Below are 121,122 nucleotides of genomic sequence, written 5' to 3' on the forward strand. Positions count from 1 at the left end.
TATTGGCAATTTGACATTTTCTCAGGGCTGTCCAGCCTGACGTGTATTTAATGAATAGCTGTATTTGTGGTGTGTGTGATCACACCACTAGATGTCAGCATTTCACCTCATTGAACACTTTTTTGATTGTAAGATTTTACTGATGCTCCTCAATTGAAAAGGTTTGGGGTTAGTAAGATTTTCTTTTTTATCTTCAGCAAAGATGCATTTGATCAAAAATAACAGAAGACAATGTTACAAAATATTTCTTTTTCAAATAAATTCTATTCTTTTCAACTTTCTATTCATAAAATAATCCTGAAAAATAAATGTATCACGTTTTCCACAAAATATTAAGCAGCACAACTGTTGTCAACATTGATAATAATAATAATAATAATAAATGTTTATTTGGCAGAAAATCAGCATATTATAATTATTTCTGAAGGATCATGTGATATTGAAGATGAGTAAAGATGCCATCACAAGAACAAATTACATTTTAAAATACATTGAAATATAAAACATTCATCTCACAATATGACTGTTTTTACTATATTTTAGATCTTTTACATTTACATTTATTCATTTAGCAGACGCTTTTATCCAAAGCAACTTAAAAATGAGAACAATAGAAGCAATTCAACTAACAGTAAGACAACAGTATGTAAGTGCTATGACCCTTCACAGTTCAATCTAACATAGTACTTTCTTCTTTTTTTCAAATAAATCAAATAAATTCAGCCTTAGTGAGCATAAAAGACTTAAAAAATAAAATCCACCATGTTGCAATACAACAGCTTTTTGTTAACATTAGCAGATAATCTAAATTTGTTAATTATTATTATGTATCCTTACTATATAACATATTTTTCTAGTGTTTCTAACATTGCTGTCATTGTCTCTTGTCCCCGACACACCTGGAAAAGGGATTGAAGCTCCGGCTGGAGAGTTCTGCAGTCCAGTGACTGAACGCCCACCATAGAGGTTATATATCAATTCAAGTGGACTGCTTGTCCGGCATCTCATCTCACTGTTTCTCTTTCTGATCTGTTGAACTGAATCACCTGGTCAGGCTGATGTAAATGTCCTTGAATAACAGTGTGGGAGTCAACAAATCACATTCTCCCAACAGGTTGCTGTGTGCTAACAAAAATGAGAAAGAGTTCATAATGCATGCAATAGGTCAGAGAAGCATTCATATCTGAAGCTCTGTAAATTGTAACCACTATAACCAGGATGCCCTGTTGAGATCACATGATCAATCGAATACTGCTTTTACTCAATAATTTTGCATGGATAATCATTCCTAAGTGTGATCAGCGCATTTCTGCAATGGCATCTGTAAGTGTTATTTTATTACTCTTTATATACTATTATAGTTTGTATAAAGATTTTTAATTAGCTTCTATTTATATAAATCATTTTTTGTATATTTTAGTTAGTTGCCAAAGCAAAATTAGACTTTTTTTATTTTATAGTTTTCATCTAATATTTATGTTGTGCTTTATTTCAGTTGACAAAAATGTTTTTAATAGTTTAGCTTTAGTTAATGATAACCTAAACTGACCAGTAACTGAAAACAACTGTGTTGTTAAGATTCAAGTTCTGTAAATAAATAAGGTTTTTGAGGCTGATCTTGTGACTGCTGTTTTAGTTTTTCTGGCTGAATATTTGCCTCTATTGTAGTCACTTTGGATAAAAGAGTCTGTTAAATGCAAAAAGTTCAATTTCATAGTTTAGAAATGGAGTAACATTGAGTAACTGTTTTATAATTTCACAGCGTGCTACAGCCATATCACCCTGTAGCCCAAGACATGGTTGTCCACTGAAGCTAAGTTGAGCCTGGCCAGTACCTGGATGGGAGAACTCCTGAGAAAACTAGGTTGCTGCTGGAAGAGGTGTTAGTGAGGCCAGCAGGGGGTGCTCATCCTGTGGTCTTTGAGGGTCTGGCTCCTATTTCCCAGTATAGTGATGGGGACAATATACTGTCAAAAAGCCGTCCTTCGGATGAGACGTTAAACCGAGGTCCTGATTGTCCGTGGTCATTAAAAATCCCATGGCACTTCTCGTAAAGACTAGGGGTGTGGTGTCTAAGCCAAAATTCCCTCCGTTTGCCCTTATCAATTATGGCCTCCTAATAAACTCAAAGCTGTGTGTTGAGCGCACTGAGTTGTACTGTGGCTACCGTCACAATATCCAAGTGGATCCTGCACACTGGTGGTGGTTGAGGAGAGACCCCGATATGATTGTAAACTGCTTTAGGTGTAATACATAGTAAAGTGCGATAGGCTATAAATGCCTCATTCATTCATTCATTCATTAGCAACATGTTTCGCACACATTCTTAAGTGTTTTGGGTATGTCCAATATCCATGCAAAAGCAACTCCTTTGAGTTAGTCAAACTGCCCTGCGAGACCGAGTGGTTGATAATAACCTGATCAGAGAGAGACATTATCCCTGGAGGAGATAATTAACATCTATTGAGCTCCTCTTGGGGAAAACGTGTCTCTAGAATCATTTGGCAGCTCCCCAAAAAACAGATGTCACAATGCCAATGCATATGCCTCATGCACATCTGACATTTGCCTCTCCATCATCTCCAGAACTCACAAGAGGTTTCTCACAATGCATCTGAGCATTTTAACCAGTAAAAAAAATTATTACATTTTAAAATTTGTTTTCAGTGATTAAAATAAAGCTGAAATAAAATATAATTTTCATTAGATGAAAAAAAAAAAACATACCTGAAAATGAAACCGTGTCTTTGGCAGAACAGAAAACTGTGTGAAAAGCCAAATGTTACTTCAACCACAACATGTATCTATTGCAATTCAACTGGCCAAACCACAACTTGAGATCTGGAAATGTGCATAAAGACCTATTGGTAGTAATGTGCATAAATTCATACAATGACAGAATGCAACAAACACATGCCGTGATCACAAGAATACATTATTTAAATTTTTATTTGGACAGATGCTTTTGTCTTGTATTAAATGTGGATCAAGTATTTGACTTGTTTCTATATACTGATAATCATTCAACTACATAGCTGATTTTTGTCTTTTGACAGGTATTCTACTTGACCACCAACAAAATCAGTCCACAACTGAATATGTATATACAGAAGTATCCAGTTTTTTTTATGACGGGAAAATTTATATCCAGTCAGACGTGTTTGAGTGATAATTGTGATTTATTTTATTTTTTAAACAGCCTCCTCTCCACATGCAGGCAAAAAGGAAAATTGTAACTCTTGACTCTTAAAGAGTTTCAGTACAAATGAAAAAATAAAAGACGCTATACTATATAGAAGCGTGACTTACTTTTTTCTCTTGACACTTTCAGACTGAAAGGTCAATATCACGTGCCCAAGAAGAAGTTGCCTAAAAAAACATTCCACAATGAATGTACATTCACACATGAGCTGACTTGAAACTGGGTCTATAATCCCTGTGACCCACATGGGGCGACGTCACAATTTTACAAGGGCCCCTGGGCTCACTCTTCCCCCTCAGTGAATACACGTATAGCTCATAATGTTTAATTCAGGAGGTCTTTTGGTCATTTACTGAAGTGCTACCCGAAAAATCTACTGACTGAAACTTCCACTTCTTTTTCTAGGGAATCTTCTTAGTGTTCATACAGGCAGGCTCCCAAAAATAAAGAGGGAGCTCAACTCAGACTGTCAGCAGTATCCTAAACTCCTACACGTACAACACTTAGAGACACTTGGCCACACTCCTGTCACCATTAGTTGGCAATGTGGAACGTCACATCCAGAACTCCCAGGACTTAGAAGAGAAGGACCTGCAGTACCTAAAGTACAGGACCCTGAGGGGAAAGAAGAGTGTTATGGTACAGTAATGAGGAACGCCATAGCTGTCACAGCACAGAGGCGATGGGACACCTCTGGACAACACTAAAATATGAGGTTCACACATGCAGGCCAGGGATATTCAAGTCAAAGTTTTGGAGAAACAGGATGGTTTGTGAGAGGAAAGAGACCATTTGTGAAAAGCAGAATAGCATCTTTGAAGCCTGCGACGCCATTTGCCGGCTACTTACCTTTCATCCTTATCGCAGCAATTTCACACCAATTCACACTCGTGATCTCAATCCCTTCAATGACTCCGACAATTAACGAGTCTTGTTTTGACATCATTGTTTTGAGGTGAAATGCAAGGGAATCACCACTATCAACAACCTTGGAAACGAAATCAGAAAATAACATTCAGGAGACTAAAACACTTAAGGGATACTCAGAGACATGCACATTTTAGATGAAAAAACACATTAATAGAAGTTAACAAGTAGGACATTTGCAAAGTGTAGACATCTTAAATGAAGTCCTCAGGTATTTTCCTCAAATAGAGTAACAGTTGAAGAAGATCATCAATGATCAGTAATTAGTGGGACCAAGGCAAACAGTTCATTTCTATAACTATTTAAAACCAGTGGAACAGGGAATCAGATTGTTCATTTGTGAAATGCATTGCAGGAAATGTTTTTCCCCCATGGCATTATTTCTTCTATGAAAGCTAACTTTCTTCTTCCAATCACTTCAGAAGTTTTTTTACCCCCTCTCATCTCATATAAGTTTAATTTACCGGTACTGATGTTGGCCTGGTCATACCAGTCATTTTAAGATGAGAAACTAACCATAAAGACCACCAGGTTATTTGGTGTCACCACATACTGGTGTCAAAACCATATGCACTTTCAAAAGTTTGGGGTCGGAAGATGTTTTTAAAATATTTTTGAAAGAATCCTCTTATGCTCATCAAGGCTGTTTATTTAATCAAATACAGTAAAAAAAAAAAAAAAAAAATCAAATATCTTTTTTCAGTGTCACATAATCCTTCAAAAATGATTATGCTGATTTGGTGCTCAAGAAACATTTCTGATTATTATCACTTACATTTTTGTAAAAATGTAAGACATTTTGTAAAACATTTAGTTGTGGAAACCGTGATAGCCAATAATTTTTACTGACCCAAAACTTTTGAACAGTATAGTGTACAACACAATGGCCTATTAATTCATGGATCCTAGTGTGTGCAAGCGATTCAGGCAATGTTCTGTAGAGAAACACTGAGTGCAGCCCCTGCAGTGCTCAGACACTCTCCACTTATGCATTGCACATCCACCACTGCTTTAGGATTTCCTCAGTGCTCGAAGTTCTGCTCGTTCCTCTCATTAAAAATGATGTGTCTTAGCAGGTAACTTTTTTTTTTTTCAAGTGGGCCACCTAGCTCACTCCTGCTGCTAGCAGACACCCCAGGAAACTCAATTGCAGTAGGCCTATCTAATGGTGAAGGAAGGATGCTATTTATTTAATAATAACAATTTAAAAAAATCATGTCAACAGAATAGGCCTACTTATATGTTAGTGTGAAAACGCTCATAATTCAGAGAAAAACATGGAGTAACCTATACTGTGTTATTAACCATACAGGTTTTAATTATATGACCCAGGCAAATAAAAAGCAGCAACAAACAATGTAATTGAATTTGTGTTATTCATGGGTTGGTGTACAACTTTATAGCCTAGATTTTATTGGTTGGATGCCGTGAACTGAGTCATTTTTTCATGCTCATCATCAAATTTTTGGTGTCAAGGTGCTACCAACAAACTCTTATGGAAATTCATAACCATTTTATGTTTTGGAAATTTGGTGGCTAATTCGTATGAATTTGTTCAATTCATAGGCTTTGTAGCCTATATTATCTGCTTACGCTCCACTGATGGTTATAGGTTTAGGGATGGACCTTCATGTTGAAGGTTTTCTAAAAAATAATTTGTACAAATTCATATGAAAGAACTATTGTGAAATAATTATGTTTTCTCATGAGATCAAGTTGAAAGGTAAGCTATTAAGGGGATAGTCACCCAAATGTAGGCCTATATTAACAGTTTTTCAACAGGGGCAAGATTAAGATTGGGACAATTTTAAGGGCCCTGAAACAGTTAGATGCTCCGAATCCACCCCATCCCCCAGCCAGGAGGATAGGTGACCCTGTCCAAAAAAAAATCTATAGCCCAGAACCTATTTGTTTACATTCTTGATGTTAGGCCATCTTTGTCTTCGTTGCACGTTTGAAGACGGTATTATCATCAATATACATTTGCAATGGACGGCCGTATAATGTATGTGACAGCTCTCCGATGCATGTATGTGTTCCCTCGTGCCCGTGTGTCGTAATATCGTGTGCACGCATGTTGGATGAGGTGCGCGCGCAGCGGCACACGCGCGCTCACGCTCTTTGGCAGTGTCGCGCGGGCTGTCGGGATCATGTCCGCCATGTTTTCACACCAGCCTAGAAAAAAAAGCCCGTGAAAAAACACCATAACTCGCTCAGAGATGCCTTTAGCCGCCGGATTTCGATCGGAGGGACGTCAGTGAGTGCGGCCGCGGAGAGAACCGTCGGCTCGTGTGTGTACTTGTACCGAATGATCCGTGTTTAGTGTGTTTGTGATAGCTGAAAACAATGAGTAAACTCTCGTTCCGCGCGCGAGCGCTAGACGCCGCCAAACCGCTGCCGATCTACCGCAATAAAGACCTCCCGGACCTCACCGACTGCGTCTCCATCAACCGAGCGGTCCCACAAATGCCAACCGGGATGGAAAAGGAAGAGGAGTCGGTATGTAAATGATTTTAAATTCATAATTTTTCATGAGGTTCAGGTGCATAGCAGGGTGTTGGTATTCACGTATCGTTTACGCACGTTTTACTGCGCAAGTCCATTCTCTGCGTATAGGGATCTGTAAGTAGCGTTCTGATGCTCTAGGTTACGTATACAGTGCACGACAGTTGCGTAGTCGTGGGAAATGTTTTACACTAGTGGCGTGAACAAGGTTATTTACGTGAGAGATTTGCTAGTGGTCAATGCGCATTGACGTCAGCCTTTTTGCGCAAATGCGTTCGAGATTGACGTATGTTACGGCAGGAATACATGAGCTGCACGGCGTGCCTCTGAAGCCTGAAGCTGTGTTTGGTTCTTCAATGGTCCTGATGTTTAGTTTCTGCATCTGCGGGCCCAAGTCATCAATTCAAGTATACGCAGAACTGCGGACACACAGTGCATTATGCATGTTTTATTCTTCACAATCACATTTGAATATCATATAACTTAGTTATTAGTACAGTGGTATATATGGGAATCATTCAGATGGTATACATCAGGGTACCATGTCCATGATGTTGCCATCATGACACCACCATATTTATTTTCAAACCACTACTCAATTAAAAACTACTACTATAATTATTAATAATAATAATAATTATTTGCTTATATTTCATTATTGTTGTTATTGTAATAAAAAAAACATTATTTAAATATACAGTACATTAGATATTCTAAATGCATTAGATATGTAGGCCTACTTTGTACTGACATTAGATATGTACTACATATTTATTTTATATTATTATTAGTTTAAAATTTACTTGAGGAAATAAGCAGTTTTGCTTTATATTTTTTTTATTATATTTCTGTTAACAAAATAATTCATATTTATTGTTTTAGTAGGCTATTTGGCTACACCACCACTGTTATAGTCGTATGGGTCACACAAGTTTGACCCATGCTTTTTTTGCTTAAAGGCGAAGAAGACCCAACTTTATGCATGTTTTGGAAGATTCCCTTATCTGTAAAACATATTTTATTAGATTGTCCTGGACTTAATACAAGCAGAATGCTCTTTTTATGAAGTTACTTAATGACATATTTAATGGGATTTTTTTATCATATGTTAATTTAAAAAATCTTGTATAATATGACTTGTTGTTTTTATTGTATTTATATGATATTTGTATTTTTACTATTTAATTTTTGCCATGAAAATAGCTTTGAATGCTTACATGGCAAAAAATAATCTGAATCTGAACCACTTTTATGAGTTCTTTTGAAATATATGTGACAGATCATCAAGCATTCATTGATTCATTCAGTTTGATTCATTTTATTTGTTAGTGAAGTTAGTTGTATTAAAATAGAAGTATGAACTGTCATGCTGCCATTGTGATCAGCAAGCTCAATGTTATGTTGGACAGATGTACAGTACGGAGAGCAAATCCTTGTTAAAAATGGGTTGATATTGTTTGAATTGAACTATTCTGATTCTTTTCGTTTCCCAGTTTCAATTCCAGAGTGTTAAATACATTTAGTCAAACTATTATATCAAACATTTATTTATGCATTTATTTAACAAAATGCTCTTCTCTATTATTTTTTTCTAGCTAACTAATGAGTTTATGGACATTAAATAGCTTTCTTGTGGTAAATGTAACGTTGAGTGATTTTATAGCCTACAAGCTTTTTTATTGATGTCTTTCCCTGGTTGAAACACTGATTGAGCGATTACATGAGACAGGATTCATAAGAAGTTGTAATGTATCTTTCGACATACCTTCTTCTGATGATAACCCTTTTTTATTTCATGATGCTGTAAAGAGGAGATGATATGATCGGGCGCTTGATCCGTGTTGCCGCCTGAACTGCACTACAGTGATCCATCACATCGCGTTAAAAGAGCGGCAAAACAACATTTATTGTTTGAATTTCGTAATAAAATAAACAGAATTTAGAGTTGAGGCATCGCTTTATATTAAAAGTAACAAAGCTTTTTGTGATTATTGGATGGCAGATGCTCTGTCCACAAATGTTTAGTTCACGCTGCACATCAACAGAAATTACAAGTATTAAAATTTATTACAAGTCTCCGATTACAGAATTAGAATCGATTTTCAATTTCCAACCCTGGTTAAAAACAAGTTATGTGCTGCTTTTGTGTGCCACAGATTGCATTTGCACTCCTGACCTACCTGATAATGAACTGCTCACCTATTGAACAGTCTTGAATCCAAAAGTAATCAGAACAACTTGGAGTTCATTTGTATGCTTGCAAACTGTGTAAACCATTGCAGCGGGTTTCATCACGTTGCTGTTCTCAGCTGCATTAGAATTTGTACTTGCCCAATTCATATTTCCTCCTCTGTGTGAGTTGTTAAACTTTTTCTTTTTGCTTAGTCCAGCTACATCAGTTTCAGCTTAACTAACTTGCTAATGGAAATATTTTGTGCTATGAGGTGGCAAAACCTTTACTGTTCTGGCTTATATGGTGTAACCCGTTCACATATTTGAGTTGACCCACTCTGTCAATGCAGAATTAGCATTACTCACACTCTCTCTCATGGTGTTTCAGGAGCACCATCTCCAGAGGGCCATCTCTGCCCAGCAGGTGTTCAGGGAGAAGAAGGAGAGCATGGTCATCCCTGTGCCAGAGGCAGAGAGTAACATCACCTATTACGACCGCCTTTACAAAGGAGAGTTCCGCATCCCCAAACAGCTCATCCACATCCAGCGTGAGTGACGTCTACCTCAAGCCCCACTGGATACTTCAATTTCTTGGTTTAAACATACACATAAAATGTGATTTAAATTTGAATATGACCTCAATCTGACCTTTACCCCTTTATACTCCGCACCAGCTCTGGGTCTGGATAACGAGCTGCCTGACTATGATATGGACTCAGAGGACGAGACTTTACTGAACAGACTCAACCGCAAGATGGAGCTCAGACCTGTGCAGTTTGAGACCATGATGGACCGGTTAGAGAAAGCCAGCACCAACCAGGTAATAACAAGTGCATTATACCCAAGTCAGTGCTTCTCAGCTGGTTTCAGTTTTTACATGAAATATCAAGTGGCGACCCACCATGGTACCAGAATTGTATGAAAGTAACAAAAATGAAAAAAAAAAAAAAAAAGAGCGAAAACGCTAATATTGCAAAATATATCATTATTTTAAAATAACTGTTTTCTATCTTACTATATTTTAAAAAGTAATTAATTTTGTGAAATCAAAGCTCAATTTTCAGTAGCTATTACTCTAGTCTTCAGTGTCACATGATCCTTCAGAAATCATTCGAATATCCTTATTTGCTGCTCAAGAAACATTTCTTATTACAGGGTTCCCGTGGGGTCTTAAAAAGTCTAAAATTCTGAACTTTAAATTTAAGGCCTTAAAACGTCTTAATAATGGCCAGATTTTCAGCCGAGGTCTTACATTTAATTTAGTCAGGTCTTAAAAAGGTTTTACCCTCGTTCATTTCCTGAAATGCTGGCCACAGAAAGTTATTACAAAGTAGCAAAAAAGTATCGAGTCGTAGCCTTCAAAGCGGAGCTGTAGCAGGGGTCTCCGACACGTCGCTTGCGAGCTACCAGCAGCTCGTGGCCTGATTGGCGGTAGCTTGCGTCTTCTGCGCGCTCAAGTTCGTTATTTCAAATTTAGGCGCGCGCCAAGCGCACTCATATTAAAAAGAAATGCGGCCGTTTTTCCCAGGCGGAGCAAGATAAAAAAAAAAACCTCAACTTTTCAGAATTCTGCAAGCGCACCGCAGGTCATGTGACAAGAACCAACCAATCCGCTTCACCCTTTCTGTAACAACATTGAAAGCTCAGTCAACATGAAGGATGGGGGTGCACCGTGCACCTAAAAACTACAGGTGTTTTTCTCTTCTCCGTAAATGTATAATGGCTACAGAAAGCGTTTATCAGTGGTGGAAATCCATTAGCTAGCTACTAAAACTTCTTTGTCGTTGTGGAGAGCGCAGTGCATGGTTGCATAGCAACGACAGACGCAACGGGAAAATCGGACCAAATCTTACTATTAATAATAAAAGATAAGCTTAATGTGCATTGTAAATGTCAGTCATTTATCTTTTTTTGACACATTAATTCTATAAAAGATTATTTAAAGGCTGAAATACATGAGGTTTATCTTTTTATAAAACCTTTTTTGTCAAAACTTTATATGAACTTGTACATCATGTTAGTAGATAACATGTAGATAACAAGATTTTTTACGTTATTATTTTAATGTTTATGTAAACAAAAAGTGCATATTGATGCTAATTGTATTTGTTATTTGCTGGTTAATGCGTCATGTAGGTCTTAAATTTAAATCTTTATGGTCTTAAAATGTCTTAAAAAGGTCTTAAATTTGACTTGCTGAAACCTGCAAGAACCCTGTATTAACAATAAGCTGTTCTATTTAATATTTTATTGGAAACTGTTATGCACTTTTTCAGGATAAATTGAAAATTGTTCTGCTCCATTTTTACTATTCTAAATTTGCACAATTACATAGTTATATTTTGATTGGATTTAGCATTGTTCTCCCCCACCCCCCACTATCAGAGACCTATTTTTGAGTTGTGATCCACAAGTTGAAAACTGATCTAAAATACGCCTTGTCATATTTGATTTTTATTCACATGCATTCCTGTCTCTCTCTCTCTCTCTCAATTTTGTAGTTGGTCACTCTTCAGGAGGCCAAGCTGCTGCTAAATGAAGATGACTACCTTTTAAAGTCAGTGTATGACTACTGGGTGAGGAAGAGGAAGAACTGCCGGGGCCCGTCGCTCATCCCACAAATCAAGCAGGAAAAGAGGGATGGCTCCACCAACAATGATGCTTACGTGGCCTTCAGGCGTCGCACAGAGAAGATGCAGACTAGGAAGGTATGCATGTAGTCTTTGTTTTGTCATGGATGCCTCAGCAATAACAGCATTATTAGAGGGCATTCAGACAGGACTGGTTTTTACCTTATACATTTGTGCATCAAACTTACGCAGACGAACATGGTCCACACACAGTACAAAGTACCCTACATGTGAACGGCAACCCCAGTACTGACAATAAATCCAAAATAAAAGCAAAGAAACAGTTTGTTATATTAGCTTATCCTATTTATCCATGAATTCATATTCCAAGGCTTAATGTACAGATCATTTGACATACAACTTCAGATTGTTTTGTTATCACTTTCAGATTCAATCTCGCATTTAAATATGGTTGTTAATCCAGAAACTTTGCAACATGTAGTTAGCAGCATGGAAAATGTATTTTATATACAGAAAATGAGCAAAGATCGCTGCCATTATGATCACTGAAGCTGTCAGTTAGCCTACAACACTATAGGGCTGGAAATCGATAAAAAAATTAACTAACTAATTAAACGCACAATTTGCTGTGATTAATTGCAATTAATCACATTTCCCCCAAGCTTGTAAGCATATATATTTAAACGTAGAATCACCTAATTAAATTAAACAACACAGAAAAAAAGAAACAGAAAATAGCCCTATATTCAAATAATATTAAACATCAATATATTATCCTTCCTTCATGCAACATTCTCAGATTTAACAGATTTTTATTTTTATTTTATTTTTATTTTTTTTACTTATTATCAAAATAAAGTATAGTCCTACAAAGCTATTATTACCAGAGCATGTGATCAGAGCAGGTCATTTTACCCATTGTTGCCCAACATGGCTATACCAGCTCAGTAGGGCTATTGCAAACAGAAGTCTACCACTGAGAAATTTCACGTTATCTTAGCGGACTTTGCTTTTCCAGTTTGTGATCGGTACATGATTGGAGCGTTTGGGCCGTAAACGACAGAGCAGAACTCGCAGCGCAAACACAGAGCGGAACATTGAGCAGAGAGTGCCATACACGGAATGGAGAGCGCGGCACACACACGGAGTGGAAAAGACCCGCTCACAGAGGGGCGGGATATTTTCGGCTTATAATTTAGGCCAAAAACCGAAAATGCCATTTTTGGCTGATAATTTTCGGCGGCCGAAAATGTGGTGCATCCAGCTTTTATGGTATTTGAATTCAGCTTTGTTAATTGTTCACAGCATCTTTTTTTTGTCAAACGTGCCATCGGGCAACTTTTTAAATGCAAAAATTCGTCCTAAAACATCCTTGTCCTTCTCCATCATGACAGGGTGACTTGGTTCGGCACACTCACAATAGCAGCCGCAACAGGAAGTCATTAAAATGAGGCAAAAAAAGTGCTGCGTCAATTGCGTTATTTGTTTAAAATGCACTAAACATCTCAAATTAATCGCAAAGATTAATGTGTTAATTCCCCCAGCCCTAATATACATATATACATACATGCGCATGCATACATATAAATGGACACACACACACACACACACGTCCCTAATAAAGATCACATTTTCCCCTCAATAGAAGTGTGAACACCTACCGGAACCATTCTCTCTGTTATGCTGTCTCTGTAGAATCGCAAGAATGACGAGGCGTCTTATGAAAAGATGCTGAAGCTGAGGAGAGAGTTCAGCCGAACCATGAGCATCCTGGAGATGATCAAGAAGAGAGAAAAGAGCAAACGAGAGCTGCTGCATCTGACACTGGAGGTGTTTGAAAAAAGGTTTGTCAACATTGCTCTTTTAATACAGCTGTTTTGAGATGATGTCTGTTGTTGCATACTCTATATAAATAAACTGTTGTGTAACTTAACAGTAGTGTTGTCAAAGTACCGACTTCGGTACCATGATGGTACTGATATTGCTGAAAATGTTATGATGACAGCATATCCCTCTAGCTTTTTGAGCGCTGTTAAACGATTCTTAAACACTTCTGATTGGCCATTGTGTTCACACGCGCAACATGTATGTCTTCGAACGCTACAGTGATCAACGCTTCAAAAACATGTTGTCTTCACTGAGCGCTTCCACAGATACACACAGGCAGGGCTCCAGACTAACTTTTTTCACTAGGAGCACAGTGGCCCCCAACTGAAAATTTTAGGGGCACAACAAGAAAATGTAGGAGCACACACCGTAAATTACCATACTGACCAAATATTCACATTTCTACTAATTTCCAGTGTATTACTAATAAATACTTTGATAATAGATGCAGAAATTACAATGCCTTTGCGCTCTGATTTACCGTTACAGCCTCTTGTCTTCTAAAAGCAACCGGCAGTTGATTTATTAACATGTCATGGCATACTCTATGCTTGAGGCTAAGATTGTGTTTAAATATAGTATTGTGTTTAAACTGTGAAGTGCCTGCACTGTCGGCAAACTTCGTGTTCCCCGCAGTTATGGGGTAGCGACTGCAACATTCGCAGTTTATGGAATTCGTCTCCTTACAGTAGCCTACTACCTCAACCAGTCCTCCCGAAAATGGTGGGTTCGGCCTTTTTCGCCACTAAAACCTCTCACTCTGAATCATCATCCGACTGTGACACTGTACTAGGGCTGCAACGTTTCAAATAGCTCACGGTTCAGTTTGTATCACGGTTTTAGGTGAAAAATGTTCAGGAAAAAAAAAGAATACTGTCAAAAAAAATTAAGAAAATAAGAAGAAATAATCTAACCAAGCAAAAGCACACATAAATACAATAGAGCAAAGATAGCCTACTAATAATATAAACTATGCTTTTCAGGTCTAACATTAGTTTTCAGGTTTCAGAAATTGAATAAAATAATCAAATGTAAAATAACATTGCATATTTGACTGTATAAATTAAAGATTAATCCTTATTAAAGTTACAAAAGCTATTCAATTCAGAGCTTAAGGCATAACAGATACTATATCTGCTAGGATACTCATCAAGACGGCCATGTTTTGTGTGAATTTGTCCATTCAAGTATGAAAGTTTGCACTTTCGACTTGAAAGATAACTCAATATTTGCGCGCTGTCTGAGATGAGTAGCCTACGAATACACGCGCACACACACGCGCGCACAAATCTAGACGCGAGTTCTCTTTCACGTCTTGCTCTTGAATGTTTACATTGGCAAAACCTAAATGAGTTTAGTTTAAACACCGATGATAACGTCTGCAGTTCAGGTCTCGCCGGCGCTCGTGCGCTATCAACTCCCGGGTGATGACGGCGTAAATGACAGGTCATGTTCGAGCATTTGGCACTTGCATTGAACAATGTTTACAAAGAATAATCGTTTTGATTATCGCTGTTGTAATGTATTATTTGGTAAGCCAGCAAGTGAATTTAACTGGCACAGTAGCCGCAGGTCGGAAGAACGAGTCAATAGTTCGCTTGCTCGTTGCTCAGGCGCACATAGCTTTGTCTCTGTCTCCTTCCCACAGACGCGCGCTCGATTATCTCTAGGGCCCTCCCCCTCCACACATTAGCCACTTAAAGTGGCCATTCCCTATTATTCTCGCACTCATTGGTCTGCCACACATTTCGGATTCATTGATAAGCCCCTTCCACGTTTAACGTGTAAAAAATTACTGGTCGCACATGTGCGACTGGATGTAAAATTCAGTCGCACACTCTCAAATTTTGGTCGCAAAATGCGACCATTTGGTCGCAGTCTGGAGCCCTGCAGACAGGAGCATTTGAAAGCAGGCGTCTATCAGTGGTTCCCTTAAATATCTGCTGATAGACGTATCCGCTGATGTAAGCCTGCTTTCAAACACTATTTAACAGCTAGAATGGTTGTTGTATGTAAAGTGACTCATCTCTCTCACCACTTTTTCCAGAACGAGTCCGATACCGATACTTTCATTTTTGGTACTTGCCGATACCTGTATTTTTTTTAATATTGGGTAGAGAAACTAAAAGAATGTGAATCATATTAGTTGGTTTAATTTGTTTAGTAAATATTTCCTTCAGTTGTTTTCATGCTTAAGCATGTTAAAATATGTTGTATGAGCTTCTGTTACTTTCACTGTTCATTCTATTGCTCTATCATATTTTATCTATCATTTAATTTGCACAGTACATATTTTGAGCTGCTTCAGTGCTAAGTATTGGGTCAGAGGTTTCAAATGTGTAGATGCCAGTGAAATATCACAATTCTCTATTATAATTTTGATACAGCAAAAACTACTAGCTTAATGTAAATTTAAAACATTATTAAAGACAAGCAAGCAGTCAGTAATAAAATAAGAACAAAAAAATCGAATTACAAATGGCACAAATAAATACAATAGAACAAAGAAAGGCTACAAATGAAATAAACATCTGTTTTCTTCCCTGGTAGGTCTAACAGTAGTTTTCAGGTACATCATTTGAATAAAGTAATCAAATGTGAAATAATACTGCATATTCATCACTGTATAAATTAAATATAGATTAATCTTTATAAGGTTACAAAAGGTCAATTGAAGTGAGGGATTTCTTTGTCTTTTGTAGTTTGATTAACAGTAAAAAAAACACAGCCGCAGATTTATTAGACTGCTGTCCCTTTAGAACGAATGCACTGATCCAATATCGCCTGCCCTACTGTACATTTGTTTTCTTTGTTTTACGTTCATTAAGATATAACTGACTGTATACCAGGATACTCATCAAGACGGACGTTTTACATAAGCGTGTGAATTTGTCCGTTCAAACGCAAGACGTTTTAGGGCTGGGACGATACACCTATCTCCCGACTCGATACTATCACAATACTTGGGTGCCGATGCGATATGTATTGCGAAAAAAAAAATTGCGATTCTACACGTATTGCGATTTGAATGTTGCAATATGATTTTGTCAAAGGTTTAATAGGACAGACGAAATGGAAGATCTCGTAGGTGTTTGAATCGAGATCAGTCTTTTCAAGATTAATTGTGCAGCTCTTATCTCTCTCTCAGCATACAAATAGCGCGAGGGCTTTTCAGTGCATGCAGTCTCACGTCGCTTCCACTTGGAAGGGATATTACGTCACTTTAACACTCATAGATAACGACACATTTCATCCTCTGTTGGAACGAAAGTGTCTAACTTCTGTCAACCTCATCTATAAGCAAGGACAACAATAAAGCAATTTAATCTGAATTAATATCGATTCTGTAATTTTAAAAAAAACTTGATTTTAAAATCGTAAAAAAAAAAGAAAAAAGAAATGCAATAACTAGGTGAATGTTTATTTCTCCCAGCCCTACTATATTTTGTTTAATATTTCACTAATTAGATACATTTACTTCATAGACACCCTTCTCTTTTATCCCCATTATATGTCTTTCTTTGTCTGGACACAATGTACACGCTATGTGGTATCGGTTGTTGGTATCGGAGCATGTTTATGTGTACAAGTGCACGAGCGCAGTACCGGCGCATCCCTAGTTTTTACATATTGTTTCTCCTTGTTTTGTGTATATTAGATATCAAATTGGAGACTTCTCAGGAGAGGTTCTGAATGAAGTCACTGTACCTCTGGCAGAGAAAACCAGTTACCCTGCACCCACATCCTTACCCATGAGCAGTCGGCACAAGGCAGAGAGCAAAATTAAGGTAAAGGCCAACAGTAGAGGGGAAAAGATATGTGTGCGAGAAATGTCTTGAATGTGCTCAGTGATAATTACAAGACCATTTCTTCTGTCTCTTTCCTTCAGTCACACAAATCTGGGCCCAAACACCTCCACCCCTTCACAGTCAAGCCTGAGCCTCACTTTGACTTTGTGCGTTCTCATAAGAAGTACAACAAGAGGCCCAAACTTGATACATTTCGGCAGCCTGGTCGGCCAGAGCGACAGCAAACCATCATCAAGGCAGACATTAAACAGTACGACTTCCACAGCTCTGGAGAGGAGGATTACCCACTGGTCAGTATACAATCAGTGTTTCATTACACATGCTCATATTTAGAGGTTTTACTTCAGACGTTTAAAAGACGTTAAAATAATTTTTGTCAGATGATATAATAGTATATATATTTCTCCTTATTTTCTCTTCTGAAGTCTCCTGCATCAGAGCCGGATGAAGAGAACGATCCTGATGGAAACTTCGCCTTTAGAAGGAAAGCTGGCTGCAGTTACCTCTCGGTGAGTTTCCCACTGAACATCATTGCTGGCTGAAGAGCTGGGCAATATAGCTGAATAATTATATATTGCTATTTAAGCTGCACTAAAATGGCTTAAAGCAGTGATTCTCAACCATTTTGAGTTCAAGGGCCCCATTGGCCACAAAAATACTTGAAGGCCCCCTAGTTGTTGTTTTGCTTACAAAAATTATTTTAAGCCATGGACACTTTATAAATTAAAAAATAACTGAAATAATAAAATTTGTCAACATGTTTTTTTTGTTTTGTTTTTTTTAACCGTATTTTAAGGTTTGTTTTGTCTTTGCCGAGGCCCTGTAGTGGGCCCTGGACCCCTGATTGAGAACCACTGGCTTTTTTCTACCATCATTTCAACCAGCCGTTGTTGTCAAGTAGATAATTTCTTGCATTAAACATTTAAAATGTATTTACAATTATTGAAATAAACACAATATTTTTTTTAATTGTATTTATATAAGTGCATGTTGTTGTTCTAAATACTTGTAAGCATAAGAAAATGCTGCTTGAGGACTTTTGAGAACAGTTATGAATGTTAATTGCATCAGATCATTTACATTTCAGATTTGCAGAAATTAACTTTACAACTGAACTCTCTTTTACAATGAGGGTCATGACACAGTCATTGTGCTGGCTCCGGTTTTTTTTTTTTTTTGTCTTAGCATGTATATTAAAGAGCATGGCCAATATTGTGACTAAACCCTCCTGCCCATAGAGTATGATATACTTGCTTTATTAGTGACAGAGCACCATGTTATTTGGCTATGTGGTGTATTGGTCATTTCCTTTGCCATTGTTAAAAGTGTTATGTGTCCTCAGCCACTGGTGGATCAGAGCTGCTCTCCTCACTGGCAGCAGGCGGATCAGGACCGGCTGTGGCAGAGGAACTGTCTCACCGCCCTCTCTGTGCCGAAACGCTGTATTGCAGTGACACACAGGAGGGTGGGAAGAGGTGGCAGGTGTGTCACTTTTTACAATTTACCCATTTCCCCTTTTATCTTATCGTTTCTTGTACTCAAGTATAGATGATGCGTGGTTTGAATTTATGACCCTGCTCTTTGTTACTTCAGATTAAAGTAGAAATGTTGATGAGGCTACTCCCTAAATGATCAGCGCTGAAGGTCACAGATTGTACCAAATATCCTAAAGCACTGTTGTTTTCCTTCAGGGTGGTTTTGGATCGCACTTCGTCGGAACTGGACCGTGCCCTCAGGCACTTGGACCCTGACATGTTTTATCCCTCCGCTGGCTCTAGTGTGCCTGACCTCCCCGTCCACACAAACACAAACTCTCACATCTCCAAATCAACTTCTGATTGCTCACTGACTCAGCTCCTGAATGACATCCAGGCCTGCAGGTGGAAGTTTTTCCGCCCTCGGCCGCTACAGGACAACTCAAGGAGTGAGGACAAGAAAGGGACTCCGCAGGTGGAAAAAGGTGGAGGGACGCCTCTCTCTAACAGTGTGTCAGGTGAGGCGTCTGAGCTGAACAGGATTCAGACGGTCAATCAACTGAATTTCGTTCACCCGCATAAGCGTTCTCTATTGTGCCTTTCTATCTATCAGTTTACTCTTGGGTTTTTCAACAAATTCAGCCTGTCAATCATTTTTAATGTGGCCTGTTGATTGATTTTGATGAAATTGCTGCACTGTCTGATACAAAATAGCATTCTATGCATAAAACTCAGCAGAGATTCAACGGCTCTCAGTGGTTGTCTATTAGCAGACTGCAGTCCATATGCGGAGCACATTTAAGATTTTTTTGCTGCTCATAATTCAGCTACATTTCTTTTATAAACTTGAACTGGCATCATTTAGGCACACGCATTCAATTGTGTCTAATTCTGTCAAATGCATTTATGAAAATAGCTTACCTAGGAATGAATATTCAGACAAAGACATAAACCATAGCGATATTGCCAGCTCATGTGCATAGTACCACTGAGGCTTATTCAGTACTGCAGAATTTGATGATGAATACTAACCCTTTGAAGTATGCTAGTTGGTTTTGAGTTATGTTTACCTGTTGAGATGGAATAATAATCTAGAAAACAAAAATAAGTGGAGGAGCCCTATTTACTCAGTGTTTACTTGAGGTGAGCTGTGCTTGAAGCACTGTGTTATTAAACAAGCAACATTGAGTGTCTCTACATTGAAGGTCTGAGTGCACATTCTATGAATGATTCACATTCTATGAATAAAATAAATATTAAAATTAATATTTTTAAGAAGTAACCGTTCTATAGAAGCAATAACTTCACTCTGTTTCTGGCCTAGCAACGCCCCTTAGCTGTTCTAAATCCACTGTAAAACACGGTTTCGCGGGGCTTATTGCTTTTCTATTTTAATGTTTTAAAATGTACATTTAAAAATGTTATGGAAAAGCTGAAATATGCTAATTTAATCAGGGATGTGATTTTTCTTCTTCAGTATTTATATTTTCCGACTATGCCTTTCCTTGTCGGGTCAGGTTTTCGTTCTTCTTTGTCTTTAGCTGATCACATGCCTGTTTGACGCTCAAGTATCATTTCTTATTGTCACTGTTGAAAACAGTTGTGCTGCTTAATATTTTTTGTGGAAACCGTTATGCACTTTTCAGGATTCTTTAAATAGAAAGGTCAAATGAACAGCATGCATTTTAATCTTGTGTAACATAATAAACGTATTTACAATTTGATCAATTTAATGCACCCTAACTAAATAAAAGTGTTAATTTACAGCCATGTTCTTACATGTGCAGGTGGCTTCACAGAAGAGCAGTTTCACTCCCATCAGCAGCAGTTGGTTCAGATGCACAAACAGTTACAGCAGCAAGAACTCCAGCAGAACTCGACAGCACCAGAACCCCACAAGCCCCTGCCCGTGAGTAGATCCACACAATGCCAGGCATTATGGGGCAAAACCTCACTCTTACTCTATCCTGTAATAATATTAAAAAATAATATTTATTTATTTATTTAAGAAGTAAAAAATCATTTCTTTTACAGAACACGGCCTCATCTGACTGCATGTCTAAGACTCTGGACTCGGCTAGTGCACACTTTGCTGCCTCTGCTGTGGTCAACACTCCCAACAATGAAAACAGGCCCCAGATTGCAAGTGTCAATGGCGTCCTTTCTAATTCAGGCATGTGCAGCTCATTGGGAACTGAGCAGAGGCATTGAAATATAAAATAATCTTTATATGAAAATACGCCTCTAATTTTGATCCACATATTTTAAAATTATAAACTGCTTTATAGAACTTATTGGGGAATCATTGCAAAACTGTGACTGAAAACCTTTTTTGGGGGACATTTATATGACAATATCAGTCGCTTTGATGTGTGGTTAATTAAAGGAAAAAAGGTGAGCATGATTGATTATTTAAATGATTTGTCATTTTTGTCTCTTGCAGGAAGTTTTAGACAAGCCAAATTGAACCGTTCTGCAGGTGGTGGTGAGTCGGGCTCTTTAGTACGGATGACGAGTGCGTCTGGCCTTCAGCTGCCCGTCCCTCAGTCTCTGCCTCACGGCCACGGGCACCTGAGCACAGTGAGCGCTGTGTCTCCTGCCCACACACACCACAGTGCACGTCTGTGTGCCCCTTCACCCTCAGCCTTAAAGCTGGCCAGTGTTGCTAGCAGTCTGGACCGGGTACCCAAAGTCACCCCCACTAGTGCCATCGACATCGCCAGGTCTGAATCCTGAAACGGCACTTATTCACTTTACAATTTTTATTTTATTTTTTTATTATGTTTGGGGGGAGGGTGAAAAATGAATTTAAGCATCTATATTTATTTATTATTTTCAGACTACAAAAGGAGAGATAAAAAAAAAAAGATAAGACTTGCTCATGAGTGCTGTATGTTTCAAAGTCAAAACATGGCGCTTTTGCACTTTCTACAGGCTTGCACTTTCAGAGAAGTCACAATGAAAACCACACATTTATGCCAAGCCATTACTTATGAACTACTGCTGATGAATTATGACAATGTTTACCTTATGGTGTTTATATCATACCTCCCAACTCGTTGCATTTTTAAAAAGCACAGCTGCAGTGCGTTGTATACAGTGTTTACCAGAGTGACTGCCATATTTCTGTTCTTCCTTAAGCACCACCTACTGTCAGAGAGTGAAATCGCATTTTCATTCAGCTGGTGGATTGAATAAATAATTGTAGTATTTGATTTTAAAAACCCTACAGATACCCTGGCCTGGAGTGCACATTCATTACTATAAGCGCCGCAGTTCACTCTGACTTGCCCAGAAAAGCACACAACTTGTGAGAAATCAAGAGTAATAAAATCCCGACATGAAAAACGCCTAGAAATCCCCCTAAAGAATCTGTGTACTTTCTTCAATTGAATATCTCCGGACAGGAACTCTTTAATTTGTATCTCTATTCTATTTATTTGTGCTACTGCTTGTAATTTTAAGCTAGGGGGGCGTTCTAAATTCACTATAAACCACTGCTTCACAGGGCTTATTACGGTTAAGTCCATAAAAATATTTTTTATATTATTTATTTTATTCACAAAATAAAGGCACGGTAACAAAAAAGATGTTTGTTGTGTAATTTACAGCAGCTTTGAACGTGACTCAACCAATCAGAATCCAGTGCTGGAACTATCGTTTTATAATTGTTCTTATTTTATTGACTGTTTGTAAAGTCAGTTCAAAATTTGAAATGAAGCTTCCTTGTGCTTTGTGTAAGTTTGTTGCACAAAAAAAATACCCCATTGTAAAACACAAATACAGAGAGTAAGCGAACAACTAGGATTTAGGTGAAATAATTCAAATTTAACAATAAAAAATGTTCAGCATTGATTTTTTTTTTTTTTTTTTCATCTTTTGGCTAGCATTACATTATATGATCAGGCTCTTATTCATGCAAATGCTTTTAATCTTTTCAAGTGCGATAAGACAAGAGAATGCAGTGCTGGCGCGCATCTGTGTGACACACACATGACTCGTGCGCACAGAAAGCTGCTCCAGACAGCTCTTGAACGTACTAAAACACACAAATTTATGCCAAAAGGCCCGTTTTTATTCAAGTCTTTAATGAACGTAAAGAGTTATGAGGAAATGTGTATTCATTATGAGGAAATCCGCGTCATGAACCCGCTGCTGTTTGTCATTTAAGGATAATCAAAGAAATCAAAAAAATCACTCGCTGTTCTTGACTGAATAACTTCTGTAGCATTAAAAAGGATTACCCTAGATTTAATTTATAAATTATGCAGTGAAGACTTTGAAGTGCTTGATAACTGTATTACATATTTGAATGAATGTATCCTACCTCTTAAAGTACTGTTTGCAAGGTTACATGGGTCAAAAACAATGAAAACAATAACTTTTTGTGCATTTTGACAGGGCAAGTAAAAATCTGAACCGGTCTGACTGGGCCAATAGAAAAAATTGAGCCCTGATATATTGAAGGGCACAGGTAAATGTGACATTTATTATAATGGGTTTATGTGAAGATTGTTTTTATTTTACTTAAATTAATAAGTAAAAATTAAAAAATTGATAGCTAACAATTCTACCTATATGATTGACTAAAATTGAGAAAAATAAAAAAATCAGAGACATCAGTAGCAGTATTGGGATCTGTAATACTGGCCTTACAAAAAAAGATGCCATTAAACAAATATTTAAAATATAGGCTACTGTCTTTGTTGTTTCTATTAATTTGGAGATTAAATGTGAAATCATTAAAATATAAAAATATATAAAAAAAACTTAAATGTTAGGTGCGAAAAATTGCAGAAAATAATAGATTTTTAATCGATTGACAGCAATGATTTTTTTTTTTTTTTTCTCGTGTATATAGACTTTCATGGAACATTAGATCATGAATATTTGCCTCAAAAGTAATATTTTGGAAATGTATTCGTAAAAATGTGTACGGACCCTGAAGTATTGTTTCCATAAAACAAGGTCTTGCTAACCCCAGACTTTTCAACGATAGTGTCTTATATCTTTGAATTTTAAATAAAAATGTTAAATTCTATATTTGTATTGATCTTGCAGGGAGAATCACGAACCAGAGAGGCTGGCTCTCAACGGATTATCAGAGACCACAGTCGCCATGGAGGTCACATAGCCCATCAGAAACACAAAGACTTCAGTGCTGACATCTGTGCGCTTCTACACGGACTTATACCCAAAAGCAGCATATCAAAATATTAAGAGAAATTTGTCAATATTATAAGTGTACATTTTGTAAAATTGGGAATTATCACTACCTTGTAAAATAGTATATTTGTATCATTAGTCTGTCATTTCTGTTACTTGAATCCTAGATTTTTTTTGTCATCATGCTTTTGCACTTGAAAATGCAAGCAAGACAAGTGCATTAGTTCATGTTGGGATCATGAGCATGAATATAGGTCCTGCATCACTTGTTTTAACTATTTATTTTGCAATGTTTACATTTTTGTATCTCGTACAAATAAATCCAATGTTGTGACCACAAAATGCAGACATAGCTAGTATACCATGCTTTTGTGCCTTTTTTTCTTTAGAGGAAAGAGAATTTCGGTTTCACGGATGAAGAAATGTGCCATTTTACAAGTGATGATCTTCCCTCTTGAGATGTTGACCGTATTTCATTGGTTTATTTTTTTTTGCCACCACCTTGTCTTACCAAGAATAGCATGTTAATTCTGGAGGCCGATGGCCTCCATCAGAAGGTATTTACGTGAAGTTACGTGAAGAAATCTAGCAGAAGACCTTCAATCTGGCTCATAGTTTCTGCTCCTCTGATAGAGTCAGCCGAACGCTCATTTTTTTTTGTCTTTAGCTGTTGCTGGTTAACCAGTCTGAAGGGAGCTGTTCGGGGCTTTGACACATATTATCTGGGAGGTAACCTCAAAGACTAAAGGTCATAAACATTGTCAGCCATCTTGTTTATGAATGCTGAAATTTCTACATCCTCAGTCCAGTATCTTCAAATAAATGACACCTTTTCAAACAGCCTTTTTAATGAAATGAGCGACAGCTGTCAGTTTGGCTAAAGTAATTTGAACTTGCTTTAATTTTCTTGGAAAATAAGTACACGAGGTTTCAGTTGTGATATCTCAGACATTTATGTTTTGTTGTTGCATGTTCTTACAATGTTTAGGGAGATGTGGACAAGTTTACAGGCTGTCCATTAACTTTTAGTTCAATAATGCAGGGATTTGCTTTCACCACCAGAGGGGGCATTTGAGCTCTTCCAGCCATTAAACCATAAAACCCAGGGGAAGTGGGTAGTTTGAGAGGTTGCAATGGCTCTGCAGTGAGCACCGTTTGGCAGTTGTTACTCAGAAGTATGTGACCTGCTTGGCCGTATATATGTCATGTGACTAAAATTACATTCTCTCAATGTTGATGCTGATATATGCCACACAAAGTATTTACATTTCAGAGGAATGAACCTACAAATTGCTTCCTTAAAGTCGTCTCTGCATATTAGCCTGGGATTGGATTATATATTTTAACATTATCTTCAACAAATGACCATATACAATGTCTGTTACTGGGTCAATTATGAATGTGCGAGGAGCCAGGACCAGAATTTGAAGAATATGTGACGGTCTGACCCATGATTTTTTTTTTTAAGAGATCTCAGTTGTCATAAATGCTGCTGTTATTTGATCAAAAATGCAGTAAAAACACTAATATTGTGAAATATTATTACAATTTAAAGTAGTTGTTTTCTATTTTAATATATTTTAAAATGCAATATATTTCTTGTGATGCAAAGCTGAATTTTTAGCAATCATTCAGTATCACACATTCTGACATCAAACTTCTTCCAGGATTCTTTAATGAACAGAAAGTTAAAAAAAGAAAGAAAAGAGACACCATTTATTTGAAATGGACATCTTTTGTAACATTATAAATGTCTTTTACATACACTTTTGATCCATTTGATACATCTTTACTGAATAAAAATACGAATTCCCCTCCCTTCATTTTTTAACAGTAGTGTATGTTGACAAACTTAAAATAAACATGACAAACATTTTGTAAGATTTTTCTGTTTATTGTTTTCTTAGATGGAGTTTATGAGCTTATGACTAAAGACAGAAAAGTATAAAGTTTAAGATCTTTTGTTTAAAAAAAAAAAAAAAAAATTCAGGTTAGTGGTAATTTAAGCATAAATGATTTCAGGTTAGTGGTAATTTAAGCATTTAGAAGTTATATATTCATTTATTTGACTGAAAGTGCTCTGTATGTATGGTTATTGATAAAACAAGAATATTTCTTCAATACCTCAAATTGTGACATTATGGCCTGGTTCCACAAACAGGGCTTAGAATAAGCCAGGATTAGGCCTTTTATAAACATGCCTTACAAAATTATGGCACTGACATATTTTAAGAAAAATCAGAGCAAGTTGCTTTTACTTAAAACAGCTCAAACAAGCATTTTAGTCCGGGGACTAGCTTAAACCTTATCTGTGAAAGCGGAAGTATGCATTTTAGCACTGCAACATTGTGATCCTCCTGATTATACAGTAATTGATTGAAACCCTGTGAACAGTATCAAGGTGAAATTCAGTAGATGTTGCAAATGTGAAAAAAAAAAAAAAGTCCTCAAACATTTTTCCAGCAAACGCTTTAAAGTACTTGCTGTCTAAATGCTGATCAGATTTCTATATACGCTACAATCACAATTGTTAATCCTTTTTGTTCTTGTACACTTTGTGACTCTTTATTACGTTTAATATTCCTAAAATAGCACAAGACACAAAAATAATACAACTCTTTGTGCAGAAAAGACAATTTCACATTTTAGATGTAAAAAAAAAAAAAAAAAAAAAAAAAAAGGCCTATGAAAAGCTGATAAACAAACAGCTACACCGAATTAAAGAAAGTGTTGAAGATCTGCTGCCGTGTCAGAGACACCCGTGTGTGATTCTCGTTCTTCATGGCTCGCAGATCAAAGTCTCCACAACAAACTTGCTTTCAAAATGGCGGATCTTGTGGCAGGTCAGAGCCTCGCGCTTCTGCATACCTGCAGGGAAGCACATTCAGCTTTCAGAAGTTTGAAAGTATGCAGCAGCTATGATGTAAAACTGGATCTTACACGTATTCGGTTTATGGCAGGCCAGCACATTTCAAATGTACTTGCTTATACAGAGAACATCATGACAGAAAATACTGTCCTTTTCACTTATGCCTGTATTAGTGCTTAAAAGTTGAGTTTATGCAAAGACATAACCACTGTTTAATGTAAACACAGTCTTATCGAAGGGCTTGTTTGTGTACACTTACCCAGTATGGTGTCTCTGCGCTGCAGTCTGTACGTGTCTTTGTCATTGCACAGGTTATCGATGTAAAAGCCCAGATCACCGGTGCTGTCCAGCTTCTCTGTCACCATCATCTCTTCATGCACCAGGTATGACTGAGGAAGATACATTCCACCCTGCAAAAAACACAGAGAACGTAAATCTAAAGTCCGACGTCAAAGAACTCTCGGCAACCAAAGATGACAGTATTGTTGCCTCTCGTCGGCTGCATCCTAGCCAAAAATCTGCGCTTCAACACCAAAAAAGAATAACTGGCGATGTATCAATAATCTATTTTCGTCATCCAAAAAGAGAAACCAAAACTACACTGTGAAATATTATATGATCAATAAGTAATGATAATGTGTTTTTACATTGCTTTAACTCGTCAAAATAAGTTAAGCAATTTTAACTTTTTTTTTTTAAGTCAGTTTAATGTAATTAAAAAATATAAAGCAGCAACTGTTTTTTCCAGTGTAGGACTTCAGATACACAAACCAAAAACAGCAGCGCTTGCTTACTGTTTTGAATATCAATAATGCTGATCACTTTCTAGTCGGCTCATGTTATGATGAAAATATCTGTGCATTCGAATGCTTCGGTAAGATCTTGTAAAACTCGACTTTGTTACTCGCGTTCATCACTTTCGCTTTTATTCTCATGCAACAGCCAATCAGAGCTATCTCTCCCATCGCAAAAACAAGTTAGAAGCACTTATTGACATGGATTCACAGCGCCTCCTTGTTTACCTTGATGTTGACCAGGAACTCATGGAAATCTTGGGGTGGCATGACGACGGAGGTGTTCAGGGCGATGATGTAGCATTTGTTCAGATTCAGGTCGAGATAAGCAGTCAGCCTCTGACAGTAAAGAACGACATACAGGTTTATTCACATGGAACCAGAGAGATGCTCTTAAGACACAACATTATTTTAGTATTAATATAAGATGTAACCAAATATTCAAGATTTAACAGGGCCAGAAGTAAAAATGTAAGAACTGGTCACTGAAAAATCCATATTGATAATCTAAATATGTCAGACTTTTTTCTGACAAAAACTGTGGCGATATTTGCAGCATTTTAGTGTTTTTTAGCATTAAAAACCCATAAATTATCATGTTTGTATGTAAGTATTTGTAAGAGTACAGTGAGAGTACAATTACACCAATGTAAAAAGTTTGGGGTCTGTAAGATTTTTTGTGCATTTATTTGATCAAAATACAGTAAAAACAGTAATATTACGAAATACTATTACAATTTAAAATGACTGTTTTTTTTTTATGTTATTTATTCCAGTGATGGCAAAACTGAATTTTCAGCATTATTACTCTTCAGAGTTACATGATCCTGTGACATTTGTCTTTACAGTCACATTTGATACATTTAGTTCATCCTTGCTGACTAAAAGTAGTAATTTCTTTCAACAAAAATCTTGCAGATCCAAACTTTTCCGAAAACAGTTTTTTTTTGTGTGGTTTTGGGATAAAATAACATATAATTTTATTGCACGTAATATATACTGAAGGGGAAAATTCTGGAATCCCTTGTCTCTTCAATATATCTATATCCTTTTTGAGCGATTTACATTTATGATTTATAATCGATGTATTAATTAATGATCAATATTTCTACTTTACACATTATGTGAGTGTGATTACCAAAATGTTCTTTTCATGTATTCTCTAATGTCTGTATTAAATATCTGAGAGGTGACCGAGGGTCTGGCCCCTGCCAGGAATGCAGTAACAGCGCTTGCTCATTTAGCCAGGCTTCCAGAAATGAAACATGGACTTGTTTTGTAAGGATTGAGAGAGGCCTCTAAACATGTGTCAATACATATATATGTGTTTCTAGCTTACCCTGACAGCTATAGGTCACATGGGTCATTGTAATCCATAGTTTAAGTGACCTTTTTTTTAGTTAACGTGTTTACTTTACTGTTTTAGATTAAAGTGTCCTCTCACTGTGAGAAAGAACATGTTATCTTGATGTTTTAAGAAGAGACTACTGTTTATAGTTAGAGCCAGACCAAATCCAACCTTGAAGGAGCTGTGTTGTCTGTGTGTGTGTGTGTGTGTGTGTGTGTGTGTGTGTGTGTGTGTGTGTGTGTGTGTGCTAGTATTCTTGGTTACAGGTTAAGGAACAACTGGCATTATTGGAGATTGACTGACTGTTGTTCCGGACAAGCTTGCGCCCAGAAACGCAGTTCTGATCAATGGAGATATGCTTCTGTAATTTCTTAGCCAATCAGAATCATTCAACCAAAGGTGATGACGTAGCTTAGACCTTGGTGAAGGGTATCATTGCTGTGATTTTTGTAAATGTGAGACAGAGCGGCCTCCTGCTCGGGGTCTTCCTTCATCATATCTGGTTCTGGCTCTTTAACGGTTTTGTCCTCCACAAAAATTTAACATTTTAGAAAACCAGTCCAATCCTCACTCAGTTTACAATGGATACAAATACAGTGGCAGGACATTTGAATACATAGTGATCATTTTGTTACTTATGATTTATGAATTTTGATTAGCTAATATTGCCTTTTCCCCTTCAGGTTAGCATTTTTTGCAGAATTTTTTTGCAAATACTACAAAAAACAAGATGTCACAAATATAGTGGCGATAGGTTGAATTTGCATTAATGCACTTAAATCCTGGTGGGACTGATGCTATGTGTGTGGTGGTGGTTATGGCTGAACACTGTGCGTGTGTGTATTTTTGCACCAGTTTGAAGTCGTGCAGGATGCCAGCTGGATCGCTGTCCTTGAACTCAGGCACTGGCACTTGGATGAGCTCCACCTCGTCGTCTTCGAAAAAGCTCACATTCTCTTCAATCCGCCTCAGCGGCATTCCCATCTCCACCTCCTCATCAAACTCATAGTCTTCCTCGGAGTAATCCATCCCACAGAAAAACTCATCCTCCTGTGGGGTTAGAAATACATATAGAGTCAAAACAAGCATGTTTATGTCTGCATCAACATTTAATAATAAATAATGGTGATTGGTTGAATTTGCATTAATTCTTGCAATCGCAAAATCTATGTTCTATGAAAACTATGATGACAAATGCTTGTCAACGACCTTTTTTATGACTAAAGTTGGGCGTACACTGTGGGAGTTCGGTGAGTTCAGTGAGTTAACCTGATAATCGCGTCAAAGCCGCTGGTAAACGGCACGACTGTCCTGCACAGTGAGCCGCCGGCAATCGCATGAGCTTTCACGCTAACCACGGAGACTGGAGATTTCAATATTGCTGCAATCGTAGAAAATAAAAGAAAAAGACGAGCGTGCAAATGATTTGGAGAAAAGCAGAGTGTGAATCACTGGGTACCTCACAATACGATACACGATACATGGCTCACGATAACGATAATATCACGATACAGCAATCCTGCGATAATCAATATATTGCTAGACAATCCTATAATGATGCATCACCATATCTGTCTAACTATGAAAACAAATTGCCTGTGAAAAGGTTAAGGTCAAATTTAATTGAACATTTTAAGTCAATTAAACATTTTCAGTGAAATTAGGCTGAAGTGGCTTTGCATGTTCGTGGTTTCTTTACTTTTACCAGGCAGTTCTTGTATATCGCGGACTCTTTGTCGATTTTGTTTGTCCCATCAATGGTATAAAAGTGGGTCTAGACTTTAGACTTAAACGTGGCTGGGGTATCTATTATTTTACTCAGCCTGATGTCCGCCATCCTGTTAAAAACATTTTTTCTTAGGCTAGTTAACTTATGTTCACGTTTCCCTCGTTCATGTGTTGAGCGCCACCTCGAGGAGCCATGAAGTAGCGGCGCAGGGAGCAGGGAAATCTATTAAGAGCGCCTTATTTTATCAATTTAAATATCGATATTTGGCGCCAACGTATCGATTCTCGTATCGCACAGAGAAGGACAGCGATATATCGCCCTATCGATATTTTGTCCCACCCCTAGTGTGTGCGGACTCTGCGCACAATGTTGTTGTAGCTACATGGGCTTTTATGGATCGAGCCTATTGCCGCTTTTCCACTGCATGGTACGGCTCGGTACGGCTCACTTTTTGATGCTTTTCCACAGCATGGTATGGCTTGGTATGGCTCACTTAAATAGTACCACCTCAGATGAGGTTCCAAGCGAGCCGTACCGGTACTAAAATGTGACGTGTAAACACTGGAGATCACTGATTGGTCAGAGCAGGGCCGGATTAACCATTAGGGCAACTGGGCAATTGCCCAGGGGCCCAGGACATCTAAGGGGCCCTGGGCACCGTCAAATATTATGTCAAATATTATGATTAAAATGTCTCCACGATCTGCTTTTGAAGAAATGTCGTAGGATCGTGCATTCTATCAGTTTGCAGTTCTGGCGCCTCCGTCTCAACATACTGTACAGCGCGACGTATATTCACAGGAAATGCAGAGGAACGGGACACTGTAGTTCATAAAAATTAATTATTTGCATGTGCTTTAAAGCCTTGCCGGTTAAACATGTCGTTCGCTGCTGATGCGCTGTTCTAACGGGCGCTTTTCTGAGCGCAATAACGTTACACCCCGACGCGCACATGCACTAAAAGCCTGTCTAACAGCGTCTGTTACTGGACTAAGTTATCTTTCGAGTCTTATTGCTCTAATACTGTCAAATACACACAAGGTTTACATAAACAAAGTTGGTTATGTCTAAAGTGAAAGAACAGTAGAAAAAAAGAAGAAAAAAAATCTGCTTGTCAAATGCGTGTATCAAAAGCGGGGTCCTACAAGTCATTGTGCCCAGGGGTCTCTGAACTCTTAATCTGGCCCTGGGTCAGAGAGAATAGTCACTACAAGCATCATTGGATTTGTGACACACAAATAATCCCACCCACTTAACTAAACTAAACTGGTACTAAACTGCAGTGGAAAAGCGCCATTAGTGACGGGGTTGTGTATGATTTGGCAATAGGGACAGCCTATGCACAGATCAAAATCAGACAGACTCCATTTGAGATATTCTGCTCAATTTAACCCTCTGAGCCTCTTCATTTTTTGGGTCACACTCGGCTCCTTCGTGGTCAAAGGTGGCCGAAGCTTTGAAATTTCACTTTCTTTATTTTCAGTAAAATCAATGCAATTCATGTTAAAATAAAGACCAGACATTTAATATATATTTTTTTAAACTTGTGTAATATCATGGTGCACCCACTAGATTCCTGTCTATTTTGAATTCTTTTTTTCTCCATCATGGCTGATTTGTAATTTGTACCACCAAAATATTCTCTGAGTTGTTGTATTTTTTGTATTTCCCATTCAATTCCTGTCGGTTATTTTTGACCGCGGAGGAGCCAAGTGTGATTTTTACCCCCGACCCTTTAAACATATCCTAATAATGTCCATGCTTTTTTTGTGTGTGTGTTCACATAGCTAATGCGACAAAAGTCACCAAGTGTCATCCCATTCCGATGAAGCAAAACATTTCAAAGCGTAAAAATTTTCAGTCACTTCGGACCGTAGAGGCCCAGAGGGTTAAAGTGTAATCGACTCCTTCATGAGCATTAATAAATCCAAACATGGATCTCGACTATATTTGTAGACATTGAAAAACATTATTTGTCATTTAGAATTATTAAAATTATTATTAGGGATTACACTGCTTTAGATTTTGAAAGATTTGCTTGTTTTACCAGTTTTCATAATGTAGAGAGTGTTCATTTATATGAAAAATAGCCTATAATAAATCATGAAACTAAATTAGGTCAAATAAACCATGCGTATGAGTGTGTGCGCAAACGTTTAAAGTGCAAAAATTCTGATGAAATGTAACAAAATACATTTCTCAAATGACAACAATCATTGCGATTATAATTTTATGCAAAATACGTGTGATTGTCAAATGAACCATTATGCAGTGTGATGAAAGTGTGTCTAAGTTTTCATTGACTAAAACTTGACTAAACAAGAACAGAAAGAAGACAAAGACAAGAAGAAGAAAACAAAAAAAAGTACATTTGACATGACTAAAACTAAATAAAAAATATAGAAGACGAACAACACTACTAATGACGTGTGTGGTGGTTATGTCTGAAAACTGTGTGTGTGTGTGTGTGTATTTTTGCACCATGTTGAAGTTGCGCAGGAAGCCAGCTGCATCACTCTCTCTGAACTGGATGAGCTCCACCTCATTATCAGGTTTCTTAGGGAAAAAAAGCAAAGCTTGATTCAGAGTGAACTTTACAGGAACAGATCTATAAATATCCTGCCGTCTGATGTAGAGATAGATTGATAATATTTTTAATCACAGATACAATACCAATTATTTACATGTTTATGTGCCCGATTGTTGTTTTGTTTCTGTTTTTACGATTATAACAACAGCACTGGACTGAACAAACTTTTTTATTATTAACACTTTTTTTTTCTTTCTGAAATTTCACTCCCTCCCAGCATACAAAACAAAACAATTCTACATCAATAAATGGAGTCTGAAATCTGAAAAAATATATGGTCACAATTATAGCATGTAAAAATCATTCTAACAAATAAAATAAAAAAGCATGAAACAATCTAAACCGCCTGAATAAAAAACATTACTACTTTAGTGTATCTTAATTATCCTAGTAGTTTAAGAATTATTAATAATGTTTTGTCGGTCTAGATTATGAAATATCTGCTGACAGAGAGCTATTTTTATCTGTGCGTTTATACAGAACTTCTCTCGCAGCGTCTGAAATTAGAGAATTGTGTTAAAAGCTGCATACGGTGGCCATGCTGGAGCATTTAAATTAATGACTTCACAAGACTAATGATGAGCATAGACAAGAGAGAGAGAGTTAAATGCAGTGCTTTTATTTACAACATGCACTCGTTCATGGCTGTTTTATTTAATTCATGTAAACTTGCATCTTTATTGGGACAGGGACTTGACCAAATCCCGTGAGTTCATCTCTATTTTTTTAGCGCCAAGTTTTAACTACATTATGAAGCATTTAAGTTACATATGTCATTTGTGCATTAATGGCTGTTATTTGTGATTATGGCTGTTTGCTGTTATTAATGAAGGGAGACAAGTTATTTTACCTTTGAACACGTTGTTGACTTATCTCCCGTCAGACACAACGCTGTAATGGCTTTAATTCTCACACGGCCACAAGCTGACGCCATATATCGGTAAATCCGATATTACAAAAAAACCGATACCCGATTATGGGAAAATGCTTAAATGCCGGGAAAAATGTTGGGAAAAATATCGGTAAAACTATCGGTAAAACAAAGTTTTTGTTTTGGAAGAAAACTTTCTCTCAAGATGTGATCACTTTATGAAGAAATGTATTTTCCTATGTTCATACCAGTGACTTGTTTCTTAGAAGTTGCTAGCATGTAATGTAAAATGGGCGGCTTGCATCATCGCAGAAACATGTTTTTTCTCTTTGCTATGTAACTTAGTCTGAGTTGTATCTTGCCTACTTTTTAATCATGGTTGAGAATTGCTTTATGAAACAGGCTTAGACTGATTATGACATAAATATAAAAACTAATCAAAATAAAGATAAACAGTGACACAAGACGACAGGATGTTATGTTTTTGATGTCACCATTGTTACAGCAATTATCTCACCTCCAACACATAGTACCTATACAGGTAGGCTCCTCCCACCACTATGCCAGAGAGCACGAGAGCCAATCCCAGACAGAAGCACCAGCACCACACCTTAGACCGTTGACGCACCCACACCGCTGCTTCAGGATCCTACCGGACAAATCACACAGAATAATGATGGTTAACAACACTCTAGATACACACACACTACCATTCAAATCTACAATTTGTTTTACTAGATTCAGCAAGGATGCAGTAAATTGATCAGAAGTGACAGTAAAGACATTCATAATGTTACAAAAAGATTTATATTTCAAATAAATGCTGTTCTTTTGAACTTTCTAATCATCAAAGAATCCTGAAATTTTTTAATCATGGTTATATAATAATAAGAAATCTGCTATTTTTTTTTTAGCACCATATCAGCATGTTAGAATGATTTCTGGTGGATAAATGTGACACTGAATGGACACTGAAGACATTTTAAAATGCATTAAAATAGAAAAGTTATTTTAAATTGCATTAATAATATTTCACAATATGTCTTGCCTATTTTCGATCAAATAAATGCAGCCTTGGTGAGCATAATAAACAAGGCTTAAACCACAAGGACAGGTTAACAAGAGGAATAAAGTTTTTTCTTAGAAAAAGGGTGATTTTCAAAGAACTAAAGGACGAAATATGAATTGACCTATTTGAAGGAGGTTCATTTTCCTTGTTTAAGAGAATCCCTGATTTGTACTGTAAACAGCAAAAGGCAACAGGTCAAAACAGGGCCTGGCCTTCCTTGACCTGTACCCTAAAATTTCAGTCCAGACAGCAGATATCATCAGCACATGTTGAGTCAATTTAAACAGAAATGATGACTAATGAAAGTTATGAGAAAAAAAGAACGACAAAAAAGAAGTGAGAATCTCTCAGTTTCTCTGTTCCGGTTTCAAGTCAAAATAAGTGTCTGTTAAAACAGTTTGGCATCAACTTCTGCAAAGTCACCAGGAGGAATAATCAGCAACATTTAATCTATATAACACTTCCTCACTCAAAACAATAACCGCAGACAGAAGCTCACACAAGAATCAAAAGAGAAAGTAAATCAAGTTGTTTCTGAGTGAGTGAGATACAGCCCCAATTAATCATTTTATAGCGCTCTACTCATTTAATCCAAATAGTTTGTCCTCATTCAATATCTTGTAATGGAAAAGCAAAACCAGTTTTTAGACTTTTTGCACATTCTCTCATTGACGTACCACACAGACAGACCCTTTATTGAGTACATGGAGGCCGATGTTGGATGGCCTTAACCAGGAAGTTGTGAGTCTTTTTAAAGTTTCTAGAAACTTTGGCTTTAGTCATTTCCTGATTACCGAGAAATCAGATCAAATATTTTTCCATATTGCAAGTATTTTGCAACTTTGGGTTCTTCTTTTGTATTCTTGGCTTGCTCTGACTTCTTTTGCAATACACTCATTATCATAAACATGTTTGAGAGTGCACACATCAAACATGCCTCAACAAGTCTGTCTTTCACAACCCATGAAAAGTCTCCTGCTACTACTGAGTGTAAGGCATTTCTAATGTGTGCTGTGAAAAACACAGCTAAACTATGTCTGGAAGAATCGCATTCGTAGAAATGCAGTATGTTTACTGCTTCCAACTCACAAAACACAAAAACGTCTTGGGCTACCACCACAGAGACACTTGAAGATTTTTTTTTTCTGTTGTCATTACCGATTCATTCGATAGTGATATAAAAACTAATTTTCTATCCTTCCCTCCCTAATCGCAACTTTGTTAGAGTGCGATATAGGCTACTTCTGTAAATAAATATAATATAAATTACCATACTTTAATTTAATATACAATTGGATATTTATCACATCCATGGTAATTTATTTAAATATGAAGTTTTTATTAATTTCATTCAACTAAATTGTCATATTTGAAAGCACTAAACTAAGTGATAAACGTCTGTAGTCATGTTTAACATGGGTAAATTTCTCTCTACACTTCCTGTTAAGTGGTCTATCGATGTTATTCTATTCTGTTCACAGTGCTCTCGAACTTATATTCAATCCCTTCGGATTGAAATCTCACTTGAGATGGCAGAATACATGTGACGTCCACAGGGCAAAATAAATGTGTTTATCCATCTCAATATTTTTCTGGGTTTTTCTTATTTTGAGACCCCTGTGCACTTGCCCATAAGTCCATCCTTGATTGGATCAGTTTACTTTTGTAGACAGTCTGAATAAATACATTTAAAATTGTTAGTAGGATTTGAGATGACATTTTCAGATATTTGGCCCTTACAGTAGGCTACACACAGAAAAATACTTTAAATACCATCTGTATCTTACTTTCCTTCCTATTTGAAAGGGCACATTTTATCATTAAAATACAATGAAAGCAATAATTCTCTATCAGCATACAGATATAGCCTAACCAAAAAGTGGTAGAAAAAACATCACATTGTGTAATACTTTCCCAAAAGTTAAAATGTAACATTAAATATTAATCGAAGAATATATAGGCAATATTTAATAAATAATAATACTATAAAATAATAGTATTTCATATTATTGCAGTAATTTGTCCCAGGGTATATGGATGAGTGATTATATCCGTCTTTGACAAGCTTTGGGCCGTCAGCCATTTTATATAACACTTTTACTGAACTATCAAAGTCTGTTTAACATACTTAAACAAAGAAACACACGCTTTTGCATTTGATATACTCTAGCCTACTTCTCTCAAGATAATATAAGAACAACGTGCACACATTACAAGACTTTTCGATTTAAATAATTAAGACATTATTGGGCGTAATATTCCTAATTCAATAAAAGTGAACAAGATTGGTTAACGTAACGTACCTGTACATCAGGAATGAGGCTTTCCTTCTTCGGATCCTTTAGGGCGAGAGCCGTGTTAAAAGAAACTTTAACCATTCTGAAGAGTCTCTGTAAGTTGTTGTTTCCGTGAAAGCGAAAGAGAAGTGAGAGAAGTGAGAGGAGAGCGTTTAGTTTCCTGATCAGCAGCAATGTTTGTGTGTGACGCACATGACAGAACACAACAGGCTCCCACTGCCTCTAGTGACAACTACTAGAAAATCAACTGCAACACCTGGAAGCAAATAATTACTAGATGTCTACCTTTCGTTACTTGTAAATGTGGAATAGAATAGATAATGCAGTAAGTAACAACTAAACAAATGGAATAGTTTATACATGGAAGCTACCTTAGGGGTCCAAGATGACTTAAATGATTTAAAATAAGACCAAACAAGCTTTTAAATAAGCTACATTTAAATTATTAGAATTTTAATTACAATTATTTTAGTTATTTTTAATGCACTTACATTTGCTTACTCACTGTAAATTAAAAACTGGAGGAGGGGGCCTTTATGTTGTGGCTAGTATGAAGCCTTATCAAAAGGTTGAGAACCAGATACAACTGTATAATAATAAATATTTATGCAAATATTCTTATCGAGCTATCAAATGATGGCTATTCTTCCCCAGCGCTGATAACGGGTGACCAGCGCCATCTATAAATTACTGTTATACCAGCATACTTGTAACCGGGTTTAATTACTTTGTCGTTAACTCTATTACCGCGCAGGTTTAAAATAACTGTTTATGTGAACTCTACAGATAATATTTTATTGACGACGATTGCACATTTTGGTCCTACGGCCAACAGGCGTCACTGTTTGACACATGCGTTTGCTATTCATTTCTCACGCATGCGCAAGTTAGGAGAAACACAGTCATGGCGGCGGCAGAGAAGTCCACGAAAGAAAAGCTTTTATCCACCCTGGATGATATTGAAGTTTTATCCAGGTTTGTCATCATATATTTTGCACATTTAGATGAAGGATAACCATGTCTGTGTTTTTTAGCTGGCACAAAGCAGAATGATAATAAACTGCTAGTTTGTTCATTCATGATATTTCCAGTGATTTCTGCTAACAGTTGCTGGATTAACGTTAGTTAATACTTGAATAAATTAAAGCCCCAGTCTCTCTTGTCCACCCCAGCCTACTGTTTTTACTCCTACTAATACACTTATTATACACTACTACTGTTCACACACGGCTCCTTTTTCGTTCCTTTATTTTCTTGTTTCTGTTGCAGAGAGCTGATAGAGATGCTAGCACTGTCCAGGTCACAGAAACTGCCCCAGTCTGGAGAGGACACACAGGTGAGAGAGACCACACACACACACACACACACACACACACACACACACACACACACACACACACACACACACACACACACACACTCAATACTCAATCAGTGACTGAGACAACACTGAAATATCAAGTAGAAGTGAATTCACTGATATTTACAGGCTTTAAAGTTCTGATGAAAAATCCTGAAAAGTCATGCAATTGCATGCTTTAAAATTACTAATTAAATGTTTTAGCAAATGTAATTTAACTTCAGAGTATTAAAATGATCAATTACTATATATGCTTGCTTGACTATTAGATGGCAGTGACTGTATGCTGCTGATTCTGTGAACAGATACTGGAGCTGTTAGTGCAGAGAGATAAAGAGTTCCAGGAGCTGATGCAGACGGCGATGGAGCAGGGCAGAGTTCACCAGGAGATGCAGACGCTGGAGAAGGAAGTCGAGAAGAGAGACAGTGATATCCAGCAGCTCCAGAAACAACTCAAAGAGGCTGAGCACATACTGGTGACTAACAGTCAATGCACATTTCTTTTCAGTAACATTCAATTGTTCCACTATGCAAAAAAAACGAAGTATGCTTTGCATTGCAATATTGTTAAAATATATATATTTTGTAATTTATTTTTTAATACATTTTTAATTGCATTTGATTTGAGGCACTCACAAAAATCATTGGTCATTTGAAATAACAGAACATTACCAATGCATTTTGATTAAACTCACATTCTTGAACACTTTTAAGTATCCTGGTTATATATCTTAAATGTACGAACTAATATAAATAAATGTAAAGTATACTTAATTACAAGAAACTAACCCTATAATCAGTACATGTTGTTAATTAATATTGTTGTAATATTACTTGTTTGTGAATTTACACCTTAACAAAGAACTGTGCAACTCATCCAATCTTTATATATATATATATATATATATATATATATATATATATATATATATATATATATATATATATATATATATAAAAAATGTTTGACCCAGTATTTATGAGATAATAATTATGTTTTTCATTCATCATCAGGCCACTGCTGTTTATCAAGCCAAAGAGAAACTGAAGTCTATTGAAAAGGCCAGAAAAGGTATTGTTGTTACACAAAAAGAGAGAGAGAGAGAGAGAGAGAGATAGAGATAAGTCACATTGGTGTGTAAGTCACATTTTATTAAACTCTGTAATAATAAAACAAAACATTTACAAACATTATAAACATTTATTTTATTAGTTCCCCTGACTCCACAACAAATTTTATTGTATTTAGAACAGAACAGGAAGGAAAAATATAAGAATGAAACAACATAAACTATAGTGGCATTCATTATAAGAAACATTTATTATATACAGCAAGCTTAAACAAATGTATTCAAAGCGAAAACGAACTACTGACATTTAGGAAATGTGCTATACAAATAAACTAGGGCCCATGTACCTCTTATTCAGCACAAATCAAATTGTGAGCGCTTTGCGCATGTTTTGTTTGCTTGAAATTAATTGCGTTATATAAGTTGCTTTAGAATGCAAGTTCCAGCATGTTTCAGATAATAAAAAATGTGACATATTATATAGACTCATTACATGCAAAGTAAGATATGATTATGGCTTACAACTGTGAAAACCTTTTTACAATATTCAAATTTTGGGGAATTTGGGGTTTTCATAAGCTGTAAGCCATAATCATCAAAATTATAACAACTAAAGGCTTGAAATATCTCACTTTGTATGTAATGAGTCTATATAATATATTAGATTCACCTTTTAAGTTGAATTACTGAAATAAATAATTTTTTTATTTAACAGAGTTTCACCTGTATGTGTTCGTTATCAGTAGAATTGATAGTCATAAGACTGAAATGCAAATAGTTTTTTGTTTTACTTGATATTTACTCAATATACCACAGTATCTACATATGCATTTATGTATACATATTTATACACACAAATATACATATGTACTGTTTCAGTTTAAAATATCTAATTTCCTCAATGTTTCTTCTTGTTTTGACTAGGGAGTATCTCTTCAGAGGAGATCATCAAGTACGCTCACAGGATCAGTGCCAGTAATGCAGTGTGTGCTCCTCTGAACTGGGTTCCAGGTAAACAGACTACTACTTCCTTCTGCATCATGTTCTTCCATTCCTGTCTTTCCTGGCATTCTTATCTGACTTGATTTACTCTGAAACATTTCCAATGACTTGATTGGCTTATGTCTGATTGTACCTGTAAGCTCATATGATGTGTGTGTGTAGGTGACCCCCGCAGGCCGTACCCCACTGATCTGGAGATGCGCAGTGGAATGTTGGGTAACATCAGCAACATGTCCACCAATGGAGTGAACGGACACCTGCCTGGAGATGCATTGGCTGCTGGGAGGTTACCAGGCAGGTTCACTCCTCTGTTCAGATGTTTGATTCATCTGTCCATGTTCTCTTCTCCTAGTTGTCTTTATCATAAGCCCCTTTCGCACAGAGATTCCGGATAATGTTTCGCGGGATCTTTTGATTTTGGTTCATTCACACTGCCAGTGCTTTTCTGGAATCACATCCCGTAAAGTCATGTGAAAACAGGATCACAAACACATGTCATCACTACAACACACCCCTTACGGCATTAGTCCTGTCTTTTGTTCACACAGGCCGCGTTCCGGGACTGATTCCAGCGATGTAACTAGGTCCCCATCCCGGGATCAATCCCGGGACGTGTTTACGTTCACACAGAAGCCACTCTTGCAATTCAATGGCAAATTTCTGGGATCAATGCTCTGTGTGAAAGGTTCTATATAAATATTATAATGTGTGTGTGATTATGTACTTTTTTTTTTGCTAATGTATATTTCTCCTTTCGCTTTTAGATGTACTAACCCCACAGTATCCTTGGCAGTCCACTGATGTTTCCATGGGGATTCTGCCTCCTCACCATGGCAACGATTTTGGCCTGGAGCCACCTGGTCATAACAAAGAAAATGAAGATGATGTTGAGGCCATGTCAACAGATTCCTCCAGCAGCAGCAGTGACTCAGACTGAATGTGTGTGTGTGTGTGTGTGTGTGTGTGTGTGTGTGTGTGTGTGTGTGTGTGTGTGTGTGTGTGTGTGATTGTGATGTGTCCACAGTAACATGAGTTTGTCCACCTGAACAGCTTGAAAGGTATGAAAGTATGTTGTCTGCATCAATTTATCTTGTCTGTGATTGTGGAGATCCGGATGGCAACATAAAATGACTTGAAGAGGACCAAACCTACACAGGTCCTCTCTTAAGCAAAGCCTCATACAGCTGGATTTGTTTTACCAATTTGTTTGTTTTTCATTCTCCAGATGCCTACAGTCATCATTTGTTTGCATAATTTCATTCCACTGGCCTCAAATGTCACCAGTGCATAGTGCAGCATGACAGACTCATTTGCATTTTGCATATTTGTAATCTAGTGAAGCGTTAATGTCTGGTTTACAGTTGGAATATAAATAGCATTGTAAATACCTCTGAACTTTCAGACTCTGTAAATAAAAGATTTTTTTTTTTAAGATTATGGTTTTGTTTTTTACATAGTCTATTTTGTGTATACAGAAGGGCAGTGTTCTTTGTAAATGGTTTGTTTCCTCTCTGGAGCTGAGGTCAAGTAATATAGGAATGTGTCTGATTTACCGGAAAATGAATTTAAGTCCAGTAATCCTGTCTATGTGTGTGTGTGTATATATATATATATATATATATATATATATATATATATATATATGTGTGTGTGTGTGTATATTTCTTCCTGCTCTGTGCCTTATCGTTCTCCAGACTGTCAGCTTAAATGTATTACATTGCTTGCAAGGCAAAACAGTATTCTTCTAACATTCAGCATATGAATTCAGCCTAAACCATTAAAACCATGATCATTTTTTGGCCTTGGGTATCTATATTTATTATTTAGTTTAAATATTTAGATTGTCTTAATATAAAATTCAAAAAATTGTCCTATTGACACTGAGCATTCAAGTCTAACCATCAAAATTTAAATTATAGTTATTTGCATACTGAATATTGTTTATTTCTTTAAGCTGTCTTAAGGCGTATTCTGAGCCCCGTGTTCCCTAGTCTCATATAATTTATTTTGCACATTACTCTTTTTTTTATCTCTCTCTTAAAAAGTAATTCTAAACTTCTGAATTAGTTTCTCTTTTTAGCTCTAAAATCAGTTTGCCGCCTAATTGTTACATTGCACACGGTGATTGGGTTTAACAGTCCCAGTGTGCTATTCTGAGTACTAAATTCTTTGTCCTCTGGTCGTGCCCAGCCAGGTGCAAGTTCGGGTGGATTTAACATTGGCCACCAGATGGCGCATCAACACTAATTGGCCAGCACAGCATCTTAAATGATTTTCTATCACACAAATGAATTCACCTAACAACCAGCTGAACACTCATATATTGTGTTATCATAACATACCAATTACATTTGATTTAAGTGTTTATCATTTATATAATGCGGATAAATTACTGACATTAGTCCAAACAAATGTAGAATTGGGCCAAAATCATCCATGACAATTTATAAAAAATAAAATAATTGTTTGTAGAGATAGTGGTTAATCAATGGCAGATTCAGAGAAGTTAAAAGAGTATCAACTATTATAGATGTTCTTCATATGTTTAGTTCAGATCCGGTATAAAAGCACAGACTGGGTAATTTCTAGTCTAGTTTGCGTCCAGCATATGGTGAGTCAGTACATGACTATTTGAAACACCACGTTAATGTGTACTAATGTCAAATGTACCAATAGGTGAGCGAATGTGTCAGGACACTTTAGAGATTTTCCTGCTTGTAATTAATTATGACTTGCTAGTGAATCACACAATAATTTATTATTTTCCTTCTGTGCCTCTTCACAAAGAGAACGGAACAAACCCTTCTTACTGTGCATCTTTATATGTGTTTCTTCTTTAGATTTTTCTCCAGTCCATGCTCTTGGCAAGCTAAGTAGGGAAGGACGAAAGAAGAGCTGGAGGAAAACATGATTAAGGCTCTTAGAGGTGAACTGTAACAGACAGTTGAGCTGTTCGTCTGTGTTGTTTCAGCTCACAGATTTTACAAACACAGCGCTGCAGCCGCATGCTCTTGTCTATAAACCTTTCTCAATTGTAAGGTCACAAAAATATTTTTCACAGGATCAAATGTGCAAAAAATAACATCAACAAACCATAAACAATCCTCACATTCACTATACCCTTAAAATCAGAGGTGGACAAAGTACACAACTTACTTACTTGAGTGAAAGTAGCCTACAGATAGTCAAGTATTACTCTGTATAACAATCAAATGTATTTCAAGAACACAGTTCCAGTAGTGGGATTGAATGTGAGATTGAATAAGTGCACTCAATAACGTCCACAATGGTTTCGGACACCCAAATGGCTGTTCCCTCAAATAGTGGCCTATTTAAAGTTTTTTGGCTTTTAGTATGAATATGTTAGCCTTACTGTTATCTATAAGCTAGTGTGCTCCAAACCAATGGCAAAATTTGCATTTCGAATACCAAACCCAACGTTGAAAATGAAAATCAGGTTGGTGTCAGAATTCAACGCCAGATTGACATTAATCTCTAACGTTGGACAGATGTTGTATTGTGGTTGAAAATGAAAACCGGGTTGAGTCAGAAACCAACATCAGTCTGGACATCTGTCTGACGTTGGATGTTGACGTCAATCTGACAATCCAAAATCATCCCGACTGACGTTACTACTTTCTACTCAAGGACCTTGACAGAATTAGTGGAGTAAATACGATATTTGTCTTTCAAATGTAGTGAAGTTGAAGTAAAAAGTTTCCAGAAAAAAGAATACTCAAGTAAAGTACAGATAGTCAAAAAGTGTACTTAAGTACTCAAGTAAATGTACTTTGTTACTGTCCACCTCTACTTAAAATAAAAAACAACTTACATCATGCAGAGACTCCTTTCATTCTCTGTTTTTCTCTGTGCTCTCCCTTAGTTATTTAATTATAGTATATTAGAAAGCAGACCAAACTCTTTAAAATAATGTATCTAAATACCATGATTATGAAAGACATGCCTGCTGTGACACTTGGTTCGATGGGTCAGAGACATGTTCTCACTTCTCTCAATTTCAATTCAAATGGTTGTGATGTAACAGTTTTCACTGCTTGTTCTGTGTTCAAGACTGATAATTCCCAACAGAACATCTCAGCAATATGTTGAAAGACAACAAGCAGTGTTTGTCTTGTGTTTCGGTAAAACATATCAACATCTTTACAACAAGATCAATTTACCTTTGAAGCAAAATGCTCTTAAGGTATTTCAGAAAATGTGTCTTGTATACACTACCATTTAAAAAAAAATGTATGAATACTTTTATTCAGCAAGGGCACATTAAATTGATCAAAGGACATCTGTGATGTTACAAATTATTTTTATTTTAAATAAATGCTGTTCTTTTGAACTTTCTATTCATCAATGTATATTTTAAAAAAAGTATCACGTTTTCCACAAAAATATTAAGCAGCGCAACATTGATAATAACAAACACCAAATAAGCATATTCGAAATAAACCTGACTAAATGTTTTATTTTATTTATTATTTTCGAACAGTTATTATAACAAACCAATTGCATTAGTTTGCATTAAATTTGCAGCTCGAGCCATGTAAATCGCAACACACACTTTTACACACCTTAAAAGGGCACATAATGGCTCAGTAGCCTAAATCACAACAGGGTGGTCAGCGTCTCTATGGCAATCTCTGATTCATTTGACAACATTACTGTCTTTAGTCCACCAACACATTCCCATAATGCAACAGGAGTGTAAATGAAGTGATGATCCCCAGCATCACTCTATCAAATATGTACAGTCAGTATGTGTGCATATCTCTCTCTCTCTCTCTCTCTCTCTCTCTCTCTCTCTCTCTCTCTCTCTCTCTCTCTCTCTCTCTCTCTCTCTCTCTCTCTCTCTTCTGAGTAAAGGTGCCATTAGCAGTAACGACTCTCTAAGGACTTCTCACCTGTTCACCGTATGTGTTTCTGTCTACCCTGGTGCTGATTCTTTATAGCCTTTGTTAGATCGATCAAAGTACTCAATTATAAAATAATTACAGAAAGTTTAATTACCATAAATAATTATAGCAATTTGCATGTAATAAAAAGTGATTGTAATAGCATTCAATTATGTGAGGGGTTGGTTGGGTAGCCTATTGGAGTGTTGTTATTGTGATTTGTCCATTGTTCTATAAAGTTCTGATGCTAATTTACTAAATTAGTACACTATCCCACTTATTACACAGCCACTAACCAAATAGGCTACATAAATAAATAGACATGAACTATTGATATGAATTTACTGTAGGCCTACATTATAGCCAATCTATAGCCCACTTTACCCGTGTGGCTATATCATAAATCTGAATTTAATTATCTTAAAGGGATATTTCACCCAACAATGAAAATTATTTCATGATTTACTCACCCTCATGTTCCAAACCTGTAGGCTATGAGTTTCTTTCTTCTGTTGAACACAAAAGAAGGTAAAGAATGTTGGTAGTCAACAGTTGCCATTAGTGACTTGCATAGTAGCCTAGCCAGTCACCAACATTCTTTAAAATATCTTCTTTCAGAGAAAATAAACTTATACAGGTTTGAAACTAAATGAAGGTGAGTAAATTATGAAAATGAGAATTTTTGGGTGAACCAGGGTGAACTATCAACTGAGACGCAATATGGCGGAAGTGCGCGAATCCGCCGCGGAGTTATTCGAGAGACACGTGAGTAGCGCAGCTGCAGTTACCAGGATGCGCGGGCGGGGTGATACGGTCAGTTACCGTTACCATGGACGACAAACAATATAGAAATATCTCTAAACATTTAACGTTATCCACTGACCACTGAATGTAGCGATTGGTCAAGCAAAATTAATATTCCAGTAAGAACATTTAAAGTAAATGAAAATGATTTTGTATTGCATATCTAACTGTTACTGGACCCTGTGTGAAGTGTGATACAACAAGGAACAGATCGATACAATCTTGAACCTCAGTATTGTACGTCTATGGACAGCCTAACAATAACATAATTGTACTTATTCTTATTTTGCATTCTGAAAATAATTATTTTACAGATCAGGCTCCCCGCTGACAATCTGGTTCTGTCGGTGAAAAATGTATGTTACTTCCGGAATGACAGGAAATAGAAGTTATAACTTCATATCTCTCACCGGAACCTTCAGACTCCTCCAGAAGACTCAATTGTGCAGATGGCCGGTGTAACTTTCATCACAAGTTCTTGGAGACCATGGTGCCATCATGCCACTGGACTGTAAGGTGAGTTAGGACCTAAACACTTGACACTAAACTAATTTGGGCTTGAATTTACTGCCACAGTCTTAATAACTCCTATGTAAACACTGTCTGCATATTTATACCTTGCATAGACCACATACAGTGTGCAATGGTTTTCCATTGAATGTTTCATGAAGTAAAATAATGTTTGCATGAAGATTACAGGATATTTACATTGCATGAACATGACAATGGTATATTGATACTAGAAATGTCAAGGACTGATTAACCCATAGTGCTTTTTTATCCCTGTCACTAATCCTGACATCAAACTTAGACTTTACAAGTTTACAGTGACAAATAATTGCTTTAACTTGGATCAGATAATAAAAGCTGGTATAAGGCAGCTGGAGAAAGGGGATTAGAAAAACGGATTTTCTCCTGTCAGATTTGTAGAGGTGTGAGTGTTTGTTTTGTCCGCTGAGAGCATCTATGACTCTTTCCCCCTGCCCGAGTGCCCGTACAATCTGTCTGAACATATTTTTTTCTGATATAACAAAGGAGAATCTGTCCACTCCGTAACAAACTGTTAAAGACTACAGAGAATGACCATCTCTGCTTTCTCTCCATTTTCCGTCTTGCATACACAAAAACGTGCTTCAAATACCAGTTTAATACGTTTTTTTAAACAAATGAATACTTTTCTTTAGCAAGGATGCATTAAATTGATCAAAAATGACAGTAATGTTCTTAAAAAAAAAAGTATTATGGTTTCCACAAAAAAACATTAAAGGGATAGTTCGCCCAAAAATGTTGGCATTATTTACTCACCCTCATGTCGTTCCAAAAACATAAGACTTCCGTTCATCTTCGGAGCATAAATAAATTTTTTTTTAATGAAATCTGAGCGATTTCTGTCCCTCCATTGACAGTCTATGCAACTACCACTTTGACTTCAAAAAGTTCATGAAGAGATCGTAAAACTAATAGTACTTTAGCCCAAATTTTCTGGAGAGGCACAATCGCTTTATATTATGAACAGATTTAATTTTGGCTACATTGAATCCAGATTGATTTTATCCATTTATAATCGAAATAATTCTGCCCTTAAAGTCGGCATGAAATCAAAATTGACCCTATTTACTTTGTTAGCGGATATTACTAGTCTTGTGGTGAACAATTAATCCGTGCAAGTTAATACACGGAAAAAAATTGTTTGCCGAAGTTATCTTTAATCAAAGTCTGAAAAGTTACTTCCGGGTGTGGAATGGCATTCTTTTCTGATGACATAGGCTTGACGGCTTGGGTTGGTTAAACGCTTAACCACTCCCCTCAAACCGTTACTCTGCTATGAGCGAGAGATAGAGAGGAGGAGCGCTAAAGTAAAACCCTGCCCTCTGTTCAATATTCCGTTTCACTCGGAAATGCGTCACAACACTTTGTGACAAAACAAAAGTCGTTTGCAACTTCCGGTTCACGCAGACTTTAAAGTTACATTACATGAACAATGTCTCGATTTATACAGCTTCTCTTTCCTGGAACAATCTAGGCTAGGGCCATTTTTCCTGTAATGAACTCTGATAGACAACAAATTGAGGTAAAAAAAATTTGCCGAGAATTTAATAAAGCCAGTCTGGATTCTTTGGTACAGGAACAGTGATGATTCAAAGCTGGCATTCAACTTCCAACTCATTTCTCAATTTCAAAAATGTGTCCTTTCCTGACAGAACATTAACACAAGAGAGAAGATATATTCAACTGCATATAAAACAATCTGACTAGACAAAGCCAAGCTGAAATGTTCTTCATGTTGTTTGTTGATCATCAAACACTGAACTCCAATCTCCAATTATCTGCAGTTGTTGTCTTATTCTTATGTTGGAATTTGGCAGAATGTTATGCCAATTTTTTTAAAGAACAAGTCATTTTGTGCAACGCTGGGCTCAGTGTGAGGTGGCATTAGGGGAGAGTGTCACACACACACACACACACACACACACACACACGGATGCACTCTCAAACAGGAAACTTTGTGTCCACCACTCTGTCAGGAAATATTAAGATCTACCGGTAAGCCAAGGTTTTTACCCTGTAGTTTTTTGTGTGTGTATAAGAGGTTTCAAGCTGCTTGAAGAAAGATTTGATGATCACTAGCAGTGCCACACTTTCTTTCCTTTTATATGCACAAAGATATTTCATAAATGACCACTGATAGTGTCTGAATTGGTCATTAAATGTACAGAAATATCTGTGATGGGCGTCTTTCACACAATACGTGCAGCGTTAAGCATACTCAATAGGACACGTAATGTCTGGACAGAAAGAAGGGCTTTTCTCTAGTCCTTTTCTTTTATCATGATGGATAATTACATCTATTCTGTCCTTTCACTATATAGACCACTATACTGGTCTATTTATCACGCTGTAGTGAAAGCTAAAAGACTGTGGGTTGTTTTCGAGCTTGTTTTCCCCTTTAGTCAAAATCATGAATGAAAAGGCAAGTGTTCTTATCTGCAGAGAGCAAAGCAGTGGATGAGTCACCTCTATTGCACAGCTAAAAAGAGAGAGATGGTCGGTGACCAGTTTATTAAGGGTAACATGATGAAGTCCGTCTCACATGGCCAGAAGAGAAGGAGAGAGGAAATACGAGGAGGGAAAAAAGACCTCAAGACAATGAAAGAAACTGAATTCTGCACATTGTCCTCAGACAATGAGGTATATTTTCCTGAGGCAGAGATCATTTTAGGAATTACTTGTCAACATGGAGCAAATAACCAATTACAGGTTCATCTTTCTGTATTACATTTAGAAATGCGCAGTGTGTGTGCTGTATGTGCGTGCAAAGGTCAGGACTGACACTGATTGCTGTAGAACAGCAGGTTTAAACTTCTGTAGGAAGGATTTTATAATAAGGTTTTATTTGTTAACATTAGTTAACTACATTCATTAACATGAACTAACAATAAACAATACTTTTACAGCATTTATTGATCTTAGTTAATGTTAAATAAAACACAATCTTACTGAAAGCCCATTTTGAGATATTAACCTCAAATTTGGAGCACAACTTATGTGTTTGATTTTTCAGTTTTACTATGTTATTATTTTATATAAAAAAATTTTTTTTTCCCTTTTTTTTGTAATAACAAACTTTTGTTGTGACTTTTATCACTTCAGCAATAATCTGCCAAGTGTCTTCTTTAAAAAGAGACCAAACTTAAGTCTATGTTCTATTCAAGATTTACGACAGTTTAAAGGGGTGGTTCAGGATTTTGGACATCGGACCTCATTTTCAAGTTAGCCTGGTTGTTATTCATCAGTGGAGACAGTTTTCAAAAATTTTCATCCAGTCCTTCCAGTTGCATAGTTCGCCGGTGCTAGGCTAGCGCGAGTCAACGGTATTTGCTAGCCTGCCATTAAAAACAGTTTTACCCACTCCACAGTGCACCAAAATCAAATAAATTATAACGCCAGACTGTCGATGTAAATGTCTGTTGAGAGAATAATGTTAGAAATCAAACCACCCTTTCATCACATTGCAATAGTTATACTTGGTTCCCTGTATTTATTAGCACAGTCTACAGCAGCGGCGGAGTGATATTAAGTTACCTTGGCAACCGAGAGAGCCGGTCCACATGACAATCACGCAAGTGTAACTTATTTACCTGCCGCTGACACTCATCACTACAGAAGCAGAGTATGTTTCACGAAGAAATCATCATAGGACATAAGACTATGGCCACGTTTGAAAGCCATGCCAATGTTTCAGACTTTGGAGACGATGAAGACGAGGAATGTGTTTTATTCAACGAACCGTACATGTATGAGCCGGAATACACAGAAGAAGAACTAATCGAGATGGATGCTATAAGGGCAGAAAGAGAAAGAATGTCTGAGACAGCAGTCGCTGGAGATTCCGTAGAGAATTCCTTCGTTTACAATCGAATGTTTTCCAATATCGTTGTTCAAGGCTTACTAGACGTCCCGACTGTAGAGCGCTTCTGTTCTGTGTTTACTCTTCGGCGCAGTACTACTAACCGGAGCAAAGTAAAATTCCGCCGCTGCTGAGAAACTAGTTCCTGTAAATCTAATGCAATCATTGAGATGCAAGAGTACTTTGATTTCCAACATTATTCTCTCAATAGACATTTACATCGATAGTCTTGCGTTATAATTTATTTGCTTTTGGTGTACTGTGGAGTGGATAAAACTGTTTTTAATGGCAGGCTGGCATATACTGTTGATTCGCGCTAGCCTAGCACCGGCGAACTATGCAACAGTAAGGACTGCATGAAATTTTTTGAAAACTGTCTCCACTGATGAATAACAACAAGGCTAACTTGAAAATGAGGTCCGATGTCCAAAATCCTGAACCACCCCTTTAAAGCCCATGTTGCAGGTTAACCACCACTGTCGATTAATGGGTACATAAATCACTCAAGATATGTATATTATTTTTAAAATGTCTCAAAAATGGTCTTAAATACCATTTTTTTACGTTTTTGGTATTAAAGGTTTTTTTAACGCAATTCGGTGATGACGTCACGTTGGGGAGAAGTGGAGTAAAGGTAGCCTGTTGGAAGTATAATTTTCCGATCCATGTTAAAAATGTCGTTTACAGGTAATAAATAGATCATAACTATTCCATAAATATAATTTTGTACCATAAAATCCCCCTAAAATACAAAATATTAAATGAAAAATATTATCAAACTAAAGTACATTCATTCCATTGGAAAAAATGGTCATTTTGACTGCCACGTGAGCAGCACCAGAGGGTTAAGGTAAGGGGCCCTGTCATACACCTGGCACAATGCGGTGCCAGGTGCATCAGTTATAATTTTCATGTCTTGCTCCACGTTGTTAAAATTACAAATGCATTTGCGTCCATTTGTGCGCCCATGGGCGTGCTGGTCTAAAAAAAAAGAGGTGTGTTCAGGCACATTCATTGTTGGTACGTTGCAATTTTGAGGCAACTGAAATAGACCGTGCCATTGACAAACTGAAACCTGGTCTAAAGTCTATGGTGCAATATTTGTATTATTATTTAAAGAGCACTTTAGTAATGTGCGTCTATAGGCGGGTCCACTCGTGTACACTTTGTCGCGTAGATGGTCTGCTCGCGCACGTTTCCTCGCTAGAGAAGAGTTCAGTTTTTTTCGCTTGCAAATTCCGCCATGTAAATATCGAATCTGCCATGGCGCGAGCGCAACTGGCTTTTAAAGGGAATGAGAGATGAGACTCTGGTTGGTTTATTGCACGTTACGCCCAAAACACACCCATTACTCATTAATGAGTATAACCCTATAGAGAATAGGGATAACCCTTTTAGACCATGCGCCGGGTGCGCCGACCATTTTTCCTGTTGTTAAACTAGCAAAAGTGGATTCGGACACGCCCTAAGTGCACCCTAAACACTGCGCGTTTTAGACCATGCACTTAGATCGTCAAAATAGGGCCCAGAAAGTTGTATATGTTAACATTGCACGGCTCTGTGGAATGCTTGATTCTGATTGGTCAATCGTGCCATCCAGTGTTATGTTTTTCCTCGATAACAACCGCTGAAGACAGATAATAGAGGCTCATCTGGGTTACTGAAGTCAGCAGCGCTAGGAATACTTTTTCTTCGTGGACGTTTTGATTTGGGTGGGCTACTAAAATATTAAAACTCAGTTGAATCAATATTTTGTGTACAGTTATTTAATTGACCTATAGGTAAGCCCCTTCCCTCGAACGCAGTTGAGTATCAGTTGTACGGGGACCGGAACTCTGACAACTTTAGGTTCCAGCGCCACAGAGAAACATTGGAAGATCCGATGCTTTCATCGTTTTGATGGTGTTTATGCTACAAAAATGATCAAATTATGTGCCTGTGGTACTTGTAACACTGATTCCAGGTCAGATTCCTGAGAGGATGGGTATTCATCCTTTGAATCACTATTTGCGCACGTTTGTCACGGGGTGACCAAGGGCCGGAACCTTTGCACGGGAATTGTTGCTAAGGAGGAACACTTCCGTTGCAACACCAGGACGGTTCCGGTCTCACGAACGGGGCGGAAGTGCAGCGACAAATGATTGCGCGAAATCACCGGCACCTGTGAGGGAAAAATTCCATGCGTTGATCAGGGTGCGAGAAGCATAAAAGACGCGGACATTGGAGAGAGAGGGGAGCAGCGAGGGAAGGAGGAAGAGACAGCGGGTTTACGTGAGGCAAGAGAAGGACTGAGGACAGAGGACGGAGGGAACAGGATACTACCAGCTAAGTGGCTAACTTTCTTTGGCACAAACATTGTAGCTATGAGGAACGAGTATATCTTTATAATACTGCCAGCGTACGAAGAGTCTCACTATTAAGATGTCCATTTGAGCCCGAACACTGCCTTATTCATTACAAAGGTTGGAGTGTTTTGCAGTGTTAAGCTGATATTTTCACGTGTGGAGTTGAGTGTTTTGCAGTGTACACACGAGTGTGGGACCCCCGCAGATCGTTCGGGCGGCCGAGTGGATAAACATTGCTGTAGCCGCGCTGGCTCATGAAATCCAGTCTTGTGAATACGGAATATAGAGATACTGCTGCCGTCCTCGTCTTCCTCCATCTGTGCTGGAGCACATCAGAGCTGTTGAATTGAGTTCATCCCTTGCTGCCCTTTAATCCTGTGAGTACGAAAGACAGAGTTAATGCTGACATCTTCATCTGTGTTGAAACACCTCAGAGCTGCTGAATTGAGTTCATCTCTGTCGTTGACATCCTCGTCTGCCTCCATCTGTGCTGGAGCACATCAGAGCTGCTGAATTGAGTTCATCTCTGCCGTTGATATCCTCGTCTGCCTCCGTCTGTGCTGGAGCACATCAGAGCTGCTGAATTGAGTTCATCCCTTGCTGCCCTTTAATCCTGTGAGTACGAAAGACAGAGTTAATGCTGACATCTTCATCTGTGTTGAAACACCTCAGAGCTGCTGAATTGAGTTCATCTCTGTCGTTGACATCCTCGTCTGCCTCCATCTGTGCTGGAGCACATCAGAGCTGCTGAATTGAGTTCATCTCTGCCGTTGATATCCTCGTCTGCCTCCGTCTGTGCTGGAGCACATCAGAGCTGCCGAATTGAGTTCATCCCTTGCTGCCCTTTAATCCTGTGAGTACGAAAGACAGAGTTAATGCTGACATCTTTATCTGTGTTGAAACACCTCAGAGCTGCTGAATTGAGTTCATCTCTGTCGTTGATATCCTCGTCTGCCTCCGTTTGTGCTGGAGCACATCAGAGCTGCTGAATTGAGTTCATCTCTGCCGTTGACATCCTCGTCTGCCTCCATCTGTGCTGGAGCACATCAGAGCTGCTGAATTGAGTTCATCTCTGCCGTTGACATCCTCGTCTGCCTCCATCTGTGCTGGAGCACATCAGAGCTGCTGAATTGAGTTCCTCCCTTGCTGCCCTTTAATCCTGTGAGTACGAAAGACAGAGTTAATGCTGACATCCTCATCTGTGTTGAAACACCCCAGAGCTGCTGAATTGAGTTCATCTCTGCCGTTGACATCCTCGTCTGCCTCCATCTGTGCTGGAGCACATCAGGGCTGCTGAATTGAGTTCATCTCTGCCGTTGACATCCTCGTCTGCCTCCATCTGTGCTGGAGCACATCAGAGCTGCTGAATTGAGTTCCTCCCTTGCTGCCCTTTAATCCTGTGAGTACGAAAGACAGAGTTAATGCTGACATCTTCATCTGTGTTGAAACACCTCAGAGCTGCTGAATTGAGTTCATCTCTGCCGTTGACATCCTCGTCTGCCTCCATCTGTGCTGGAGCACATCAGAGCTGCTGAATTGAGTTCATCTCTGCCGTTGATATCCTCGTCTGCCTCCGTCTGTGCTGGAGCACATCAGAGCTGCTGAATTGAGTTCATCTCTGCCGTTGATATCCTCGTCTGCCTCCGTCTGTGCTGGAGCACATCAGAGCTGCTGAATTGAGTTCATCTCTTGCTGCCCTTTAATCCTGTGAGTACGAAAGACAGAGTTACTGCTGACATCCTCATCTGTGTTGAAACACCTCAGAGCTGCTGAATTGAGTTCATCTCTGCCGTTGACATCCTCGTCTGCCTCCATCTGTGCTGGAGCACATCAGAGCTGCTGAATTGAGTTCATCTCTGCCGTTGACATCCTCGTCTGCCTCCATCTGTGCTGGAGCACATCAGAGCTGCTGAATTGAGTTCATCTCTGCCGTTGACATCCTCTTCTGTGCTGAAGCTCATCAGAGCCGCTGAATTGAGCTCACCTCTTGTTGCCATCTAGTCCCGTGGATAGGGAAGGCGGAGCCGATGTGTGTTGGAGAGACACAGGAAGAGACTACCGTATTTTAAGAGACATCCTTTTAATAAATAAAAGTTAAAATTGTAATTATTGTCGTCTGGCCTCTTCTGTCCCGCGGGATAGCTCCTCAGTGGTGGTGTGGTAGTTTGGGGGTGTTGGCTGTCCGTCACTGTACTAGTTCGCCTTCCCCCCGGCCTGTGACACTTGGCGTAGTCGGCAGGGTTCCCACCTTGAGTTGAGCACCCGTATTCTGGGAGATGGCAGACGAAGAGGCACCAGCGGCTAGACCTCAAGTTATGCCGGTCGTTATGGGAGCACCTTGGGCGCAAAGATTCGGAGGGCCCGAGTCAGAGCTGAGTCTGAATGAGTGGAAGACCCAGACTGAATACTTGGCCAGTTTACAAGGGCTGAGTGAACCGCAGAAGTTGCAATTTGTTCTGGGGTCCCTTGAGGGGGAGGCCAAGAGGGAGGTCCAAGCCGCTCCCAGGACTGCACGAGCCAATGTAAAGGCTGTCTTCGACTTCCTTACTGAGTTGTACGGTGATGCCACCCCGGTGGCTGCTCTCCGGGCCCAGTTTTTCAACTTCCGGCAAGGTCCCCGGCAGAATCTCCGTGCTTACTCTTTACGACTCCGAGAGCAGTATACTTGTCTGAAAGGACGACGCGATCATGGTCTGGGGGACGAAGATACCCTGTTGCGGGATCAATTTATCTTGGGGCTCCGCGATGGACCAATCCACCAGAACCTACGTTTACAACTCCGCCAGGACCCCACACTGTCCTTCGAGGCTCTCCGACGCGAGGCCTTGGCCCAGGAGGTCGACCATACTGAGACCACCGACCCGCCCACTTGCATGGCCGCTAGTGGAGCCTGTACCCCTGCGGCTTTAGTTCCAGTCGACTGGAAGCAGGAGCTACGTGCGGAGCTCATGAAAGATGTTAAGGAGCAGATGGCTGAGCTATCAAAAACCCTTTTGGATGAACTCCGCCGGGGCCGGTCTGGTGGAATTCCTCCGCCCCGAGAGCGGTCCTATTCTGATGGGAGTCGGGAGATGGGGCGCCGCCCTGGGCGGCCAGGTCAGGCCAGGTTCCAGTGGGACGATCAGGGACGGCCAATCTGTAACCATTGCGGAGAGTCGGGACACATGAGTCGTCAGTGTGGCCCACGGCGAGGTTCGCAAGGGGGTTTTTAGGTTTACCGGCCACTGCGGGTCAGGTGGTCGGGACCCCTTCGATTGACCCCCCCTCCTTGCCTGCTCCCAGAAACCAACTGGTCGGGCGTTGTCCTACAGTTGAAATCCAAGTCAACGGTAAGAGGCTCCAATGCTTGGTCGATACTGGTTCCCAAGTCACCTTGTTCTCGGAAAGCCTGTCCAAGGAATTCTTTGATGGATGCCGAGGCCAGGGGACTGAAGCACCCTGGCTCACTCTTCGGGGGGCGAACGGGCTCGATATCCCTTACATCGGCTACGTAGTAGCAGACTTCCACATCCAGGGGGTCGGTGTCCAGCAAAAGGGCATTGTCATCGTCCGAGACCAGTGCCTGGGGGCCCACCGAGCCCTTTTGGGTATGAATGTTATTTCAGAATGTTGGGAAGAGCTGTTTCGGAGTCGGCCCACCCTAAGACCCCCTTCCACAGAGGGGCGAGAGTGGGAGCGCATAATCACAGACTGCCATCGGATCCATACTGCCAGAGCACAGTGGGACCGGGAAGATGTCGGTCGGGTGGCTTGCAGGTATGCCCTGTCTGTTCCGGCGAGGAGTGAGGCCATGGTTTGGACCCGGTTGCCGGCCCGGTCGGATAGACCGGACGACTGGGTCCTTGTGGAGCCGCACGGGGATTGTCGGGCTGTTGAGGTTGCCCGGGGGCTTGCTGTAGTCCGCCGAGGGCGGGTGGCTGTAAGAGTGCGGAATACCAGCCCATATCCGGTTAGCCTCCATCGCCATCAGCAACTGGTCCGGGTGACATCAGTGGAACCTCAACAAGTGCGAGAAAGCAGAGATGTGTGTTTCAGCCGAGTGGATGCTGCGGTGGTTGAAGTGGCTATTGTGCAAGAGGATCAGCGAACAGACCCGGTTGAGGGCATAATGCCGGACCATCTGGCGAGGGAGTCCCTATGGGGAGAAGGATTGGAGGAGGACCAGCGGCGTCAGCTCCAGGACTTTTTGAGCAAGTGGCGGCATGTGTTTTCCACCCACGAAGAGGATTATGGCTGTACTAGCATTGTGAGACACCAGATCCCCACGGGGGACGCAGCCCCAAGTCGTGAGCGGTATCGTCCAGTACCACCGACGCTTTACTCGGAGGTTCGTGCCCTGTTGAGGGGGATGCTGGAGGGAGGCATTGTCCGTGAGAGCAGTAGTCCCTGGGCGGCCCCTATTGTCTTAGTGCAGAAGAAGAGTGGAGCTTGGAGATTCTGCGTGGACTATCGGAAACTGAACAGTGTGACTAAGAAAGACGCCTTCCCATTACCACGAATTGAGGACTCTCTCACGAGTCTAACCCAGGCCGCCTGGTACTCCACGCTGGACTTAGCCAGTGGATACTGGCAGGTCCAGGTGGAAGAGAGAGACCGAGAGAAGACCGCTTTCACCACTCCCTTCGGCCTTTTTGAATGGGATAGGATGCCGTTCGGACTCTGCAACGCCCCTGCAACCTTCCAGCGGCTCATGCAGCGTTGCCTGGGAGGACAACTGGTCGACTCCACGCTGGTGTACTTGGATGACGTTATTGTCTTCTCCCCGGACTTTGCAGCTCATTTACTCCATCTTGAACAAGTGTTCCAAGCTATGGAAAAGTACGGGCTGAAGTTACGGCCGGAAAAGTGCCAACTGTTCCGCAGGGAAGTTAAATTCCTGGGCCATTGCGTCAGCGCTGCAGGAGTCTCCCCAGATCCGGAAAAGGTGTCGGCCGTGCAAGGGTGGGAGCCCCCTAAAACTGTTCGACAGGTGCGATCCTTCCTCGGCTTTGTGGGGTACTACCGACGCTTTATTAAAGACTTCTCAAAAATCGCCAAGCCCCTAAACCAATTACTTGTGGGCACTGCACGCCCCCGGGGCCGAGGGTCTCCCGTGGTGACTTGGAGCTCTGCATGTGAGGTAGCTTTCCGGAATCTTCAGCAAGAGTTGTTACAGGCCCCGATTCTCGCCTATGCTGACTTCTCTCAGCCGTTTGTCCTTTATACCGATGCAAGCAACTTGGGGCTGGGAGCAGTACTAGCACAGCGCCAGCAGGGAGTGGAAAGAGTGATCGCATACGCAAGTCGAAGTCTCCATCCAGCGGAGCGGAATGATTCGAACTACAGCTCTTTTAAGATTGAACTCCTGGCAATGAAGTGGGCGATGAGCGAAAAGTTCAAAGATTATCTGTGGGGGGCCAAGGTGCTAGTAGTGACGGATAACAACCCCCTGGTCCACTTACGAACGGCTAAACTGGGGGCCGTCGAACAGCGTTGGGTGGCACAGTTGGCGAATTACGACTATCAGATACAGTACCGACCGGGTCGGGAACATACAAATGCGGACGTACTCTCCAGGCTCCCGGTGATTGACGCGGGGGGTCCGGGGGTGACTCCCACGGAGGTTGAGGAACTCCTGGTGGGGGTAGTAGAAGCCCCAGGATCAAGTACCATCGACGCCCCCGATAGTTGGGGATGGGACCCAAGGCGGTGGAGGGAGCAACAGGGGAGAAATAGAGATCTTGTGGTGATTCGTTCCTGCTTGGAAGAAGGCTCTTTGCCACAAGCCGGAGAAAGACAGGCACAGACGGTGAGGCTACTCTGTGGACAGTGGGAGAGGCTCTGCTTAAAAGAAGGGGTGATTTGCCGTTCTGTTCAGGACCCGGCAACCCGAGAGCAGGTATACCAGGTGGTGGTTCCTGAAGATCAGGTCCAGCCATTGTTGCACGCTTACCATACCCAGATGGGACATCAAGGCCAAGAAAGGACATTGTCCTTGTTGAGGAGGCACTTCTTTTGGCCCAGGATGGAGGCGATGGTCGGAGCCTTTATTCAGGATTGCCCCCGTTGTTTGCTTTTTAAGACCCGGAAGGAGGTGAGAGCTCCATTAGTCCCGATACGGCCACGGGCCCCTCTACATATCGTGGGAGTGGACTTCCTGACATTGGGTCGACCTGCAGACCGCTTTCAGAACATCTTAGTGGCAACAGACTTGTTTACCAAGTATTCTTGGGCCGTTCCCACTCTCGACCAGACGGCAACTACCACCGCCACGGCCCTTTGGAGGACCGTGTTCCAGCCTTTTGGATGTCCAGAGATCCTCCACTCCGACCAAGGTCCAAACTTTGAGTCGAGGGTTATCGCAGAACTGTGCCAACTCTACGGCTGCCGTAAGACCCACACTACCCCATACCACCCCCAAGGGAATGGGGGGTGTGAGCGGTTTAATCAGACCTTGTTAACCCTATTGGGAACTCTTGACTCGGACAAGCAGAGTTTGTGGGCGGATTGCCTCCCCTCTTTGCTGCAAGCATACAACAACAGCATACATAGTACCACAGGCTTTGCGCCGTCTTTTCTGATGTTTGGGAGACACATGCGTTTACCCGTCGACCTACTTTGGGGGACTGCTTCGGCGGCAGGGGCCCCGAGCACCACTGAATGGGTAAATCGGCACCACCAACAGCTCCAGTTCGCCTATGGGAGAGTCACGGACCGAATAAAGGGAGCTGCAGAGAAAAACAAACGATTGTACGACCGAACAGCCAGGGAAGCCCCTTTGCTGCCCGGAGAGCGTGTATTGGTTCGGGATAATCGGCGTCAAGGAAAGGGCAAGTTGAGCGATCGGTGGGAGGTTATGCCTTACGTGGTGGAACGACAGAGAGACCCTGACTTACCTGTGTATACTATTCGCCCTGAAGGGAGGTCGGGCCCGGAACGGGTATTGCACCGGAATCTGCTTCGGCCTTGCCCTAATTATTCGAGGCCTACGGGGGAGATTCCAACAGCCCTTAGGACCTTGGAACCACCGGTGGTGGGTTGGGCCGTCGTTCCAGAGAGACGGGAATCTGTGGCAACAGGGGAGCCTCCAGCATCCCCACCCCGACGCTCGCAGCGAGACAACAGGGGGCAACCACCTGCGAGATACGGCGAGTGGACCTCCGGTCAGGAGTTCTAGGGACTAGAACTCATTGGTGGGGGAGGATGTCACGGGGTGACCAAGGGCCGGAACCTTTGCACGGGAATTGTTGCTAAGGAGGAACACTTCCGTTGCAACACCAGGACGGTTCCGGTCTCACGAACGGGGCGGAAGTGCAGCGACAAATGATTGCGCGAAATCACCGGCACCTGTGAGGGAAAAATTCCATGCGTTGATCAGGGTGCGAGAAGCATAAAAGACGCGGACATTGGAGAGAGAGGGGAGCAGCGAGGGAAGGAGGAAGAGACAGCGGGTTTACGTGAGGCAAGAGAAGGACTGAGGACAGAGGACGGAGGGAACAGGATACTACCAGCTAAGTGGCTAACTTTCTTTGGCACAAACATTGTAGCTATGAGGAACGAGTATATCTTTATAATACTGCCAGCGTACGAAGAGTCTCACTATTAAGATGTCCATTTGAGCCCGAACACTGCCTTATTCATTACAAAGGTTGGAGTGTTTTGCAGTGTTAAGCTGATATTTTCACGTGTGGAGTTGAGTGTTTTGCAGTGTACACACGAGTGTGGGACCCCCGCAGATCGTTCGGGCGGCCGAGTGGATAAACATTGCTGTAGCCGCGCTGGCTCATGAAATCCAGTCTTGTGAATACGGAATATAGAGATACTGCTGCCGTCCTCGTCTTCCTCCATCTGTGCTGGAGCACATCAGAGCTGTTGAATTGAGTTCATCCCTTGCTGCCCTTTAATCCTGTGAGTACGAAAGACAGAGTTAATGCTGACATCTTCATCTGTGTTGAAACACCTCAGAGCTGCTGAATTGAGTTCATCTCTGTCGTTGACATCCTCGTCTGCCTCCATCTGTGCTGGAGCACATCAGAGCTGCTGAATTGAGTTCATCTCTGCCGTTGATATCCTCGTCTGCCTCCGTCTGTGCTGGAGCACATCAGAGCTGCTGAATTGAGTTCATCCCTTGCTGCCCTTTAATCCTGTGAGTACGAAAGACAGAGTTAATGCTGACATCTTCATCTGTGTTGAAACACCTCAGAGCTGCTGAATTGAGTTCATCTCTGTCGTTGACATCCTCGTCTGCCTCCATCTGTGCTGGAGCACATCAGAGCTGCTGAATTGAGTTCATCTCTGCCGTTGATATCCTCGTCTGCCTCCGTCTGTGCTGGAGCACATCAGAGCTGCCGAATTGAGTTCATCCCTTGCTGCCCTTTAATCCTGTGAGTACGAAAGACAGAGTTAATGCTGACATCTTTATCTGTGTTGAAACACCTCAGAGCTGCTGAATTGAGTTCATCTCTGTCGTTGATATCCTCGTCTGCCTCCGTTTGTGCTGGAGCACATCAGAGCTGCTGAATTGAGTTCATCTCTGCCGTTGACATCCTCGTCTGCCTCCATCTGTGCTGGAGCACATCAGAGCTGCTGAATTGAGTTCATCTCTGCCGTTGACATCCTCGTCTGCCTCCATCTGTGCTGGAGCACATCAGAGCTGCTGAATTGAGTTCCTCCCTTGCTGCCCTTTAATCCTGTGAGTACGAAAGACAGAGTTAATGCTGACATCCTCATCTGTGTTGAAACACCCCAGAGCTGCTGAATTGAGTTCATCTCTGCCGTTGACATCCTCGTCTGCCTCCATCTGTGCTGGAGCACATCAGGGCTGCTGAATTGAGTTCATCTCTGCCGTTGACATCCTCGTCTGCCTCCATCTGTGCTGGAGCACATCAGAGCTGCTGAATTGAGTTCCTCCCTTGCTGCCCTTTAATCCTGTGAGTACGAAAGACAGAGTTAATGCTGACATCTTCATCTGTGTTGAAACACCTCAGAGCTGCTGAATTGAGTTCATCTCTGCCGTTGACATCCTCGTCTGCCTCCATCTGTGCTGGAGCACATCAGAGCTGCTGAATTGAGTTCATCTCTGCCGTTGATATCCTCGTCTGCCTCCGTCTGTGCTGGAGCACATCAGAGCTGCTGAATTGAGTTCATCTCTGCCGTTGATATCCTCGTCTGCCTCCGTCTGTGCTGGAGCACATCAGAGCTGCTGAATTGAGTTCATCTCTTGCTGCCCTTTAATCCTGTGAGTACGAAAGACAGAGTTACTGCTGACATCCTCATCTGTGTTGAAACACCTCAGAGCTGCTGAATTGAGTTCATCTCTGCCGTTGACATCCTCGTCTGCCTCCATCTGTGCTGGAGCACATCAGAGCTGCTGAATTGAGTTCATCTCTGCCGTTGACATCCTCGTCTGCCTCCATCTGTGCTGGAGCACATCAGAGCTGCTGAATTGAGTTCATCTCTGCCGTTGACATCCTCTTCTGTGCTGAAGCTCATCAGAGCCGCTGAATTGAGCTCACCTCTTGTTGCCATCTAGTCCCGTGGATAGGGAAGGCGGAGCCGATGTGTGTTGGAGAGACACAGGAAGAGACTACCGTATTTTAAGAGACATCCTTTTAATAAATAAAAGTTAAAATTGTAATTATTGTCGTCTGGCCTCTTCTGTCCCGCGGGATAGCTCCTCAGTGGTGGTGTGGTAGTTTGGGGGTGTTGGCTGTCCGTCACTGTACTAGTTCGCCTTCCCCCCGGCCTGTGACACGTTCATCAGCGCGTTTCAAAAGTGTGATAAAATTTGTGCGAACGGACCAATTATCTGCGACTGCAATATTTATCACTGATGTGTGCGCAGTAACCTGGTTCCCTAAGGATTCAAACCCAATCCTTAAAAAAGACGAAAACGTTTATTTAAACGATTAAAATCTAAAGTCCATGCTAACGTACAAACCTAAATAGATAATTTTTCTCACGTCATGTACAGTGTAACGTTAGGTCATTAACACATAGGCTAAACAAAGGCCTACAATGTAAATGTAAATGTAAATGAATTTAACCATGCGGTACCTGAACAGTGTTGATCCTGGATGTTGTCATCTGCAATTGTGAAGACCGTAACATGATGTTTCTCTCACTTGCATTCCTAATTAATCTTCTTGTTACCCACCATATTTATTTTAAAATATTATATGGCATATTTAAATCCCACATGAATGCTCCTCGACGAGAGGTGATCCTTCTGTGTCCAAAATGTATCAAAAACAAATTAGGACAAGGTTTTCACACTGACAGCTGTCATTGTAAGACAGTTAGCAACTCTGTTTGTTTGTCCAAGTTCGCAACAGTAACTAAGGGGGGCGGGGCTTACCGATTATTACCGGTCAATTATGCCATCTATCATGGCCTCGCTCTCTCGTTTCATACAAACGCAGCTGCAGCACACTATTGGATTATAGGATAACAAACGGGTACGATTTTAAAACAGTTTAATCTGAAATAAATATTTCTTATCTCCATAATTATTTATGTGGCGCAATTCTGTGTACCGGTAATGAGTTTTATGTCTATATACCGTATCCCTCAAATGTCCGTCTAGTTTGAACTTGCAGCACTAGCAACTGCTCTCTCTGCGAAAAGCTTTGCGTTTAAAGAGCTAATAAAATGTTAAGACTCAGATCAATATTTCGTGTCTAATTATTTACTTATGTGGCAAGTAGCCGTGTAATAAGCGGGATAATGTACATCCAGCTGATTGTTATCTCAGAATAAACCCCCTTCAGGCTGATGCCAGACCCATTCGCTTTGCGTCGGGGTCCTCATCAACCCGTCGGGGGTTTATTCTGAGATAACAACCGGCTGGATGTACATTATCCCATACTTAATGTACTGTGAACTAACATGAACATGAACATTTTTATTAACTATCATTAAGAAAAGTTAAAAAATGCTTTAAGTATAGATTGTTCATTTTGGTATGAACTAATTTACAATAATTTGCATTACTATTTGCATTAAATAATTAACATTTTATGGCATTAACTAATGTTAATAAATGAGACAAAAAATATTGCAATACAGACGTTTGAGCAAAAAGAGCTACAACTATTACTGATCTCACCTATATACTTCTCTTTAAGTGTAATCCAACCTGATATGTGTTAAAAACCTGGAGGCGTGTTCCTGAAAAACACACACACACACACACACACACACACACACACACACACACACACACACACACACACACACACACACACACACACACACACACACACTGGGATTGCCTCTCAGGTCACTGGATCTCGCTCAGCATTAAACTGGCTTGATGCAAGATCTTGAACACTGGCTTCTAATTGCAGTGCCCTCCACAAGAGCACAACTCATTTATCTCTCTATTGAAATGATAGTTCCTCATTAGGTGAAGCAGCCATTAATATTCATACATTTTTTACACCTCTTTTAAACTTACTTTAAACTTTAGAGCCAAATCGAAATATGTTGGAGAGATGGAAATTATTTTAGATAAGATTGTTAAGTAATGGACAGTGAAGATGTCAGCTTTAATTTAAGAGATATTTTATCTAAAGTTATCAATTACAGCTTAATTATATCTGCCCTCAATTCCCCATGTTAATTCCCCACCTCAAACCTCTTTGAAAATGTTCTTTTTATGGAACATAAAGTTTTGACAAGTTGCACATCCCTTGCAGCAGTAAATAAATACATAAAGTGAATAGATTAGACTGTGGGGCATTGTCTCTTGTTATCCATAGTGCTCAATTGCCTCTCTTGGATATTGCCACCAGTCTTGTCACTTTGTGAAGTCTGTGCTGTGAAATTTGTGTTTTTCGGATGCCCTAAAATACAATGTTGTTCACATTTTTAGAAGAATGTTTCAATACGCATTGGTAATTATTCTGCTCATTAGTAATTGATAAGCCAGAGTCCATTTTAGTTTAGAATGGCTATAAATGTGCAGATTCTCATTTGTGTCACTCTGTCTCTGGCTTGGTTTCGACATCAACATTTCATATTTAAAACGTAGCTTCTGCTTCTGCATGCAGTATTAAAAGACAGTTAGCACAGTGTATTTGTGCTGTTCTGTTCAGATTTGTATCCTCTGATGTACTTTAAGCCTCATTACACGCATCTCTTTCTTAACAGCAAAACTTCCAAGGTACTGTTGTCAAGCTAAAATACAGATTTGTGCTGATTTTGGAAGAGTTCTAAAATTGCAATGATAAATCAAATATATCCTGTACTAAGTGTCTCAGTAAATATCCTGCTGTTTAAGTATCCTGGGTTGACCCACTAAAGTCATGCTCAGGCAAGAATATTCTCAATTTTCTGCTGCCCTTTCTTTTCTTCCGTTAGTAGCATATAAATGCACATTTCCCAAAAGCATCGTTATCTGAGTACCTAAAAATGTCCATAAATGGATTAGCCCATTACGTGAACGGGTCCATTATGCAGAACTTAGACTCTGAAACTTTTAACCTTTTCTTTTTGCTTTTAGAAACGAAGATAAACTAAATAAAAGCTATTAATTCATTTTGGTCAGTGTACACTATATTTAAAAATTAAACAATCATGTATAATATTATAAGGTTATATAAAAAATGGTAGTCCTGCAATCTGCAGTCTGAGCTTGTCCTGTTATAAATCTTAATTAAGATGACAGACAGTAGGATAAACCTTTGTGGCAGTCACATATTGCATAGTGGAAGTAGCAATTATCCTATGCTTAAACCTCAAAGATGATCTATGAATATGACATTGTAATCTTCAGTGTGCTTCTAAATTTCTGACCAAAGGAGCACATGTAGGCTGTGGTAACTTCAGCATTTATGAAACACTGTCTTACCAATGTCATAATTATGTTTAATAACTTAGCGTCTTTTTTGCACCAATTAAACTTAACAGCTCCCATAACAATGCACTTCATGTTTACTTGACGAGCAATTGATATGGTGTTTGGAAAACATTGTAAAATAAAGCACAATGTTAGTTAAGATGACCTTAAGAGAATCAGTGGCAACGTTATCAGGAAACCCAGACAAAAATGTTTTGTTGAATGGTGTCTCCTTCATTTCTGGTTTCCTGCTCACCATGGAATGAGTTCATATTCCCGTTTTCATTCCGACACAAACAGTTCGCAAAAATAAATTTGAACGGCTACAGATTTATAGATTTTAACTGCTTGTTTATTCCCCTGCTGCCTTCCCTTTTCATTCATTCCCTTCTTTTTCTTGCTTCCATTATTTGTTTTTTCTATTTGTGTTTAGAATTAGTTTTGCTTCGTTTCACTAGATACGCACTTTTTGTTTACCTTTCATTTAATATTTCCTCCATTTCCTTTCATTGCTATTTTCACGTTCAGTGGCGTTCTCTCCCCTGCATTTCACCACAGTAATGCTTCTATTTTCAAGTCACCTTTATTTATATCAAATACAGATTGTTTCAAAGCAGCTTTACAGTGGTAACCCTTTATTTTACAGTGTCATTGTTACATATGGTACATGTAGTTACTATAAATTATGCCTAGTTACGTGCAACTAATCCTAAACAAAACAAAACCCTAATTCTAAACCTAGAGTAAGGACATGTGCTTACTTAATATTACCCAGTACACTGTAAAAAATGTGGCTGCGATTAGTTAAAATTTGTTGAGATAACTTAAATATCCAACTTAACCAAACTAAACTTAAGTTAACTAAACTTAATATTTTAAGTCAAGCTTGAACTCATACTTTTTAAAGTTGAAACTTAAGTTGATTTTAAGTTGTGCTAAATAATCGCAGCAATTTTTTTTACAGTGTACTTAGGCTAAATGTATAGTTACAATGTAACAAAAACACCTTAAAATAATGTGTAACCCACTGTTTTTGAATGTGTCCTTGTTACACGTTACATGCATTTACCATAGTAATAACTATAAAGTATGCATAATTACATGCAACCAGCCCTAAATCAAACTCTCATCCTAACCCTTAAAGGCACACTATGTAATTTTTCGTCGCTTATTCAAAACAAAGGTGTAGCTTGATGACGCCGTGATTTTGGCTCGAGAGCAGTGGAGCTTTTATTATGCCGCAGACGACCTCTTCCACTTCTTCCAGTTATATGTGGGGTAACAGTTTAGATACATTTGAGTTTGTTGAAAGTTATGGATTACTCTGTGTGTTCGCTACTATGAGCCACTTGTTACACACTGCAGTTACACAAACAGTTGCTCACCTGTCTAATAAAACACAAAATATGTTAAAGCGTCTTTGGTATATCCATGGTTTTTGGGAGAATGTAAGTACACAAGTCGACAAAATATATAACATTGTTCTAGTGGTTTTTGGTTGTTTTAATCCAAAAATCTTACATATTGTGCCTTAACGTTGTATTATAGCTAATTATTATTACTCAGTTCTTAAATGTATAATTACATTTTAACGGGGACACATTCAAATAAAGTGTAACCCTGTTTTCTACAGAGCTGCTTTATAGCTGAATTGAACTCATTTCATATTTGATGATGATCACAGTTATTGAACAGAACTGAACAATGACACTTCATTTTAGAGCTGCTTTACAATATTTCATTCTGTTTGCCTCATTGAATCATTCATTTCCTTGTTATCTCTTTAAAGCTGCGTTGAAACAATCTATGTTGTATAAAGCTCTAGATACATAAAGGTGACTTGACTTGATCAATTAAGTTAATCAATTAAGAAATAAGTTCAATTCAGCTATAAAGCAGCTCTGTCTGCAGGAAACAGGTGGAATATGCAGGAGCGATTCTAGCCTTTCATTAGTACTACAAACGTATCCAACTCATCCAGATTTTTTTTCTTATAAAATGCCCCACTATGGTGTGAGAAATTATTCAGTAAGCAAATCGTGAAAGAAATAATACTCTCACAGGCCTTTTTGCAAACCTGTTTGAACAATTAGAGTGTTTCATTTGTGAATTTTAGTGCTTATTCTAAACCACTAATAGAAAACACACATTACATAATTGCTGAAATATTATCAGGGAAATTGATTCTTAGGTTGGTATACGGTGTCTCCATTGTCAGACAAGGATTTATTGTAGCCTAATATTTTTCTGGGGCACATCTGTATTTCTCTGGGACCTGTGTCCCAGTAAAAAAAAGTGTCTAGCAATGCCCCTGAATACATGGCATTTAAAGCATTGCTCTACCCTGGTCTTGAGGGAAAAAGAACTTTGGCAACACAGAGGTAAAATCGACTACTGTCTCGGCACAATAGCAGTGGTCAGAGGATGGTTGTAAAGGCCAATGTAACCAATGTAAAGGCCTTACCCTGAGTCCCCATCACCTGTGAGTCACCCAGTTGACCCAGTGTACAGGAGGAAATGAAAAAAATGATAACCTCATACTTAAAGTAAAGGTCATTGTGGACCCTAGTTTTTAAACTACTTTCATTCCTTCTCTACCAACCAATTTCTTTGGGGATTAAAGCGGTGGGACCTACACACACACATCCTAATAACCAACACATACCAATTAGGACACTTTCTTTCACACATTCTTTAAGCCAAACATTCTCTAATACTCACTTTCATGCTCTGTCTCCCTTTAGCTCTTAAACACACATGCTTATAGGCATCAGTGACCTATTTTCAAACACTTTCAATATCTGAACCTCTGTGACAACATTTTAAAACAATACAAACATATCTCAGCATTTTTTCTCTGCATGGATAATAAAGTTCATTGCCCAGTTGCATAAAGCACATTAAGAGTTATTTTCTCTTAAGATCGATGTATATGTATATGTATGACCTGTATAGGATTTCTTTCTTTTGAAAGAATTTGGGAACACAGCAATGCGGTGGCATTGTAGGTAACGTTATGACAGTAGCCTACAGAGGGCCAACGTTAATTCCGTCCACCACAGCCTCGTTTTGGTTTAAGATGGTGACGTAGGTGAATAAGGTGAATTTAAGTCCATTTTGTGTAGAAAAAGCCTGGAATGTTTTCCTCAAAAACCTTAATTTCTTTTCAACTGAAGAAAGAAAGACATGGATAGCTTGGATGACATCGGGGTGAGTAAATTATCCGAATTTTTTTTTTTTGAAAGTGAACTAATCCTTTAACTAATGTTAATAGATACAATCCATGTTAGCTAATCTAGTTAACTAATGGTTACCAATGAGGTAACCTCATTGTAAAGTGCTACATATTGGTTATTATGGTTAAAGGATAATATCTTTCTTCTGTCTTCCACAAAGTCATTTGGAGTAACATGAGGATGAGAACATAATGATATAATTTTAATTTTAGCGTGAACAACCCCTTTAATGCGAATTTCAACATACATAGCAATACATTTTTAGCTATAAGAAATATTGTTCTTTGTTAATTCCTGATTCCTAATGCATTAACTAATGCTAAAATATGTAATTAATACAAAAAAGTTACTAATATTTATTTTTAGAATTATTAAAAATATATTTATTCTAACATTGTCAGTAGACACTTCAATCGATTGGTACAAAATTATTGACATTTCATCTCCTTGACCATTGTTTCCTTATCTTTTCTCACTGGAGCTGAGTGGCCCTGAATGTAGATGCCTTGCAAGTTTAGAAAAAGCTTAATTTAGCTCAGTGTTACATCCCAAATAATGAGCAAGCAAACGCACACTCTGGTTAGTGGAGGAGCTTTAGCTGGTTTCAGGTAGTCCATGTCTTCTCTGTCCTGTCTCGGTCGTGTGCGTGAGTTAGAATAATGAATGTCATCCTGGAAAATAACCTTTGCAAGATAATTTAGAAGCCAAATGTTGTAGCTGACATTTGTACAGAATGGAGATCCTGACAAAATCATAATACAAGTTGGGAAAATGAGGGCAATTTTCATGTAATGAAATCTTTGTGAGTGGCTTGCATGTGTGTCAGGAACAAAAGAGTGCTACACAAAAACAGGTAGTAAAAGCACAAGGCAGGGTGATTTATAACTTGGGTAAAAGCTTTTTCAGTTCTTCTCTTCTTTTGAATTTGACGGCTATATCCTGCTCTTGCTTATAAGGGTATTCGGCCAGCAGTGAAAGAGATGTGACAAAATAAATTGATGTGACAAAGAGAAAGTCGTAGCATTTGCTACATCGTTTGGTTGAGAGTGGGAGCTCTGATGTGCTCTGACAGTGAATATCCTAAATATTGGGGAGAGGATGTCCACTATGACTGTCTGTCTCATTTCCTCTGATTTTAACTGAATTCAACTGTGCATAACACTGGAGGGAAAGACAAGATCATCATGAGTTCCCCTCAGCAGATTCACTTTAGTGCATTTTAGGATTTCACTCAAGCAAACACTTACTCTACAGCACAAACAACTGGTTCAATAGTCCATGGTATGTGATATTTTTTTAAATCTGTGCAAACATTGTCTGTATACGATTATTTGCTCAGCTCTTTCACTGTGCAGATGGAGGGACCTTGGAAGCTTTATTCAGATTAAGGGATCAGAAAACATGCTGGCAAATAACTTATTTCTGAGGCATGGACCAAAAAAATATAATAAATTGTGTTCATGTGGGTTTTATTGCCACTTTTTAAATATACATTTCATTTTCTTTTGGTCTTCTCGTCGAAGGCAGTGTACCTATATGCATATTCAGCTGTATTCAATTAAAACTTGATATATTTCTTAATGAGATCGAAATGTGGCATGTAACGTGGGCAGTTGTGGTGTAATAGTAGTTAGAGAGTCGAACTCAAACCCGAAGGTCAGAAGTTTTGGTCTCAGTACCGGCGGGAAATGTAGGTGGGGGGAGTGAATGAACAGCGCTCTCTTCCACTCTCATTACTCACAACTGAGATGGCCTTGAGCAAGGCACCTAACACGCAATCGCTCCCCGGGCACCGCAGCAAAAAAAAAAGAAGAAGAAAAAAAGGCTGCCAACTGCTCTGGGTGTGTGCTGTTGTAAATTAATAGTTCACCCAAAAATGTAAATGTTCTCACCCTCATCTATTTCTGAACTTGTATGGGTTTCTTTCTTCTGTGGAGCACAAAAGCATGGCTATTTATGACCAGTCTTGTAATATAGCACTAAAGTCATGTGGACTACTTTTAATGAGGCTTTTTCACGTCCACTTTCATTGTGTGGAAGAGAGCAGCGTGAACATTTTTCAGAATATCACCTTTTCTATTCACAGAAGAAGGAAGGTCATTCAGGTTTGGAATGACATAAGGGTAAAATGATGACAGAATGTTATTTTTGGGGTTCTTTTAAGAGCTGCAGTCAGGACCACCGCTGTTGTGTTAACTCTTGGAGGTGTTGTAGCTTATTGGTTGTGGACAGGAGAGTTAGTGCTTTGTTCTGTAGAAAAAAAATCTAAACCTTGCTTAGCCCTGAGATATTGTGTGCCCCTGTGATTAGTGTACTGAAAAAAGCTTTATATAAAATGAAAAGATACAAAGAATAATAATAGCAGCATGCTGTTACTTTGCTGTCAAATACACAGGTCAGGAAATCATGTAAATGGCTCACTAACAATGTACTTGTCCATTACTGTTGTCAGATTGTTAGTGCATTAGTCACCAATTGAATGCACAGTAATCAAGGATAAAATTACAGATACCCTTTCCGAAATAAGGAGTTTTAACTGCAATGACTCAGCACATGAATAGTTTGTGCTTGCAGACATTTCTCATTGTTGTAAACAAATCGTGTGCACAGCTAAATAGCAATCACTTACATTATTTCAATAATTCGCAGAAAGGGCTCCAAACCGAATTAAGCGCGGTTGAGTAATGATGGCCGTTTACATGTATTGATTTAGAAACCCTTTTATCCAAAGTGACATGAGTGGACTGCAACATAAGTTAGCCTTTTCTCCTGCATTTTAATAGCTAAGCATCTTTCAAATGCGTATTCAAAGAGGCTGGGATGAGTTTAGTTGGATGAGGAAATCTCTTGCTCATATTTAACCTAAGCCTGGCATTCATCACCTTTTTTTCAATCACATTTTTTCACCAAAACAGAGATTACCTTCAGTTGAGCCGAGCTATTATATAAGGAGAGCATGTTCATAGTGACGTGTACTAACACATACAGGACTCAAGTTATATTCATCCCTGCAGGAAAACATCATGTTTCATAAAGGATAAATTCAGAGTGGCGTGAAAGCAACAATGATTTGAGTATTCCTGCACTGCCTCAGGAGACCTTCTTATAGATTGACACACTTCTAAGCATCTTCTGTTTGCTGCAGTCAACCGTCAAATAAAATGAATAATTCATGAAAGCGACTTTAACCGTAGAAATTCATGTGAAGCCAAAAGTGCTTGTCAGAGTCTTTCCTCAGCAATCCTCTTGGAGAATATCCGATGAGGACTCATTACCGTCAGTGGTTAGTCATTGCTGACCTTGTCTGATGAGGTCTGGCTCTCCATTTGCATTTGGTAGGTTAATGTGCATGTTTAGTAACGAGAGATTCACATGGGATATATAAATCTCTTTAATATCAGCTCCCTAGGTCTATTTTTATTGTTATTTTCTGTTTATTAACTCCCTCAGAAAGCATTACTTTAATTTTAACACCAACTTAAACCCATTTATGTCCATGATATCGTACTTTAAATTATGCAGTGACAGTATTGTTTTGTCTTCTGCATGAGAACAGGCACACGTCAACAGGTTGTGGATCTGGGGTCATTTAGGTGACTTTATTTGATGGATGTGTTTATCGCCCTCCTGGGTCACAGTGTCTCACCCTCAGGAGTAGTTTGCTTTTAAAGGAGGGTTTTTGCTTAGCTGGAGAATATTTCAAAGAGAACTCACCGCAATGCTCAAGTCAAAACAGAGCTCACCGAATCAATAGGTATAAACTACAATAAATCGATTTTTTGTTTTCAATTCTCACATGTCATAAAAATTTACAGATGTGTACTGCTGTCCTCTGTGATATTCCGGTCTTGAGACTTAGTGCTGAAGGACTTTATTGCATAACACGTTTCATTGGGTGACTCACCATTTTTCTGTTTTGTATTTTCTCCATTTTTTGACCTGGGGGTAGTGCATTAGCTGTTGTGTTGAATAAAGCCGGGTTCACACTGTATAATTTTGGCAGTCTGAGACACATTTTTAGAATCCCAAAAGATTTCTCTGATCCTGGGCCTAAAATTTGAAGTCTTTTATCACTAGCTTGGCATGTTCACCTACAGATTCATGACCATTTTGATCAAATTTGACCTCTGACGAAATTCTGGCAGTGTCAGAAGTTTTGAGGCACAGTCCTGCAGTGTGACTTCTCCGATGACAACTGTCAAATCAAAAACCAATAGGAACGCAGAACCTGATGATGCAATTAGACAACAACAAACGCATCTTTGTTTTTTTTGTTTTTTTTCTTTTCAAGAAAGCCATGTTCAAAATGAAAGTTAGTTATTCTTTTTGTTTGCTAGCCCATTTCTATCAAAGTGCAGCTCACAGTCACTGAACGTGCCACAGACTGATGATGTAAAACTCCGGATGAATCTTCTTGCGTTCGTCTGTTTTGAATGGAGCTTGACTGCCGAACAGTCTGACATTATAATGACTACTGAGATCCCAGAGTGTGACATGGCTTACAGCGGGGATCATGATCGTACATTCTGACAAGCAACAGACGTAAATTGTAAATCGTACCCGGCTGAAAAGGAGCTATACAAGTGTAAATGTTTCTGTATTATTTGTGTAATTTGAGTTTAAAGGGGACCTATTATGCAAAATTCACTTTTGCATGGTGTTTGGACATAAATGTGTGTTGGCAGTGTGTGCACCCTATAGTGATAAAAATCCACTCCTTCTTTTTTTAAATCCCCATAAATCATAAGCAGTGTCTCCCATCGACCTGTTTTCAGCCATGAGGCTGGTGGTGTGACCTCACAATAGCCACAGGCCCCGCCCACGAATTTTGACAGACACTGCCGTTTTAACATAGAACCGCCCTGATCGAGTTCACAGCGAGTTGTACAAATCCGCCATTGCTGCCGAGTCGTAGCCTACAACACAGAGCTCTACAGGGGTCTCCAACACGCAATCGCAAACTACCAGTAGCTCGTGGCCTGATTGGAGGTAGCTCGCCATGGGTTCGTTCACATATCACATTTTTTGCGCGCTCAAGTTCGTTCAAATGTAGGCGTGCGGCTAGCGTGCTCTTAATTGAAGCTCGATCAAGCCCCGAAGTAATAGTGGAAATGCGACTGGCCATGGCACGCACTAGCAGCACACGCGCTTTTGGTCCGACAGTGGAAACGCGGCTATTGAAAGCTCAGTCAACATGAAGGATGGGGGTGCACCCAAACACTACGGGTGTTTTTCTCTTCTCCATTAATAAATCTTGTAGCAGAGCTACAGCAAGCGTTTATCTGAGGTGGAAATCCATTATCTACTAAAACTTCTTTGTCGTTGTGAAGAGCGCAGTTCATGGTTGCATAGCAACGACAGACGCCATGGGAAAATATGACCAAATTTTACTATTAATAATAAAAGATAAGCTAATGTGCATTGTAAATGTCAGTAATTTATATTTTTTGACTCATTCTTTTTATAAAAAATTATTTAAAGGCTGAAATATTTTAGGTTTATCTTTTTATAAAACCAGTTTTGTCAAAACTTTATTTGAAATTGTACATGTAAGTAGATAACATGTTACAAGACACACTTTTAAAATCTGTTATTATTTAATGTGTATGTAAACAAAAAGTGCATATTGATGCTAATTTTATTTGTTATTTGGTTTTCGACATAAAACTTGGTGAATTGATTTCATTGTGTAGTATTAGTACGTTTTGAATGTTTGTTTTAGCCTATTTTCATTTTGGGCCTAAGGTTTTGGGCATTTGGCACGTTGTTGGGTGTGGAAGGTACTAATGTGATTGCTTTATCTGTACATTAAATTAATGCTTTTTCAGTGACTGAATTCATTGAAATAAAATATTTTTTTCAGAATTTCTCTTTTTTTTTAAATATTTTTTGGTAATGCGTTGTGTAGCTCTTAAATTTTAATCTTTATGGTCTTAAAATGTCTTAAAAAGGTCTTAAATTTGACTTACTGTAACCTGCAGAAACCCTAAGAACGAGGTGAATTAATTTTGTTTTCAAACAAAAATGCTCCCTCAACTCTTACGCACTTCTTATACTGTTTACTCAGCTCTTAGCTTATTTTCTGGAGTAAACCTGACGCTTCATCTTCATACAGCTTGGCTTGTATCAATAGTGGATACAAGCAGATGACAAAAATACCTTATAACCGTAATTAAACTAAATATACCTGTTCCATCTCCATACAGCATATATTCTCTCTCTGACTCTGTTGCCTTTATTCTCCGACTCCGGGTCGAAATGAACAGCCCCAAAAAGTGACAATTTAAACATGCTGTAAAAATGATCTGTTGGGTATTTTGAGATAGAACTTCACATAAACACTGGGGACATCAGATACTTATTTTACATCTTGTGAAAAGAGGCATAATAGGTCCCCTTTAAAACATAGATAATATTATAATTACTACTAGGTGTGTTGGGGTTTTAACATCGAAAGTGAACTAGATGTTTCAATCCCTTTAGTAGGAAACTCTTGACAGTAGCAGTCGGTGTGGAGTGGTGAAAAGGAGGGTAAGGTATGTCATTGGGGTCATCAGGTGGGCACCCTGCTTCATCAACGTTTCGTCCCAGGTACACCCCCCTTTATGCCATATCCTCCTTATCCCTGATGGGCTCTGCATGGCAGGGGCGTCCTTCTCCCTGAGTCGGGCCTAAGCCGGACCGCATACTCTCTGTCTCTACCTTGCTGCCCAGCTGGGGTCCTTACGTTTGATCCAGAGCCAATTACTGCTTTTTTCGGCAGCACTTGACAATGACTTGATGGCCTGTTGGAGAGAGCGACCCTTCACTCCTATTTTCCTCAACAAACTGGTGGTAGATGTGGCAACAAATCCCCTGCATCCGACCTCTACTAGGAAGATGCTAGTCTTCCAGCCGTTCTGGGATGCTTCAGCTGCCAGGTCGGAATATTTGTTCTTTTTCCTTTCATAAGCTACTTCAACCCCATCTTCCCATGGTACTGTTAACTCCACAACATATGCTAGCTTTGTTGTTGGAAACCACAGGACCATGTCTGGCCGGAGTGTTGTAGTCACTATTTCTGGGGGAAACACAAGCTTCTTATCAAGGTCCACTTCCAATTTCCCATCCCGCGCTGACTGCACGATGCTTGCATTCTTAGGTGTTGTACTAGGCTCTTGATGTTGGCCAGCTGGTCAAAATTTGTGAAGTTGACCTGTCCTACCGATGTTTGTGGGAGATTGTTTGTGGTGGTTCTCTTCTGTTCCAGTATTGATGCCAGCTCTCTGAGTACTTGGTTATGCCTCCAAGTATATCGCCCTTGGGTGAGACTTGTAGTACACCCTGATAGAATGTGCCTTAGGGATGCAGGTACTTGACACAGGGAACAGGCGGGATCTTCTCCATACCACTCTTTCAGATTTTGGGGGGAGGGTAGCAGGTCGTATGTGGCTCTGATGACAAAACTCAGCCGCGCTCCCTCCATTTGCCAGATGTCACGCCAGCTAAGCTTTTTCTTCTCTAGACCCTCCCAGTTGGTCCATCTCCCTTGCTTGGCCATTGAGACGGCTTTGGCATGTCGCTCTCCCTCCTCCTGTCCCCCGAGTTCTTCTACCACTAGCTGTCTCTTCTGCACTGATGTTGCTTTATGCCACAGAGGAGTTTTTGGGATGAGTCCGAACCCTGCCCTCCCATGCTGTACTTGTCTAACCACATCTCTGAAATGAAGCGCAGACTTTGCTCTCTGTACAGCTTCTGACGGGATCCACTTCCTTCCCGCTACTACCCGTAGGGCCGCAGTTCGAATGACTGCATCCTCGGATTCAGTTAGGGTCATGACGAGCCTTGTTTTGGTGCATTTGAACTCTTCTACAAGCCCTGTGATTGGTAATTCCAACTTGCCATGTCCATAAAGTCCAACGGAACTTAAACAACGTGGAATTCCAAGCCACTGCTTCAGCTGTGTGCTTATATATATATATAATTAAAACACTTTAAAATGAAAGATTACGATATTTTGGAAGTTGCTTTCTACTGTTATTTTAAGATCATTTTTAGATACTATTATATTTTATTATACTATTAGAATTTTATATTTGTAATTTTTATTTTAGTTAAAATTAACACATTTTTTCTTCCAGTTTTAGGCCATGTCCACATGGACACGGGTATTTTTATAACCGGAGTTTTTCCTCCTGCGTTTAAAAAAAATCTCCATCTACATGAAAACGCAAAAACACGCTATCAAGCGCTGTCAAGAGCATTCCACACCAGCAGGCGGCGATATAACCCTAACCGTAAAGCCACGTTGGCCAATCAGAAGCCGCCAGCGGCGCACAATCTGACGTCAAACACAGCGGATAACGGCGCACACTCTGACGTCGCAAGGCAAAAACTCCGGTTTTACGGTCTACACGACAACACTGCAACCGGCGTTTCTGAAAATCCTCACCCTGGCAGGGGTTTTCAAAAATGTTCGGTTTCAGTGACCTGATACTGCGTTTCCGTGTGGACGAAAATCACGGTTATAAAAATACCCGTGTTCGTGTGGACAAGGCCTTAGTCATTTTAGTACATCAAGTTAAGCTAAATAAAAATGAAAAATGTAATGTTGCCTTGGCTACTAGCTGAAATAAAATAAGTTTACATTTTTTTTATATTTTATTTCATTTGATTAATAAAACGTGCATCTATTGTGCAGCAACAAATGATTTCTCTGCTCTTGGTCTTGCTTTTTTCTTGCCTTACTTAGATGAGAAAGGGAAAAAAGAACAAAAAAAGCTGCATTTTTCTGGGGACCAGCAGAAGATCATTTTGTGATGTGGAGCTCTGCAGGTGAAGGAGCTCAATGAAGAGAGGGAGAGGGAGGCAAGGGGGTTGAGTTAGTGTTTTAGCATGTCGTGTCCCCACGCTCCTGTCTGTTTTTGTGCGGGGAACATGACTCACTCATAGGGCAGAAAGGCTTCAGAGGAGAGCTCAACGACCTGCTGCCAAGACCCAGAGGTTTCAGATCAATGAGCACACGGTTTCTGGCAGTTTCACTCAACAACAGGCTATGAGCATAGGCTTGAAGAATTAACCACAGGCAGTCAAAGAACAAAGAAGAAAAATGCATTTGAGGAAAGTTATAACTCACCACATGCTTGAATATGAATATGAAAATGAAAGAAAAATGTGCCTTTTGTAGAATGCATTGAATTAGTTGGGGTATTTACAGCTGCATGTGTATGTGTTTGGAGGTGTTTGTATATACTGCATGTGACGCCACAGCTGATTGACAGGCAAATCAATGGGGTTATTTTAAAAGTCATGCTTAATTTTAGTTAATAAAATATTTGTGATCATGTTAGTTCACAGTGCATTAACTAATGTTAACCCTCTGGGCCCGCGTTTTGCTGTTTTTTTTTTACATAGCAGCAACATAGACTTAAAATACTCCGTCATGTATGGTCATACAGACTTAAGAAATATGAAAAAAGAATCTGTGAGATGTCTACTTTTGTATGTGTCCACTTACAATCAAAACAAAACGTTGTGCTTTTGTAAAAAAAAAAAAAAAAACAAGGTGTGCTTTCTGCCTCTCCGTCTCGTGAACTTTTTTTTCTTGAGCACGTCTCTAAACAAAACTCAGCGAATACTTGTCACACATTTATGAGCTCTATATCTTTATAAACATTTAAGTGTGTAGTTTTAAATGACCTGATTCAAAAAGAAAACAAATATTCTCTGTTTAAGTCATTTGTATACAACCAACAAGATATCCAGTTTCTCAAACCCTTGCTCATTATTTTTTATGTGACCACACCCAAACGCGCAAAAATATAAACATGCAAATCGCGCTCATTACCTAAAAAACAATGCACCTAACCTCATCAGTCCTCTGCTGTTTGCCGAGTTTGGAAGACCCGCGCGAGCTTATTGGATTTACATCCGAAGAAGAAGAACGCGATTTAAAGACAAAGATTTTAAGGTAAGAAATAATTCAGAATTATATTAGTTAGTGTTATTGTTGCATAAACTTCACATTCATCGGCTCCATCGCTTCAAGTAAATGTTCTCTTGCACGCGCTGTCTGTTTGAGTCAGTCAGTCGCTCTGTCTGTTTGAAAAGTAAAACGCATGTTTTTACTCCAATCTCATTTCATAATGTCATAACAATTGTAAACATTTGAAGTAACATATGATAATCAATTATATTTTTACTCTAGTGTAGTGTTACTGAAGTGTTTACCGATTTATAGGCTGCCTAGCTGCTATAGGCTTGTTATTATTATTGTATGCAGCACTGCACGTATATGCCTACAAGACACAACAAAGTGTTCATTACATAAGCTATTTTTTTTTTAAATTGCAATTTTTACCCAATTTTAAAAATCTAAAAATGGATTCCCACAATCGTGCAGCCCTATAGTTTATCTTGATATCACCATGTTCACAGTTTTTTTTTTTTTTTTTTTTTTTTTTTTTTACAGGGACCAGATGAGAGACCACTGATGGAGTCCTGCTGACTTAATTATTCACATGATTCTCTGTATATATAGGCCTACATGGTAAAATGAAAAATCAAACAACATGGAAATGACAGGTATGTATGACACCTATGTTTCAGGAATGGCACAATGGTGTGATCAGTGTGTTCAATAATGTGCTTTTTTGTCCTCTTTTGTGTATCTTTGGATTATGTTGTGTTTTAAATAAATCCCAAAAAGCCATTCTTTTTTAAATGCAGTCATTCTTTGTGCCTCATAATGATAGTGCCTGAGAGCTCCTAATAGGGCCATTATGGGAGGGTCTTTGTCTTTCTCAGGTGTGAAACACTTAATATGCATGGATTGTTAACGCCTCCTCGCATACAGCTTTCTTACACAAAACATGACTTACAAATTTTAAATCAATAAATTGTCTTATCTGAATGAGTATGCAGGATGATTTTCACATAGTTTTGAAGCAAATATTCTATGCTACATGATACAATTTTCAATACAAAGTCTTGTGAAGAAATAATCAGTATGGTATTATGACCTTATTTCAGTGACAATTTTTTTTTTTTTTTCACAAACCACGCATAAACATCATTATCTCAAAACTACAAACTTTTACATACATGCTGCTGATATACTAGCCTATTATAGCAGAGTTTGTGCTGAATACAGTGTAATAAGACTTTAGCCATGAAAATGTCACAAGTAACAGAAATAAGCGCATGCCAGAGCATGTCAGAACACCTCCAGGACCCAGAAAACACCTCAGACCCCAGAGGGTTAACAGAGACAACTTTTGATCTTAAAAATGTCTTTATTGTTCATTAATTGTTGGTTCATGTTAACTAATTCTAACAAAATTAAACCTTATTATAAAGTGTTACCATTTCTTAATAAAGACAGTTGGCCAATCAAGTGTAAAATTTATTTGAAAAGTTAAGGAATCTTACACTGGTTCAAACTAGGCTACTGTATTGTATATGTTTAATTTATGTTGAAGTGTTTGGGACATGGCTTTTAATGGTTAGCCTTTTGTTTATATATACAGGCTATCAAAGTATATAAATTTCAATTTAGATTTATCGGCCAATATATCGGTTTATATAATTACACTGTAATACATTTATAATTACACTGTAACAAATGTATAATTATACTTAATAAACTGTAACAAATATGTTCCACTGTAACACATATAATTGATCTTTATACACTGTAATAAATGTATAATAGCACTGTAAAATTGTATAATTACACTTAGGGATGTCCTGATACGATCCACGTCATCGGCATCGGCATCAACGCTAGATTAGAGAGCAGAATCTGAACTAATAATTGCCCAGTTATTCTGAATTATCCGTCTTATCTGTCTAGCCTCACTACTATATTGTGTGACAAAAGAGGGGCGGGATTGAGTATCTGTCTTACGTCCCTTCTTGATCAAGGTCTCAAAGCGATCCAGGGATTGAGCTTTGGAACGTGCATGAGCAACGATCTCTGGTTTGTAGGCTCTTTTAATAAACCGTTCTGACATTATATCTGCCTGTTTTTCAAAATCCACATTCGCGTCACATATGCAACGTAACTGCTGGAATTGGCCAAAAGGTACATTATCAATGAGATGTGGAGGATGAAAAGAGTCAGCCCTAAGAATGGTGTTTCTGGAGGTCTTTTTTCTGAAAAGCGTGGTGTGTAACTTTCCTTCTGGATCGATAGAGATAGTCAGGTCTAAGAAATCGATACTGGTTTTGGAGTATTCTAAAGATAACTTAATATTCCTATTAATGGAATTAAGGTATTGGTACCTGAACCTGAGTGTCAGTACCATTAAAAATAAATAATAAATCAACAATATAACGACCATACCATGTAATACAATGATAAAACGCCACGGATTAACCGAGTTGAGGACATGCAGCTTCTCCCATAATCCCAAAAAAAGACAAGTGTAATTAGGTGAGAAACAACAACCCATTGGTACACCAATCTTCTGTTTGTACAGCTTGTCAATAAATATAAAAACATTGTTATGTATAATGAATTCAGTGAGTTGTACAATGAAATGAGAAGGAGGTATTTTATCATTTCTATCAGAAATAGTGTTTCAAGGCATATAGACCTTCCTCGTGGTCAATGTTGGTATATAAAGACTCAACATCCATAGTAATTAAATAATGGGACCCAACATTGCCTAAATTCGACAAACTGTTTGAAACATCCACAGTATCCTTAATGAAAGAAGGTAGAGTCCTAACAAAAGGCTTAATAAAAAAATCCACAAACTTGGACGCTGGAAATATAATAATAAAATAAAAATATCGGATTGATAAAGGTATTGGCAAATAGCCAAAGCTTCGGTATCGGAAGTGAAAAAGTGGTATCGGGACATCCCTAATTACACTGTATCAAACATATAATTACACTGTAACCAATGTATAATTACACTGTGCCTTTTGTGGGGCTTAATAACAATAGTATGCGCACAATATCGGATTTGGTTCGGCCTCTTCTGACTGATACCCGATCCGGCGCATCCCTAATAATTACCCTTAATACACTAATAAATGTATAATTACACTTTAACAAATGTATAATTACACTGTGATAAACATATAATTACACTGTAATAAATATATAGTTACACTGTAATATATATAGTTACACTGTAACAATTACACTTGGTTTTAAAGCAGTTTGGTTTTGATATTTGGTTTTGAAGCAGTGTACGCTGGATGGCTTGTTTATACTTGCAGAAATGTCTGGGGACTTTCCATTCCTCCAGATGTCCACTTCTGATTTTCTGACTGCTCTATTTTATGACAATAGACTCTTATTTATTTGGCATTTGCTGAGGTTTATTGACTGTCAGCAGTGAAATGAGTACCAGCTGGGATGGTGTGAACACAGAAGGGGTTTGCAAACTGGCCAAGATCTTCAGCTATGAGTTAGTTCATTACAAATTACATGGCAAAAAAATGTTTGATTGGCATCTTGTGATAAAGTTACAAGTAGGGAAGCAGAATAGACAACAGACAGGCACCAAACACTCACTGTGGATATGTTGGCACAGATCAAAATCTTAGATCAGCAGTTGTGACTGGAAATTTTAATCGCACTGTCTGCTTCTCATAGACGAAGCAATTAAATTTGTGATGTAACAGGAATATTGCAAAATAATTATTTGAGTTATTTGGTTCCTGCTTTTAACACTGTAGTCAAGACCATTTGTGATATCTTTTCGAAATTAAAAAGGAAGTAATTGTTAAAATACTTAATATATATATTTTTAAATTCAGTTTGGTTTTGCTATCACTCTCCTAAAACAGAGGACGAGAAAACCATTTTATGTGCAGATTTAAAGGGTTAGTTCACCCCAAAATGAAAATTCTGTTATCATTTACTCACCCTAATGTAGTTCCAAACCCGTAAGACATTCTTTCATCTTCGGAACACAAATGAAAATATTTTTAATGAAATCTGAGAGATTTCCGTCCCTCCATTGACAGTCTATACACTTATCAATTTGCTTCAAAAAAGTTCATAAAGAAACTAATCTATGAATTATATATGAATTAAGCGGTTTTATTCGAAATTTTCTTAATTGCTTTTGTATGATGAACTGATTTAATTTAGGCTTTTTTTTCAGAAATAAACATTCATTAACCGGTTATTCATAATCAGTTATGATGTGAGAACCAACGAGGTTCATTCTCCTGTGTTACACAGCACGTTTGAGCTTCCACAAGAACGAGGTTCATTCTCGTGTGTTACACAGCACGTTTGAGCTTCCACAAGAACCAATGAGGTTCATTCTCGTGTGTTACACAGCACGTTTGAGCTTCCACAAGAACCAATGAGGTTCATTCTCGTGTGTTACACAGCACGTTTGAGCTTCCACAAGAACCAATGAGGTTTGTTCTCGCGCATCAAGCAGTTACGCTTGAGCTTCTGTTTGTGTTCACTCATCAGTGTTTATATGTTCAATTTGATCATATAAAGCGATCTTGTCTCTTCAGAAAATTTGGATTAAACCGCTCAATTCATTTGGATTAGTTTTATGATCCATTTATGAACTTTTTGAAGGTTGAACTAACCCTTTAATTTTCGGGGGTTTTTTTTGTTCCTGTCTCAAAATCTGTTTTATACCATCCTTGGTGTTTTTTCCCCCCTCTCAAATCTTAAAATACAAATTGAGTGGTATTATCCACATTATCTAATATTTTATTTTATTTTATTTATTTATTTACTAAAATGAGACAGTCAGTGCATCTTTGAGTTTTAGTTCATCCCATTTTAACATTAATAAGCTAATCCTTGGCATACTAAATGTGGACATTACATCCTGACTCTCTTTTCCTATAGGTTTTCTTTTTCACTTGCAGTTTGAATGCTGTAATATTCAGACAAAGAACAAAAACCAACATGATGTGACAAACAACACAAAAGATGATGCCTGACAGAAAAAAAAAGAAATCTGTTGGGGATGTCAGTGAGTAATCTGACAATTATCTCCGTTATGCTTTCAGTAACATTAAGTATTAATTAACTGAGAAGCATTGAAGTTGGATGTCACAACTGATTTTGACACTTTTCTCACATACGCTTTTGAACTTAATTAAAGTTAATGACAGAGTAAATGACATTGCTGTGAGCATGTACTTTTTTTTTGGACATCTTAGTAGTGAATTCTAGAAGATGAAGAATATTTCAGTCTTCAGCAGATGAATCACAGGCTGGAAAGTAACAGATTGCTGCAACAAGAGGTGTTGACTGAGACTGAGTGCTTATATTTATCCACAAGCATAAAAACACTCGCAGATGATGATGATGATGGGAAATGAGCGGAAACAGAGAAAATGAGCATTATGTAAAAGCCAAACTGGTAACGTAATGTCCATTGTGGTGACTGTTATTTATATTTTTGGACCAACAATTAAAAAGAAGAAACTTTTGATGTCAGCTGAGCTGCAAACTAGGAGACTGTCTGATTTAGTTCAGCAATTTCAGATGATTTTCCAAAATTTCCTTTTCTACACATACATGCCTGATGACTGAAAGAGAAATAGAATGACTAATATCACAAATAATTACAAATCCATATTTAGTTTACTTTCCACATTGATGCTGCATTTTTTTTCTACACACCATTAGAGAACTATTAGATGTAACCTGAAATGAAACATTTGTGATTACCGGTATTTGTAATAATAAATTCTAACACAAATTGTAAATGGTAATCATTTTATTATAATTAATTTTATTTGCTGCTGTGAACTCTGAAGTAATTGCATACTCAATTCCTTGAGTGACTGCACCAAACTCCAAAGACCTTGATAATCTGGTCGTGTTTGATTAGACCTGAGTTTAACCATTTTTGTTTTCAGTCTGCTATTAATAGAGCAAACAAATCACCGGAAAATGACTACCGGTATGCACAGATTTAGAAGATGCCTTTAGAATGCATTTTGAATCATTATTCAAATTTGATTCTGTTTTTGGAAAGTAGAGTGCACTGCAGCGCTATCAGAGCCAAGGGCAACAAAGGATTATTTTAAGCTTTAGTCATACATCATTTCTAAATCATTTTTATACAACCCTCAAAGTGGCCAGGCTGATCCCATATAGAGCATGAAACATTTATTTATATGTTAACCCCTTAACTGCTTGGCACTCGAAAAAGCTTAAAGCACTTCATCATTCGAAAGCTTAAACACTCAGAATGCGTCCTGTGAAAACCGCTTTCAGTTCGGACATTGCGTTAGCATGGAAACAGTACTTTAAATCCTTTTAGCAAGCTGCTCCTCCTAGTGGGCAGTCATGTTTCATATTATAATTTTATTTGAACTATTTTATAATCAAAACTTTTTCTAATCTTGACTTTACTCATATAATCGGAAAGGTCTGAGATATTTAGCGACTGTTTTGGTAGGAGTGAGATTCATTTGTTACAGGAGAACGCATCCCAAAAAAAAAAATCAAGATAATGTGGGTGTTTTTTTATTATGCCTAAACAAAATTCCATAGGAACTTACATTTTTGTGATATCAACTTTACATTTGGAATTTTTAGACATATGCCTTTGATTGTATAGCAATTTTACATTTTAAGTACATTTTTTACTTTGTTTTAATTTAATTTTACTTTGTGTATGTTTGCTTTACAGTAAACGTAAACTTCTATACAATTTGTACACTTTCATTTTTTGAAGTGCTTTCACTTCAGCGATAATCTGCTGTGTGTCTGTATTCCATTCTTTTTGTTCTTCTATTTCTGAAGATGTCTATTGCCCTTTGCAGTCTTTGTTCTTATCTGCTCGAGCACTGAGCATCTCCATGGTTATGAGCCTGTGATAGGTCAAAAAAGAGGCAACAATGTGATTATCGTTTGGTTATCTCATTCCCTATTGAATGCATTGTTGGCGACAAAGCCTTTCCATGGCAACAACTGGCTGTGAGTGGCAGCGAGTTTGTTGATATCTGAGTAGAAAGCAGAGCTGGAGGGCTAGTGCTGATGTCCTGTCCAGTGACCTGGAGTTGTTTTGAGGGTCTGCAGTCCAACAGCTCATGCTTCATATGACTGTATTACCATTATGAGCATTTAACTGGAACTTCAAAAGACTCATGTATGGATGGTGTCCATTTACATTGTGTAAGAAGCAACACAAAGACAACATTCAATTAATGTGTTTAGTATATCATTGCCATCACTGACAAAAAAGTATAATTCCTTAAATCAGAAATACAGCTGCCATTTACTGTAATAATCATGGTACAGCATCACTGTAAATGCTAACCGAAATACAGTTATAGCTGAGAAATGAGGCAAGAAAAGCATGCAGCTGAAAATGTGATGTTAATATTTGCATAACTTATTCATTACTTCACCTCAGCAACTTTCATTTGTGCTGCTAATGAACCGAGCAGAATAAAGACCGAAGGCATTCTGTCATTGCACTGAGATTATTATTCGCAAATATTCCCATCATTTAAACGTTGAAGTACAGGACTGAACCTGTAAAGAGTCATCATGGATGAATGACCACGATAGACCCTTATAAGTGCTTTAGAGCAAAATATTTCAACAAAGCTAGTATATTAGTAGTTTTCTTCCTCCATGTCTGAATGATTCTATAAATCTGATCGATTTGTTTATTTATTTTTGCATGCATGCAATGTGTAATATACGTCTTCATAGAGAATAATTCAACGTCATTTCAATCTTCCCCTTGTTTGCAAAAGAACCAGTTTACGGGTGTGTGTGTGTGTGTGTATGTGTGTGTGTGTGTGTCTCTTCTGTAAACATTTAATGTGTAAATCCATAAGTAGTGCTCATTAGAGGGTGAGATCTTATTGGTAATGAGCTATTGATAGTCCACATCTGACAGGTTCATTTTTTACTAGAGTCTCATGTCTGTGGTCAACACTTTTCATTTCACACCACACGCCGTACTCACACATTCACATGTAAACATTTATTCTACAAGACATGACTGCCAGGTTAGATGTACTACAAAAAGAAGATAAGCGGCAAAGTGCTGGGGGTAATGAGACAGTTCAAATGTAAATGGAAGTCTGAGAGGAGAAAGAGAGAGAGAAAGAAAGAGAGAAAGCTTGAAATATATAGCACAACTAATGCATGTTTGTGTGAGAGAAGATGGATAGATGGATAAATTAATAGGGAGAGGGACAGATAGACATTTATATAAAAGGATAGATAGATAGACAGACCGACAGACTGGGATGGATGGATGGATAGATGGATGGATATATGGACAGATATAGAGGGATATGACATTAAGATATAGATGTATGGAATGATGGATGGATGGATAGACAGATAGATAGAGGGTTAGATTTAGTTGGATGGATGATGAATGGAAGGATGGACGGATAGAGGGATAGATATTAAGGATGTAATGGTTCAAATTACTCACGGATCGGTTTGTATCACGGTTTTAGGGTCACGGTTTCCGTATAGTTCGATATGTGTTATGTTCAGAGAAAAATAACTACTGTCAAATAGAAAATTAAAGAAAATAAGAACAAATAATCTAAATACAAGGAACATCATTAATAAACACAATAGAGCAAAGATAAAAAAAAGAAAATAAAAATAATAAAAAATAATTAAAAAAAATTTGTTTGGTAAAGTTACCAAATGTAAAATAACATTGCATATAATCTTCACTGTAAAAATGAAATAGAGAGGAATCATTATTAAAGTTAATATTGAGTCAAGAGCAGTGAGTGATTTCCTTGTCTTTTGTTGTTTGATTAACATTAAAAACAGACAGCAGGAATATTAGGCTACTGTCACTTTAAGACAAAATGCACGGAATCCATATGGGGATACACGCAGAATTTGTGACAAACGGAGGAATAAAACAAGGATAAATATCGGTGTGGTGTTTTCGAGATGGAGACAAAAAGTGAAGTGAGAGAGAGAGAAGGGGGACAAAATCAGTAAAGTTCCTCTAGCTGGGACACGAACTCGGGTCTCCCACGTTATATGATGGCACACTTGCCCACGACACTATCGTGATGCGATATATCAACATTATAAATTATTAAAAAAATTCGGGCGCACCCACGCATGTAATAGCCTATTATGATTTCCGTCATTATTTTAATATATTTGTGTACCAGGTGGGCCGGCGCACATTGGCCGGCCAGTCCGTGACCGAGATTATGGCAGTGCAATTAAATACAATCGGATATCTGTTGTTAAAAAATATTAAGCCATTACTTGCAAATGTCCGTTCAAATTTAATTTTTAATTTTAATTTTAAGTTTCAACACGTAAAACAACACTTCAATAACTATAAACATCCTAAAACTACACAGCATTAACCTAACAAATCATTTGACAAATAGCTGTAACAGGATAATATAGCATAACATTTCGCGTTCCTTGTAGTTAATTCATTATCATGACATAAAATTTCACGTTCAGACGTACAGGTAATACAAAAACTAATAAATTACCTCATCCGTGATCATGATTCATTAATTCCATACGTCTCTGGATGTTGAAAACGACATCTCCCATCGTTCCACTCTCCTTCATAGCGTCATCAAGATTCGCCTTTGTTATTGTTGTAAACAGCGCCCTCTTGTGGCTTAAAATCTTACATACTGTAGCTTTAAAGGTCCCATGACATGAAATTTTTACTTTCTGAGGTTTTTTAACATTAATATGAGTTCCCCTAGCCTGTATATGGTCCCCAAGTTTCTAGAAATTTCAATCAGTGTAAATCGAGTTTTTGCTAATTTCTCTACCTTTGAGAAAATGGAAGCTCAATCGGCCTGATCTTGAATCTCCTCCTTATGACGTCATAAGGAGAAATGTTACCTCCCCTTTCTCTGCTTTGCCCGCCCAGAGAATATTTCCCATCCATGAGAAAATGAGCTAGAAAGTAGGAACGCGTGGCTTTTGAGCAAGCGAAGCATAATAATTGCTCAATAATTGGATGTACAAATGAACACCGAAGCCTTTTTTTAGTTCCTTCATCCAAGCCCCAGAAGAACCAGTGGATTCATTAAATTTTCTCTGGAAATGCGCTGACACAACTCCCCAAAGTTTTGCATGTCTGAGGCAAACATTTCACCGACGACTGTTTCCTGAACTTGGGTCAATACAGAGCTGGCCTCAATGAACGTCTGAAAATAAATCGATCGAGCTACCAAGCAACAATTTCTGATGTGTAATTGTTCAAGTTCAGACAGGTAATCTTTCTCTCAAAATCGTTCAATACTGTTTATGCATCAGTAAGTCAAGCCAGTGACTAAAATATCAACTTCACATCGTTTCTTTTAGTAGGATGAAAATAATCTTATTTAAATTGTGAATAAATTATATACAGAAAGCGATCAAAGAACAATCTTTCCACACAGCGCGAGTTTATCTGGACACTTGCCAAACTCGTTATGAAATCAATGACGTTACACTGCACAACGAAGCTCTTACATCATCGTGTTTGCATTGGTGAACGCAGAGAGAGGGCAGAAACTGCGTTGCAAAGATAAGATCTTCATTCACGCGATCAACAACAGACTGTCATCTGCTTGCTCAATGCTCATCACGGCAACATTTTATGTGATGGGAATAGATCTAAATACTTTAAAAACTTCTGACGATTTGTTAATCTCGAAAGCTGTAATAGTAAAAACGTATAATAACTGTAGTAAAAGTATTCGAGAGAGTATCACATGTAATGCGTAGCTATTTCATATGCAAGCATGTCAGCCAATCAGAGCAGTGGCCGGTTACACTGAAGTCTCACACAGACACGCCCCTTCAAACAGAGCGTTCAAATCAGAGGCTAAAACTGGGCTAGGAAAAATGCCTTTTATTTCTACATTATGACTATTTTTGATCTAAAAAACATACTAACATTATAAGGGCAACCCAGGACACATTATAAAATAATAAAATAACCCCATGTCATGGGACCTTTAAGACATAACCTACAAAGTTTGCTAGGATACTCGCCAAGACGGGCATGTTGACAATTTTTGTGTAAATTCGTCCATTCAAGAGCAAGACTTGAAAGAGAACTTAATATTTGCGCTAGGGCTGTCACTTTTGTGAAAAAATCTTGTTCGATTTTTGAGACATAAGTGTTAATTGAATCGATTATAAAATCCATTTTCGACGCCAAATATACGGACAACTAACAGGCATTAGGACGAACGTAAAGAGGGCGCTTGAGACATCAGTCAGCAATATTTCTGATGATTTCTTGGCGTGAAGTTTCGTGCGCAATGACAAACAGGAGTGCAATATTCAATAAGCAGAGTGCACTGCCATAACATCAATTAAAAACATTACTGCAGGCTTCAACGTGGCTGTGTTTATTACGATTAGAAATGTCAAACAAATTTCGCCTACGTGGGCGATTGTAGCCTGTAGCGAGAAGGCCGTTAAAATCGATTCTCTATTTTCGTTTTCAAAACTTGTATTGGTTGGTCCCGATCGAATATGCGATCAATTTTCGAGCGTAAAGTGACAGTCCTAATTTGCGCACTGTCTGAGACGAGGTTTACTGTGTGCGGCTGAGATGAGTGCACACATAAATCTTCACACAGCTTGTGCAAGTTTTCTTTTGCGTCTTTTTGGGCTTGAATGTTTAAATTGGCAAGGCTTAAATTAATTTGGTTTAAACACAGATAGCAACGTGTGCTGTTCAGGTCTCACCTCTGCATTCGGGTGATGACAGCATAAATGGCTTGTCATATATTAGAGCATTTGTAAACTGAGTTCAATAGGCTATAGCCCATGACACTTGAACAAAGTTTACAAAGATTTTTTTTTTGTCCACGTTTTTTTATTATTATCGCTGTTGTAACATATTGGGAAGCCAGAATGCGCATCCGTCGACAGTAACATACATCTGTGTGTCTGTTTTACGCATTGTTATTTTCAACAACAATGTTTGATTTTTTTTATTGAGAACTGTTACACCCCTAATAGTTGAACAGATAAAGGGATAGATTGACAAGATAGGTTTATTGATTGATATAGATGGACAAATAGAGGGATAGTTAGACGTTTAGATATATATAGATGGATGGATAGATCCATAGATAGACGTTTAGATGGATGGATGGATGGATGGATGGATGAATAGATGGACAGACAGATAGATGGATAGACATTTTTTTCCAGCAGTCATGATTTTTTAACATCTGAAGAATATTTATTTTTTCAAGGTAAGTTTGTGTTTTATATCTTTGTCTGAATGTTTTCCTAATCTTGCCTGCTATTTCCATCAATCACATTTTCTTTGGGCCTCAAGAAGGTGGAGTGTGTGTACTTGTGTCGCCTGTCACATTACATAAGCTCCCTGATTCATCTTGGTAGTTGCAGATGCAGGTGCAGAAGAAAGAGGGAACACCTGAGGAACTTTCACTAAACCTCTGACTCACTTCTGTCTCTCTCTCTCTCTCTCTCTCTCTCTCTCTCTCTCGCTCGCTCACTCTCTCAGCACAGCTGGATTGAACAGAATGATCACTGACTTGAGGAGGACCAGACTCTGCTAGCTCACACACAGCCAGAGAGAGCAGAGAGAGGGAGCGAGAGAGAGCGTGTGCTCAACTAGCAGGTCATCCAGCTCATAAAATCTGACAAAGAGAACAGAGGGGAACAAGAAGATTTCATTTAACAGGCACAACACACTGCGCGTTCTGAAATGCACGGATTATGGAAACCACGTTCCATCTATACACCTTACATTTCCAGTTTTCAGGCTTTTTGGTGACAGTAAAAGAGTAGCAGGAAGACTTCAGGAGTTTTTTCCAAACTGGACAGAATGAAGCAAACCTCTGGACTCGTGTCTGTATGAAAGATGCCATGAAGAAAAGAAGGATACATCACCTCTAACTGAACTTGTTTTTGACAGTCTATCAGTGTTAATAAGGGACATTATGAACTTGCATGTCAACATTTCAAAACCTGTGTCCAAAAGCATCTTTACCTCTTCGAACCTGATGCCCTTTGACCCAGACACCTGGTCACCGAGCACGGACATCATGCTGGGTAATGTGGTCCGCAACAGTACGCTTGGCTGTAACAGAAGTTGGGCTGACACAGAAGAATCTCTCCTGCCAAATCTATCCATCAGCGGCACTTCCAGTGACAGGAAAGAACCACTGTCATGGATCAGGTGCAACGGCGAGATGAGTAAAGAGGAGTTAGTTCGGAAAAACTGGGTTGCACTGCTGATTTTGATTGTGGTCATTGTTACGGTTTCTGGAAACATTCTAGTAATCATGGCTGTCAATCTGGAACGAAAACTGCAAAATGCCACCAATTACTTTCTCATGTCACTGGCAGTAGCAGATATGCTTCTGGGACTTCTGGTCATGCCTGTCTCCATGGTGACCATTGTGTATGGTGAGTCTGCTTTGATTTTGACAGCTGCAATAGGTGTGTACTGTTGTGATTGATTAAGTAGGCAGTGATGTTTGGATGTAAGCTTTCACTTACACAGTGTTGAATGTTCTTGTGCGATTCTGAATAACAGTAATGTGTGGTGATCTAGTAATGTCATTGTCAAAAGCCATGGTGTGTATATCTATCAGGTTTCAGTAGTTTACTACTAGTGATTGGACACCATATGAAGAGTTATTGCCATATGAGTTTCCACCGGAAAAGTTGGAAGTGAACTTATGGCTGATTTTAATAGGGGACAGAAGAAATTTTTCCAACTCCTACTTGAAAATAATGACTGGAACGGTGCTCGGAAGTCGGACATGGATTAGATTAGATTGATCAATCCTGACCTCAGGGAGAAGCGTCATTTGATATGTCAAAGATGGCGGGCAACTGTCGAGCAAAGCGCGGCGTTGTTCATTTTTTGTGCTTTTTTTTATAGTGACCGCGAACATTTCATGGTCATGACTTTTGTTTTTGCCATAATTGGCCTAATTGACATGAGTTGTGGCACTGTCTTGTGATGTATTTGGATATTTTCTTGTTTGATTCATATTGGGATCGCATATAGCCTACACACAATGGCCCTCATTTCTGAAAAGTGCGTACACCAAATTTCCAGCGTACACCTGGCGTACACCCAAAACCACGGTGACTTTGCGATTTATCAATATGGACGTTGGCGTACGGCACGCTCAAATCCTACGCCAGCTCAGGAGGTGGTGTACATGTACGCACGTTTTGAGTTAGTGCTGAATGAGGGCGTGGGGGAGGCGGAGACGTGAATATATAGGGGCGTGTTAATCTAATGACGATCGTTTTCAGCCGCGGCATTTATCAAGAGGCAGGTATTGCGTACACCTGAATTTCAAAGGTACGCACAGCTTCATAAATCAGGCGGTGAGAGGAGTGTAAGCATAATCTTACGCCAACATATACGCCCGTTTCGACGCAAGATTGATAAATGAGGGCCAATGTTTTTTGGTTTGTTTTTTCAACACAATATATGTACCTCAGTAACATTTTGAATATACTTTACTGTATATTCAAAATGAATATACAGTTGAATGTACTTTACATTATATAATATACTGTATAAAATAGTAATCATTTCTTCAATGTAACAAATCTAAATTAATCAAATCCCCATTTTATACTTCAACATTTTTTTTAGTAAAGTAAGGTATATGGTGTAATAGCACAGAATTTGAAATGACTTTGAACATGACTGCAACATACACAGGGTCCCCGCGGATCCTTAAAAAGTATTAAAAAGTCTTAAATTCGATATTTAAAATTTAAGGCCTTAAAAAGTCTTAAAATCTTATTTTTACTTATGAAAAGTCTTATTTTTACCTATGAAAGGTCTTAAATTTTAGATGACACTTTGACGACGTATCTAAATGCTTTCCAAATAAAAAACTATCTAATTAGCGTACGTATTATTTTTAATATTCTATCTTTGTGGATTTGCTTGTTCACGTGACAATTCGCGTCATTTACGGCAGCGTATAGCCTGCGTCTGTCTCCTGCGCGCGAGAGAGGAGAGGATAAGAGAACGAGTAAATGTCAGTTCAATAGTAAGTTCATTCTTTGTGCTTAGGATTGTCTATGAACTATGATGATATTGTAATCATTGTTTTAATAACGTTACGTACGAGGCACCGCGAGTTCGAGCTGACATCGCGTTTGTCTCTCATGCTTTCTTTCACTGCGTGATGTGTCAGTGCAGTTATAGGTATGTCCCCAAATGAGTTTTTGTCTTATTATATTTATATCATATTATGTTGTTATATTAGAATATCACATGAGCAAGAGTGCCGTTTTCCTGTGCACAATTGCAAATGTGCTATTTATTTTATACAACAGTTAAATTAACATTGTGTGTTACTTTTTATATTGTCAATATTGTTTGTTTCCCCCTTTATTTCGCCGACGAGAATTTTATAATGAAACTGTAGTCCAACAGACAGCGATTCTTTTTTGAAAAAAGTGAAATCCGCGTTTTGAACGAATCATTTGATTCATGAATGAATCGGCCGTTTGAACAAATCGGTTGAATAAAACTCCAACAACTCGCTTATTAAGACAGTGACTTACTGCCACCTACTGGCGGGTTTAGTTTCATATTTAAAGTACCCTTTAATTAAAATGTTAAAATTATAAATAATTTCATATTTAAATATTGAATAGCTTTATTTATGCAATTGCAAATTAAGTGTAAATATAGTAATGCCAGTTCGGATGCCGCTTCTGTGTCACCTCTGCACTGTGAGGATGATTTTTTATTTAATTATTTAATTTGACAGTGGTACTGTGTTATTCTAATAGAATTTAATTTTAATGTTAGAATTTGTCATAAAAGGTGATGCATACCTCTAAATACGTTAAGAAATAATTTCCATATTTAGGTGAAAATGCCCCTGGAAATCAATTTAAGATGGCAAATATTGCCCCTTAATAAAAAAAATTATTTCAGTCACTACTGTAAACTGACCACTGCATAGATGGAATATGTTAAATATGAATATCTTTGTGAGTCTGCTGTCAACAACAAACCTAATGGTACCAGTACAAAATCAGTAAAATATCATCTAATTATTATCAACAAAACTTTGAAAATATCAAGATATGTTTTTGTTAATATTGCAAACCCCTAATGTACGGTATTAATTTTGATTTCTTCAGGTCTTAAAAAGGTCTTAAAAAGCCTTAAATTTGACTTTAAAAAATGTGCAGATACCCTGATACAATATTTGTGCCATTTAATGGTAATTTTATAACCTAGCTGAACCCCAGTTTAAGGTATTTTAAATGACAGAAAGGTTTTGATTGTGATATTTCTTATATGTATATGGGTCATGTTTATTTATAATTTCCACATTGTGTTGTTAATTTTGATTCATTATCTTTCGTGTTTCATTAGGGGAATGCTAATTTCTGTGTAATTTGTTATTTGTCTACTTAAAGTGGATGTGTTAATTGATCATTAGTGGCCTTGTATACACTGACGAGTGTATTTTCATGCAAAGGGCTTGTTGGATGACATTGTAGATGATTTTAATTGCTCCTCTATTTTATAATGAGTCCAAACACATAAAAAAGGCATGGTGTAGCACGCAAGCTTTTATATTAGTTTATGATGGAGTTTGACGGTGTGTTTACTATTCGAGTGTGTTTTTCTGATGGAGCTTGACAGTGAAATGTCATTGTCACGCTGTATTTCCGGCTGTTATCAGTGTGCCGAGGCAGCCGTTTTGAAGAACTCAAAGAGACAGAGAGGTTAAAAAATCGCACAAGAGTGTGCATGAGAGAAACATGCCCCCTCTTCACCGTTTCCATCCCTCTGTCTCTCTTCTGCTTGTCTGTCCCCTCTAGATACTGGATGCTGTGGGAAGTATTAGTACTATTAGTCAGACTGTGGATGTGAATGAATGACATCATGTCACGGTTTTAGGACAGAGTCACATGTTACAGCTAAAACCTTGTTAAAATTTCAAGGTGTGTGTGTGTGTGTGTGTGAGTAAATGGACCTCTGCTGCTTAGTAAATGCATCTGTTAAACGGTCAAACAACAGAACCCATTAAAGGTTCCCATTAGAGGGAGAATTTTGAGACAAAGTCTAATTCATTTTTGCTGCATAAATGCCGGACTGATGCTATTCAAATCCACTTGATGCCGGGGAGATTCAGCACTTCACCTGTACTCTTAAAGTCCCCCTGTAGTCAATACTTTTATCCCTCAAATCACATCTTTGATCACCAAAATTCTCCTTGAAAAAATCTCTTCATGCCTTAAAATCGCTTGAATGTAACTCTACACCCTCGTCTCATTAAGTATACATGGTTCTATGAATATGCAAATGAGCCCCGTCTCCACTCACTCACACCAGCTCAGAAAGCCACTCGTTGACGATCACACGTTGACGTGATTGGTTACAAGGTAGTTTGTGACGTCAGAAACACCAGCGATTTCAAACCGCGTTTTCGAGACGAAAGTTCGAAAGACACTTTGGTTCACTGGAGATTTAAGGAGAAAAAATACTCAGCAACAATGTTGATTTATATGAATTTGCTCATGGTTTGTTTTAAAGCATATTAAAAACACCATATAGACATAAACAACATTAAAAACTTGATTTTCACCACAGGGTGACTTTAAGCAATTTGTCTTTGTCTCCTGGCTGGCTGTGCATTGTGGGTTTTATTGTTCAGGAAAAATGACACTATTGTTATTTTGCCAGTTAATTGGCTTGATTAAACTCTTTGTATTTGCGTTTGAGGGTTGAGTCACAATGTCTGTTCCATTCTCCTTTTCTTTTTGTCTCACATGAATGCATACACAAACACATATTTTCCGGAGAATGTTGCAATGAATTATAGGTTCTATCATTTTTTCCCCAAAGCTGAACATTGGACTGATTGGACTGTGACTCTGCAGGATTACTTTTAAGAATATATGCAAAATATAGTGAAATAATACTTCATTTACTAATTAAAATAATTTAAATATTTAGAGAAATATTCTTGTTTTTTTTTTAGTTTTGGCACATAACTCACCACGGTAGGGATGCACCGATATTAAAATTTTACCAATAATCGATAATTATTTTCATATTAATGTTATATTAATACATTCTAATCTTTTTTGACTGGCAGATTAATATTTTTGCCTGGCAGATTTTAAAAAAAAGCATTAAAAAAATCATAAATGTAATATTAGAAGCAATCACCCAGCAACCACTCAAAACACTCTAGCAATTGCATAGCAGAATGCTAACAGCCACTCAGAACACCTTAGCAACCGCATTACAATGCCCTGGCAACCAAACACAACTCCTTGGCAACGAAGTAACACGTTTTGCACAGGAAAGTGTCAATAGAAAAATGGTCTTGTTCAGAATAAGCTGTTTGATCAGATAATAATTAGTGTGTTTTTGAATGGATAATGGGTGGATTCAATAGGCAGCTGCTCTGTATTGTTCCAGCACTGACCACATGCCGACACAGAGGAAGGAAGCTAATCACTATAATACTATGGGCTGCTCCCCCACTTTAAAACTTTAGTACAATGTATTTTAACACAGATTTTCTGATAAAGAACATTGCATGTACACAAACATTCAAGAGACAAACACACACATTGAGAGAGACTCCAGTAAGAGTATTTCCTGATGGACAAATGTCTTTTATCAGAGACGTGGCCTGGTGGTGCTCATGCTTCGGCACTGTTGCACGGTTGGGGGCGATGAGTTTCAATCTAGCTTGTGTCATTTTATATCTATTATCTATCCACCCCCTTCAGCTTCCTGGCAATTCTTTTTTGTACTATACAATAAAAAGCAAAAAAGTGTATTTTTTCCCATTTAAAATAATTGAAAAAAGGGTTATAACAGGAAGGAGGAAACAAATTGTGCCTGCTGATAGTGCCATTTATTTAAATGGATAGTTCACCCAAAAATGAAAATTATACCATGATTTACTCACCATCAAGCCATCCAAGGTGTATATGACTATACTGTTTGTAATTTCACATCATTTACATAAGCCGTAATGTTCTCCCACCTTCACATTATCATTTGAGGGAATGTCTTTTTAGGGACATTTCATGAGAACTAGTGATGAGGATTAGTGAAACACTACTGAAACCTCCACCGAATCACTTGTGAACAGACTGATTCCACTGGTCTTAGAGAAGGAGAGGAGATGACAGAGCGTGCGAGAAACTGACACATGGGACAGAGATCTTTTAGTTCATGAGAAGGGGATCACAGCTGAAGCTGCAGGGGTGATAAAATCAGAGAGGAACTCCCATTGAGTCTCAGCAATGCGCTGACGTACTAGAATCGTGACGAAGCACGCTCTGAGTAATCCAGTGGTAATCAGAGCTGTTTTATAAATAGCAGCGCGTGTTTCTAACCCATTATCCGAACAGGTAAGAATAGACGTGTGTGTGAATCAGGGCCATTATCTCTAGAAAGCAAAGGAGCCAGTGTCTCCTCAAAAAAAAGGTTCCTTCCTTTTTTTGAAGTAGTTAAATGCATAAAATTGATGTGACTCGGTTCTTTTTTTTATTTTTTATTTTTATTACGAACTAAATGTAACGATACAGTAGCCACAAGAATACTACACAAAAATAAAACACGTACACTAGACAAAAGACATATCTTGACATTACATTGACTTGACATATTTTGATATGACAAAACATTTAACAACAGATATAAAGGTTGAGACTTGTTGCATACAGGTTAACTGAAATTATAGGAATTAAAATGGCGGAGAGGGGGGGGGGGGGGGGGGTTAATGAGTGTGTGGAGATAGTTGTGACTCGGTTCTAATGAATGTGAATGAAGCAAAACGCCATTAGAGGCCATGTGTTATAGTGAGTATACGGTAATGAGAATTAATATGATAACGACAGACACCAGTGTCTTCGCTGTTCCACTTTCTTTTTATTTTTCCACAGAGTGACAGTTAGGGAAGCTAAAATAAATGGGATCAGAAAACACAAAGACACTAATTTCCCCCTGATTCTCTAAACCTCTCAATCTCCCAAACGGCTCCACAGCAGAGCTCTGGCATAATCCACCGCCACGTCATGTCACCATGACGATGGAGTATTCCAGAACAACACACAAAGCTCAATAGCTGCCGTTGATGCAGCATTGATGGTTCTCTGGCACAGGTGGTCTCTAGGTTGCCACGGCGCTCACCGACTAAAAGGAGAGGAGTGACTTAATGAGCAGCATGAAGGGCTAATGACGAGCATCTGCGTAGACACTGAAACATATCTATTTATTTTATTCTCATTAGGGTCGTGGCCATTTCAAGCACATGAAACCTGTGCCACATCAGTAATGGCTGCTTAACTATTTATCACATCAATTCATCACACATCATCACTTTGGGGCAGTTGTGGCCTAATGGTTAGAGAGTTGGGTTCGGTAGCGAGAGCGGGTTCGATTCTCAATACCCGCAAGAAACAACTGAGGTGCCGTTGAGCTAGGCACCTAACCCCCAAACGCTCCCTGGGCGCCGCAGTGAATGGCTGTCCACTGCTCTGGGTGTGTGTCCACGGTTTGCAGTGTGTGTGTGTTCACTATCACTGCTCCTTATGTGTGTGCACTAACTTATGGGTTAAATGCAGAGGACAAATTCTGAGTATTGGTTGCCATACTTGGCCTTCACTTCACGTCACTTCACTTTCTTAAATGTTCCGTCCACTATTTCAACTCAAAAGCATGTGTCTTATTCACTAACTGACCAGAGTTCAGTTTAATCATGTGCTGACTGTGCTGGAACAGCACTGCAATGTGCAGATTCAAATGAGATCATTGTCATTCTTTTCAGCACATTCCTTTCTATGTAAATTAGGATTATAAATTGTTCTTCATTAAAAATAACTGCACTTTTTTCCTGCCGCAATCAGCTTTGATAAAGAAAAAGATATTTCATTTTCTATTGATAAGCAGGGTAGTTATTCATCAGCGTTATAAGGTGTACCTTATATCCAGAAGTGTTGTGTCGAGCACATTCACATTTTAAAGAAAAGTGACACTAAACCAATGCAAACAGCATGTGCAAATCATTCTTAATGCATTTACCCCTAAACGATTGTAGGGTTTAAAATCAATAAAGATATGTGGTTTCCTAGTCTAACCCTCTCTTCCATTACAAAAAGGGCCATCTGTGATTCCTAAGGGACAGAGGTGTTGATAATGATCAAGATCTAAATGCCAAGATGAGTATACATAGCCAGCAGCGCCCAACACAGGTTGTCCATTAAAGCTAAGCAGGGTTGAGCCTGGTCAGTACCTGGATTTTAAAACTAGGAAAACCAGGTTGCTGCTGGAAGAGGTGTTAGTGAGGCCAGCTGAGGGCGCTCACCCTGGTCTGGGTCCTAACTCCCCAGTATAGTGATGGGGACATTACTGTCAAAAAGCACCGTCCATCGGATGAGATGTTAAACCGAGGTCCTGACTCTCTGTGGTCATTAAAAATCCCAGGATGTCCTTTGAAAAAGAGTAGGGGTATAACCCTGGCATCCAATTTGCCCACTGGCCTCTGTCCATCATGATTGCCTCCTAATCATCCCCTTCATCCCTCCACCTCCTCTCCACCAATAGACTGGTGTGTAGTGGCCATTTGTGCGCAATATTGCTGCCGTCGCAACATCCAGGTGGATGCTGCACGTTGGTGGTGGTTGGGGAGATTTCCTCCTTCCATATGCAAATAATTGTAACAAATTATTATTATTACGTTGGGGGTCTGCTATTTGACATAACTTTTCTGCTGTTTGCTGTAATCTTAAAATGTAATCTGCTGATTTGCTTCAGCTCACGTTTACTTTTTTAACACTATGTTAAACACGATGTTTTTCAAATGCAATAGAGCATTATTAGCACCACTCTGGATATTTTATTTCCAAACTGCATAATACGTTGCCATATTCACGTTCATCTCTTTCGGTTAAAACTTAACACATACTGTATTTAGTGGCACTTGGACATTTCACTTTGAAAGTGTTGTGTTCTTGTATCACATTACGACACAGCAAGTTTGAATACGTGCAAGTACAAACTTTGGAGTTTAATAGCTCCTGGTCACGGCATGATTTTTTGGAAAAAGAGGCATCGACATTCTTCAAAACATGCATCCAGTCATACAGGTTTAGAATGATGATGATTGATTATGGAAGAGTACAAATGTTTCTCTTTCATGACAAACAAGAGGTAAAGAGGCAGTGAGAGAGGTGTGTGTGGGCAAGGAGGGAGAGATTAATTAGTCTGATAGATTCAGGGCTGTTTAACGAGGCAGAGGATGAGTTCAGGAAGGGTCAGGGAAAACGGGGTGAGCCAGCGGTATTGTAATTATCAATCTACCGACACTAACACACACGCAGACACACTCCTCGTGACATTACAGCGAGTTTCCTTCTTGCCTCAGGCAAATATCATAGACTTTTTTTTCTCTCTTTTTTTTCAACATGGTGACACAGTGACGCATATAATCATGCCCTCAGTGGTCATTTCCCAGGCATCCGGCTCAAATCAGTGCTTACATGAAATGCATTTCAAAATGTGCTGGCACTCTAGAGTCAAGTTTTTGCTAAGACTTGTCATTCAGCTTGCTGAAATCTTGGGCTTGTGGTCAAAAGGCAAAGCTTTTAAGGCGGTGGTGCTGTTTGTCTCTGTGTGTGTATTCAGTCGATGTTGTCAGAGAGAAGGCTGTATGGTTAAATTCAGTGTGCTATTTGTATATAGTTTGTTATAAATGTAACCTAAACCTAACCCTAACAGAAAACGTCCTGCTATTTACAATTAAAAAAAAGAAAGAAAAAAAAAAAAAGTACTTACCTATATGCATTTCTTTCTTCTGCTGAAATGAAGATATTTTGAAGAATGTTGATTAGCAAATCGTTTCGGTTCCTAGTGATTTCCATTGTATTTTTTTGTTCATACAATAAGAACCAAAACAGTTTAGTTACCAACATTCTTCAAAATATCTTCTTTTGTGTTTCAGAGAAGAAAGTAAGTCATATAGGTTTGGAACAACATGAGGGTGAGTAAATGATGACACAATTCTCATGGGTGAACTATTTCTTTAATATACTGTATTTTATAAAGTTTTAACTGACAACATTCCAGAAAGGAGGTTTTGTCAGATTTAGCTCATTTCTGGGTACAAATTTGGTTAAGTAGTACACACACTCATACACACTCACTGCTTTCTAAGGTGTCATTCAGCAAAATCAGGCTATACCCTGCATGGCTAGATAACGTTTGGCTTTCATCTAAAGCAGAGGCACAAACACTCTTAGGATTTGAGGGAATTTGTCAGGTTTTTGTCGGGTCTCTCAGACTCTCTGTATTATACGCTGAGTATACCCTTCAGCAAATAGGGCGTCCCCTAAGCCTGTGCCGATGAGCAACTCCAATTAGACAAACTGTCTGAAGGGTTTTAGATCGAGTCTTTGCCATTCATTGTTTCTGTTTCCCTTTCAGTCACAAGCACAAACACCAATGCATGCATCTCATAGACAGCACACACTCATCCACAGCCATTTTGTATTAATGGATTATTAATTAGCCTCTGGTTTTGATGCGGCATCTCTTGTTTTTGAGCTTTATTGAATAAAGCCACAGCTGGCAGGAGCCTCGCGGAGAAAGGGATGACGTTCTTCATCTCTATTCATAAGCACCTCTTATGCCGAGCAGTGATTGAACTTTTATTCGTTTAGTTCTTTATTTTCCTTTTTGTGCAACTTTCATCAAGACTTTGATTTTGATTTATGCCATGATGCATACCGCTACATCAAACAGTGCCCCCCATCTTAATATTTTCTGAAAAGACCTTCATCTCTTCATATCATAAGCCCTGATCCTCTCTCTCTCTCTCTTTCAGCCCATGCTCTAATCACTTTCCATGCAATGGGGTATAAAATAAAGGCATGAAACTCTTTTTTCTTTTCAATAAATAGGGGCTTAACCTTCTAAAAATGTTGATCAACAAGCTCAGAAGACGTGTGGTTTGATGTAATAATTACTTGAATTTCTTGTTGAAATTTGGGACATAATTCAATTTAATATTGCCTAAATAGTTTTAAAAATCTTATTTGTGTGGTTTAAATTTTTGGTAATTAAAATATGCTTGCATTAATTTAGTTTTAAAGTAATAATTAAAATATTAAATAAAAAGTGAATAAAATAATGATAATTGCATATATTTTTTACTACCGGTACAATTGAGTTTCATATCAGTTTATCAGATTATTATGATAAAAAAATATGTATCGTATTCACAGAGAATGGCAGTAGTTTCAGTCTGTGTACAGTTACATGGGTAATAAGTTTATGTTTGAGCTGGATGGCAGTCTCTTGTGTTCATAGTAAAATGCATCTGCTAGTGTGTCACCCAGACTTCTTTTTGTACCTCAATAGATAGTGAAGGCAGGAGAGCGTGGGAGCTTTAGAGAACTAAAATAATGTTATTTTCTCACAATTGATCTCCCATGTTGCTGCATGCGTTTATCCCACTGCAGACTGGATTTTAGCTGATTCTTCTTCTGCAGAGAAATTCACAGAATCTGTTTTTGAGCGCTGTCTTAAACTGTATAGAAACCACAGGTTTTCAATCACTTTGAAAGAACGTAAACACAACACACACAGGGAAACTAATATAATACGTTGGCTCTGCAGAGGTAACAATCCAATAACAAACCTGAGTGAGTTCTGATGAAGAGTGCAGTTTCTGAAACTCAAGTGTGTGATTGTGTGCTCTTTGTTTTGGTGATTGATGGTCTTTGTATATTTCTGCACACAAGCTCTGTATATTCATTCACCCACATATGATCATTCTTCCCTTCATTTCCGGCGGCTCCTCCTCCTGTTATCCTTTCACCCATTTCTTTCTATATATTTTTCTACCTCATTTCCTCTTCCCTCGAAAGTCTATTTTCTTTGTGGCACTTCATTTGTGTTGACTCTTTTGTCTTTGCTGTCGTGCTTCATTTCAAACTTTTGTCACTGACAAAACAAACAAACAAAAAACTAGTGAAAGCACTAAAAATAAGAAAGTACCTGACAATAACTGCAAATTGTTGTACATGTATTATTAATTCAACATTTCTCCCCTTCATGGTTTGTGTCTGTGTGTGTCCTGTACAAAGTGCCAGGGGTGTTAACAATGAACTTTACAGTTTCAGTCTGGTGAATGGTGGATGGTCATTTTCTGCCTGACTGCCCACAGTGGAGTGAGTTAACTCTATTGCACTCACAAAACTGAACTTGCTTTTCAGGATGGATGGATGGATGTGCTGATAGACAGACAGACAGACTACAATCTTGTTGAAATGAATTTCTTGAGTATTGTTTTTCACCACCGTGTCAACAGAAAAGACTCATCACACTCATGCTTTCCAATGAAATCACTCACTTGAGCTTAGTGGACGAAGCCCATTAAGGACTCAGGACTCATTAGTATGCAACAGAGGAAAGTCAATGTTTTAAACCTTTTGTTGTCAGTTTTATTCCTTCGGTTTGATTTTCTGAATGTGTTTCTCCTCTTCAGGTTACTCCTGGCCCCTCCCTGCGTCACTCTGTCCCGTGTGGATCTACTTGGATGTTCTTTTTTCCACCGCCTCCATCATGCACCTGTGCGCTATCTCCCTGGACCGTTACGTGGCCATCCGGAACCCCATCCGACACAATCGATCAAACTCACGCTCCCGGGCCCGGGCCAAAATCACGGCGGTCTGGACCATCTCTGCAGGTACAACATGTGGGCATGACACTGCGTGCTGTAGTGTGATGTGAAGCCATGAAGCCATGAAGCTGTTATGAACAGGATGTCATTCTGTCTCATGAGTCATGACTCTGATCTAATGTATATTCATGACAACGTAGTATTAACCTCTGACTCTGCTTTCAGAATTTGTGAAATCCTAGAATAATTTCCTTATTGGTTTGAGATGACATTAGCTGTTTAGAGATGCTACTAAAAAGAAGAGTAATCCAAAGAGGGTTTAAATGTTTATGTGTACTAGGGTTGTCACGATTTCAGAATTTTCACACCACAGTTATCGTGGCCAAAAGAATTCACGGTATATATATCACGGTAGAAACCTATATCTATACTATATAATAATATATAAACACACACCATATATATATATATATAAAAACAAAAACATTTATGTTAGATGCGATTAATCGATTTGACAGCACTAGTAAAAATACAACAAAAATATTCCTCTATAGATATTGGAAGTTAACATACTATAATCCATGTTTTAATCCGAATGAGCACATTTTTGGACTAAGGATTATTTGACGCAGAGGTGGGTGAACAGGTTTCTGGTATTGTCCTGCAGACTGGGGTATCTAACGTCTCATTTTCTCTAAATCCAAAAAACTGGCGAGCTTACACTCTAAAAAATGCTGGGTTGTTTTAACCCAATTTTGGGTCAAATATGGACAAACCGAAACATTGGATCAAAAATGCAATTAAAAAATGTAACCCAATGGCTGGGTTTGTCCATATTTGACCCAAAATTGGGTTAAAACCCAGCATTTTTTAGAGTGTACTTTTTGAAGTGTGTGTAGAGACTCCGTCTTATCGGGTGACATGATTTTGTCTTCCGCTTTATGACTGATGGCAGTGTTAAGGTATGACGTCAGAACCCGGAAGTCTTAATACGCCGCTGGTTCCTTCGAGATTTTCCTATGAGGTTTTTCGATTCATGTGTAAAGTAAAGCCTGTGGTAAACATAACTTGACTGTGCTTTGATGTTTTATTTTACAACGTAAATTACACACACCCAACGTACGCTTTTAATAAATAACTGGATAAGACAGCTTGGGGCGTGAGTGTGTGCAGTGTGCGTTGTAGGACAAAAACGTCAATGTATCAAGTTATGTTTACCATGATATTTAATACATGAGTGGGAGAGAGAGCTTTTTGAGCACAAGTTGGATATCTGTTAATCAGAAGTCAAATTGCAGCAATAATCAGCTATAATATAGATTGGAACTGAGAGGCAACAATGAGACCTGCAATGAGTGACTGCACCTTCATTAGTATCCTGCTGATTATGTCAATGGAGAAAATAATTGAGAAGAGGAAAAAATAGCATAATAGAAAGATAAAAATGAATGAATTTTACATGTCTGGGTTATTGAATGCTGAAGACATGAATAATTGCACCATGTAATTTCCACCACATCTCAAATCATTCTCTGCTGGAAATGACATGATGGAAATGAGAGTTAAAACATTTGCAGAAGAAAATATCAATGGTATTAGCCTTAGCAAGATGGAGCCATCATTTTACAGATCGCAAATACACACAAATACATGTTCACACGTCCAGCTTGCTTGGAAATTATTTTCAATAAATATATTGTTCACGACTGACATTTACCTTAATGTTTCTTTGATTTCCCTTTGAATTTGTATTCCATGTCATGTTACGTATTTAATCTCACGTACTCTTCACTAAAAGTGTTGTAGCCTTGGTAAATAAGTACACAAACCTTTGATAAAACAATATTATTAAATCATTGATGAGTGATGTAGATTTTGTTTTTTTAATTATATAATATTTATTCATTTATTTATTTAGAGACTGCCATGTCCCTGTCTGGGACAAAAAAGTAGCAAAAGATAATGAAGGCAAGGAGAGACAGTTTTAGTATAACCTTCATTTAACAAAAGAAAAAGAAATCTATTAGTTTTAATAAAAATCACCCTCTACAGTGCTCGCAATTGAGGAAATGCCCAAGTTCTGAAAAAGTTCTCATCTTTTTCAAACCGACCTCAAACCAGCCCTGTTTTTCGATCTGTATCCAGCGCAGACAGAAATGAATTATTATGAGCAGAAAATGTAATAAAGTGCATCCCACAATGACAACAAAACAGTGTAATGAAACACATTTATAATGCAAAGCAATATAACTACAGTCCATAGAACCATTTAAAAAAATATCTACACTAATAAAGCAGTTAAACTGTGCCGTTACACTTTTGTAAAAGAGCTTCAGATCCCCGAACTCCAGTCTCAAGCCTCTGCCAGATTCAGACTGGTCATAGAGCGGAGAGCTAATGTTGCTTTAAAGTGATTAGTAATTATGTATCGTTTGGGGATCAAAGAAGACCTACTGACATTTCAGAGATTAGGGCTCTTTGAGCATGAGTCAGATGCTTTTCAAAGAACAGCATGTCTGGTTGGTAAGACAAAAAAGTGCTTTTGTAATTATCACTGGAAGAGGCGCATGCCACTGAGATGCGTAATTATCTGTCTTCTGTATGGAACATTTTATGGGTGTCATTTTTCTTGCATAAAAGTATCCATCCATCCAGTATTTGTAATGCAAACATAACAGATGAACTATCCCCCTTCCTCTCCATGTTAAACAGCTCTTAATCTGCTTTAAGGCAAGACATTACAAACAAAACCAATCTTTTATCAAGCACTGGTCAATTTTGAGACTTTTTGCTTCCATAGCATGTATTCTTTCAGAGCAGTTTTTTTTTTTTTTTTTTTTTTTTTGGCTGTTGACTGCTTTCTGATTTATAGAGTGATACAACGAGACAGCCAAAATAAAATAAAATAAAACATTTTACTTTTAATATTATCAACAAAATGAAACAATAATATTTTTTACCTGGCTTTATTCAATGTTCAGCTCATCTGCATCTTTAAACATAATATTTTAGAAAACTTGCAATACAAAATAAGTGTTAATGTAGTGTGATTTATTAACTGGGGAAGTATGGTGATATTTAGTTAAAATTCACATGTAGTGTCTTGCCTTCAAATGCCATCACATTACATCTATAACTGAGATGAGGATCAGTGCTGTCAGTGGATTTGAGCAAAGCACCATAATCTCCATTTACATTATAATGATGCTTTTCTAACTTTTTCCAACTCTCATCTCCAGGAAAGGATGATAAATGGGATGTCAGAGGAGGTTGATAGTGTGTAAGATAAAGTAACCCCACTCATTTTTAAAGGAGAAATCTTACAGATATATATTTTTAATCTCCTCATATTCCTCTAAGATTTTGACACTCTTATCATAGTCATCCAAGGCCCGCGGTTATCCATAGATTCACAGCCAATTCCAGATGCATCATCCAGTGGCATGGGGTCCATCATGGCACACGCACCCCCGCCCTCCTTACCAGCTCTGTTTCCCCCAACAAACCCCGGAGATCAGACACGATTTGCAGAGATTTACTGTTGCCATGGAGATGGTTTGTCACCATGGCAGTTTCACTGAAAGTTTGTCCTTGAGCGACACAAGCTTTCCATTTGCAAGATGCTAGCGGAAATGAGAAGTATATCATATACAGCATTATACAGAACTGAACACTAATGGTCATAAATAGTTGTGTTGTTGAGGTTAAGCTTCTATATAGGCAATGAGAGAAAAACGTCCCATCAATTACTGTGAAGTAACCCGAAGGCATGTGACAAAGATGGACATTTTCGCTGCCTAAGCATTAGCAATATATCTAAGTAGACTATGAGCATGTCCTTCAATAAGAGATTCATCAATCCACAGGGTTCCCATTGAGCCGCACAGCATGTTTTTAATACGCCACCTGCGCTCTCAGTTTAATGATTTGTAACTAAATTATGTATTAGTGCTTGAAACAATTAATGTAAAGTGTTTACACTTGATTATGAGCCAAGAGCTATTTAAAGATTATCATCTCTTTTGAAACAAGATGTGATAACAGGGGATCAGACAGAATCTGCTGTGTGTGAGAGTCTGTTTTTCCTTTGATATAAGAGATGGTTCATATCTTGGATGTATGTGTTAGTCAGGTGTTTAAGTGATATTCCTTTACATGAACTCTTTCCAGTCCAAGTGAACAGCATATTGTGAGTCCTCTTTAAAATTATATGTAAACCACACTCTTTATTAGCATATATATATTTGTATACAATTTGTATTATATATGTATTATATTTTATTCATATATATTACATGTTTAGTATTTTTAAGGGCTGTTAATAAATAATATTTATTATATTTTTCTATTGTTGTTATTATTATTAATAACAGTTAATCTAATGTTTAGTAATTTTGTAGCAATTAAGAGGGTCTTTTTCCACCACTTTCTGAAAATAATAATAATAATCTCAGAAGAGAATAAAACGGGTATAATGCCAAATTGGCAAAATGCATTACGGCCATTGAAAATGAAAACGAATTAACTGCATGTTAACGTGCTTTTATGAAAACGCTATTATTTATAGCAAAATAATATGTAACAAATAACACAATTACCATATGTTGTGAAAACAATTTTTTTATTTATTGTTTATTAAATTGTAATATTAATTTATTATTATTAAATCACAATGAACCCCATTTTGATTGTAAATTAAACCTCAATTATTGTACCATGATTTACTGATAATAATCGTAAATCGTAATAATATAAAAATAATAATCACAGAACAGTTATAATGTCTGAATTGCTAATTGCCATTAAAGAGAATAATGAACTGCATGTTAATGTGTTTTCTACGAAAGTGCTATTTTTCATAGCACTACAGTATATTAACTATTATTTATTTATGTCTGCTTGGACAAATGGACTGTGAAAGGGACATAAATAGAACAGCTGCATATGATATGCCATGGACAACTGCAGGTCACACAACTTTACTGCTTTTGTGTTTTGTGTGAAATAAGCAACTGTCATAATTTCATCTCTTTTGTTTAGTTTTTTGTTGTTTTGGTCTGTCACAATTTCTGCTGACTAAACAAAACTACAAATGCACTTTCTTCCCTCTGTCTTTCTGCAGGCATCTCCATGCCGATCCCAGTGCTGGGTCTACGCGATCACACCAAAGTTTTCAAGGATGGCAGCTGCCTATTGACTGACAATTCGTTTGTGTTGATTGGGTCCTTTGTGGCCTTCTTTGTGCCATTGACCATTATGGTGGTGACTTACTTCCTGACTATCAGCGCTCTGCAGAGTGAGGCTACGCTCTGCCTTGACCAACTGGTGCCCAGGCCCAAATGGAGCACAGGATTAACTCTGAACTTCCTCCCTAGCCCGTCGTTCTCGCCCTCAGAGAAGAAACTGTTCTTGCGGCGCTCGTTGAGTCGCGAGCCGGGGACAGAGTCCGGGGTTGGGATGCCACCTTTCGGACGGCACAGCGTACAGTCCATCAGCAACGAGCAGAAAGCCTCCAAAGTTCTGGGTGTGGTCTTCTTCCTGTTCGTGGTCATGTGGTGTCCCTTTTTTATCACCAACGTTTTGGCGGTGGTTTGCGAGCCGGTGGCGTGCGACGCCGATATAATGAACGGACTGTTGAATGTGTTTGTGTGGGTCGGTTACCTTTCCTCCGCCGTTAACCCGCTGGTTTACACGCTCTTCAACAAGACTTACCGCTCTGCCTTTGCTAGATACATCCGATGCCAGTTTCACGAAGAGAAGAAACCACTACAGCAATTTCTGGTCAACACCATTCCACCGATGGCCTATCAGTCCACACACCTGCCGCTTACTGGATCAATAGGCAATGGGGATTTCTCTCTGCACCTTCCCAATAAAAACCACCATTTGTCCAAAAGCCGCAAAAATGAGTGTGTCAGCTGCTTGTGAATTCACTCAATGAACTCACAAATGCCAATCGTAACCCTGGATTGTCTTCTGGGTTCGTGTTTGGCATTCTATCCTTCTTACCTCTACAGAAATCAGCTCAGATTGGTCTAAAGTATTAGTATTCAAAGCCCAAATACATCTATGAACAAACAGCATCACAGTCCATGACTTGATCACAGGGCAGTGATGCATCAAAAGACCTTCGTCTGACTGGGATCGGTCCTTAGTACCATCAGTGTCAGTTGAATCAATGGGATAAACAAAAATTGTATATAAGTGTTAAGTCAGAGTTACGGTTTGATGTCAAGACTTTTCATTTTTATGTAGCACTTTATATTCCAGAAGGCAAAGTCTAAATTCATGGGAGGTCAGCTGTGTTTTGTTTACAATGTCAGGTTTTTGAAAACAATTTGTGATGTGACTAAAGTTTTGTACTGCGTCAAACGATTGAGATGCTGTAGCCTCATTCATATAAGCTGACGTGTGTGCTGCTGGTTTATCATTTTACCATATGCATTCAATGTCATGGAAAAGAAGTAAAAGAATCATATAGAAGCCTGTTTCCACTTCAGAGTAAAACAAAATCATTATGTTTAAAATAAGAAATAAAGTCAAACTGTAAAATATAAACATGTGAGATACACTACTTTTCAAAAGTATGGGGTTGGTAAGATTTTTAAATATTTTTGAAAGAAGTCTCTTATGGTCACAAAGGCTGCATTTATTTCATTAAAATACAGTAAAAACAGCAATATTGTAAAATATTACAGTTCAAAAGAACTTTTTTTTTTCTATTTTAAATAATATATTTGAATATGTAATTTATTCCTGTGATGGCAATGCTTAATTTTCAGCATCATTACTCCAGTCACACTTGACTCTGAGGTGGAAATGGGCTTCCATAGAAACCTCCTCAAATAAAGACTACAAGAATTATTCTGGTGGTAAACAACATGTTGAGCTAGACCAGCACTAAAATGGTAACCAGCATAAACCATTCTGGACCAGCATGGAAAGTCAAAGCTGTTCTTTTCAAAAGCGAATTTAGTATCCACTTTTGCACCTTGTCATTTGGACCTATCAAAAACCATTTCTGAGACATTTTGATGTTGCACATATTGCTCAAACCCAACACTTACCTTTGTCAGATTTGAAGTTCATCGAAAACATGCTTTTAAGATCACCGGTAAGTTTTTGGTTCAGCATTCAGGGTTCCATGGCAACACAGAGAGCGATCTCGGGGACCATTCGTGCGTCTCCTGAGGTTCAGATCTCAGCACCTTGTGATCAGCACCTTTTTGATTCTATTTCCAGTGTCTGAATTGACAACGGTGTTGTTGTTGTTGTTATGGTGACGGTCATAAACTTGTTTGCAGATATTGAATGAGTCATTTCTGTTTCTGATGGATAATTATGTCAGGTTTATATGTTTGTTTATATGTGCAGTGTTTATCTGCCCTCATTCCAATATACCATAGATATTTTGAATCAGCTTGAGCAGTATAGCTGTAGATGTTCTGAAGAACACAGAGTTACAAATGTTTTTCTACCAGCCTCTGTATTTATCAAGTCCACCGCTTGACCAAAATGGTCATAATTTGTCTCTGTAACAGGTGGCCAGCACATGAAGTTACATTAATCCACACTGCACATGTAGGCTACTATACTATGTAAAACACAAGGTGACTCAGTAGTGTGCAGAATGTGGCAAATTGATAGAGGACTATCTTTAAAATACAGACATTCGCATTTTCATAAAATCATGGTAGATAAACATGACCTAAAAATATGTTATTCTACAAACCTTATAGAAAACTCTTGAGGTAACAAATTTGCTGCCTCCTAAATCGAATAGCCTATATAGTAGCCTATGCAAAAAACAGTACACCAACAGAGTAGCCTAGTATGTCCAAATACATCATATTCCAAAAAGGTGAAAAGTAGCCGAATGATTTACTGCTTTCAGAGATTTTGAAGTGCCCATTTTATCCCATGAGGCCACATGAGAGGATATGTGAATGGCGAAGCAACGCATTTGACGCGGTAAGTCACATGACAATGACAACATGGCTAATGTACACTGTTAGCAATTGATGTAATTTCTACAGTAAATATTACAACAATGTATTGTATTTGTGTTTTTACTGTAAACGGCAATGCACCATGGGAAATTATTGGACAGTCCTGTATTTTTATTGTAACTACACTGTACACGCGGAGTTTTACAATGATTTTACAGCCACCGCGTTGCATCATGGGTTCACCGCGGACTGAATTTTGAATTTTTAGGCGGTTAGTTCTAAACGAACATTCTGGGACTAAGCCATCATTCAAGAAGACGAAAAAAGAAGCAGCAAACATTCTGGGACGAAGGTAAGTTAACTTCACGTTACTGTTACCCTATGTATTTTTATATCATAGATATAACGTTATTAGTTCTGCATATCTGAGTGGATGGTGACGGTTTTGTCTGCTTTGATTAGCTAACATAAAGTCAGCTGTAAGTTATACGTTAGGCTGAAAACAGCTGAAATAGGGCATGGGCAGAAATAGGTGCTTTTATGATAAGTTAGCTAACGTTATTAACGCGTCTCTTCCTCCATCAGTCCATTGAAATCAGGTATACGTTACTGGTAGTTGCTAACGTTAGCGTTAACTTATCTTGTTCATCACAAATGAATGCTATTTTTAATCTGCCTGAAGTAACGTCAACGTGGTTCTTTCACTGTTTGGATGGATTGGCTAGCTAGCTCGACTGTCATTTAGGGCTGTCAACGAATATTCTAAATTCGAATAGTTTTAAAAACAGAATTTCGAAGGTGAAAATTAATATTCGAATGTGGAAAAACACGCCGTGGTAACTTAGCAGAGGCGCGGGGATATTGCATGAATAAGGTAACTTAGGTTAACTTAGATACAGCACTTTCATGCACTGCAGGCTCCCACTGGTTTGATTATTTAACGTTACCGTTTCACGTCAAGGAAAAGTTTCATGTTTAACGTTAAGTTAGCACAGCACAGCTCGCTCGGAGCGTTCAATGTCGGTTCTATATACTGTAAAACTTCAATTAATGTTAATAATATTTGTTTCAATCACTGAATGAAGCCTGCTATATTTGGGACAAGAGTCGCGCCCTTAAATTGCTTGCACAAAACTCTTGATCAGCATTCAACATTTGTTTATTGTTGTTGTTGTTAGTTTAAACCGTTAACGTTAGCTGCTATGCACAGAGAGCGGTGAGGGCGAGAGAGAGAGAGTGCCAGCGAGCGAGAGTGAGGTGCTCTGCGGTCTTAGCCATTAGTTGATTTGCTTGTTTTAGTGTAGGTAATACGTTGTCAAATAGGTTTAAACTTAAATAAACTACCTATACAAGTAGTTGTGTCTCTTTGTATTAATTTGTCCTGTTATTGACGTAATGCGCGTAATTGACAAAATGTCCAACCAAATGTTCGAATATATGTTTGATTGTTCTTTAGAGGGAATATTCGAACGTCATTTTTGAGCAATTTTTCGGTTTAAAAATGTCTTTATTTGAGTTGTTGATGGAGGGTGCGGGGGTTTAAGGAGATAATAATGTTCAAGTGGAGGTGTGCGAGTCTTTCTCCACTTGACCATTAATGAATTCATGTTAGGTGGCAATAGTGTGTTGTGCAGCTTTTAGTTATCATATTGTTAATGGGTTTCAGGAGAGATACTGCGCGGCGCAGACGTGGATTATGTCCATGGAAGGAGCATGGTGTGATGGGGGCCCCACAGAAGCCGTAAGCACACTTGAATTCAGAGGTGAGTTTAAACATGGCACTGTCATGAAAACGATCATAGCAATGATGGAGGTATATTTGATTCAAATCAACTGAACGCCTGTGACAGTGCGATTTGTAGTTGTAGAGAATAGCCACACATGTGTATCAGTAAATTTGAAGTCATAGAGAGAAATTATTTAATGAGTTGCAAACTTGTAGACTTTTTTTTCTCTCCCACAAACACAACACAGTTACACCTTCTCAAATTCTTCATTGCAGGTTCACAAATCCTATTCTACAAATCACAAATTAAGAAACTCGTACGCTCACATTTTTAATACAATTGCTGCAGTGAATATGGTGCAAAACGCATTTACACACCCGCATCAAGAAATGTGAAGTCGTGGAGAAATTTTGCACATCCACAAATCAGTATGTGAACTCATCCAATGAGAGTTGCACACTTGAAGAATATTTCTTGTATGTTTCTAGCACAAACACAAGTACATAACTACAGCTGCTTGAATCTGCTGCAACGAATCTCAAACACTGTTTTTCGCTTTCAAGTGACAAGTTTTGCGCGCTCTCCATTTTGCACCATGATATTTGGTTCAAAAGTGTGTTGTGCATCTGTAGAGGCACTTGGCGGAGCCTACATTAATATTCATGAGTTTCCAGAGCATGCGCATGTCTAACTGCACATTTTAGTTCACGCGATCGTTTCTCAGCAGGTTTATTAATGGATTATTTCAAAAAAGGTAAATATAGTTTCAGCGCGAACTTAAAATACAATTGTGCATCATTTCATAAAGCTCATATACTTTTATGAAATTAAATGATGCACAATTGTATATCAAGTTCGCGCTGAAACTATTTTTACCTTTTGTAACAGTGTTTGAGATTCGTTGCAGCAGATTCAAGCAGCTGTAGTTATGTACTTGTGTTTGTGCTAGAAACATATACAAGTCATACAAGAAATATTCTTCAAGTGTGCAACTCTCATTGGATGAGTTCACATACTGATTTGTGGATGTGCTAAATTTCTCCACGACTTCACATTTCTTGATGCGGGTGTGTAAATGCGTTGTGCACCATATTCACTACAGCGATTGTATTAAAAATGTGAGCGTACGAGTTTCTTAATTTGTGATTTGTAGAATAGGATTTGTGAACCTGCAATGAAGAATTTGAGAAGGTGTAACTGTGTTGTGTTTGTGGGAGAGAAAAAAAAGTCTACAAGTTTGCAACTCATTAAATAATTTCTCTCTGTGACTTCAAATTTACTGATACACATGTGTGGCTATTCTCTACAACTACAAATCGCACTGTCACAGGCGTTCAGTTGATTTGAATCAAATATACCTCCATAAGCAATGACTTGATATATTAAGGGATCTTAATCAATGTTTATAACTTTTCTGTAATTGACATTTTTTGTTAGAGTTAGGGATGTCAGTAAGTCACCTCGGCCCACTTAATACAGAAACATATTACCTACTTCGCATTTTGAGTGATCAGATTTTACTGAAAGGTTTTACTGAACAGTGATTGCTTGAATCTTGCACTCGCATCGCAGACCCTTGCATCGATCGTGCCAAGCCACAGACACACACATACTCATATAGCCCACGATGACTCTCAGTCTCACACACACACACACACACACACAAGCACTCATTCATTCATAAAGATCCCTTAATGTTTCATGTCATGGTTATGACCATGTCATATCAAGTCTTAAATGTTACCTGATAAGTGTGTTTTTTCCCCTGTTTTCAGAGCCTTTTGCGGCATAAATGCCCAGACGGGCAGCAAGGCAGAGAAAAACGAGGCATTCAAGTTTTACTGTACTGTACAGTAATGGATTGTTTGTTTTCTCGTCAGTTTTAAGAGAAAATAAAAAAATATTAAAAAAAATACTAAGTGTTTTGTTTTTCTTTGCAGAAGTCTGAAAGAGGACATTTATCCAAGTTACAACATTTAATTGTAATATTTACAATATTCTGTCCTGTGAATTTACAGGAAATCTCTAAAATTACAGGAAATTCCTGGCTACTGAGTTGCCGTAAATATAAAATTTTGCTGTAATATTTACAGTATTCTATCCTGTGAAATTACAGGAAATTCAGTACCTTGTTGTAATTATTTTACAATAACAGTCCTGTATACTGTTTACAGTAAATTCACGGCAACTATTAGCCAGGAATTTCCTGTAAAAATTACAAGAAATTTCTAACAGTGTAGTATGTCCAAATTTCATTCATACTATATAAACCAAATGTAGTACCTATCATACAGGGGCGTTTCCTCTGAGGCAGTGTCTCAAAAAAACTGCATGAGGAAATAATCGAAATTACAAAAATAAAACAATGATAAGGAGATAATTGAGAGTGAATGAGGGAAAGGCACATGAGAGGTGGCAATGTCAATCCTTGGATATGATTGGTTCGTGCAATAAACCCGCCTCTTGTATTCGTGCACATTCTCGAATCGGCCTGAATGAAGACATGGCATTAATGGGAAGACTAATTAAAAAGTAGGTAAACAATTTCACGCTTTATGTCATGTCAAAATCAAACTTGAAGGGGCCTAAAAACCTGATGACTGTGGGGGGTTTTAGTGAGCAATCAGCTTGTGGAAATTAAAGATACATCTTTGTGTCTGTGACAACCTTGGTGAAAACAAAAAGCTAAGTATACTTGCAGCCAGACTAATTAAAAGACAGTGTATACATGATCTTACACATAATCAACTGTGTTAATGATTAGTTAACTTGAAGTGTGCTATTTTGCTACAACTAATTTTATACCAAGCATATTTTAGTTGTAATTAAATTGTAGTAAAGCATAACTTTAAGTGTATTTAGTATACTTTAAGTATATTCCTGTGTATGGACTATTATATAGCCTACTTGATTAGTGATATTAAAGTGTACTTTATTTTTGTTACAAGTACATTACAAATTCATGAGAGTGTCTTCGAAACATACAATATACCATAAGTGTATTTATATAAATGTTTTATTTATGTATCTATTTTTACAGTAGCTAGACAGGAAGTGAGGTGGGAGAGAAAGAGGAGGACGGGATCAGGAAGGTATAGGCTCATTAATATCTTTGGCTTATTCCAAATACTATAATTAATACTACTATGCAATAATTGCATACTTTGTCTTCAATAACAAATGTACATTATTAGACAAATAAAACTTAGCTATACTTTGTACAACATACTATTGTATACTATAATGTATTTTGAAAGTATACTTTTAATGCATTGTTACAAAGATCATTTCCAGCACACAGTTCAAATATACCTAAAATATTAATAAAGTGCAAATAAATACACTTTTGAAAAATAAACTGAATTTTCACTTCAAGTATATTTTTCTAAAATATATTTTTTTAGTGTATAATTTAAAGTGTGTTAAAAGTTGTATTGTGAAAATAGGTAAAAGCATGATGCTAATATACTTTTTATTAAGATATATATATTATTTTATATATATATTATATTTGCAATTGAAAAAGGGAATATATTTCAAATACAATAAAGTATACTTTTTTTCCAGGGCAGTGTATAAGGCTACAAGCTTGATGACTGATGAAAATGAATTGACTATTGAAAAGAAAAGCTGAACATTAGTTCACAGATAATATAGGCTAAAGTATATTGTTTAAATTGTTACTGCCTTTAGTTATTATTTTGTAATAAATGTAAAAATGCCTAAAAAATATATTTTTGGTTTAATGGTTTTAATGAATATAACATTATAGTGTAAAAAATACGACATAGATTTATTTGTATTTGGTCTCTTCTTCGTAATGTTTATTTAACCAGGAAAATTAAGTGTAACAGGGACTTAAAATTTACATTTGATATATATATGTATATTACAAAGTGAGGACTCATTTTGAAACACCGCCGCACACAACTGCTACTATACAGTATGCAATTCCAGACGCAGTGGTTATGAATTAGCTTTCCGGTTATCCTAGATAAAGCAGCTCGTAGGCCTACTGCTCTTTCGACTGCAACCATCTGACAGCTAAAATAAAAGAGTAAGTAAGAGCTGAATATGTGCCAGCGATTCCATTAAACGTCAAAAGAACATCAAAGTGAAGAGCGCAGACACTATCATCATCACTATTGTACACTGCAGTTTCTGGATATTCTGTTAAGAAGTGGACACGGAAAGTATTTCCATTATGCCAGATCTTCCCTGGGTTACTCGACAAAATCATGAATATGAATGAAAGTTTTTGTAAACAATCGTTTTGAAAATGTCCTGTTCCATCAGCGCCGCAGGCCAGATGCCTGAATCATCACTATATGTTCATGGTAAAACAAATACATGAAAAATTGTGTTCTGATCTGGAAAACCGATTGTTGTTTTCAATTGTAAGAGGAAGCTTCCTGCAATATAAAAATAATGATATGCTTGAGTACAATTCAATATACAATATAAGATTTTATACATTTATATATAAACATATATAATTTAGGGTTTCTCTTAGCGTTTCTTAACCTTTCTGACTGAAAGGCTCCCAATATTGGCAAAATTGATCAAATAAGAGTATTAAATTGACCATGATTCAGTTTGTGATTCCAGGATATTTGGTTTGTGATAACCAAACCACCTTCTGAACCGATGATACAATATTCACATCAAGTCTGTAAATATATATACAGTATATATTTCATTGAGTATGTTTGTCTGGACTGTGTGTGTCATAATCTGCGTGTGGGTTTTATGATATGACTGGCACCTGTGCGATTCCTAATCAGCGAGGTGCAGCAGCGGCTGCTGGGAATCAGAAGGCATGTGGGTGGCATTTTCTTTCAAAATTAAATAACCTTAAGGTGAATTTGTTTAATACATTCATGTCATTTACTGGCCCAAAAAAACATGCACACGTACCAACACACACCTACACACAGAAACACGCACGTACACAGTGATTTCATTCAATTAAAGAACGCTTTGTGAGCAGTTTAGTCTTCATGCTGGAGGGCTTCATCCAACCCAGAACTAACTACTACGCCCACCTAGAATATGACTATCAATCCTCCAGGGCTAAAGTTATATTTGAGAGAGAGAGATGGGAAAATCAGGCTCACAGCAAAGTTCTTTGAACTTTAAGCATGAAATGCCAACTGTCACAGTTGCTCAAAAATGAGTGTGAAAGAGAGAGAGAGAAAGCTGCCATAAGAGGCACGAGTAAAGAATGAACCCTGCTTGACACTCCTTTCATGTTTTTTCTGGGGTTCTCCTAAACCCTCTTTTGAGCTGATGCTAAATTATTCACATATGGCACATCACGCCTGTAATCCTATGAATCACCTCTGTGATACATGGGAGACTCATTAAAAGAGAGCAGGACCGACTCAAGGAGCAAAGGCGAAAAAGATTTCTGAAATTAAAATGCTAATATCACCATACGTTATGGCCATATACAAACAAAACCCCTCTGTTTTTTATCTTCTACCTTCTTCTTCTCTCCCCCTTCCTTTTCTTACCTTGTGTTAAATTGCTTTTAGACTGACAGGTAGTAGATGAAATGATCGCAGATGCCTCGGATCCAGCCAGAAATTGCCAGTAAAACTCAGCACAGTTGAGCTTTTCACCGACTGAAGGGATGATTTCAAGAGCTTACAACGGCTGCTTCCTTTTGACTATGGATGCCTGACCTTCGTAGCTTCTTTTTTTTTAAAAGCTGTTGATTCATCTCCCTGATGGGATCAACCATTCAGTTCACATGTATTTTTCACACATAAGCAAGTGTGACACTTTACTATTACCAATAATACGGCCTAGGCACATAAATATGTTGATGTTCATAATAGCTGAAGACCATCAGAGATGCAGGGCTTTGTGATCTACTGCAGTTCTGGCTACTTAAAAATATCATAAGATGTATTATGTGTTTCTCATACTGTTGGTGATATATCTAAATTCATTTTCTAATAGCAAACCGCCACCGGTCCGTGACATTCTTCACGGCTTTTCTGACCTTCTGCTTTCTCTGCTAGACCACAATTTCTGAAGTACTTTATTGGTTTTTACAGCTGTAATCTAAACTGCACCATAAAAGCATCATAATTCTAGAGCACATTGTTAAAATCAAAGATCTGCTGAAGATTTATGTGCAGTCAAGACCACTTGGCCAGTTTCTTGCATCCAGCTTCGTATTTCTTTGAGAGTGCCAAGAAAATAACACGCTTTCAGTTTCAAAAACAGAGCATTTGGAAATTGCTGGAGTGCAGGCCATCGCTCAGTGTGAAATAAATCTATTGAAATGCTAAAGGTCCCTTGCCGATTCTGATCTTCAGTTTCGGCAAGATCTGTGAATCATGATGTGACCATGTCATTTCCTTTTTTTCCGGTTACGTTCTTATCCTCAGGTGATCAGTAGAGGATTATGGCAGAGAGAGATACAAGAGGACGGGGGTATAAAATCAGGTCATTTGCATCTTAATGATGCTTTAATTTTGCGTGTATAAGTGAATGTTCCAAAATGGATAATAAATTATATTTCAAATTAATAAAACAAATGGAAAAAAGATTTGATGTTTGTGAAATAGCAACTATAAATAAATAC

General features: G+C 38.4%; 4 protein-coding genes across 9 annotated transcripts; 3 read left to right on the forward strand and 1 right to left on the reverse strand.

Annotated features, from left to right (window-relative positions):
- The first annotated feature begins 6,156 nt into the window (after positions 1 to 6,156).
- On the forward strand, positions 6,157 to 25,963 carry epc2 (enhancer of polycomb homolog 2). Of its 4 annotated transcripts, none has more exons than XM_079619267.1 (15): positions 6,194 to 6,628; positions 9,195 to 9,354; positions 9,481 to 9,626; positions 11,308 to 11,514; positions 13,093 to 13,241; positions 16,943 to 17,072; positions 17,174 to 17,383; positions 17,519 to 17,602; positions 18,436 to 18,575; positions 18,785 to 19,086; positions 20,356 to 20,477; positions 20,603 to 20,741; positions 21,012 to 21,291; positions 22,970 to 23,042; positions 23,630 to 25,963. In XM_079619267.1, exons 1-14 carry the CDS (start codon positions 6,476 to 6,478, stop codon positions 23,016 to 23,018), a joined length of 2,271 nt encoding a protein of 756 aa, XP_079475393.1. In that variant the 5' UTR covers positions 6,194 to 6,475; the 3' UTR covers positions 23,019 to 23,042; positions 23,630 to 25,963. The 4 variants fall into 4 exon arrangements, with proteins under 4 accessions (XP_079475390.1, XP_079475393.1, XP_079475392.1 ...); XM_079619266.1 differs by having other exon boundaries at positions 6,238 to 6,628; positions 20,603 to 20,745; positions 21,016 to 21,291; XM_079619264.1 differs by lacking the exon at positions 22,970 to 23,042 and having other exon boundaries at positions 6,157 to 6,628.
- A 430-nt stretch (positions 25,964 to 26,393) lies between these two features.
- On the reverse strand, positions 26,394 to 37,579 carry itm2bb (integral membrane protein 2Bb). Its single transcript, XM_079619268.1, has 7 exons — positions 37,308 to 37,579; positions 34,453 to 34,584; positions 32,956 to 33,030; positions 29,598 to 29,795; positions 27,626 to 27,736; positions 26,863 to 27,013; positions 26,394 to 26,602 (listed from the first exon to the last, which is right to left on the reverse strand). The coding sequence occupies exons 1-7, from the start codon at positions 37,380 to 37,382 to the stop codon at positions 26,514 to 26,516; spliced, it is 831 nt and encodes a 276-aa protein (XP_079475394.1). The 5' UTR covers positions 37,383 to 37,579; the 3' UTR covers positions 26,394 to 26,513.
- Positions 37,580 to 38,125: 546 nt separating this feature from the next.
- med4 (mediator complex subunit 4) lies at positions 38,126 to 42,329 on the forward strand. 2 transcript variants are annotated; one of them, XM_079619272.1, is made up of 8 exons: positions 38,126 to 38,276; positions 38,571 to 38,637; positions 38,967 to 39,137; positions 39,676 to 39,733; positions 40,656 to 40,742; positions 40,896 to 41,027; positions 41,498 to 41,671; positions 41,716 to 42,329. In XM_079619272.1, the coding sequence occupies exons 1-7, from the start codon at positions 38,206 to 38,208 to the stop codon at positions 41,668 to 41,670; spliced, it is 759 nt and encodes a 252-aa protein (XP_079475398.1). In that variant the 5' UTR covers positions 38,126 to 38,205; the 3' UTR covers position 41,671; positions 41,716 to 42,329. The 2 variants fall into 2 exon arrangements, with proteins under 2 accessions (XP_079475398.1, XP_079475397.1); XM_079619271.1 differs by having other exon boundaries at positions 41,498 to 41,670; positions 41,709 to 42,329.
- Positions 42,330 to 46,818: 4,489 nt separating this feature from the next.
- On the forward strand, positions 46,819 to 112,894 carry htr2aa (5-hydroxytryptamine (serotonin) receptor 2A-a). 2 transcript variants are annotated; one of them, XM_079619905.1, is made up of 4 exons: positions 46,819 to 46,957; positions 91,696 to 92,603; positions 104,714 to 104,914; positions 109,971 to 112,894. In XM_079619905.1, exons 2-4 carry the CDS (start codon positions 92,135 to 92,137, stop codon positions 110,774 to 110,776), a joined length of 1,476 nt encoding a protein of 491 aa, XP_079476031.1. In that variant the 5' UTR covers positions 46,819 to 46,957; positions 91,696 to 92,134; the 3' UTR covers positions 110,777 to 112,894. The 2 variants fall into 2 exon arrangements, with proteins under 2 accessions (XP_079476031.1, XP_079476032.1); XM_079619906.1 differs by having other exon boundaries at positions 46,824 to 46,957; positions 91,701 to 92,603.
- Positions 112,895 to 121,122: the final 8,228 nt, after the last annotated feature.

The sequence above is a fragment of the Phoxinus phoxinus genome (assembly GCF_949152265.1).
Source record: "Phoxinus phoxinus genome assembly, chromosome: 7".
Lineage (NCBI taxonomy): Eukaryota > Metazoa > Chordata > Actinopteri > Cypriniformes > Leuciscidae > Phoxinus > Phoxinus phoxinus.

Excerpts from the sequence above, each read along its gene's own strand:
- epc2 (XM_079619264.1), top strand. The coding sequence starts at position 6,476 with ATGAGTAAACTCTCGTTCCGCGCGCGAGCGCTAGACGCCGCCAAACCG. Across the intron at positions 11,515-13,092 it reads AGAAGATGCAGACTAGGAAG|AATCGCAAGAATGACGAGGC; the intron begins GTATGCATGTAG and ends CTGTCTCTGTAG. Across the intron at positions 17,073-17,173 it reads AGGCAGAGAGCAAAATTAAG|TCACACAAATCTGGGCCCAA; the intron begins GTAAAGGCCAAC and ends TCTTTCCTTCAG.
- htr2aa (XM_079619905.1), top strand. The coding sequence starts at position 92,135 with ATGAACTTGCATGTCAACATTTCAAAACCTGTGTCCAAAAGCATCTTT. Across the intron at positions 92,604-104,713 it reads CATGGTGACCATTGTGTATG|GTTACTCCTGGCCCCTCCCT; the intron begins GTGAGTCTGCTT and ends TCTCCTCTTCAG. Across the intron at positions 104,915-109,970 it reads GGTCTGGACCATCTCTGCAG|GCATCTCCATGCCGATCCCA; the intron begins GTACAACATGTG and ends GTCTTTCTGCAG.
- med4 (XM_079619272.1), top strand. The coding sequence starts at position 38,206 with ATGGCGGCGGCAGAGAAGTCCACGAAAGAAAAGCTTTTATCCACCCTG. Across the intron at positions 38,277-38,570 it reads GATATTGAAGTTTTATCCAG|AGAGCTGATAGAGATGCTAG; the intron begins GTTTGTCATCAT and ends TTTCTGTTGCAG. Across the intron at positions 39,734-40,655 it reads TATTGAAAAGGCCAGAAAAG|GGAGTATCTCTTCAGAGGAG; the intron begins GTATTGTTGTTA and ends TGTTTTGACTAG.
- itm2bb (XM_079619268.1), bottom strand. The coding sequence starts at position 37,382 with ATGGTTAAAGTTTCTTTTAACACGGCTCTCGCCCTAAAGGATCCGAAG. Across the intron at positions 34,585-37,307 it reads GCCTCATTCCTGATGTACAG|GATCCTGAAGCAGCGGTGTG; the intron begins GTACGTTACGTT and ends TTTGTCCGGTAG. Across the intron at positions 27,014-27,625 it reads AGTTCCTGGTCAACATCAAG|GGTGGAATGTATCTTCCTCA; the intron begins GTAAACAAGGAG and ends TGTTTTTTGCAG.